The sequence below is a fragment of the Epinephelus fuscoguttatus genome, linkage group LG15 (assembly GCF_011397635.1).
Source record: "Epinephelus fuscoguttatus linkage group LG15, E.fuscoguttatus.final_Chr_v1".
NCBI lineage: Eukaryota > Metazoa > Chordata > Actinopteri > Perciformes > Serranidae > Epinephelus > Epinephelus fuscoguttatus.
In genome coordinates this window covers 19,864,130-19,986,025 of record NC_064766.1, presented here as the reverse complement: position 1 = coordinate 19,986,025, position 121,896 = coordinate 19,864,130, and the positions used below count along the sequence as shown (strand labels likewise).

Below are 121,896 nucleotides of genomic sequence, written 5' to 3'. Positions count from 1 at the left end.
AAAAAGCTCTAAAAAAAAATCAACAGGCCATGACCTGCTCAACACCAACCGCTGACAGACACAGTTTGCAACTACCTGGTTTACAAAGTGGTGCATTTAGCAGAGAAAGAGCCTTATATTTCCCTCAGGAGCTGGTGGAGACAAAAATCAGGGTTAAAAGAGAGTGAATGTTAACAGTATCACAAAGGATGGAGCTTTTCCTAGTTGGCAAAGGCTTGAAAAGATGCAGCACTCTCCACAGCAGCTGACAGGTCTAATGGTGCACAGGGGTTCTCAGGGATTTCAGAGGCAAATAAAATCAATCAGTCTCTATGTGAATTAATCAAACTATTAGCCATAATGACGAAGATTGCTGCAGTTATTCTGCGACTGTCTCTCAAGGTCTGTGTGCCTCACGTACAGCCGGGTTCAGGCTGTTTTGACTAATAGGCCTCTAATAGGCTTCATTGTTCAGAGGAGAGCCTGTCGCTCACTGCAGCTGCATAAAGCACATGCTCTAACAGCGATGGGCAAAAACAGAATGGACACATCCTATTAGTTTTATGTGCTTTTAATTTTGTTAACTGGTTGATAATAATGTGAGCCAGCTTAGGGTTGCCAGGCTGTCAGATGTTACTTTGGCTGATGTTGATTCTTTTACATTTGGCAAACGCACACCCAGTGGGTTTTAATAAATCAACATGTCTGCAGTTACAAATGCTAATGAGATGTTAATAGTTAGCTTTTGGCTCCTAGTGGTCTAATGGTCCATTGGAGGGTCCTCCTGATATATTTAAAGGCTGGAAGGACAACACAAGTGTCATGCAGAAGGATGACAAACACCAGCCAGAGAGATTTTTCACAACCTGGCAACCCAGAACTAATCTGAAACTAACTGGACAATCAAATAACTGTCTTTATCACTTTTGAATCAAGACATTTGAAAAAGATTGTCCAAAATAATCGATAGTTGCTCTGTGATTGGCCGCAAACTGGACTCATTTGAAGGAGAGGAGGAAAGGAGGACACTGAACAAACTGTTATCCATCATGGCTAATCCTGACCACCCTCTTCACCACATACTGGACAGACAGCGGAGCTCTTTCTCTAGCAGATTGTTACAGCTTCGCTTTCACAATGACAGATACAGGAAATCATTCCTCTCCCAAGCCATAGCGCTTTATCATTACCTTACTTCTGTCTGACAGACAGCACTCACAGCTCTCCACAGTCTCTCCTCTATAGCTTAATAGTTACATTCCAACCATTTGTTTGCACTGCTGGCCATAACTAATTGCACACTTGTAACTATTTTGCTTTTTTTGTTTTTTTTTTTTCCAAACCCTACCTCACTTCTCACTGTGTTTTTAGGGTCTGGGCAGCTAAGCTCCCAGGACACTATTGTAATCCTAGGTATTCTTCTTCTTCTTCTTCTTCTTCTTCTTCTTCTTCTTCTTCCGAGGAAATCATACCTCCCATGGGTGAAAACTCACCAAACTTTGCACAAAGGTCCAGTCTCATGCCAGATATCCTCAGCTGTAAACTCAAGCCAATAGTCCTGATGGTGGCGCTACAGCAAGCGTCTAAAGTTCAAAACTTTGAAAATTCATAACAAATCAACCATACTTGCTACAACTTCACAACTTTCATCAAACTGTAGCCCCAATACTGAAGAATACTGAAGAAGCTTTTGTACATTTAAACCTATTAAAAATTATGAAGTTCATCACTCTGTTTTTTCAAAAACTGTAAAACCTACTAAACCTATCTCCTCCCACAACTTTTGCTCACTTGACACCAAACTTGCTACAGCGCATCTTCAGACTGTCCTACAAAAACTATGTTTCTCAGATTTTTGATTTATCAAAAATAGAGCCTACAGTGCATCAAAATGTTTGACTGTAAATGGTACTGTAAACATATACATGCAATTCTTGCTAAATAAATCTTCAATGTTCATGAAAAAAATGACAAAATTTTAGAGTCATGGTAGATGATGTGTGGCAAATTTCAGGATTTTATCTCAAAAACTGAATTTTTGACAGCATTTTGAATTTTGATCTAATATGTGAACAATTGTAAAAATGGCAATTTTAAACATCAGTTTTTCACTTATGGAGCAAATCAATCATTGTTACAAACAAATTACCAACATCTCCATGCTGTCTAGATGCAATATGTATATTTTCAGATTTTTGTCTTAATAACTGAATTTTTTTACAGTGGTTTCAAATCTGTCTTTCCATGCATGGATGGCTGCTTTCCTACACACCAGTGAATGGCTTGCTCAGTTTGTGAAGCCACTGTTGAGTTGCTACTTGCCAATTAGCTCAGAGCAGTAGATGACTCTCTTAGGTTTCAAAGGTTGCGGGTTTGAGCCTCAACTGGTGCAGAATCCACATTGTAATGTAATTATCTTCTTGTGCTCCAGCTTATTGCTTAAAATTGCCTGAGCGTGACTGATCACTGTGCAGCATCTTCAAGTCTTTTTTCTGCTAGAAAATCTGCCTTCTCATGCTTGAAAATAAGCCAAACTTTGCACAAAGATCCAGTGTCAATACTTGAGTGTGAAACCATCTGAGGCTTCTTACTTTGCACATAGCTCAACTAGTTAAACATCAGTTTTTCACTTATGAAGCAAATCAATCATTGTTAAAATAAATTACCAACATCTCCATGCTGTCTAGATGCAATATGTGTATTTTCAGATTTTTGTTTTGATAACTGAATTTTTTTACAGTGGTTTGAAATCTGCTTTTCCATGCATGGACGGCTGCGAAACCTGCACGTCTGGCTTAGTCAATTTGTGAAGCTACACATAAATTGTCACTGACTAATTAGCTCAGTGTGATAGAAATTGATTGTTAGTCTCAGAGGGTGTGAGTTCAAGCCTCAGCTGATGCAAAAGGCAGATTGTGTTGCTAAATTCCTAAATGACTTCCAATTCTTCTGCTTGTTGCTCAGAATTGCCTAAAAATGCCCGGGCCCAACCCATCGCTGCGCAGCAGCTATAATTGATCTTCTTTTTTACTCCTGCAATTTTGAAATTTCTATTTTATTTCTGTATATTTCTCTTGTATATTTTAAATTTTAGTCCTACTTATTTTTTGTATATATTTTATATCTCTATATTCTAATGTCCACATACTGTTTGATTACTTGCTGCTGTAACACAAGAATTTCCCAGTTTAGGATCAATAAAGTACTATCTATCTATCTATCTATCTATCTATCTATCTATTTTCATTTAAACAACTGTTAATCAAGGTAAATTAATTCATTTGAAAAAAAGCAAAGACAAGTAAAAAGTCCAAAAAATATGTTAAAATTTTGAAGCAGAACTTCATTTTTCCTTCTTTCCTTTCTAATTAATCCTCTCATGACTCCTCAGATTTATCTTGTGACCGTTTGGAGGGGCCAATCCTTAGGTTGGGAACCACTGAACTATGGCTGCAGTGGTATACCATGAATCTGCATACCGTGATATAAAGATTGACAGTTATCTTACTGTGTGCATTTGCTTAGCTGGAGTATTGGGGAAAAAATGAAAATGGGTGGAGACACTGAGTGTGTGCATCTCATTTCCTCCTCCACTACCTGTCAGACTTCTTACAAACAACATAAACCTTCATACCATGAAACTGTAATACTTTGCTGTGATGCTATCGTACCATCAAAATCTCATACCGTTGCAACCCTACACCTAAAAGTATATAAAGTAGTTAAAACTAGCTCCACCTCCACCAGCAGTACAAACAATAAAATGCTGATGCATCAGTATTAATAATCTAATAATGGCATGTACAGTATACTTAAATCCATCTGCATAATGAGTACTATATTGAAATCTGAAGTATTTATTGTTGAAAATACCTCTGTACTTTTATTTCAGGATGATTTCGAATGCAGGACTTGTAATGGGGTATTTTTACACTGATATATTTGTGGACCTGAATACTCCTTCCAGCACTGAAAACTGAGTGTCTTATTATAAAGTGGTGGCAATCTGCATCTGTAGACATCATTCTTTATAACCAGTTAACATCTGTTTGCATATAGAGAGTCAGAGAAGTTGATAAATAAATATAAATATAATGAAAAGCCCAGTTTGATCCTATCTGCAGGGTGGAGCTGTAACAAAGACTGATGATTGATCCAGTCTATGAGGACAATAGGTGTTTTTATCACAGCTGCAGTCCCTCTGTTCACCACACGGGGTCAGGCGTGTATTAAGAAAACCCTCATTGGTTACAACTGTTTACGCCAGCCAATCAGAGCCGTTTGCGTCTGAACCGTTGCTTCCGGGTGACTTCAATGAAGAAATCCTTTTGCATTTGATGCTTTTTGTGTCTTCTAAAGGAAAGCTGAAGGCTACGGGCTCATTAAACGTTTAGAAAATGAACAGAATATTCGGACGCGGAAAGCCGAAGGCGCCTCCTCCGAATCTGTCGGACTGTATCGGTAATGTGAGTACTGTTAGGCTCAGGTGTATTGTTGTTTGTGTCTTCATTATGTGACCTAACGGTGCCGACACTGAGCTAGCATGGCCACAGAAAGGCAGCTAGCTAACAAGCCACAGTGACTAAACATCTTTCTCTATCAGCACCACAAGTGTCGTCTATTAGCTGTATTTCCTGCTGGTTTAAACAGCGAAAGAGAGATATATTCGTCAACCACAGCCGTCAACTAACACAGTAATAACACACAGGCCTCAGTGTGCTATTGATATGACACATTAAGGAGACCATGTTGTTCCAGACTTGTTTATTAATTATTGCATTTTATTACCTTGCTTTTATCTTATCTTGTTTTTATGCTGATTTTATTGCTGCTGGTCACTGAAAGTTGCCAACCATAATCTCTTTGTATGCCTATAATGACAATGAAGTGTCTTGTGTCTTATGTCTTTCATAGGGGGGCTATGTTCTTAGCAATGTTTTGCCTTTGGTCACATGCTCAGCGTATGTTTTCTTGAGTCAGTATGTTGAAATCATCCACCTACAGCTAATAGCCTACAGATGTTATGCTCCTTGAAACCTACACCCAGGTGCATCAAAATGGGGGTTAAAGTGGGACATACTAAGCAGGGCTCCAATGAAAGAGGGGCCCTTGGAAAACCTGGAATGAAAAGTTTTGTTTTGTTTTCAATAATTAATAATACCAACTCATTATATTCATATGTGCCTTTCGAAGCTCTCAAGAACACCTCACAAGACACAGTTTAAAACAACCAGCAATATAACCGTAAACCTTAAAATCAAACAAATCAGTGATGTTCAGTGTTAAGTAAATTAAGTAACGACAGAAAAAACTAGGCATAAAATCAGTATCATAAAGTCATCATCGGTGCAAATCTCAATATGTGTGTGTCACTATTAGATCAGATGGAGTATGCCAGCTTGAAAAGGTTTGTTTTCAGACAGGGTGCGAAGGGAATCAATATTGAGAATGTCTTAATTAGTGCCATTACTAAATTAAAACTGGCTGAATCGGTGGAAAGACTGACTTTTGTGTATAAAAAAAAAATAAAATAAATCTATCTAAGGCCCTAAAATTAATATTAAAGGCACAAAATCCTGCATTAGGATTTGTCTCTAAATGCAGCGAGATGCGAGTGAGTGACCGCTTATGCTTACACTGTCATGTCTTTCCCCAAGAAACAAAAACTGGGGTTCCAAAAAAGTAAAGGTGCGGGAGAGAGACATGGATGAAGAGAGGAAGGGTGGGGGTCCACAGAGACTGAGACTGCAGACATTGATACCCTTTAACCGCCTCAAACTGCATTTGAAACATTTATCTCCCTTAGTTTTCCTGAACCGTGAAAATGACCCTTATCAATCTCTTACAGTGTTGGATTTAATTTAGAGACACACGCTCAAAACTTAATGCAGACTAGGCTATACTCTTGGGAACATAGGGATGATCCCGTGTTGGGTCTGCAAGCAATGCTGAAAGTCAGTTACACCTGTAACTAATCTTCTCCTCATCCAGGTGGACGCAAGATCAGAGTCCATTGAGAAGAAGATTGGCAGACTAGATGCTGAACTTGTTAAATACAAGGATCAGATGAAGAAGATGAGAGATGGGCCCTCGAAGGTAACACACAACACACAAAGACCAGTAGGAGCTGGGGAGGATGCAAGATTGTTTTTTTGCAGATATATCAAACAGCAGATTTATTTATCGCCTTTTTAAATGCAGAACATGGTGAAACAGAAGGCGATGAGAGTCCTGAAGCAGAAGAGAATGTGAGTCTGACACTGTACATGTTTTACTCTTTGAAATGTTGAAGAAAGTCAGAGATATGAGAAGTAGAGTTTCACCACTGTTACACCAAAATCTGCGACCCAAGAAGAAATTGTAGTTCCACTGTCATTGCATAAATGTCTTACCATACTTTGTTATGTACTTTATTGCGATTGGTGTTAAAAAATGATGCCTCCTTGTATTGAGAGGGTCATATATTGTTTATTGTTAATTCAAGGATTCCCATCACAGCCATCACCCATGCATCTAGTCGTCCTGGGGTCCTACACATTAAAATACAATACAAACATAAAATAGGAATACAGACTGAAGACAGACAGAATTCAACATAGCAGCAGAAAGAAAAAAAAACACTACAAACATTAGTTATAATAAAATGTTATAGATAAAAAATGAGGATCTGAAAATAACAACATAAATACATTAAAATAGTGCTTGATAGCTACGATAGTAGAATCTACATTTTTGGTCAACATTATTGAATTTATCATCTGCCACCACAGAATCTGACGGGCCATTAAATCCAAAATAAATGCAGTAAAGTGCGGCGTAATTTACAGAATCATATACAGAGAAAATATATAATAAACAAAATGTGGAATAAACAGAAAGTGGGGTGAATACACTAGATATATACAGTATAACCAGTATTAAAGTAGCTTGTCAGTCAGAGGGTATTTACAGGTTTTTTTTTTCAGCTGATGTGGTCAAGATTCATGAGCAGTCAAATTTAAGGTGTCATTGGGGCACCCAGTAGCTCGTCGTACTAACAAAGGCTAAGCTCTTGCCGCAGCAGCTGTAGGATCAATTCCAACATCCATCCATCATCCCCCCTCTCCCTCCCCTTCATACTGCTATCTGTCCTATCTAAATCTAAATTTAGGGTGTCATTATCAAAAATACTTGGGCATATATAATGAATGTTAACTGATATATTATCACTCAGATGTCATCCTGAGATTATATGCATGATACAATGTTTTGAAACCAGCTGTACTGTTTGTTTATGCAGGTATGAAGGTCAGAGAGAGCAGCTGGCTCAGCAGTCTTTTAACATGGAGCAGGCGAACTACACGATCCAGACGTTAAAGGACACCAAGACAACAGTAAGAGACACACGACATGATCGGTTGTACTATAAAACATTCTTGTCATGTTGTCTAATATATGTTTGAAATGATTTTTGTGTGTGTGAATGCATTTTGGTTTGTTTTTTTTTTACAAGTAAACTTAATACTCCCTAGAAGTAGTTGAGAGTCTAGAAGTCTGAAAGCAAGTGTACCTGAAAAGACACAAAACAGATTATATTTCTAGTGCTGATAAAGTCCTTTTTACCAGTGCCTGAATATATATTGTGGAATTTATTTTCTGTTCTCAGGTGGATGCCATGAAGATCGGTGCAAAGGAAATGAAAAAGGCCTACAAGGACGTCAAACTCGATCAGATTGACGTATGTTTCTCACATACCTCTAAACTATGCTTGTTATCGCTCAGCAATTATATATTGAAGGCCAAGGCTAGACCAGACATCAGTGTGAAGAAAGGACCAAGTAATTATCTCTATTTGTATGAGCAGAATTGCAAGTATGTGAAGACACACATGGCAGTGAGTGGGCATTCTGTTCACAGTCACCACCATTAGATATTTCCCTTTTTTGCTGTCCTGCCGGTATAAAGAACTGAAAAAGAATTTACAAGATCCTCAGTCCCTTCTCACTTAAATGTTGTCTGATTTCAACAACCAAAAGTTAGATAATTAGAAGACTCAAGACTTTATTAAAAAAAAAAAAAACATGACATGTTCTTTAATATATGTTAAAATGTGGTCTAATGAGAGAATTGTCCTCTGCTGTCAAATGATTTCTTGTTCTGAATGCCGTATACCAAATGGTAAATTCCTCTGAGCAAATAAAACAGTTGAATTTGCATCTTAATGTTGGTTGTGAGTAAAAAATTTCGGTCAGCGACACTGGACGTTACAAGTGATCGCACATCTTTGAACTTTCAGGATTTACAGGACCAGCTGGAGGACATGATGGAGGACGCCAATGAGGTACAAGAGGCCCTGAGCCGCAGCTACGGCACTCCAGAGATAGACGAGGACGATCTTGAAGCAGGTATACCTGACATGTTTGTCTTGCATTTACTTTATGGGCAGATTTCTTCATCTGTAGAGCAACTCTGAGTTTGAGATGGAGAGGGGCAGGTTTCTCTTTGTGTCCATGTTGGTGGGTCTACAAATCGGCAAACTATCCCTTTAATAATCAGTCAAATTAGACATTTTTTTGTCTTGGTAATGTTGTAACTGAAGTGTTGACAGTATTACAGTGACATTGTAACTGTGGTTTCAGAGCTGGACGCACTGGGCGATGAACTGCTGCTGGATGATGACAGCTCCTACCTGGATGAGGCCTCGGCTGCCCCGTCTATCCCCGAAGGAATCCCCAGTGACAGCAAGACAAACAAGGTAACGGTCTTCAGAGCACTATGAGGCAGAGGTGTAGTGGGTAGAGGGGCTTCTGGGACTACAGCTCCTTATGTTTTCTAAAAAGCCTAGAATCTATTTAGGATTTTAATGTGATACAGATAATGTTATATGCCCATGTTGTTCATTTGTTTATGTAATGTAATTGAATTAATGTTCTTCTGTTGGCCTAACAAAAACAGGTTTCAAAATTAGTGATGCATACCTGTGTTATGTAACTTAAAAAGTAACATCTGACAGTTTCTGACACCTTTTAGATGGCAGGTGTGAAAATGAGTCACCCTCAACATTTGCTGTGTCATAGTTTCAGAACAATGAAGGCAGCTGCAGGATGATTATTTTTTTCTTTGGCAGCGATCCCAATTTTTCCAAATGTTGCACAGATTTTTTAGGCATTCTGGTATCTCAAATGGCTTAAAAAATAGTTCCTATAGCTGCCATAAATGGGAATGAAAACCTTCCTAGGGGAGCATAACCCTAGGGGGTTTGGGCTGAGCCCTGACTGTTTACAGATTGTGGCTCCACCCCTGCAGGGGAGAACAGTGGTCACTAACATTTTTAACTGACATTATACTGAAGGCATGGAGAATTATGGTGTTGAAAACTACAGGGAGGTGAAAAAAATAATCATGCTGGTGTTTTTGCATGCTGTACAATTACAACACGTCTACATATTTCTTAAACCATACCATCATTTTTTTAGATTTCCTCCATAATTCCAGGCAGCCAGAAATTTTTTTAACTTCACAGAATGAAACTTGAAACTTGTGATTGGTAATCCAACGGTAATGAGCCCTTGTCATCATCTTATTTCCATCCTTTAGTTTTTTTGTTATACGTATCCTGAAAACACTCATTGCAACATTGGGAAGCTCCAGCATCTTAGATTTAAGATGAACAAATTCACATTATCCTTTCCATGATGTCTGTGGATGCGTATCGGTGTTCCCCTGGCATTTTGCACGTTATTGTCATGCTGTGTTGCAGCTGTGGATTCGTCTCTAATGAGCAGAATTGGAGTACACATACTGAATTCAGGATTTGTCTGTGTTCAGAAAACTTCAGATCAGATATCAATATTATATTGATATTGTAATATGGGACTAGATATCATCTTAGGTTTTGGATATCGTGATATTGTAAGCGTTGTCTTTTCCTCGTTTTAAAGGCTGTATTGCAGTAAAGTGATGTTATTCTCTGAATCAGACTGTTGTAGTTACAGTCTATTATTAGCCTTTACCAATAGTCAAGCCTACAATATCGTCACAATATAAACATTGAGGTATTTGGTCATAAAAATTGTCACAGTTCTATGGATGGATTACTGAACGTGCCTCCTGGGCACAGGCCCAGGGGCCCAAAGTGTCAGGGGCCTTTGTGGCCTTCACCTGCAGTAGGTCACTCATGTTAACACGTAGCAACCAGGAGGAGACTCAAAATGGCCACAAAAAGATGCCTAGGAACTACAAAGAGAGAAAAATAACTACAAAAGAGGAGCAAAACAACCACCAAAAGACACAAAATGACTAAAAAAGACACACATGACCTCAAGGTGACAATAAAAAACCACAAGGAGACACAAAACAGAGGCAAAACCACCACAAAGTCTGTGTGTGTTACTCCTGTGTAAGAGAATTGGTGGGACCTTTTGTATATCTGTGTCCAGGGGTCCACTGTATCATAATCCACTCAGGGATATTTGATTTTTTCATATCGCACAGCCCTACTTCAGATGTTTGAACTTCCCAAAATGATTGCACAACAGAAAAAACTTTGAATTCATCCAGCATACTATTGGTACAGTCTCTTAAGTTATGTACACTAAATGTATTTCAATGTTTCCTTACCGTTCTTCTTTCTAATTTCAGGATGGCGTTTTGGTGGATGAGTTTGGCCTGCCACAGATTCCTGCCTCATAAACAAGAACCGGATCACAAGAACTGCACTTCAACTGAAACCACTTTTATATGTAGAGTAACATTTATACATGCAAAACATTTGACCCAAGAACACTACAATTTTGAAGCTGTCCTGGTGTTGGGTTGTGTGTCGTTACCACGACTGTGCTAGCATGAGGCCTTGTAACACTACTGAACGATTTTTTAAAAACATTTTCTCCCTCATGTCCTCCCGTCTAACCTCGTCAGTCTTGTTTAACAGTGTCAGTATGACCACGTTTATTTTTATTTGTCTTATTGTATTGAAGTTTTCTGTGTTGTTCAGTCATTACCATTTTGTTTGAGTTCTTAACAGTGGAGATGATTCCCACTGAGCCTGTCTACAGGTGATTTGAAACATGCAAAATAAAATGTGTTTTAACTTAACCCTGGATTCTTTGGTCAATTATTATTTGTGAAGGTTCAACCAGGAACAGATTAACTGGCACTGTGAGCCAGGGGTGAAAGTGACTTGTGGGCTGATACCACCAGAAGAAGCTTAGCTTAGCATAAAGACCAGAAACAGGTAAACACCCAGCCTGGCTGAGGTCAGGGCAGCAACTAACAAATATTTTAATTTCAGTTATTTTCACGATAAATCTACAAATCATTTAGTCCATAAAATGTCAAACAACAATTGTGAAAAATGCTCATAAAAATTTCCCAGACCCCGAAGTTACATCTTTAGTTTGCTTCCTCTGTCCAACCAACACTCAAAAGCCCAAAGACTCTTCATTTACTTTCATAAATGACAAAGACAAGCAGCAAATTGTCACATTTAAGAAGCTGGAACCAGCAAATATTTGACATTATTTGTTTGAAAAATTAGTGAAATGATTAATCAGTTATCAAAATAGCTGTCAAATCATTTTCTTTCGATCAACTGATTGATTAATCAACTAATTGTTGCACGTCTAGCTGTGGCTGCAGGTAATAAAATCTGCTTGCCTCTCAAATTCACTATTTAACACATTATATCTATTTTTTAATGCATTCAAAAAAACAGGATGTGGTTTAATTTAAGTTTTGCTCATTGGCTGAGAGCATTAACTTAAGTTGCTGGACACTTAACATCTATTGGATGGACTGTTGTGAAATCTGGTATAGCTGTTAGAGGTCCCTTAAGGATGAATTTTAGTGAGCCTTGTCTTATTTTTTTACCTCACACAATGCCAAAATCTGACTTGAGTATCACTTCAATGTAGTTAAACACATCCTAACCACTAATAATGCACCAGAAATCAGTAGAATTTAATGTTTTCACGTAACACTTTTTTCTATGGCTTAATACATAAAAACAACAATAAAGAGAGCGTAAATTCCATGATACAGGGTGGGTTAATCTGGCTAATGTATTGCTGATTATTCATCGTAAAAAGAAACTCTTCTGTGAGGTGATACAGTTCTGAGGAGAAGCATTGGCCCCACAGATGGGTGTGAAACTCACAATATGTTTTGTTTCATTACAGTGTGCACTTATTTATTTATTTATTTATTTATTTATTCTGTCGTTGTTATGATCAGTTTTTTGTACACTTCCGCTGAAAAAGGAGAAATAAATTAATTAAAATAGAAGTTAGAAAAGCTGTTTCCGGTCTGTCCCGGAAGTAGTTAGTTAGTAATCAGCAACAGCTGTAGTTAGCCGTGTGATTCATGTTGTGATTAAAGGACGCCAAAAACCAAAATGTCAGAGCAAACGTTAACAGTGACAGTTGCATACGGTAATACGGGTTTTCATGTTGTTACACGATAATTACCAGATTATAGATAGATGTATAAATGTGAGTTTACGAACAATCGCTCGAGTAGCTTTGAAGTGGTTAGCTAATGTAGCATAGCTAGCTCTCTCCAAACATTTTACTGTAGTAGCTAGCTCTCGTGAACTTAGCACAGTTAAATGTTATGCCTTTATACACTATAATATCATTTATGAAGCATTTCCTTTGAATAGATATATAACACTTAGATTTTATTTATTTAAATGTCTTGTTTTTGTAACACTCACATTTGTATATTAATGTTAACTTATTTCACAGCTGCATTTATCGAGAATGTATGAAAGCTATTCGTAATTTGAATATGACTACAGTATATAAATAACAAATAATATCCAAAGTGTAAAACCTGCTGCTTCACTGACCACATAGACTGTAGTATTACTTCTTGAATTTATGATTTTTAAGTAATATCCAGATTATGCTCAGATACTTTGCAATCACAGCATCAGATTATAAGTTTAGCATTTACTTACTTGTGATTTAGTTCAGTTACATTCAGTTATATGTGAAATAATCAAACATCATTTTTGTCTTTTGGGGTGAAAATAAATAACAAAATGGCCATGCTTCCTTCCAAGTAATCCTCATTCTTCTCCCAGTGTTTAGAAAGTAATTGCTGCTAACATTTTTAGAAGTACTGCTATAATTTTTTCTCCCATTCCAGGGTCTACGAAGCACAGCATCACATTAACCGGCCAGGATGATGGCAAGGGCCCCATTGTCAAAGACCTCTCAGAAGCTCTCACCCAAGCTACTGGAGTTCCTCAAGCCTCACAGAAACTTATCTTTAAAGGTAGACTGTGCGGGGTTCTCTTTTCTTTCACATCCAAGCAAGCTCGTATATCATATTATATAACCAGCTCTCACCTTGCTTTAACTATCCTGCCATTCCAGGTAAATCCCTGAAGGATATGGAGGAGAGTCTGTCCAGCTATGGAATAAAAGAAGGGTGCAAACTCATGCTGATTGGAAAGCGGGTAAGGCCTCTATATGTGTGATATCATTGATGTGTGACTGTGTATTTTAATAAATACTAACAATAATCTACTAACAGAACAGTCCGGAGGAAGAAGCTGAACTGAAGAAGCTGAAAGACATCGAGAAATCTGTGGAGCAGACAGCTAAAAAGCTGGAGAAAGTTGACGGGGAGTTGACTGGACTCAAGAATGTAAGCTATCAATTTTCCTGCAGTGGTGTGCACTGTTCACCACTATATCTGTATTGATTATCACCCATTTTCTACAGGGCTTCCTGGCCAAAGACCTCCAGGTAGAGGCGCTGGATAAACTCGACCACAGAGTCAAAGTAGCAGCTGAGCAGTTCATGAAGATCCTGGAGCAAATCGATGCTTTGGTGATCTTTTTTCTTTTTTATTTATAGTTCCTTTTATTATTGTCTCCATTATTGATTGCAGGCCAAAATAAATTTGCAATCTATTTTTGTTCAGGTTTATTTATGTGTATGTTTGTGCCACATGTTACAAACCCTGAAGTGTTTCTTCTTTTAACAGAGTCTTCCAGAGAATTTCAACGACTGCAGAATGAAGAAAAAGGGACTTGTAAAGACGGTGCAGGTAAACTCTTTTTAAGTGCCATCAGAATATTTCAATAGAAAATCATTGCGACTATTGACTAATGTAAGTGTAATTTTTTTCTGTCAATAGGATTTCCTGGCGCAGTGTGACAAGATTGAGGCGTGTATATCAGACCACCTAACAAAGATCCAGTCGAAAAACCTTGCCCTGGCTGAGTAGAGTTACAAATTCTCCCACATCGTGTGCTATAATTGCTCTGTGAGCAACTGCAAAGTGTACAGAAAGCATCATGTGTGGATGCAATCCTTGTCTATTTATTGTTGGGTTGATGTATGTGAGACAGTCCTTATCACGGAGAATCCTGTGAGCAGAAGGCTGGAGGCTGATGGTGCTGGGATACATTCTCTGCGTTAAAGGGAAGTGTTCCTCGAGATATTGTAACTACAGTCACCCTGTGAAAGGATCAGAGGTGTTTCAAATTGTGTTGATCCCTTTTAAAGCATCCAAAGACAGTGCTGAATCGAACTGCCACAGCCACATGTCCAGTTACTCACAGTGATGTCAGAAAACTAATTTCACCACCCAGCATCTCACAAACTCTACCCTAATATAGAGAAGACACTTTTTTTTCATTGTGATGTACCCATGTCAGAGTGCTCCATGTGGCAGTTTGCACACACATGGCCAAAAGTATGTGGACATTAATAGGCTTTAATCCACAATGCTAACAGCTTCCGCTCTTCTGGAAATGCTTGTGAAGCATAACTCCATTGATTTGGTGTTAGTCAGCTGCCAGATCATCAGTGAGGTCAGGCAATGATGCCGGGCAACGGTGCTCCAGCACTTCCCAGCCGTGTTGGGTGAGTCTGAGGTCATGGCTTTGTGCAGGCCTGTCAAATTTATCACCAAACTGGGAAAACTGCTTCTTCAAGGACCTTGTTTTGTACACAGACATCTTAATGTTGTAATAGGAAAGGGTCCTTCATGGGCTGTTGTATTATGATTGGAACAAACTGGAACAAATGGGCCAACCACAAACTAGAGCTGACACCATTTGTTCACTGAAAGAAAAATAATCAAGAACTACTTTGATAATCAGTTAATGATTAGTCACGAAAAATGTTCTCTAATTCCAGTTTCTCACTCGAGGACTTGCTGCTTTTCTTCATCTTATGTGATAGTAAACTGAATAATGGGCTTTTAGACACAATCAGTTTGATGGCATCAGAAAAATATGAAGGGCGTGTTCCACAACATTTTCCAAATAAAATTATTAATAATCTAATCAAGAAAATAACCATTAGCCCCAGCCCTAGCCCACGCTATCAAAATAGACCAACTACATAATGCTGTCCACAAACTTTTGGCCATATGGTGTATATTTATTATTCTACACTGAGAGTCAGCACCAAGCCAGCACCATGTTTAATCCAGTGACTGATCCTGTTTAATCACATATCATTGAAATTAATGAGAAGTGTGGAGTTGTTATCGCTCTAAGCCTTCACTAAGACTGACACATCACATCTATTTTCCTTTGTTTTCAAATAAAACCTTTGAAAAATGAACAGAGCATTGGTGAGTCATCTCAGACTACAGTTTTAATCTTTAATTTCCTACAAAATACAAATGATTCAGCAAAACCAAACCAGCCATGATAACAGACTCCTTGTTTCAATTTATTTCCAGCTTTATCCATGAGGGTCTTGTCATACATCTTTACTAGCTTATACAGAACCTTTAGTGGTGTTTTCACAGATGTGCAAATGAGCTTTGAGAGTAGGGGTTGCAGGGGGGTCCAGAGGTACGGTATGGTCCCACAAGCAGCTTGAACATATGACCTTCAGTGAGCTGTACCACAGTGAAGCTTGTCGAGAGCCGAATAACAGGATATAGCTGTTCTAACTTGAGTGAAAACAAGTGATGTACAGAGCAGACCGGGTCCAGAGCGGCTTCTGTCACTAATCATCTTTGTCCTTTGCACCGTGCTTTAGTATGCGTGTGAATGCTACATAGTTGAAGTTGCCTTTCTTGTCGATGGGCGCCTCTCGAAAGAGCTCGTCCACTTCTTCATCCGTAAACCTGTCGCCCATCGTAGTGAGCAGCTCCCGCAGGTACTCCTCCTGGATGATACCTGTGGGAGAGGTCGATTCATTTATTAGTTGATTTACAGAAAATTGATTGACAGCAATTCAATAATCGATCAACCATTCAAGATATTCATCAACAAAAAATGTCAACAGTTCACTGGTTACAATTTCTTGAATGTAAGAATTGGCCAAGTTTCTGTGTTATACATCTCTGTAATTAACATAAAGCAAAGTTTTTTCTTCTTTAAAGAATGGATGGATGTTTATATCAAACAATAAAATACAACAGAAATACAAATATTCCCTTCAACATTTTCTATTTGGACATCAATTACTTTATTATTAAGTAAATTTATCAAGAAAATAAATAGCAAATGAATAAAGACATTCATTTTTCACATTTGTTTGGCATATGAAGACAAAATGATTTATTGGCTACTTAAAGAAACGGCCTATTAATAATTAAAATTATGAAGAAAAGTAGACAATTGCAGTATAATCCACGTCCATTTGTGAATTTAGGACATTAAAAAGTGACGCCATTTTTTTTGTTGCCTTTGAAAATTCAGCATTTTAATAAAACAAAAACATCCTGACAACCCTGAGTCTGGAAACACTGAGAAATGAAATGTATAGGACACTTCAGCTCACCTGTGCCCTCTTCGTCGAAACAGGCAAAAGCGTTTCGGATCACATCCTCGGGATCTGTGCCGTTCAGCTTTTCTCCAAACATGGTCAGAAACATGGTGAAGTTGATTGGGCCTGGCGCTTCGTTCATCATCATCTCCAGGTACTCATCTGTAGGGTTCTTACCTGGGAAATGGTAAGAGTAACAAGGAGTTATGACACTCACTCTCACCCACGCTGAACATTTGTTGCCTGAGAAAACTGTTCAGTAAAACAGTATTTTTTATTTGGTAAAGGAATAAGACATCTTTCACATCACTAAATATGTGTAAATACACTGGTAATTTTACCTAACGAGGCCAGCATGTCATGCAGGTCCTCTTTGTCAATAAACCCATCCCTGTTTTGGTCGATCATGTTGAAGGCCTCCTTGAACTCCTGAATTTGAGACTGGTCAAACATAGCAAACACATTGGAGGTGGCACGCTGAGGACGCTTCTTGGTGTTCTTTCCCTTGGCCCTTTTGCTCGACATGTTGGCAGTTGGTAGGTCACCCCCTCCTGTAATACAGAGGATGGGAACGGTGTCAGCTAGAACTTGACAGAATGATCTAAAATCTGTATCACTGTTGTTAAATTAATCTCAATAAAAATGTTGGTATGATAGGTATTTATGTTCCTTCTTATTCTGGTTTATATTTTTGCCTGGATTGAAAATAGTAACATTATGATCATGGTGCCATTCTTCAGATATGGCTTAATAAATCCAGGCTATGATCATGTTAGCTAAACATTCTTGTTGTGAACACAGTTGTTAGAAAATAAAAGGCAACAAGAGTGGAGAGCAGAAAAACAAATGGACAAATTTCTAGCATCCATCCACCCATTTTCATCTGCTTATCCAGGACCAGGTCGTTGGGGCAGCAGGCAAAGCAAAGCATCCCAGAAATCCCTCTCCCCCATGACGCTTTCCAGCATCTCCTGGGGGACCAGGGCGTTCCCAGGCCAGATGAGATATGTAATCCCTCCAGTGTGTTCTGGGTCTACCCCAGGGTCTCTTACCAGTGGGATGTGCCTGGATCACCTCTAACGGGAGGCACCATTAATTATTCAAAGAACAAGTTAGATTGTGAAATTGGTTCTAATTGAATTAAACGGAATTCATTGTTTCAACCATCTATACAACTTCAGGACTCCGCATGAAAATATCATAGGTGATACCCATATTTTCTGGTTCCACTGGCAACGGCTTAGGTTTTGTTGCAAAATTGGGTGGGACACATGAAACATTTCCTGCATTTTGGTTAATTTTTATGCACCAATTTGTGTTTTTTCTGCATTGATTTGTGGTGTTAAATCTTTAATTTTGTCCTAATAAAGACTTCTGCTACTTTCATGTTCTTAGTAAGGAGGAGGGCAAATGAATATGCTTTAAATATTGAGGGTAAAATGTCCTCTGCGTCCCCTCTGTAATCTACACCTAGGTCCAATGGTTATGACAAGTAAAAATGAATTCAGGTGTAGGGGTTCGCCTTGAAAATGTGTCATCATCATAAATGTCATCGTGGATGAGACAGCACTTTTGTAAGTTTGAGCATAAGGATGGGGTTTTCTTAATTTCAAACTATCTTTGAAGATTAGAAATGAAGTCAACAAAGAGCAGGGCAGGGCCCAGGTTAGAGATGTGGACCACATCTGAACAATTGTTAAATGGCAGTTAATATTTCTTAATTAAGTTGATTCTGGTAATTTGCATATTAATAACTGCAAAGAGGACATTTAACTTGGTCAGAGAACCAGAATCAACTCGGTAAAATGAGTTTACTGCCCAGCAGCCTGTCACAAACACATGATGTCAGCGTTAGCCTGCCACACATTAACCAACAACAACAAACAGAAACTGTTATTTATTGATGTGATAAAAGCAATTTCCTATGTTTGTATTACAACAATACATTTTTGCTTTTCAGCATATCAACTTCAGAAGTCTCAGCTAGCGTTAACTAAACATTTTATCTACTAGCTAACATTACTTAGCTAACGTTAGCCCCATGTTGACCTCAATAACTGAATGACCAGATGACCAGACTAGCTTTAGCGAGCTAAGCTAAACCAATTCAAATGAAAAACGCCAACTTTCTGTGGCCTCAACGTGCACAAGATGTCAAACACAATAATTAAATCACTCACCTCAGAAAATAAAAGCGTTATCACCAAATGGCTGTACAAACAGCTACCAGAGCATCCACAGGATGATGAACGAAGAGAGCCACCATCAATGTTTTATTTCCTCTTTCCCAAACTGACCAATCACAGCCGAGCTGGACGGAGCCAACGGATGGACTGTACCATCTTCTCCTCACATCTACGTGTTTATATATCAGTGTTTTTACATTTAAACGGACGTGCTAGCTAAATATTGATAAATGAGATACTGTAAAGAAATGTGTGAGTATTTTTACAGCTCTTATCTTATCTTTATATTTGTCCAAACGACCTGCGCTGTAGTTTAAGTACTCCACCACTAGGCGGCAGCAGTTACCAGCAAAAGTACCCAAAGCATTACCATGAGCTTGATTTTGCTGCGATTCTGCCTTAGTACCCAATTATGGCGTGTTAGAGCGACTAGTAGGCTAAATAATTTTGCACTACAGAGTGACAGCATATTGGTTACAGACAAGTAAGGCAGGAAACTGAAATGGAAGTTCAGAGCAACATTTAAAGTGCTCTATTGCCGCATTTTCGTGCAGCCATTAGAGTAGTCCGGTGAACACAGATGAGTCCTACAGTAGCAATTCATGTCATCTCATACACCACTGAAGTATTGCAGCTCTTCTACCAACCCCTACTAATTTATTAGACATACTAGAAACCACTTCATTTCCCCCTTAAATGCAGCCTAGAGTGAAGGGCCAGGCCCAGCAGAGGCTCCTCAGCTCGCCTGGCCCTTCTCATGGTCTAAATTTAAAGCCGTCCCAGCCTTAAAAGGTCGTGACGGTGTCTTGTGCATTCTGCCGAGTGGCAGCATTATTTTTGTTCAGTGGACTCCCGTCCTGTCCGCTGCCCCTCACCCTGCTGCTTTGCCCGGATCTGGATTCGCTTTAGCTACTTTGGGAATTAACACACCCTTTCTCTGACTTCCAACTGTTGTGGATTGGTGAATTCCTAATTGTGGTGAGTGACTTTTTTTTCCCCTCAATTGATAAGTCTAAGGAACTGTTCTCACTTGTGTCATCTGATCATCTTTTCAAATCTTCAATCACTAAGGCATGAGGCCTTCTTTTAACTATTTTATATTTTGATTTAATGTATTTTAACTCAGATATTGTCACTGTCCCTTATACTAACTGGGTTTTGTCCATCTATAGCTACTGTGGCCTTGTAGACTAGATTGCATGTGTCACTGAGTGTAAAAGAAGAGCTGATCTACTCCATTAACATTCGCTTAACCTCAAAACAAGAAGCTTTTATGACTCAGATCCCTTTATGCCCTCTGTGCCCTCATAGCTCACATATCCGGTTTACTGTTTGCATCTCTTTATAAATAAGGAGTCATATAGTACATGCTGCCTGTTGTAGGTGTTGCTGAAGGACATACCCATTATAAAATACATCTTTAAGGTCTGTTTTCATAAACTGCAGGTCTTACCTTTTTGATCTGTGGTTACATCATGACAGGCCTGTGCCCAGTGGGGGCTGCTCATGTTTTCAAGATGCCTTGTATCAGGGTGTCTGCACGTCCTTAAACAGTGTTAAAATGTTCAAATGTGAATTTGTGAGGTCTTAACTACTACAAACATTTTATCTAATTTCATGTATCCATTTTTACTGTCTTTTTGTGTAAATGGTTAAGCCTTTCTATGTACAAGTCCACAATGTTACAAATCTTTAAAGAACAATAATACTGTAATTTTACTTCATATTTGCACTTACCTGTTGGCAAAATGTAGAATGACTTAACTTAATATTCCTATAAAACACTTACCTTTGCACAAGACCACATATATATGACTTGCCTACAATACTTACCTGCAATGCTTAGATAAGTTAAACATTATAAGTCCAAAAATCTGTCCTAAAATTGGTTTAAAGGTGTCTTGAACAGGTCTTAAAAGGCATTAAATTTAACTGTCTGATACCTGTAGACACACTGTGTATGACTTGGGCAGTGAGCTTAAAGGTGAAATGATTAGTCAACTGATAAATTGATGAATCCACAAAAGGTAATGATTATTCTGATAAATTGTAGTCCTGCTTTAGAGCAAAGAAATTCCGAAATTCACTCTCAGATATTTGCTTGTTTTCTGTGACAACTGAATGTCTCTGGGCTTTGGCAGTTTGAATATGTCAACATTGGCTTTAGGAAATTGTGAAGACAAGATTTTATTATTCATTAAATTTATTCAGTTAAGCCAAAAAAATATTCAACAGCTTAACTACCTGAGTGTAGTATCTATTACTGTTATGTCTATTACTTGTACATCTAGACTGTTGTTACATATTGATTAAAGCCTTAAATTAACATTTACCTCTGGATGTTCTCATCAGTTACACTTTAAGTTCATAGCTTTTATGATTCCACCTTTGGAGGTGATTGTCTTTTAAATTCTCAGATTATCTTTAAAAACACCAAAGACACACACAGTGTTGAGAAATCTATGCTGCCACAATTTATGTACTACCTGCTGCTTTTTCACTTAACACCGTAGAAGTAGATCTCAACTCTTTAACTGCTCCCAAAAAACAAAAATCATAACGCCATCTTAACAGCTTCACCATCATATTTCTAATATCTAATCACCATCCCCTGACCTAAACTAACCCCAAATTTAGAAATCAATCTGAAATGATAACATTGAGATTGATTTTCAGAGCTGGTTAAAGTAAAGAACAGTCAACATTAAAGTTGGCGGAGTGGCCCTCGGGATGTCAGGATCAGCACAAGTGACGCAGAAGCTGCAGCATCTGCACCAGCAGCAGGAGCAGCAGCAGCAGCATCAGCAGCATCACTATGAGAGCCGCTCTTACCTGAGCACCAAGTCGTCTGTTAGCAAGAAGTCGTTCGCGGCTTACAAGACCACCAGCCGTCGGTAAGAGGGTGAGAGTGACCCATACGAAAGGTCCAAAATACTTACGAGATGGTTGATATTTGAAAAACTGTTAAAAATAACAGCGGGGTCCTCTTAATGTGACCTGCCACTTCCGTAAGCTCGGAAATGGTGAATGCATTCAAGCAGACCTCTTTCAAATATTCAGCACTGTACTTTGGGCCTGGTGTGAAGTGTGTTCGGCAGCAGGAGTGAAAGAACATGCAGCTTAAAGTGTGTTTTTATGTAGAGCAGGTGCTGTCTCTCTGATGTTCATCTTTTATGATATCAGGGGAGCACATATTGTTCTCTGTAAAGGCTGTTGCAGGACAGCATTTTTTATTCCTTTGGGTCAAGTCAAGTCACAAGCCCTTATATGCAAAATAGAAATCAAGACATGAGTCTCTCAGGTCTCTGAATACTGACCACCAAAGTGATTGCTCATGGTGGGAATGATTGGGTCTCTGTAAATTAGAGAGTATAGACCAGACCTGCTCTGTATGAAAAATGCCCTGAGATAACTTTTGTTATATGAATAAAACTGACTTGACTTGACCGATACCAGTATAATTTTTCTTTTAAAACTCCTTTAATTGTGTTTTACAAAGCTTAAAGCAAGTAATTTCAATGCAAGTGCCTAAGAATTCAATATGCAGTTACGCAGTTATACAGTTTTACTGTTCCAGGATTTTACCAGGTCAAAATTTGATGTTGCTCTCAAAACTTGAGAGTCGAATCGAGTTTTACATAAGTCTAATCTCAAAGTGGTGAATTTAAAGTTGCTTAAGTTGGAGTCTCATCCAAGTCTCAAGTCTCAAGTCTACAATTTAGCACTGTTTGTGTCTATTAAATCTAAGTAGCAATTGTAAGATGCTCATGTATTTAATATAAAGAGCATCATTGTGTTTATTTACTTTTATTTGCACCATTTACAAGTAGTCTGAGGCTAAGTGCCATCTCTGTGTGAAATCTCTGGATGAAATGAACTTAAGTATCTCAGGCTTTTGGATTGTTGACTGGACAAAATAAGCAAGTTGAAGACATCAGCTTGCAAATTGCACTGTGTATTTTTCACCACTTTATGATATTTTAGAGACCAAAAAGTAGATTGGTCAACCGAGAATATAATCAGCAGATGAATCAGTGATAAAATAATTGTTATACAGAGATATATTTCCTCACTCTTTTCAGCCTTAAAGCTAGTTAGTAACTTTAATGGAAATAACTTTGTGTCATATTTGCAATGGTCACTGTATTCTGGAAATTGTACATGAGACAGATAATCTGTGGAAAATGTCATGTCGCTTCTCCCCTTCCTACTGCTTCTAATGACATCTGCTAGCATCTATCGTGGTGCATCGAAAACAGCCAATCATCAGTCAAGGAGTCTCTAACACAGCTGTCAATCATGTCAACTACTGTACAGCTCGTGAACTGCGGTCAAACTGTTAAACTAGGCAGCGCTGATCAAACATGATTCAAGGTTCTATTACTGCATCGCTCGTTTCTAACCTCCAGTGTTTTCAGAAATATACTTAAGTGTACTGTTTAGCTGTTAAATGAGAAAGTTGGTGACTTGGCCGCCATGTTGGAAATAGTCAAGCAGAAAACTCAGCACCGCCCACCAGCTGGACAAACGTTCTCATTTTACAGCTAAACAGTACACTAAAGGAGAGCCCATTAGCTCATGAGGTAAAGCAGGCACCCCGTGTGCAAAGGCTCTGTTCTTGCCGCAGCTGCCACAGGCTCGTTTCCAGCCCCTTGCTGCATGTTGTCCACCCTCTTCTTCCCACCTTCATGCTAACTGTACTGCCAAATAAAGGCAAAGAAGCCCTGAAAAATATATTTTTTAAAAATAGTACACTAAAATATGTTTCTGAAAACAGGCGAGAAATGCAATAACAGAATCTTGATTCATATTTGGTCAGCGCAGCCTAGTTTGACTGCAGTCCATGAGCAGTAATGACATGATTAGCAGCTGTATTACAGACTCCTCAACTCTGATTTTTTTTGTTCCCATGCGGTCATGCCATTAGAAGCACTACAAGGCAATAGAGTGGGCAGTGGAATATGATTTTTTTCCCCACAGATTATCTGTCTCATTTAGGCCTAGTGCTGTGTGAATATAGTGACAGTTTCAGCAAATATAATAATAATATTTTTGATAAAAGTTACCAACTACAGCAGCAATAAATGTGCAAAATCAAGGACATCTCTAGACATAATAGTTATTAAACCTGTAATTGCTATACATGGATACAATGGATACAATTTTCATTTAATTTTCTCTGTAAAATTCTGTGTTCGAATCAAATAAGGTTTGATTGAAGTAAAGTCTGGTGTTAATGTTGTGTGAAAGGAGCACTGTCAGTCAAACAGCACCTTAGAGTCATCTGTTTATGTACGTATGGTGTCACTAACTCTTGTCCACATGTAGTGTAGTCATGTCTTTGTCCTTCAAGCTGCGGGGCTCAGTGTACATGTTGGAACCATGAGAGCTTTCTAAACGGGGTCGGGGAAGGAATTTCAGCTGCAGTGAATGGCTGCCAGATATATTCATGGACAGCCAAGCTATTTCTGTGAGGAGGACATGAGACGTTGCCATTAAGGCCGACTGTAAAGACACTGTATGGAAGTCATGAAATTGTAATCGGTTACTCTGGCTTCCATGGGCGTTTAATAGTTAATACCTCTTGGGCCACTATCCGCATATACTGGTGAAGTTGTCAGTGTTATCATTCTCCTTAGATATTTATAACTAGTCCTTTACCTTGTGTCTGTTGATTGCATAAAAAGTTTCCAATTGGTACTTCTGTGATTTGAATCTGAAGATTGACACATACTGTAGCTCCTCGACAGCTTTTATCAGTAGTAAAACTTTTTGTACCTTTGACTTTCTTTCACACTAAACCAAAGACTTCCTCAGAACACACCTGGTGAGTCAGCAGTATAAATAACTTCTTGACACTGCAGAAATCGTTTGTGAGACTCTCTCCATCTGTCTGTCTCCGCTGTGCGTTCAGCCCCTTCCATCGACTTGATCCCGCCTCGTCTGTATGGAATAGAGTTTTATCAAAGCCGTGTTACGCCGCTACTCCTCTAGGCCAAATGGATAGGCTAGGAAAGACTTGGAAGAGATTATGAGTGAAAGCAGGGCTTTAAAATGAACCTTTCCACCCCGCTGCATATCCACCAGTTTCCGGCTCCATTTATAAACCCAGCTGACAATAGGGAGGCCTGAGAGGCTGATAGGTAAATGAGTCAGAGTGTAATGTGGGTCAGGGACCTTGAGGATGGACAGAAATACTTCTTTCATTTCTAAGTAACTGGACTATATACTCTGAATATGTCTTTATATAACTAGCATGTTTAAAGTTTTATAAATGCAGAGAGTGTACAGAGAGTATTTTTGTCATGATATTTTGACTTTACTGCAGCTTTACGAGCAAATGTGGAACATACTGTATAAGTTGCATTTAAAGGAATACTTCAACCCCTCCGAAAACTGAGAATTTTTTTTTGATGAATTAAAGTCATAGGGGGCCCCTGAATGACAGCAAAACTATGAAAAAGTCCATTTACAAACTCTCACATAACTCATGCAGTATAATCCAGGTCTCCTTTATCCAGTCGTGTAAAACATTACGATTTAAAACACTTCCGCATGAACAGCGCAGGCACGTTGAGCAGGAGACTGACAAAATGCATGTGTTTGGGAAGTACTGAGCATACAACTGGATAAATTACACTCAGATTATACTGCACAAGTTATGTGAGAGTTTGTTATTGAATGTTTTGATATAGTTTTGCTGTTGTTAAACATGGACCCCTATGACTTCAATTCATCAGGAATTTTCTCTGTTTTTGGATTTTTCGTCCATCGTAAAGGCATGCGAGAAGAACAAAGCTTTCCTCCTGAATTTAACCTTACACAGGGTAGATAATTGATATACAAATAATTATTCAATGGGTGAAGTGCTCCTTTAAATTATTTGGTCTCCTACTAGTTTAGTTGAATACATGCAAGTGTGTAATGCTGTACATCAGAACTAAATCAGCTAAATAGTGTCTGATATATTAATTACTTTCATAATTAAGTTTGTAGCACATATCTGCTCAGACTGCCAGAGTTTAAACAATAAAAAAGTTAGTCAGTGGAAGTTGTATTCAGTTAAAGGATAACACTGGCAGTATTTTACGACAGCAGTTTACATAGCAAAACATAAATTGTGATAAACAAAGTAATGTCTCCTGCTGTACCATTTTTTTCCCCACAATTTAAGAACTTCGTAGAACATTTTGGGAGAGATTAAGTGTACATATGAGTGCCAGGTGTTGGGGAGACTTGAGGAGGGATTAAAGAGACAAAAAAAAATAAAATAAAATAGAATAGCAGTCAATGAGATTTGCTTGACTGAACATCATAGGGTCTATTGTAAGATACCTACACAAAGTCAGGTCGTAAGGGTCTTACATATTTCACCCACTCACCCAGAATTTAATAAACATATTTTTCTGAAGATGAAGAGAAAATTTAATTTTTTTCCATAACATAAATATAATTTACAATATCTATCCTCTCCTCTAATGTGCAGGGGTTCAGGAAGCACCCAGCGCCTTGTGAGGGCTTTCTTGCAAGCAGATATCAAAATACCAAATATATATTTGTCAGAATGCTTTGCCTTCAAATCCATACATCCTAAAAATAATGTAGAAAATTGCTTTCTAATAGATTTAGTGTCAATAAAACAACAAAAATATATAAATGATCAAAACAAAATGATATATCAGTCCGTCTGCAGCTCCAAGTCCCGAGTTGTTACTACTGAAGATGTAAATCTTTGAAAATTTACAGCAGCAGGACCGTGTTTGTGAGATTGACTCAGAGTACACTACAGAGCCCATGGCAATGATAAAACATGTCATCCAGTGCAATACTGTGGCTTATTTACATGTTTTTAATAGTTATTGTACAACCAGATATATCAGTCTTTGGCCACGCAGACAACACTAATAGCAGGATTAAATCATTGATGATGCTTCATGGGGTTTATTAATGTGCAGTGTGGCTTCTGTGTAGAAAATAATATACCATTAGCGCTATTTGGAAACACCATATGATGTATGTTGGTGTTTGTGTAATCATTGTCTTCTTACCTCTAAGCCTGAAGACTACTGTGAAGACAGAGAAGGGGCAGGAGGTAGTTAAACTGAGCCCGCTACCCAAGAGAGCCAAACGCACCTACCTGGCGATGGACTTGGACAAGGAAGTTATCGGCTATGTCATTCCCGTATTCAGAGCCAAGTGAGTGAGAACACAGCAAAACACTGACAGAGTGTTGTCCCAAAAATGCAAATAATTAATGCTGACGAGCAATGATGTACATTTTCTACACTAAATGAGATATCTTCCTTTCTCCGTAAGTCTAAACTGCGCTCACATGTTGGTGGTTTGTTGTGCACCAGTCATGAGGTTGTTCGTGGTCTGATGGAGGCTCGGGAGGAAGATATGACGGAGGAGGGGATTAGCTATGTGGCCATGAGGAACCTGTTTGTGAGGGAGGCCAGGGACGCTATGGAGGTTAGAGTGGAGAAGAAAACCAGATCAACGCATATCAGGGAGTCTGCTGAACGCATGAGACTGGGCCAGACGGTAAAGCCTCTTTTTTTTTTTTTTTTCTTGTTGTGTCCATTTTCAGATGAATCTCTCACATGAATGAGCTTTATATGATAGTCGGGCTTTACTCTCTTGCTGTAGATGGAGGAGTGGACAGAGTTCCGTAGGAAAATGAACCCAGACAGCCTGATGCACCCTCCAGAGTTTATTGTCAAGCCCCGTGGACAGACTGTCTGGGAGGGCAAGACAGTCAAGCTGCACTGCACTGTGGCTGGATGGCCTAAACCTAGGGTTGCCTGGTAAGATATATGTTCCAGATTCACTGGTTCCCCACCTTCTCTGAGTCACGAGAAAAAAAGGCTCATCAGTCATGTGTGTGTCATAGAGAAGTTTCCACCCAAAGCTCTCGTCATCAGCCAAATCTATTTTCCATGAACTCGTACACTCCTGGGCAATTACACACTCTGATGACAACGGTGGAAATAAACCAGCCGTCTTTCTCCTGTCTTTAAGGTACAAAAACAATGTGCTCATTGATGCCAAGGCCCATCCTGAGAAGTACACCGCCGAGAGCAATTACAACATGCACTCCCTGGAGATCAAGAAGTAGGTAATCATTCAGCTCACACTGCACGGCCTGGTTAGGATTAATGAGATGTACCCAAAACATGCACATCACCCCAGACTGAATGCTTCATGTTGGAAATATTCTGCAGCGTGCCAAATGCAAATGAGATGCTGGTAATTCACCACGTCTGCACGTTTTGTTTTCAGCTGTGATTTCCTCGACACCGCTCAGTATCACATCTCTGCCCTCAATGTGAAAGGGAACTCCTCTGCAGTGGCCTCTATTGTTGTCAAAAGTAGGTAACCGTTTGTTCTCGCAGATTATTGCTGCCTCCTTCTCTGCAGCTGCTCCCCTCTCCTCCTGTTAGAGGTCGAAGTTTAAAGGTGCAACAGTTGTGTCTAGTCAGGATCTGGCTTTAGTAAAGTCCTAAAGCTCATGCTTACATGTGAAATGATTTTTGTGTCAACAGTGTTTACTTAACTGTTGTCAAGTCACTGAAATCTGATACAACAATGTCACTGGACAATATATTTCTCTGCAGGGTACCAGGAGGGCAAGGAAGCAGGCCCACTTGATCCTAAACCACGTGAGTCACTTTAAAGAATTTTCTTTAGTTATAACGGAAGGCCAGGCAACTTGATTTGTGTATTTCACATACAGAGGGTAAATTAATGTGTGTTAATGTGTAATGTGAAAGGCATAGAGTGGTGCGGGGATGATGTGTTTTTTGCAGGCCAACCAGGAAGTTAGCATCACCCCGGTTTCCTCAACAAAAATCCAACAGGATTTTTCCATAGGATTTTGGATTATTGCAGAAAATAAGCTCTGCAGCAAGCAAAAGTTTATGATACTTACATTTTGTTGAACAAAATAATCACAAATGAACATCACTTTATTTCATTCAGCCACTCGTTAGCAGCTGCCTTTTTTAAGAGCTACAAAAATTCACAAGTGGGGTATTTTTTGATGTATTTTATGTTGTACAACAAATATGAAAGTCTCCTAAGCTTGTGTTCAACACAGAACTTATTTCAGGCATCTAACCAAAATCCCACTGAGAAAAAAAACACTGACTACTAGACAAGGGAACCAGAAGTACAAAAATGGTAACTCATCTCTAGGTTTTAGGACTCATTCTTGCAGCACTTTATTGCTCTTTTTTACAAAGTCTCCAGTCTCCCTCTGTGTTTTAGCGTCTTTCAGCTCATTTTTTTCATCAGCCAAAAGTGCTATATTGTAGGCAGCTGGACTTGCTTGAGTTTCTTGAAGATGATTCGCCTCTGGTGACTGGTGCAGAGTTGCAGGCACATGGAGTTTAAAGCCTGCGACTCCAGTCACTTAGAACTGAAGAAGCCTCTTGGATGAGAGGTGAAACGTTTTCAAGAAACTCAAGCAAGTCCAGTTGTCTACGATATAGCACTTACGATTACTATGACCTGGATGAATAGCAGATAGCTGTTTAAAGCTCTAAAAATCCAGTGTACTTTGTAGATATACAAAGCTAGTGACTAGCAGGTGAATACAGTTCAGCATTTAGCAGCTAAAGAGCCAGATATTTTTACGCTGGTGGAGCTGGTGGAGCTGGTGGAGACCAAAACCAAGCTAAAAGGAGAGTAAATGTTGGGCAAAAACACAGCTTCAAATGAATGATAATATATGTACAAAAAAACACATTCATCGTGAGGTAATAAAGTGTAAGTTTTGTGTTTACAGCTTATTGCCCTGCACCAAAGTGTTCAAAAAGTCTATTAATGCAGGTTCAATAGTAGTGGTTTTAATGTCTGTATTTTGTTCTATGCAGATGGTTACAGCCCTGAACATGGTGTCACCTTTGAAACAACCATCATTGACAAATTCGAAGTGGCCTTTGGCCGTGAAGGCGAGACACTGAGTCTGGGCTGCACTGTCATCATTTATCCCACTGTGAAAAATTACCAGCCAGAAGTTGTGTGGTACAGAAATGGTAAGTAGCAAAATACAAAGAAAATAGGTTGTCAGATTCCTTTACAGCCACTGGGGGCGGCAGTAGCTCAGTCCATAGGGACTTGGGTTGGGAACCGGAGGGTCACCTGCTCGAGTCCCCGTCCGGACCAAAATATGGCGCGTGGACTGGTGGCTGGAGAGGTGCCAGTTCACCTCCTGGGCACCGCCGAGGTGCCCTTGAGCAAGGCACCGACCCCCCCAACCGCTCGGGGCCCCTCACCAAGGGCAGCCCCCTCATTCTGACATCTCTCCAATTTGTGCATGTATAGGTCCTGTTTGTGCATGTGTGTGTCTTTCGGACTTGTGTGTAATTGACAAGCAAGAGTGAAAACATTGAATTTCCCCTCAGGGGGATTAATAAAGTAAATAAACTTAAACTTAAACTTTCTAAGCAGTACATGTATCTAGTTACATGTCTTCTGTGTTTGACCTCTCCCATCAGCTGTCCCCTTGAAGCCCTCCAAATGGGTGCACACCCACTGGTCTGGGGATCGTGCCACACTCACACTTGTTCACCTCAACAAGGAAGATGAGGGCATGTACACCCTGCGCGTCAACACCAAATCTGGCTTTGACTCCTACTCTGCTTATGTGTTTGTCAGAGGTAAGGTGCCCTGATGGATATTTTCCCTGAAGCTGATTTCATTACAAGTGGAGGGACTGTTGAAGTGCAGCTTTTTAGTTTTGTATTACATTGAAAATGAATGTGCTAAATCGTACAGTCTTGAACAACAGGGTTATATGCAGTAAAGCAGCACATTCCAGATGACCTCACACACTGACATGTTCGGGAGCCATTCAGTTCTGCTGTGTCTTTAAGTGACACAACGCTCTCACTGAGGTGTTTGGTTTCCTCTGAGGAATGTTGCCTCTATATCTGTCTGCATGTCAGAAAAGTCGGCACAGAGAGTGTGATCTGAAATAACAATCAGCAGGTGTGTGCCTAAGAGCGAATCTTCAGAATCCAGTTTAATGTTACCAAGATAAAACCTAATCTACCACAGCTACAGTGCTGCCACACATGCTGTACTGTAATGGAGTAAGTAGGTCAGAAAATGGAAACTGAGTATGTAATGGAGATCAGCCTAATTTAGAAACAGCACTGCTCACAAGTGTGCCTGTGCCTTGCTCTGCCAGATGCCGATGTGGAGGTGGAGGGGGTTCCCGTGGCCCCCCTGGATGTGCGCTGTCATGATGCCAACAAGGACTATGTGGTAGTGACCTGGAAGCAGCCAGCGGTGGAGGGCAGCAGCACCATCCTGGGATACTACATCGACAGGTTGGGCAGCTCACTCTGTCTTTTATTACGTGAATTGTTTGCCAAGAAATTATCATTCAGTTTCATCTGTTTATTTTGGCTGTGATACAATCCTACCTACAGGGTATACTGGTCTAAATGATGTTGTTTCTTAAAGGGGAACACCACCTAAATTAATATGTCTCCAACGTGTTATTTTGAAGAGCTAGGAAAGTTCAATCAAAAATCAGGGAAGCAAGTCTCAAACTTGTGATATCATAGGGTGTAAAGTCTAAAGCTTCTCCACAGACTATGAATGGGAGCTGGATTTTTGTTGTCTTTTTAGCTCCAAATGAGCTTTATTATATTGTAGTGTTTGCAGTTCATTGTCTATGGCACCCCATGACATCACACATTTGAGTTTTAGCTCCCTAGTTTTTGAATTTGGGAAAGAGTTGTTCATGTTAACTGTTATTTTTGGACTGTCTTATGGTATGTGTCCACAGAATTTTCACGCTTCCCATTCATTGTCTGCCCAAGCAGACATACAATGCATTCTGGTAGCACTGTGTTGCCTTACAAGAGATGGGACATCCGTTTTTAGTTGAAGCTAAGTCACTTCATGTGAATCAGGGGTGTCTAGCGCGAGTCACCACCTCTGGAAACCTTTAATAACTTTTTAAATAACTCTCGTCGATCTAAAATGAAGACCGATTCAGCAACTTCATGGCGTATTTCTCACCTCAAATGTTTTTAGGAACATGTTTTAGTGAACTGTTTTCATAAGAGACAGTTTCCCAAAGAGGCAATGGGAGCAGGCAGCCAACGAGCCTACTGGCACACCCAGCATGTGTCCAGTGCCAGGAAACAACGCGACCCCTCATGTCGAAAACACCCCTGTGAACATGTACCTTTTAGACCAAACAAAAAACCATGTATGAATTTTGAAAATAGGTGTACTTCCCCTTTAACTAATCCTGCAAACTTGTGACACTAGCCTAAATTCCTCTTATATTACCACCAAACTGCCATCTTGACAAATAAACGTCACCTTCCAGATGACTCCCACACACACCTCTACCTGTCCACTGTAGCTGTCAGTCAGTTCCTGTGAATTGCAGTGTTGCATGTGGTGTTAATCCATCTAATATATTTCTGTTTTTCTGTGCAGGTGCGAGGTTGGCACTCACCACTGGGCTCAGTGCAATGACGTCCCAATCAAGTATGCCCGCTTCCCCGTCACAGGACTGGTGGAGGGGCGTTCTTACATCTTTAGGGTGCGGGCCTTGAACAAAGCAGGAGTCAGCCGTCCATCCCGTGTCTCTGATGCCGTGATTGCTATGGATCCGTCTGACAGAGCCCGACTCAGAGGTGAGAGGCACACCTGCTGACGCACTGCAACAAAGCCAACAACTGCACTGTTTTCATGTATTTCTTATATTTTCCCCAACAGCTGGCCCCTCAGCTCCTTGGACTGGGATGATCAAGTTTACAGAGGAAGATCCCACTGGTATGACAGCTTCAAACTCTTATATTGATGGTAGAAGGAAAGAAATACATTAAAGGGGACTATTTTGCTCATTTTCAGGTTCCTACTTACTATTTGATTGTGGGTTTTGTATGAAAACATGATTATATCCCTTGAACTATAGAAAATAGTATTGTCTTGGTGTCAGCATTGATGTTTTTTACATGTTAACCAGCCAAAACGACGTGAGTACACATCACCTAGTTGAAGTGGCTTCCTTCATATCAGTGTTTTCCTCTTGCCTCCTCAGTGGGTGTTGTCCCCGGAGAACCCTCTGATGTTGTGGTTACCGAGGCAACCAAGAGCTACGTGGTGCTTGCGTGGAAGCCCCCAATCCAGAGAGGTCATGAAGGAGTCATGTATTACATTGAGAAGGTGAGGAGAAACGGTAAACACATGATATCAGTGATGAGGAGTTGACACTTCAAAGCACGCATCGCCTTATTTTAAGCCACAGGATAAATATCTTGAGAACAGCTGCTTTAAGAAGCCCCTTGATCATAGTACTACTGATATGTGATGACTATTATGTGAAAGCTTGAGCCCCCTTTTACCTTTCCTTTTATATACTGCACAGTGCTTTCTGCAGCTATACTGACACTCATTAAATTAAACTATCACTGTCTCTTTGTCGACCACCACAGTGTATTTCAGGGACCAACACCTGGCAGAGGGTGAACACTGGCATGCCAGTCAAGTCTCCCCGCTTTGCCCTGTTTGACCTGGCAGAGGGTAGATCCTACAGCTTCCGTGTGCGCTGCTGCAACTCCACCGGTGTGGGCGAGGCCTCTCTGTCCACAGAGGAGATCACGGTTGGAGATAAACTGGGTGAGCCGACAGGACCTGCATTTATATTGTGTATAGGTGTTTTTCCTTTTTTTATCCTAAACCTTTATTTAATCAGGAAAGTCCCACTGAGATTGAGAATTTGTTTGTTAAGGGAGACATGGCCAAGACAGGCATCAATACAAACAGTTACAGATAAAAAACACAAACAGAAAGGGGGATAAAAGAGGAACTAAAAATCAAGCACAGGGAACTGACATTTCAAAAGAAAGGTTTAAAGGAGCTCATTTTGAACCAAGGGATCTGCCTGTAATGCTTTGATTTTGCCACTTCACTGCATGATAAAGACACATATGTAGTATGGGACCAGTCCAAGAGCTGTCTTATACATAAAGGTGTCCTTTCCCATAGTCAGTACACTAGAGCCATATTCACATACTACCAGCTAAATTTTGAACAATGTTTGAGCACTGCTCGGGCGGAGATGGGTGATGTTTTGTTGAGGCGAGGCATTGAACTGCACTGGAAAAGGGTTTGAAATTAGCGCATCCACACAGGTGTCATTTCCATCACTGCCAATCAGAGATGATAAATACCCATAACCACTGCAGGGTCATTTGACCCGGAGGTAAATGCTGGTTGTAGCCTTTCCCTTTAAATACAAAAACCAGATGTTAGTGGGTGTTAGAGGGTTTTTTGTCCAGTGGAAAGGGACAGAACTCACATGGTCAGTCAGAGCTTTACAGTCGGTTATATGGTAAGTTGAGTCAACTATATGAAGACACTAGGCAGAGGTATGCTCACACAGAAGATCACCATAATCCAATACAGGTAAAAAAGTGGTGGTAACAAGTCGCTTTTTTACATCGAAAGAAAAACACAACTTATTTCAAAAATAGAAACCCAGTTTATCCTCAGCTTTTTCACCAGGTACTGCACATGTGACTTAAAAGTGAGGGGGTCATCAATCAAAATACCCAGATTTTAATAAGACTTAACTACCTCTATTTCACCTCCCTCAAGAGTGACCACCTAAGGGATATGTTTTGGCGTATTCCTAGTGTTGGTTATGTTTGGTCTTATCTGCATTAGGAACAAGTTCCAGTTGAAGTAGATTACTTTGGACATAAAAGCACCTTGGCCTGCAAAAATGTTGAAGTACAGTTGTATATACCAGTGTTATCAGCATAAAAATGAAAAGTAGCATCTGACATAAAGTTCACTCAAAGTTCACACGGTCTGAACACTGGTCTCCTGGGAGAAAGTCCTGTGTTTTGTTACCTAACCACCACCACAACCTGCCTGCTTAGAAGGCTGCTTCCTTCTTTACCTCCATCAGCACATTGGTCTTGTGATCACAGCTCTCCCAAATAAGTGGATTATACAAGAATTTCTGGCTCACAATTACGTGTGATATGTACAATTTTTGATGCACAACTTTTTATAGGAAAATGTACGCACAGTGCATGAGAACAGCCTGAATTAGTTTCAAGACTGCTGGTCCTTTTTGTAGTATACTCTTTCTGATCCCAATCCATTATATCACCTCTTTGCTCACTGTTAGTCTTACTTCCTATCTTTACTTCCATTGTTTCATACAAACCTCTTTCTTTACAGACCTGCCCTCCGCTCCGGGCACTCCAGTGGCCACCAGGAACACCGACACCTCAGTGGTGGTCCACTGGAGTGCCTCTAAGGAAGTCAGACACTTGGCTGGCTACTATATTGAATATAGCGTGGTGGGCACCGAGGAGTGGATGCCTTGCAACAACAAACCTGTCAAGCAGACCAGGTAGGTACAGTTAAAGATAGCTCTGGTTTCATGAATTCAGAAGTTGTTCAGTGATTAAAAAGATGAAGTGATTGCAGAAGTACACTCCCATAATTTACTCATGGTTGTCATCAAAATGGAATTTTATGCAACATTTATTGTTGCTGCTCTGGTGGCTGAAATATATAATGTTATTCTGACTCGCATTATCTTTTTTTTTTATCACTAGTGGAAATGGGCTTCCATACTTAGCTAAGCTACTATAGCTATCAGTATTCAGAAGAACAAATTTTAAAGCTTTCGCTATTCTTACTCCTACTGTTGATGAAATTGAAGTGTAATGATAATGTATGACCCTTTACTCCTGTTTCCAGGTTTGTGTGCCACGGCCTGATCACCGGGACAAACTGCGTGTTCAGGGTCAAGGCAGTCAATGCTGCTGGATACAGCCAGAGCTCCCCCGTCTCTGATCCCGTGATTGTACAGGCTGCCATATGTGAGTGTCCTCACAACTCATCTCCATTATTCACTTTGCCTGTAGCGTCCAAGCCATACTTTCCTTCTGCTCCATCCTCCCAGCTATTTTTAAACATTTATTTATCCAGGGAATGATCGCTGAGAATGTACGCTGGTATTTTTTTCAGAATTCAACACATGCACACACATGACCTGCAGCCCTCCACTGAGATCCCTCTCACTCATCTTTGTTCATGAACCATGTTAACTTTCATCACTTTTTCCTTTTCCTAACCAAAAATCTGTTATTATTACTCTCACTTACTGCATGAATAGTTTCTAAGATTTTTTCTGATACAGTTGGCAACCAAATTATATTCTTTTTCCTTTATAACTTGAGTTTCATGAATGCAGGCGGCACGTTTATACTGCCTGTTGACATATTTGCATGCCCCTGCCTGACATACTCATCTCTAACACTGGATTTCATCATTTTTGCCATTTCCCATTCCTTCATCTATTACTGACAAGGTTAAAATAACAAAGTAGATAATGTTTTACAATGCTTTTGCTGTTTTGCAGGTATTAATTTAAGTATAAATTTGTTTTTGCTTGCCAGGGTGAAAGCTAAAACATTGTGTTTTTAGAGAGCATGAACCTTATGAGATTCTCGCCTGGCTTTGGGAGATTTCGGTAGCGTGAAAGTTACCCTGCTTCTGGCCTTGAGTGTAAGTACTTTATATATTACAATGACCCTAAAAGTGTGTTGCTTGTTTGTCTAAAGCATGTAGCATGTTTAAATTTAGCACTTGTTATCGCTGTGGTAGCTTAACACCAATGACAACTAAGATCTATGTTATATTTGCCTAATGCCAGGCCATCTGTATGAGGTTATGTTTTCAAATTACCATTATTAAATGTATAGCTACAGTGCAGGCATTGTTGGTTACTGTTTGTACATGTTAAATGTTTAAACTTGGCCCCTCCTCCCAACTCTCCTATGTACACTGCAAGCTTGTGTACTATTGTGGAAACATTACATTTATCGCAGGCACCTACCTGTCCAACAGAAAACAATCCAACTCGCCATTGCTCGCCATCCTTTCCTTCAGTGCTCTTCAGCGAAAGCGCTGTGTCCACCTTCCCTCGAAGCGTGCTGCTTATGGTCTGGCACCTTGGGTCCTTTTCATTATGCTACGGTGTCTCCTCGCCTCTCTTACTCATGTCTCTTCCTCGTATCTCAGTTCCTTGTAGCAAGGATATGAAAGAGAAATGCAAGGAAGAGATGAAAGGATGGAGTAGGCAAAGCTGCCAATAAGATATCCTTGATTCCGTAGCGTCAGTCTTAGGCCGGGAGCTAGGTCCAGCCCTCATGATGTTTTCTGCTACCTTTTGTTATTTTTATTTCCTGTTTGCCTCCCACCCAACTCGGGCCGTTTTGTCTCAGGGGACCCAAAACTCCTTTTTTGTGACATGTTTCTGGTGAAATGATATAAATGCGAATATTATTTTCTAAATGCTGTGAGGCATTCTGTACATCTCTATCATGGAACCTTGGGGAACTCAATACAGTGGACTCCCCGGGAAGCTAGGTTTGTCTGATTTGAGGTATAGTGACATATTTAGGCCAAAGCAAGTGTAATTTTCAAGATCAACTTGGGCTCAAATTGAAGCTTATCAACTTGGAAAGTTTTCTATGTACAAGCGAAGCAGTGATAAAAAATATTCATTTTTGAACGGTCAGTAATTTTTTGGGGGGATATTGTGTGTTATATTTTGAAAAAGAATGGCAGAAAGCCCCAGAATCTTATTTTTCTTCCATCCCCTTTGTGTCAGGATACTCCTTGCCAAATTTGATACTTGTATGACTATTAATGCCATCGTAGTGCCCTAATATTTGCATTTGCATCATTTCGCCAGAAACATGTCCCAAAAAGGGGATTTCAGGCCCTCTGAGACCAAACGGCCCCGAGTTAGGGGTGCTCGTCATCAATTACAATAGTCCAAGGCATAGGCTAACAGGAAATAATACTGAAAAAAAAGTGTAGCAGAAAACGTCATGAGGGCTGGATTTTAAGCAAAGTCAGTAACTGTGCCACATGGAGGTGTGGCATTTACACGTCACGCCACTTGATAAAAGACTACATAATATGCACCTGTGTTTCCTCACTCCAACCTCCCCCATATGCCTCCTCTCTGATGGCAGAGGGGGAAAGATTTCTCTGTCATAGGAGGAGAGAGGATGCAACTAACCATAAGTCAGCATAATGAAAAGCACCCCTGGTCACTACCTTTTTATAAAGTCCCGACCTCACCTACACACTGAGGCTATACGGCCAGAAACATCCCAAACACAGCAAAATAAGAAGAAAAGAATCAAATACAGGCACAGGACAGGCTCTCTACAGATAAATAGACCACCACAAACCTCTCGTGGTTCATAAGTGATGATTGAGGGATTACTTTTGTACGAGTCTGTACTTTTTTTTTTTTTTTTTTTAGAAAAATCCTGCGTAGTATGCCTTTTAAAGGAAATACAAACATATAGGGTCTGAATATCTCAAAAGCATCCTCTTTAAGACACTTTTTCTTTTACAATAAAAGTTGACATCTTTACTTTCTCCGCAGCCGTCCCTGGAAAGCCCACTGGTGTGACCCTGGTGGAGGCTGTGAAGGACTACATGGTGCTGGCCTGGACTGAGCCTGCTAACAATGGAGGAGCTGATATCAGGGGATATTTTATAGACTACAGGACTGTGAAGGGAGGCGTTGTTGGGAAATGGCATGAAATGAACCACAAGGCATTGACTTCTACCTCCTATAAAGTAAGTCATTTTATTTCAAGCACCCATGGGTACATTTCTAATGAAATAGCTTTGGCTTTTTGTCAAGACAGCGGGCAGTTTGACCTTTAATGTCATGAAGCTCAAATGAGTTTATCTGCTTGGTAATTACTACAATTGAACTGCTATATAATTTTATGTTTGTTGCCCTGAAACAGGGTTTTTTAATCATTTCTCACTATCTGCATTTGTGTCTTTTAGGCTGAGAACCTGAAGGAGAACGTCTTCTACCAGTTCCAAGTGCGTGCTATAAACATGGCCGGTGTGAGTAAAGCCTCTCTGCCTAGTTCAACTCTGGAGTGCAAGGAGTGGACCATCACTGTGCCAGGTATGAAAGACACTGTGTTTACCAAAACAGAATAAAGGCAAAGAAATTGTATTGGTAGATATTAGAGAGGAAACAATGAGCTGATTGATTGAGTAGGAGATCAAAAGAAAACTGATTGGCAGGTAGTGATGATCAGTTAATCATTACAGCTATTTTGTTAAGTAAAATAGCCGAACATTATCTGGTTCTAGCTTTTCAATTGTTAGATTGTTAATCTTTTCCTTGTCTTTTGTGATAGCAAACCGAATACTTTGGTCTTTGGACCATTGGTCAAACAAAACAAACATTTTGAAGACATAACCTTGGGCTTCATAGAATCTTGATATGTAATTTTATCCTTTAAAGGATATTTTATATACCAAATGATTAATCCAGAGAATAATCATTTAATTAAACAATGATTAACATTTAGACTAGTCGTTCTCAACCAGGTCCGCGTACTCTTGGACGTCCCTGGATCTCTGGTTGAAAGCCACTGGTTTCAGGGGCTCCCAAGAAAAATTAGGAATAGTTTATTTTCACTGTTTGATTAAGAAGTAAGTCAAATATAAGAAAGATTTACAAGACTGACTACTCTGATCAGAGGTTTCACCTTCTCCACAATTATCACCTCAATTGTAGCTGCATCTGACGACCACAGTCTTTTAAAGCGCAGGTCCCTGAAGTGAAGTCTTATCAGATGGGGTGTGTTAACTAATATGTATTGGTTTAGGGGTCCTTGACATGAGAACGGTCAAGAACTGCTGATTTAAACAATAGTCAGCTAGCTCAATTTATTACACAGCTTTACTGTATACCTGATTCTGATTGCATCACACCCGGTCTGTTATTTCTGAATAATTCTTAATAAGAGACACGCAGCTGAAGCAATAAAATAATTTTTAAATCAATAACATCATTTTTAAGTCAATATTTTGTATCAAAATATGAATTTCTTTAGTAAGTAGACGTGTAGTAAGTAAAAAACATGTACAACAAGGGGGTCCTTGCAAAAATAAAGCCCTTTAGGGTGATTTAAAACCCCTTGTGAATCACCCTGTTGTTTATTTGGCAGTGGGCCTGTTGCATGAAAGACACTTTGACTTGTCACAGTAGGAAAAGCACAGGAGTAAAGAAATTAATAATGGCTAAATTCCATTTCGCTGCTTTGATATCAGGTTTCTGATGTCATGAATGCTGGCTCACTGTCACTCTCACTGACGCACCTGAATAAAACAAAGCCATCATTAGTGTTGCTGTTGCAAATCTATTTCAAATTAATTTTTGTTTTTGTTTTGACCAGTTACAGTTTGTGTGAGAGTTATCTTTGTTTATGCCCCAAGGTCCTCCTGTTGGTCTGCATGTGCTGGAGGTCCGTGACACCTCCGCCGTGATCCTGTGGGAGCCACCTGTATTCAGTGGCCGCACTCCTGTCAACGGCTACTACCTGGACCTCAAGGAGGCCTCTGCCGGAGACGCAGGCTGGAAGGCTGCTCATGAGAAGGTCAACAGGATGAAATACATGAAGGTAAGAAAGGCTGAATCGTTTTGAAGCGTAGTTATTCTGTAACTGATACCTGATGGTCAAGGCGGAGCTGGAACAGCATGTCCTTCCCTCATGTTTCTTCACATGATATAATGACGGCAGAGTTCTCCTAACTAGCTCTCCCCTCGACTTCTTGTGTGGTGATTCAGGTGACGGGGCTGAAGGCTGGTACATCCTACGTCTTCCGCGTGCGTGCACAAAATCTTGCTGGAGTTGGAAAGGCCTCAGCAGCCTTAGGTCCAATCCTGGCCCAAACTCGCCCTGGTGAGTGTGATTGTTATGTAACTCACACATTCAGTTGCATGGTGTTCCTACGCAGGTCTCCAAAGTCTGGAAAGTAGTGAAAATGGCTATTTCTCTGTATTGATGTATGACTTTACTTTTTATATCTCTCTAAAATAACTGTCATGTCTTATATTTGATTATTTGCTACTGTAATGACTGTAATTGTGAGTGTAACAGCTAAAATCTTTAATGCTAGTGATGCACACACACTGTAACCACTTAATGTCCTTTCCTCAGGCACCAAAGATATTTATGTGGATATCGATGATGATGGCGTGATCTCTATGATCTTTGAGTGCTCTGAGATGAAGGAGGGCTCTGAGTTTATTTGGTCCAAGAACTACCAGGCTATCACAGACACCTCTCGTCTGACTATTATCAATGAAGGTGGCAAGTAAGTATCCCGTATGTGCACATGTTTCATGCAACGTCCAGGGACCATATTGACTTTTGCTCTTGCTGCAGGCACGTGTGCAAATGCAAAGTCCCTCCTCTTTCCTCATAGCCTGTCATACACACGTGTCCTCATCTCCAGGTCCAGAGCTATCTTCAACAGCCCCTCTCTGGAGGATCTGGGCACCTTCTCCTGTGTGGTCACCAACACTGACGGCGTCTCCTCCAGCTACACGCTCACCGAGGAAGGTGAGTCAGCCCACAGACAGTCTTGGCATCTCTGCTCCTGTGCGTCGGAAACTTGAGTCGCTTGTTATTTGTTTGGGTGACGTCAGTGTGAAAGGTGTGAGGAGGGCTCGAAGGACTGTGTATACACCCCGCTCTGTTATCCCATTTCAACAGCTGCATCAAACTGACCTCTGTTACACTCTGGTGTATGTCTGTGTGTGTTTGTCTGGAAAGATGTCTCAAAGTATTTTGTGTGTGTCTGTCAAGGTTGTACTTGACTTGAGTAATTTTGTCAGTGTTAAAGGGTGACTAACCTGGACCCCTTTTTCCCATGGTATTGTGTCTAAGTGACTAATGGGAACAACAATTTCTGACATTGGTCCAGGGCATACAGGCTGCAATGTAACTGCTCTTAGCAGCTGCGCACAATTATTGTACGTTCACTAGAAGTGCTTGTCTTTGCCATTAACAGACTCAGATTAAAATTGTGTCTGACAACATTATGGAAAGGATCCCTTCAAGGATAAATCTTATTATGAAGTCTAAGATCCCTTTTGTTTGAGCAGAAACAGCCCGGAATTCGCTATAGCCAAATCCACCAGATTCCATTTAAATAAACAGTAATTTTAGCGCATACAGAGCTAGCATATCTTCACATCTAACTGGGTGAATTCACCCATTAACCACTGGAACAATGGAAAGATGAACCAAGATGGGTTTTGTCAGTTTTATTTTGTTTCTGTTGACTTTCAGTTAAGTGTGTTTAAATACTATAAACATACTGTTTATTTCTGGTTAAACAAAAAGGATCTTTCTCTTTAACACAAATATTTATCACTGTAGGGATCCTTTCAATAATGTTTGTCAGATGCTTATAAAAACAATCTGAGCCTGTCAGTGGCGAAAACAGTAACTTTCAGTGGATGTCAAATTACGATGCAAACATGCCCCGAGTGGTGAGATTGCAGCCTGTATCATGGCTGCCAGCTGCAGCTCTCTTACTGAATACAGGACCAGTTTCAGAAAATTATGTTCCCATTAGTCACTTAGACACAAAAACATGGGAAAACAGGGTCCACGTTGAAACTGGCCAAAGTTACCCTTTAATAATTTGCTTTTTTTAAACTGTCGGAGAGAAAAAATCAGTAAGACTAGTAGTCGTTGGTGAAGGGTTTTGACATTCACTCATTTTGCTGCTGTTGTTGTTGTTTTTTGACAGGTCTCAAGCGTCTTCTGGACCTCAGCCATGAACACAAGTTCCCTGGTGAATATCTGACCACATCACAGATACTGCTCGCTCATGAAGACCAAGTACAGATACTTTTTTAGATGTAGTATGGGAATTAGAATAACCATCACTTTACTCAGCGTAGACTCTCTAGAAACACAGGTTGTTCTGTAAATTGCAATACGTAGCCGTATTGATTAATGTATAGTGGGCACTACAACAGCTTTCAATAATGTGGCTCTCTCCAGTTATTCCCTTCAAGAATGAAATGGCCATGGAGTTGCTTGAGAAGGGTCGCGTGCGATTCTGGACTCAGGTGGAGAAATGCACCTCCGCCTGCAAAGTGGAGTATGTCTTTAACGATGCCATCATTACTCATGGACAGGTAGGAGTCATGACTTCTTGTCATGTGTTTTTTAAATTTCATTTAAGTTTTATTTAACCAGGAAAAGCCTCACTCAGATTAAAGACCTCCTTACAAGAATGTCTGGGCCAAGACAGGGAGCAGCGCATTGAATAAAGTTTCAAACATACAGCATGTAACAGTTACAGCCAATCAAAATTTCAGATCAGTGTGAGGATACCAAACACAAGACTAAGGGCATTGTTTCCTGGTTCACATCGGGGCAAATAGCTCAGTCAAAGCATCTAATGCCTGATGTACTTTCCTTCAACTCCTTGAATCTATTTTTGAAAACACTTTTAGAGACCGAATCCCCTGCACTGGTGATACTCAACTATCTGTCCCATGATAGTATGCCAACCATGGCATGATGGTTTATTAACTGGCCCCTGGCAGAGTTGTAAACTAAATTATTTTTATTATTATAACTATTATATTAATTATTAACTAAATATTATCAAAGTATGGTCGAGTACAATATCCAAATCACAGGAGCTGTAACTTTTTGATAAAGGTAAAATGTGTCACTGTATACCTTATATAAATGAAGCACTGTGGTGCTACAGAGATGCCCTGGCCTATAAATTATATTCCAGATGTAAGAGAACATTCTTGTTTTGTACAGACCCCAGCTAAAATCAGCATCGCAGTCATCATTTTTATTTTTTATTCAGTAAAAATAAATGCAAAAATCAGCATTACCACTAAAATCGTGACTCACAATCTCTGTATCTGTCCAAATAATTGTCCAAAGATTTAATTTTTGCATAATGTGCCAAAAAAAGTCCTTGGCCTCTCCACTTTTTACAAAATTGGCCCCAGGGCAAAGTATTCCAGTATCCCTGCCCTAAATCAGTTTGCAACAAATTCTAAGCTGCATGAGCAGCATACCTAAACACCCTTTTAACTACTTTAAGACAAACATTGAGTACAGATAGCAAGAGATAGTCTTGCAAATATGTCACAGGGGGGATATGGTAGCTTCCAGCAATTTTCAGATGGATAAATTTACATAGATATGAGGGAAGCAAGTTAAAAATTGCCTCATAATTAAGGCCATGCCGGTGATTAAGTGTAGAGATGCAGGCCAACCAAAACCTAGCACACAGGGAGCAATGGTGAGTGAGGGCCTGTAGACTTGTAATGAACCTCCATACAGAATCTAAGCAGTGAAGGCATTTAGAAGATGTATGCATATATACAACATCAGCACCACTTCTACTTTGGATTATCTTCCAAAAACTGATCTTGTCAGGGGGGCTTTATGTATATTTTTGCTTCCAGAAATACACAATGAGCTTCAACCAATCCACCGGCATCATTGAAATGTTCATGGACTCTCTGGAGGTCACTGATGAGGGAACGTTCACCTTTAACCTGGTGGATGGCAAGGCTAAGGGTACAACCAGTCTGGTGCTCATTGGAGATGGTAAGACCTCGAATGAAGTTTTCACTTCCATACTGATGTGCAGACTAATAAATTACTTTTGAAGGCTAAACTCTTGAAGCCACGTGTGCTGGGTGTGTTGCATTTGCTGCAGTTAAAGTGTGCGTCCATTGAGGGGCAGCAGAAGACTACCTTTCTTTACTCTCATGTCTGTGAGCTGATTTTCTGATGCACTTTTTCCTCTCCAGAGTTCAGGGAGCTTCAGAAGAAATCTGAATTTGAGAGGGCAGAATGGGTCAGGAAACAAGGTCAGAGATCTTACTTTTTCATTACATAAGTTAAACACTAATTCACACAAGTATGTTTCAATTGCCTTTTTTTACTGACTATCCACAGGTCCTCACTTTGTCGAGTACCTCAGCTTTGCTGTTACTCAAGAGTGTGATGTGCTGTTGAAATGCAAGGTGAGAAAAGGACTGAAAAATGTTTATTGCTGTTTTGCTGCTAGGTGACCCAACTTAATCCCATCTCTTTTCTTTCCCTCCACAGATAGGAAATGTCAAACCAGAGACCGAGATCACCTGGTCTAAGGACAGCATTGAGATTGCCGAGAGTGATGATGCCGCTAAGAAAATTGAGAGGAAGGACAGCGAGCTGACCTTTAATATTGGAAAGGTCAGCCCATTAGACAGAGGCTGTACATTGTGAGGAGTTGTGAGCTTGATGTATGAGCAAAGAGCTAAAAGCGATGCTTCTGATGCAGCCATGCTTCCGTCGTAGACCTAGACAAGATGCTACGCTGCCAACCATCCCTCTCTGACACACAGAATCATAAATGATGGAACACTTTTAAAAATATTCACGTCCTATTCAGTCCTGCTGGAGTGCTGCTGGAGTCAGCAGCACGTCAGCATGTCGCACTTGGGAATCAGAATAGACGTATTGGGTACATCTGAGTCTCTATTTTTGGAGCTTTTACTTTTGTTACTGTGGTGTTGTATGTTTTGATGTTATAGATTTATAGGTTGTGCTCTTCAACATTTATGCCCATATAGCACAAATACAGTTTATGGTTTATCTGTGTGATACACTTCATTTCTAACAATGTTTTCAATTTAACTCCACTGGCCAATTTACTCCTACATTTTAAAACTGGAAAGCTGATTTTTTAGGATATTAAAGGGAGACTTCACTCCCCCAGATAACCATTTGTTTATCAGTTACTTACCCCGTGTTATGTTGAATTTGTGTAGAAAAAATTTCTGTATGCCTCCACTGTAAAGAATCCAGTAATGGAGAAAATGTGTAATGAATTGAAGTCATAGGGGTCCACTGAATGAGACTTGGATTATACTCCACATTTGGAAATAGTTTTGCTGTTGTTTAATGCAGATCAATTTTTCCTTAGCTCATCTATATTTTCTCCATTTTGAATTCTTTGTTCACTGTGGAGGCATAAGGGAACAATTTTTTTTCATAAATTCAACCTAACACAGGCTTGAATTAATATACACGTGGTACCATATTCACAAAGCGTCTTCGTACAGAGAGTTGCTCCTAGTGATGAAGTTCTAAGAAAATTCTTAGAAATGTGACGTTTTCCTAGAATTTCCCAATAAAGTTAAAGCTAGATCCTTGTAAAGATACAAGTTATTCACAGACCTTAAAAGAGCTCCTAAGGTGAAAAACTGTTAGTAGGGAGGAGGAGTTTTAAGAGGCGTAGAGTTTCTTAAACAGAGGAGAAAATGGTGGAAACACAAAAAGTTCAGAGAAATATTCTCCAAATGCTGCTGCTGATGTAATCCTACAGATTAGATCGTGCAGGGATAATATGTGTGGTTGATGTCATTAGGGAAAGACACACATTTCCAATCTATCGTTTAACACCAGAAATCAATCAATCACAACCTAAGATATTTGGAAATCTGGAGAAATGCAACAGTGCAGCAGTGATGACTTGTGTCTGTCTCAACCTTCCATCAGCAGTGGTCACACTAACAATGACAACACTTTCACAGTTAGCAGTTTATTTCATTCCCACTGGGTGTCCATACCTTGCAGGCTCACAAAAGGGTGTGTCTGTGACAACCAATCACATCTGTTAAAAGAATGCCACATACCTACCAACAGAGTCAACCACACCGCCTCACTAAGGTCAAAGTTTCTGTCCCTTCCTGGCTCAGATTTGCTCTGAGAACTTTCCTAAATCATTCCTAAGCTAGGACTCCTTACTAAAAGTTTTTACGCTAAGTTAGGAGCTCTCTGAGAGTGATCTCAGAATGTTTGTGAATATGGCCCATGGTCATTTGAGGGTGAAGTATCCCTTTAATGTGGTATGTCAGTCAGTGTCTGTGCCAGTGAAGTTATATTGATGTTTCAAGGTATCTGTACATTGAAACTGTATATCCATTACTCCTAAAGAGAGGGTTGGTGTCATTGCTTGAGCTCAGGAGAGGCGGCCTGTCTATCGCCACTCCTGTTAGTCGCACTTGCATTAACTGGCTTATCTGTCTAATTCACAGTGGGTTATTAAGCAGGAGAAACCAAATGAAAAAGAAAGAAAAAAGCCAACTGCCGTGGATGACCCCCCGCCGCCAAGACCCAAAGTCTGGACATTATCTTTGCTGCCATAAGTTCATGCCTGTCATTTCCCCATGTGTCCTCCTCATCTTACCTTTTTCATGTTTTCCTTTTAATGCCTGCACAGCAGGAGAAAGGCTTGCCTTTTCTGCTTATAGTTAGTCTCTGTCTGGCTGTTCTGCCGTCTGTTGTCTGTCCCAAGAATTATTCTGTATTCCCCCCTGTTTGATTTAGAAGGGTAAATCTCCTGGCTCAAGGATACTAAACATACTTTTACTTCAAACTCTAGATTTCCAAGTCGGATATAGGTGTTTACGATGTCTACCTGACTGATGACAGAGGCAGAGACAAGAGCACCTTCAATCTGACGGATGCAGGTAAAGTCATGAATCTGTGAGTGAAAAAGGTAAAATCTGTGCTGTCAGCCTCACAAATAAAAAAAAAAGCGATTAATTGCTGTTCCTAATCCTTTTATTTCCCAGGATACCAGGCTGTAATGAATGAGCTGTTCAGGGTTATTGGTGAGTCATTAAACTTCACACTAAGCAGCAATGAAGCACCACACTAAAGAAAATCACATTAAGAAGCAGAATGTGCAGTATTTTTCCACTCCATGAATTATTAACAGCTATAGACTGACATTTTATGCAGTTTTATGTACGATAAATCCATATTGTTGTCATGGGAAGTAGATATACGCCTGCTTTTTATTGTTTTCCCTCCAGCCAACTCCTCCTCTGAAATCAGTGTCATGAGTACTGAACATGGCATCATCCTCTACTCCATGGTCACATATGGCCACGAGGATCTGCGTGTCGGTTGGCTCCACAAGTATGTAAAATCACCCTTATTCACTTATCATCCTTTTTTAAATCTCCTGTCTGCCATACACATGTGCACTTGTCATGAAATATTCTGGTACGAACCAATACAAAGACAACCATCTTAAACTCTGTAGCTTAATGCAAATGCTGAATTTGTGTGTGGTGTCCATGATATGTATAGTAAAATATACCAGTATCTACACTATGTAAACTAATCTGTCCAGTATTATTAAATATTTGTTTTACTTTACTGTATTTGTTTCTTTATCAGGGACAGCACACATTAATATGATGTAAATTAAGGTTAATTTTCACCTGCTGTCTCTGGGTAGGTTGATGTCATACATTAAAACATGACACACATACAGTAGACTAAGCCACATCAAACCACATATGCAGTAGAGCAGGGGTTTTCAATGTTTTTCAGGCCAAGGACCCCTTTACTGAATAAAAGACGGAGCAGGGACCCGCTACTACATACACTGATTTGCACTGGAGATAATTCTCTAAATATTTTTTGGTCTTCTCTTGCATTTACTTGTAGCTGCTAAGTCAGCAGCAGCTGTAGCATTGCTAGGTGCATCAGCCTCACACTCGCTGGTGGTATCTGAGGTGGCCAGTGTGTCAGAGTCTCTTGCACAAAAAATGACAGACTGATTTGTTGTGGCTCACAGGAATGTCTGTACACTTGGAATAATGATGGCGCTAATTGGCCAATATGTTTCAATAACATGTAACAGTTCGCTAACTATTTCACTTTGCTGTTGTGGTTAGGTGCGGTACAATGCCACGCAGGGGTTTAGTGTTGGCTAGCTCACATGATTGCACAAGGATTCATGGGTAACAGTTAGCTTATCATCAATGTTGTGTTGTTAAAATATTTTTTGGGCAGGGCACCCTGTGGCGAGTGGGTGGAGAGGGTGCCCCATGCACAAAGGCTGTGCCCTTGCTGCAGCGCCCCCGCATGTCCTAAAAACATAATATAATATAGCCCCCAAAAAATAATCTTTGAAATTTTTTTTTCAATAGATATCAAATTAAAAATATATACATTTCAATAAATATAAATTTCGATACCTTTGCTACTTGTATGTTTGATTTTAAGACACATTTTAATTTGGAAAAAACACTTAAATTAAAACTTAAAATAGATTATCAGACATTAATTCGGCAGCTCCCTTGCGGTAACTCTGAGAACCCCTAAACAGTCACAGACCCCCTGTTGAAGACCAGGGAGGATACAGCATGAATGAAAAGAAAACTTAGTGAAACCTATTACATAACCTGCACACACAACCACAAATAACAATCAGAACTTTACAACAGACAAAAGTAAACATCACAAAGGACTAACCAAACATATCCTTACAAGCAATTCCTAAGGACGCCTTAAGCACAAAATATATCACAAATACCATGTTGGCCAATTTGTCAGCTTTCTAGAAAAGGTAACAGGCTGTTAAGTCTCTCTCAAATCAATTGGTAGTGTTTTTTTAGCCATTTGTTATTCCATGCTTGGAAAGAAAAGCTTTTTTGTCAGAGATGTTCAAATATCACATGTATACGATCTCAATAAGCTTTAGGATGGTGTTTCACCTGTGTCCAATTAGCAAAGCTGTATGAAATATGAGGGTGAAGTGCTGCATCTATAAGTATTTTTTTCCGCTTTCATTGTGAAATAGCTTCGAAAACTAACATTGCGGTGTAAGAAAGTGTCTGAATTGGACTGTTTCGACTATAATTTACACTCTCAGCTCTCCCGCATAATCTCCTGATGAATTATATGAGAACAATCTACAGATGGGGACAAAATCTCACCAGCTGCACAGGTCACACGTGTCGGAGCTCTCATTTTGGTTTAATACTGTCTGGAACAATTGTGCTAATTATAACCGCCAGCTGCATTGACTGCTTTTCTGTCTAAATCTTGCTTTTCAGTGTACTTGCTACTTTCAGTAAACAGTTGCATTAATTGATCTTTGTGTTGCCCGTTCCTCCATTAGAGATGGGAAGATTGCCGCCTCAGAGAGAGTTAAGTCTGGACTCACAGGAGAGCAGATTTGGCTTAAGATCAATGAGCCCACAGAGAAGGACAAGGGCAAATACACCATGGACATCTTTGATGGCAAGGACGGTGTGAAGAGAGTCTTTGATCTGTCTGGCAAGGGTAAGTGAAACTTTAAAAGTCAAACAAAGGAGATACTTAAGATTTGTAAAGAAGTCCCATTAACTTTGGCTACTGTTTATGCAATTATTAATAATAATGTTTTGTTTTGTTCCTGGTGCAGCATGGGAAGAGGCATTTGAAGAATTCCAAAGGCTCAAGTAAGCAAACAAACTCATCTGACTCGATCCTTCTGTTGTGTGATTTTGATTTGAAGAGGATGTTTGCACAAATGCTATGTCATCACAAACTTAAAATAGACTCCATGTACTTTGTGAGACCTTTCAGAAGCACTCAAAATACATTTCCTGGAATTGTATAGCTCAGGACAAAAATGTTGGCAATCGCTCTGCCTGTGATACCATTTTAAGATGCTTCTGACAATGTCTGCCTTCCTTCCTTCTGTAGGGCGGCAGCAATCGCAGAGAGAAGTAAGTGGTTACTTATTCTTTTGTTTCTCCCATGAGACGTCACTCTATGACATGATGTAACATTTTCCAGGACCCAGAGGCTATTTTAGTTTTAACACAATCTTATACTTGGGTTCAGCAGAATCGACATACATACATGAGTGTGTAGGTCATCACAATATCAAGATCTCATTCATTCGTGGAAAATGGTTTTCCAGGGGATTAAATGGCTATATTTCTTTAAAGTTAAAGTTAAGTTTAAAACATCGTGATATGTTTTATGAAGGATGGTTCACTCACCAGTTTGAGTGACAGTGTTAAAGGGACAGTTCACCCCCAAATCAAAAATTCATATTTTTCCTCTTACATGCAGTGCTATTTGTAAATTTAGATTGTTTTGGTGTGAGTTGCAGAGTTGTGGTAGTTGATGAGATGGGTGCACAACAAGGAAGATGGGTAGGTTAGTAAGGAGGAAGTGGGTATACTCCTATGGTTTTTTGAGTGATAGAGGGATTAGAGCTTAGATTCTCTGCCCACCATTATCCTTGGGCTCAGACGGGTCGGGCTCCTCATAATAGACCTAGGCTATAAGTAGTTGGGTAAGTAGTGAGTTGTCGACGGTGACAACGTGTGTCGGTTTCGTCGAGTGTACCAAGTGCAGCACGATGCTGGTATATGACAGCAAAAAGACAGGGACCTCGACAGTTAACAGGCACATGACGAAAGACTGCCATGGAAAGAAAGACGAGAGTCAACCTTCAATTTCGATTTTTTTCAATTTCACGTTCGTATCCTTAAAAAAAAATGTCGGGTTTAAACTGGGCTCGGGCTCATAATTACAGTTAAAGGGACAGGCCAGGCCAGGCTGGGCCGGGCTCAGACAGAATATGCATGGGCTTGGGTGGGGTCGGCTGGATTTTTTGGGCCCGATCTAAGCTCTAAGATGGCAATACTATGAACAACCAGAAAAAGAGGTGAGTATACCCCGTATGCCTGTGAATACCCTCTACTACATCACTCCGAGTGTTGGAGATATCAGCCATAGAGATGTCTGCCTTCTCTTGAATATAATGGTACAAGATGGTACTCCACTTGTGGTGCTCAAAGTGCCAAAAAAAATACATTTGAAAGACTCAGGAGCAATGTCTCTTTCCAGAAATCATGACCTGGTTACTCAAGATAATCCACAGACCTTGTTGTGAGCAGTTTAAGGTAGAAACTACTTTCTTTCTACCGAACTACACCTGCCAACTGTATCACTGCGCAGACGGAAGTGTGCATCTACTGCTAGCTCAAATAGCACCACTGAGATAGCCAATGGTGTAGCTCAGCCAAGGAGGACACCACTGATAGATGCATCTTGTGCTGTCATGAGCACGAACCTCTTGGCCATGTTTAGATGCACACTTCCTTCTGCATGGTGATACGGTTGGTGGGAGTTTGGTGGAAAGAAAATAGTTCCTAGATGCAATTGCTCACACCAAGGTCTGTGGATTATCTTGAGTAACTGGGTCATGATTTCTGGAAAGAGGCATTGCTGTTGAGTTTTTCAAATGTACGTTTTTTTGGCGATTTGAGCTCCACAAACGGAGTGCCATCGAGCTCCACTACATTAAGGAGGAGGTAGAGATCTCTACAACTGATATCTCCAACACTCAGCAACTCACACCAAAACAATTTAGATTGATAAATAGCACCACAGGTAAGAGGGAAAATATGTATTTTTGATTTTGAGGTGAACTGTCCCTTTATGTTGTCACCAGTCACATGGTCCACACAGGTTGACTGACTGATTTCTGACCTTTGCGTCTTGGCTGACTCTTGTATTTCTTGTTTAGATCGTGCTCGTGTTGTTGGAGGCTTGCCAGACGTGGTTGCTATCCAAGAGGGCAAGGTAAATAAATTACATACTCAGTGTGTTCATACACTGCATTAAACTCTGTCTCACCTTCCTCTGTCTTTGTCATTGTTTTATTCATTGCGTCTCTTTCCTCTGAACTTTTTCAATCCATATTCTTATGACACACATCAAACCTGTGCAATCCTCTTATTCTCTTTAGTCCCTGAACCTGACTGGCAATGTCTGGGGCGAGCCTACACCTGAGGTGAGCTGGACGAAGAATGACAAGGAGCTGGTATCTGATGAGCGCTACAAACTCAAGTTCGAGCACGGCAAGTTTGCCAGCATCACAATCGCCACCGTCACCACGACTGACTCTGGCAAGTACGCCCTCCACGTCAAGAACAAGTATGGTGCAGAAGCTGGCGAGTTCACCGTCAGTGTCTACAACCCAGAGGATGAGGAGATGAAAGAGGAGAAGAAATGAAGTAGAAAAGATGAATGACTGGGCCATCTCCAAAGCATTTTACCCCGGCACATGCCGGTGCACCGAGCAGTTTGAATAAATGATTAATACAGCTGCTTCCTCCTGAGTCTTTAATGTGCTGGGCTAAAGAGCTTTGGGCATTGCTCGTTGAGGAAGCAAACAATGAATGTGATACAGAGAGGATAATTGTGTGCCTGTAGTTGCTTGACATGTCTTCTGTCCCTTCTGGCCACTTTCAGCAGTAAATGTTATGTTTAACCAGAGCTGCTATAAATCCTTGTTTCAATAATGAAGGCCAGCCAAAGCAAAACAATTTTCTTATACTAATACAGTATTACACTGGAAAACCTTTGACCTCTGACACCAAGTCATGCCTGAGGTTTATACACTGTAACAAAAATAAAGGAAAAATAATATGTGAACTTCCTACCAGCCATTTGCTTTGTGTTGTCAGACACTAAAAAATGTCTGTTATATCACATGCTCCACTGATTAAAGCTTGGTGTCTATTATTTATAAGCGGCTATTATGTTTGAATTGTACTGTGTACATGTATGTTACGTGCTGTTGTTGTACTGTATGCTAGTGTCAATAGTTACAGCAGTTTGTAGGAGAGGTGGAGCGAGTAAACCCTGAGAGCCTGTGGTAGTGTGAAGAAACACACACGGCAGTTGAAACTGGTTCATTCAAGGTGTCTCATGCAGCGTACAAAGCTGTGTGTAAGTTGCACAGGCATAACTTGAATACTTTTGAAGGTTTTTCAATAGAGCTTGTCTTATGGGCGACTGACACTGTTAGAAATATGTGTTGAAAGTAGGGGGAATGTTGTATTTCAAGTACAATACAAGGAATATGTAGAGAGAGCTGCCCTGCAGCATTTAGTGTGAGGTAGTGTGTCTGTTTTACAAGGTAAATAATAGTCTGTTTTCTCTTCTCAAGGCACTCCTTCTTGTAATAAAGGTGCTTATGCATTAGAGAGGTTTCCCTTTGACTTTACATAATCTCCCACAAATGGGTCATTCAGTGAGAAAAATGCCTTCATTAAATTTGATTTGCAAAAACCTTTAGAGTCTGGGGGATTGATGATGGCCTATTAGACAACAGCTAATGGTGGCATCTGATTTCTGCCTGCTTTTATTGCTGGTGCTGTTCATCATGAGTTGTGTGCAGGGTTGTTAAAGAGGAGCCAAGAGTCCCAAGCATTGCACATTACCTCTCACCCATATATGTGATCCTTTGTGTTATATATGTCGATAAATGTCCTCTAAACTCGGGGCATAGTATTACAAATAAACCTCTAAGTTCCTATACACTGTTGTGAAGCTTTCCTAATGTAACCCTGGCTGACAGAGTGGCACCAGCTGTGAGAGTGCGCCGCCACTGTGCGGCTCCCTGTCCCGTCAACTTCAGCTCCCTGCTTCCAGCACAACCAGTCAGCCACGGTGGTCCAGCCACGGACACGTCAGGAGGCTTCCGAGGAGTTTCACAGGCAAAATAATGGGGACTCACTGAGGACACCGTAACGTCCTTCATCTGCAGCATCCCGCTGGAGTAACAGAGAGGTAAGTAGTCAGCGGTAGGATGATTTCACCCGGTTTGATAGCCGTTTGCTGCTGCTGCCTGTGATAATGCATATCTGAATGTACCGTCAGCTAACGTTAGCTAGCTTGTATGCTGGCTAACATTTTTAGCTATGATACATTAATATAACCCAGAGGAAACAGTTAATGTTATGTAATTGTGAATTCATTCATAGTGTAACAAATTAACCGCTTTTCACTGAAACCGGCGACCTAGCGTTAGCACCTATTCTTACCCTGTTACCGTTTCACCGTTAACGGTAACCCCACCATAACATTAAAGCTAGCTGCGGGTTAACTGAACAGGCGAGCAGTTAGCTGAGCCCCGTCCCCATTCATTTATTTTCCCCCACTAGTTTCTCCCCTACTGTGTATTTTCTGAATCACCACTAATTCCCAGGTTTTACAGCACTTTGTAAACATTATTTAAAATTCAGTTTTTGCTTTCTGTTCGTGTGTTTCCGCATTTTCCGTTCATGTAACGTTCGAGCGCTCGCGCACTGGTGACAATTCAATCAAGCAACATGGCAGATTTAATCCCCGAAATTAGCATTTTTAGCCCCAAATAATCTGCGACATGCAGCTAACGTTAGCTTGTATCTTGTGTTAATTCACGTTTTGTTGTTAGTGGACTGTGAGAAGTGTTTACTTGGCTTGTAACGTTAAGCAAAGCAATGTTGCCAACTCACCAAACAAACCACCTGCCTGTGGGTGCTATTTAAAAACTACATTTTCCAGAAGTTTCCTGGTTTTGACTGATTTAACACAGTGAGTGTGCATTGAATCTCAGTGCAGAGGATTGTAGTTTACCAAACATGAGAAGTATGCCTTGTGCCTAAAAGATTGAGTAAATAATGTTTGTTGTACCTGTATTTAAAAGAAAAAAAAACATTGCAGTGCTTTTGGCCTCTTCAAACCTTAAATATTTGTTTTTCCTGCACTATATAATGTGCAGTAATGAAAGCCAACACCGCCTGTCTGTCTGGGGTTGTGGTTGCCATGGTTTATGTTACACACATAATAAGTAGGCTCATTTTGGTGCAGTTTGGTGTAACCTAATACTTGAGTGTGTAAGTGTAAAATGAGCCATGTGTTGGGTGTTTGGCTCACTCAGTCACAGGACATGTTCTTTTGTCACTACGTCAAAGCAAATATTCACTAGATCATTACAGATGAAAACCATAATTATGCAGTAAAACAAACAAAGACCATACAGGATAAACTATAAAACAAAAACACAACGTTATAGATGAGAATGCTGTCTAGACAGAAGTTGAACTCACTGACTCCTGCATGTTCTTGAAGTTTTTATTTTATTTTCTGTACATAGTCAACCATTTTCCGCTGAAAATCCTTTACATTTCCCACCTACATGAGGTTCACAACTTTATAAAGCAATGAAGTAAAGTAAGGAAAGAAAATGCATACAATAGAATAAGGTAAACCACAACCAGGACAATTTATTTGTCTAATTATTGAAAATTGTGCTTGATTTCTATTTACCGTGGGTTGTGCCATCCTAGAGGAGAGGGAAAGTGGTTTGATGAGTTGTTTGGGAGCTCAGACCTGACCAGTTTTTACCTTTACTATACACATGCTGCTGGAGTTTTGGTTTTAATATTCGTTGATTGAGGACTCTAGAGAGGAAATACAGCAGGTGTGGCGAAACCAAAAAGTTTTGAAATGTCATGATAGACTAGATGGGATCTGTTTCTGTGGACAAATCAATTTCAGACTAACTAAGACCATAATACTCAGATGCCGTGTCTCGTGACTCATAATGGTACCAGTACACTGTATGTAAAGACAAGGGCTTTCTACAATGATTTTTGCTTAGTGTATTCAGTTTCTCCTGGGTTGTTTGTGACTCAGTACATAGCACATTTCATTTATAAAAGGAAAGTATAAATCTATTTATGCATGGATCTTGTCAAATATTCAAACACAGAACAGATCCTAGCACAGGGGGAGGATGACTCAACAGCCTTGCACCCAGTAGGCCTGTGTGTTTTGTTTGATAGTGTTTACAAAAGGCTTAGCAGATGGGACAGTGGGGAAGAGGCCTTTTTGGAGGAGCCTCATGCATTATGTTTATCTAAGGCACTCACTTAGGAGCTAAACCAGGCTGGAGGATGCTGGAAGTCGGACCAGTGACAACTTCCTGATGACAAAACATGTTTGAATTCATCATGGCGTGGACTGCAGTCTCATGAGTGTACCAGTTCTATCTGTATTGGATGTCAATACAACTAAAATTAGCACTTGGGCTAATTGTGGCAAGCTGTATTGATATTTAATATAGGCTAACCCCTACAGAGATTATACCCTTGGTATTTACAGAGCTTTCACCTGTTCACTGTCGTGATCACATGCTCATGATGTCAAGAAGTTCAAGGGTAATACACAACAAAAGATCAACATGTTAAAGTCCAATGTCCTGAATATCCCATTGGTTAATTCCTGGAGCTGAGGAATGCTATCAACCTGTTGTGATTAGCACACGCAGCAACGATGGTATCGTACATGTGACTGAGTGAGAGGAACGTCACACTGCAGAGTATTGCCTGTTTTTCCCTGAGCTTCTACTCTTATCAGGTAAAAACATTGCATAGCCGTTCACAGGAATTAGCTGCCTCTTATCAGCCATACACCGCCACCTTAAAGAGGCCATCCCATTGGCTGAAGCCTTAGTGTCCTGTCAGCTGACTGGATAAGCACAAGTGCACATCACGCACATAATAGCCCAGAAGAAGGATGACAAAGTTTATGACAGTGTTGCACAATCCCGTCAGATAGCAGTGTACTGGTATTTACCCCTGGGAGGGCTATTCCAAAGTGATAAGGTGGGCCACATTTGAGATTAGATTTAGTATGGCAGGGCAGCACTATCATCATAATCTGAGGGAAGACAACACTGGTCCCAGTGGAGTGTCCTGAGCTGAGTAAAGTGAGAGCTGGTGCTCTACTAAAAAGTGATGAAGAGACAGAGGTCCTGGGGGGACTGGGAGCTCCTGGGAAACAACACAGACGATAACACAGACAACAGTGAACAGGATGAGTCCTTGTCTCTGAGGTCGTCTTGGTCCCTGGTGAGTCAGTGCTGACAGGTCTCTTAGTCGGTCACAGCTTTGGCCTGATGCTGGAAGGCACGGTATACTGTTAGTCATCATGTTTTGTTTGGTTTGGCACACTGCTTGGATTTATTGGCATATGATTGTCGCCAAGCCTAGTGGCTTGACACCTGAATACAGTGAATCAGATGGATGATGTCAGCTTTAGGGCTACATTGGAGACTGTTTTTTTTAGTGACTGTGACAGAAGTGTTTGTATTTGAGATGGTCTGAAGTAATCTGGCTGGTCAGGAAGCCTGCATTGTCTGTTAAATTTGCTCATCTTTTCATGTCCAAAATATCAAGGTTGTCCTGTTTTAATTTGTAGTTCAGGGTCTGGCAGTGTAGCTACTTGCTGTGTGGACTTCTACTTTTGAGTTGACACCTAAAGAAGGAAAAGACACTGGATGGCAGAAGGTAAAGCATGTTTGTCACATGTGACTGTGCTCTTGATAAATCACTGAATACTGGCAGCTTTTCAGACAACTCCCATGTAAAGGTCATTTTTACTTTTAATGTCAAATATTCCCAGTTATATAATGACATTTATGGCTGTTTGTTAAAGACAAATGTCTTTGTGTGTCTCTGCACTTTGTGTTAACACTATCAGTCCAGGAGCTCTGCACTTGATAAATCTGCAGTGGGACTTTCTGTGGTATCAAATTAAAAGTGAAAGTTTATTACGTAATGATGCAAATTTATGCCGCATTTAATTTGCTTGATGGCAACAAGACTGTTCTGGTTTCCAGAGATACAAAAAAATCCAGATAGAGAACCAACATACATAGAACGGACCAACAATATGTGACATGTGGACATTTTACCTCTGACATTGGCAAAGTGAAACTACGTTTTAGCTAACGTGCGTTGCCTTTTTTTAATACCATGTTTGATTCGACAGTTTTTGTCTTCTTGCTTGATGCCTATTGAATCACTGTGTTTGTACCAATCCTCGCTGCATTGAACAACATAAAACACATTTTCTTCTGTGAATAGTCTATTATGGTTCTGGCAGCCTCTTTGTCTTGTAGTACACAAGCTTTTCAGTAACCTTTCTATTAGTTTAGAACTTCCTTACACCATACAGGCAGTCATAATAAAATAAACTTTTGAATGATAGATTTTTCCAGGGTTTCAATATGACTGAATATTTTCCTTTAGCCTATAGTTCCTTATTATCTTCCAGAAGGAAGAACAAAGGGCCTTAACTTGGGCATAACTTGTATTTTTCCATGCTCCTCTTTGTCTACAAATGTGGGGTGAAGTTCTTTGAAAGAATTGAGAGCTTCCTGTTGTTAATAGGCCCCATATCAAATCATCTAAACCCCTCTACGATCCTTTGAACTGTCGACTTACAGTGTTGGCTGTTTGATATCACAATGGCTGCCTGCCTGTGTGTGGTTGGAAGTGTGGGAATTACTCTAAGTATCCTGCAGTATATTAATAATTTATTGCGTTGTATTCATTAGCTCACGCTCTGATGAAACATATCATGCCAGTTTGCCATATTCCATGATGCCACCCATGCACAAATGCCCCTATTCTCTACTCTACATCACCCCCCCCCCCCCCCACTGCTCTCATTGCTGGAGTCTGAACAAAAGGTCAGTGTGAGATAGGACTATTTCAAGTTGCATAAACCCAATGAAGTCAGCAGGGGACGTGTTTACAAGCCCCACTAAACTAGACCCTGACCCGAACAAACCAAAATCATGTTTGCTATGTTAATAGTTAGACTGTGTATACTGTGTAGACTGTAAATAATCTAGTTCAGTAACACAGGCACAAAGTTTGTATGATTAGCCTAGGCCTGTGTGCAATTTGCTCTCTGATTTAGTAGCTTCAACAGATTGCTTGTAAATTACTTTACAGTCTTTGAAACTGCTTCTCCTGCACAACAAAAAAAAGTGCTCTGAGAAAATGTGCAGGGTTAATCCAAGTGCGAATAATTATAGCCACACAACCATGGCTTTTAGCATCTATTTGATATACTTAGCAGAAGGTTATGAATGTAAACAGGAAGTCAGCTGCTCCCATTGCAGCGCGGCAGTGGGAACTCTTTGTGAGGTTGTCTCTTCGCATTGTTTCAGTCCAGCCGTCAGCCCCCCTCTCTGATGCAGCTCATGTGGGACAGCGGCCAGTGACAGTGTAACAGAGGCAGGCTGTAAACAGGTCAGGAGATAACAGACACCACAGGGCGGGCAGGAAGGCAGAGAGGGAGCTGAGAGATGAAAGCAAAAGAGAAATAAAACCGCGCGACTGTCCAGAAGACGATATTTAAAATACGAGACGACAGTTGGTAGACTGAGAGAGTCAAGTGGAAAACAACCACATTTCACAACTTGTATGGGCCAAAACGGTCTACTCCTGTGGACTTTTGCTGAGCAGCACATCCTCATCCTGTCTTTCCCTTAACTCAGCTAATATTCTTCTTCCTCCTTCAGGCGGACACGATGAACTACGTTGGCCAGCTGGCAGGTCAGGTGCTGGTAACCGTCAAAGAACTGTATAAAGGCATTAATCAGGCCACGCTGTCGGGCTGCATTGATGTTGTTGTTGTCCGCCAGAGGGATGGCACCTACCAGTGCTCACCATTCCATGTGCGCTTCGGCAAGCTGGGTGTACTGCGCTCCAAAGAGAAAGTGGTAAGTTGAAGAATTTAGTATCTTTTTTTCTTGTTTTTTCTCACTAACATTTTAAAGTCATATAATTATACAAATTAGTGAGCGCCATGTCAAGAAAGTTCAAGTTTATGAATCCCCCTCAGGAAATGTTTCTAAATGCGCAGTTGTGAGAAGGACTGTATGTAAGAATGCTTCATCTTCGAAGGGGAAGGCCCTGTTCCTCACTATGTGTACTTTAGTGAATGTTTTGAAAAGCCATACAGTATAATCAATCTTGAAGACAAGCATTAGTTCTTACAGTAAGTGTGGCTAGTACTACACGAGGAGCCCAAGATAAGCCAGACTACTTTCAGGTTTAAAGACGATTTTAGTTATTGATTGACATCTCCCTGAACATTAGGTCACATTAACCTTCCAAGGGTTTCTCTTTGAGGAAGCTTTGCTGAATGTCAGTTTGACTTTCAAACTCTCATAAGTTGTACAAAGCATTAACCACATCTACATGCACACTTATATTACACTTTTATTCCAAATGTGAAAGTATCCTGAATTTGATGCGGTCATGTAAACGGTATATTCCTTTTGGATATTCCCAATTTAAACCCGTTTCCAAATGTAGTATTTTCTCAGTTAGATATGTGGTATATGCCGGTATTATTTGGGGTTTAAGAACATTCTTTGGACAGTGTATTCAGAATATCCTGTGTGTTTACTGCAGTTTGTGACACTTGGTCTCTTCCCCATTTATGGTCAGCTCTGTGCGTTGCCATGGATACGTTGTACACGAACCAACCAAACAGCGGTTGGCAAGGCTGGGGTAGAGATGCATCCCCAAAAGAAAAGCTCACATTTCTGGTCAGAACGAGTAACACATCTACTTTTAAACATCATGAAAGACTTGGATATCAGCAGGTTTTTGGAAATGCACAAATATCGCAACACTAACCATTTGGTGGTGGTTGAAGGAATGAAAGAGGGAAGCTGTGTTCCCAAAGTCCAACAAGTTCACCATCAGTGAAAAACTGTGGCTCGAGCCATTTCACTTTTCCATACTTTGATGTGATAAACAACATGTTATGGCACCTTAATGGGAGTATGCATGGCTGTGCAATATTCATTTTCATTAGCCATGTAAATGGCTAAGTAGGCAGCTGTTATAAGCCAAAATATTTTGTGTATGTAAATGGCTAAATAAAGAAGATCCATGGCTTGGGTCATCTGTGTGCTTCACTGAATATAAGTTGCCCCATTTACCACTACAAGGTTACCTATTCTCATGTCGCTTCTGCCAGAATTAATAGCTTCAGTGGAGCGTTTTTGAATCATTTAGGAAAGCATTTGGGAGATGGGTTGTACTGGGCTTTTCTCCCTCCTTGTTAGTAGTTTTTACTTTATATTCTGGCCTGGAGATAAGATCCAGTTAATCATGGCCAAGGAACAATGGGGCTATTTATAGCACCCACTTCTCACTTGAGAGAATGACAATTTTGTTGCACCTTTGTGTTGGCCTAGTTGATGAATAGTGAGAGCAAGTTAAGCCTGTGTTTGTGGTAGTTTTTATGTTGTTGTAAGTAAGTAAACATGAAGCCAAATATGAATTTTAAAACAGCAGATCTTCTGAGAGATTTGTAACAGAAACCTGCCACAGCATCAGTTAAAACAAACTTTCTTGTGTGTGAAACTGAGGTTACTTGAGTTTATCATCTTATGTAAAGACTCAGAATATTCCATGGTGTTCAGCCAGTAATTAACAGGGGCTAAAACTAGATAGCGTTTATAATTAAATGACTTTTCCGACCACATCACTATCAATGGTGACTTTGTCCATGGATTCTATTAATAGAAGAGCAGTTATGCTCCGAGTTGAATAAAGCTTATTCACTTGCTTGAGGATCAGAGTGGTGATGATTTGTGGGGGATTGACACTGTCTCACCACCTACCCAGAATGCTGATGGGCTCAGAGGAAGGACTGAATGAGTGGTTTCCATGGCAACAGCTCTACAACTTGAATGAGTGGGAAGGGGAGGACACGTGAAGAAGATGGCCTCAACAACAAGGGCTGTTGTGTAACAAACAGCTATGCGTGCGTCCCTGAGATCACTTGTCACATCCTCTGCAATATATATTTATATGTTTTTAGAAGTTACTGGATCCCATAAATGATGCGATATTTGTCACTGATATGCAGATATTTCTAAAAAATTCAGAGTGGGAATTAAGTTGTAGCTACCAGCCAAACACTAATTAAATTTTGGCTGTGGATGGCGTGTGTGTCTGCCCATACACTAGTCACTTTTGTTGGCAACCTGAAATGTTTTTAAGTACTTTTTGATTCTAAAATCACTTGGGGATAAGTAAACTCAGCTATGCATAAATAGTTATTTTCATCCGCTTTCTGCTCTTCCGGCCCGAAGTAAACACAAACTTCAAAAGTCACATTGTGCTGCCAGAGAGAAACAACCCAATACAAAGACTTAATTTTGAGCATCTGCAGGCATCCATTGCCTCTAGTAATACCAGTAATCCAGCATGGTGTTGGCAAATCCACAACTCAGTCAAGTGAATGTAACCTGTCACCAGCTGTGAGAGGCTGAAGAGGACCCTCATTTATTCCGACTCAATATTAATTGGGCCTTGAAATTCCCAGCCATCACTCACCATCCATAAATTGCCCTTAGCAACCCTGAGGGGGTGAAATTAAATCTTGAGGCTGTTTAGAAACCACAGTGGCATTAAAGGACATCAGCAAAAGGAAAGATACAACATGACGGATCACAGGAGAAACAGATGATGTTGGTGGCTGTTGGTTGAGAATTAATATTGATGATTTGGTTTCAGGTTTTCAGAGCAGGCTGAGCGCTTGTGAGTCAAATTCTGCCTCCTCTTTAGTCTCTGCAGTGCCAGACGTGATCTGGTTTTTGCTTTTATGGTGTCAAGTTTCTGAATGGCCTCGGGTCCACTGGGGGTTTGCCCGACAAACATGAATGGCCCTGTTCTATTGGCAGGCTCCTCTGAATGCAAGCCCAGAGGACCCATACAGTTATTAGGTTTTGTAAAGCCCCCAGAGAAAGATGGGGCTGTATGTAGCTGCAGGCTCTCTATGTGGCCTGACATGTAATGTTGGATGCATAACAAAACAAAAAGGCATAGTCAGATGTATATATACATACATACATGCTAATTAGACATTAAGCAAACATATTTCTGCATGAAAAGTACCATTGTTTTGCTTAAATCTGCCAAATTCTTCCAGATTGACATTGAAGTGAATGGAGAGCCAGTGGAGCTGCACATGAAGCTTGGTGACAATGGAGAGGCCTTTTTTGTCCAGGAAGCTGAGCAGCTGAATGTAAGTACCCAATTAACTACACACAGTAATTAAGTCACCCGCTGTTTGAAAAATAAGAATGACAATACAGCTGTGGGTTATTAACAGACTTTGATTTAGATTTGCTTTTGCTGTGTGAAGCTTAGCAGCAAAAGTTAAGTGAGATATTGAATGGGCTGCAAATTATTTTTCAATCACACATCGACAGCAGCATCTGTCCGGGTTTCTAATGTGCTGTGTTGCTTGTCAAGCAGAGACCTTTTTTAAATAAGATTGTTTAGTGTTTGAGCCGAGCAGCTAATGTCCTCATCCTTTGATATATTTGTTATTCAATTAAATGTGATCACAATGCCTTAACCAGAACCAACAACAGTCTTAACTCTGACTGCAAAGCACACGTGTAGGGAAATGTTTGTGTGAGGAAATAATGGCTCCACAGCTGTGTAGCTGCCACATTTGACTGGAGACCTTTTGCTCAAGCTTTCCAAACTCTAATTGTGACAGCTATCCAGTGACAACAACCCTGTTTTACTGGACTTCAGTCTGAGGCTAGGATCAGACACTAAGAACCATTAATGCTTCTTTGGTTTTCACTTGTTTAAATGTATCCTAAGCCTCAAGTCACTGATTCTCATTGATCCTTAAGCAGATCGTCCCTGCCCACCTGGCCACCTCTCCAATCCCCACCGAGAGTCACCTATTCTGGATCTCAGAGGTTGAGCACAGGCCACCAAAGGATCTGGAGGATGACCCCGCTGACCCAGAGGACCCACCCGAGCCTCCTGCTCCTAGCACCGTGGCCACAAAAAAGAAGAAACGACGGAGGAAGAAGCATAAAGGAGACCCCCGAAGAGAGGAGCTGACCCCGCCCATGTCAGTCACTACCAGTAATGCTATTGCTGCTAACACACCTGCTGCTACGACTGCTGCTATGTCCAGCACTGGGCAAAATGAAGAGATCTTTGAGATGGACATGAGCTCTGACGAGGAAGCTGCTGCACATGTCTCAAGGTAGGTTTAGGGCAGTGCTCACTGTTATAGCAGGGATCTGTTTAAACACAGATTAATTATGTATCCGTTTCACTCTCTCTATATAGGTCACCTTCAGTGACCACAATGCGAGATATTGACCCCAAATTACCCGCAGCTAGACACAACCTCGATGGTTATCCAATGTCTGATGGGGACTGGCCTGCGAATGACAGGTATGTATTGACATGAACAGAGAGCCGTCAGCAAGAGTGTGGCCGAGATACGTAAATAGACTCTATCTTATTGATTGTTTGCATTTGCTTATCTATCCCTTTAGTCACGGCTTGTCTCAGGCCTTTTCCCCAAAGAGTGACTCCGAGCTGATGGTCAGGCCCTCAGAGAGTTTACTCAGAGCTGAGTCCCACATGCAGTGGACCTGGGGGGAGTTTCCAGAAACAACCAGGGTAAGCACCTCTCTCCTGTCGTGATTTTTGGTCAGATAATTAAGTGCCAGAAGCAGTATCTGCTGATACCAGTCACTGGGTTTATTTGAAGCCTTTTATTGTGTAGCATTATATATTTATTTAACTATTCTTAACAACGTTGTAAATCAAGTAGTACAACTAAGAGATAAGAAAGAATCACTAATTGACAACTGTTTAGTTATTGGCAGCCAACACGTGCAACATATTATCTGCTCTATCTCACAGACACAACTTAACCACAGCAGCCTGCACTTGGTTATTGGGAACAGCTTGGAACATAAGAAATATAGCTTTTTTGCAGAATAATATGAAATGTTACAAAATAAAATTAAAACAAACACAACACTTGATTTAGCACAATGAATTGTAGTGAGGCGCTAGTGTTAATTTTATAAGCTTTTTTTTTTATTTGGTCTTAATCCTGTGGCGAATATCGTTGTTAATTTTTTATCATATTAAGTTAATTTCTTTTTTTTTTTTTTTTTTTTTTTTTTTTTTGTAGTCAAGTTATAGGTTAAACAAGGCCATAACTATTTTACTATAGTTTTAGTCGATGAAAACTGTTCCTATTCTTTTTTAGTCATCAGATTATATCGAAGATTTTGGTCACTCTAGGCAAAATTTTGTCATTTTGATCAAAGTTATTTCACATAAGATTTTTTTCTTATCATTAACTGGATCACTCTCATTGACAGATACATAGTTCTTGTCATACTGTCCTCTTAGTGACCTTTTCCCCCTGATATCCAAAATCCAGGTCACCAAAAAAGAGAAACCAGAGCTTCTAAAAACCGTGACCATCACCCCATCAGAGAGCACCCACTTCCGCGTCATCCTCAGCTCTGAGGCCATGGAGAACGAGTCTGAGATCGAAAGGGGAGAGGGTGCCTCCTCCTCCTCCTCCTCCTCAGTGTGTACCATTGTTAAGCCCGAGCCACGCACCCCTATTACCACTATGACACCTGTGATTCCTCTGGCATCTGTTAGTACCATAACCTCTGTAAGTCCTGTTTCCCCCACGGAGCCCCTGGATGTTTTGCCACCCAGTGTGGCAACCTCCACCCCTTTCAGCAGCCAACAGAGTGATTCACCCTCAAAGAAGAAAGGTGTGTTATTGCCCCTCTTTGAGACATCTCCTTTTTAGTTATGATCGCACATTAACTGGTAAATGTTTCTGTTGTTTGATGTAGGTGTCCCAAAGAGGAGCCAGCATCAGGGTCCTGAGGATATCTACCTAGATGACCTGAATGTACTTGAACCTGATGTTGCTGCACGATATTTTCCTAAGAGGTTAGATTATGAAAGAGGCACCTAATTAATGTCACTGCTTGACCTGTTCTAATTAAAAACTGAAAGCTAAATTAGGTCTATTTTAAAACTAAACGAAGCAAAAATATTCTCCTTCTAGACCAGCATTATGATATGTTGTTCTCTCTTTGTTCCTTCAGCGAGTCTGAGGCAGCGACAAAGCACTGGATGGACTCAGAGATGCACTCTGGTTCACAGTCCCCGCAGTCAGTGGGCAGTGCAGCTGCTGACAGCGGGACAGAGTGTCTGTCTGACTCAGCTAGTGACCTCCCAGACGTCACTCTTTCTCTGTGCGGAGGCCTCACAGAAAATGCTGAAATATCCAAAGGTACGCCAGAATGGCACTCATAAAAAATGTAGGCGAAAGTGCACTTAGGACTTTTATGCAGGATAGAAAGTTACCCTCAGCCAGTAGAGAAAAAAAACTAAATTCATTGTGTAACTACAAAGTTTTACCAACTGCATTAACGTCATTAGAAGGCGTCCAGCCACTGTTGGTGGAGGCTCTATTACATAGAAAAAAACCAGACTGCTTTGTGTAATGGTAACAGTGTTGGCACCCACATTTCCATTTAAGGCCACAAGTGTCTATTTTACAAGGGCTGAAACAGTACTTCATCTTTGTGTCTTAAACACTGTTCTAGAAGTGTCAAAACGTCACTTGATGCCAATTAAATACAAGTATTTATCATCTACATGTGTGTGCTTTTGTAAACTTTTCTGAGCGTGTCTTATAAGCCCTCAGCTGATGTGGCTGAGGGAAGAAAAAGTTTCCTGACCTTTCTGTCTGGCGTTAAGTAAGATGATATGGCTCACCACCGCTGACCTTTTCATGTGCTGTCCTTAATTAATGTTCCCTGTCTTTTGTGTTTGCAGAAAGGTTCATGGAGCACATCATCACCTATCATGAATTTGCTGAAAACCCAGCAATTATAGATAACCCCAACCTGGTTGTAAAGATAGGAAATAGGTAAGTAAGCATTTTTATTTCACACATAAGATATACAAGAGATATATTTTCTAAGTGCGGGGTCGATAGTGTCTCTTACATAATGCTTTTGTTCCCAGATATTATAATTGGGCACTAGCTGCACCCTTGATTTTAAGTCTACAAGCATTTCAGAAGAACTTACCAAAGGTAACTGATCTTGGATTTCTGCTCTGTGTGGTGTCATTATATATGGATCATTGTAAACTGGCAACTAGCTTGTCAGTAACTGTCTTTGTCTTTTTGCGTAGGCTACAGAGGAGGCCTGGGTGAAGGAGAAAATGCCAAAGAAGTCAGGTCGCTGGTGGTTCTGGCGAAAAAGGGCAGATAGTGCAATCAAGCAGGTGTGCACACATTATCACAAGTATTAAAACTTGCACTGAAAAATATTTTTGTGAGACTCACATCCACATTTTCCCTTTGTTCTTCCAGTCAGAGACGAAGCTTGAAACCAAGGAGGAGTCTCATCTGGAAGAGGAAGGACCTTCCATGTCTCAGGAGAAACTGCCCTTGCCGTAAGTGGTCCCAAAGGTTTATTAGTGCTCGTTAGAGTCAAGTGAGTCCAGTGGCATGTTGAACTCTGGGATGACATTGTCAGAGAAAATCCACAGCTTTGTAAATCTGTTTTATAACAACTCAGCATAATTACATTATATTGTGAGATAATTAATTCAGTGAACCAAGCTGTTTTGGCAAGGTTACATGGCAGATAATGAAGGGCTCAGTGTGTTCAGTGAAATTTAATATAGTGTTTTAATCAGCTTCAGGTCTTGAGCAGTTTTTAAGTTGCACAGAATTATTAAATAGGAGCAGGAAAATAGTTCTGAAACATATACAACCACAAGGACTATTTCACTGACTTGATTGGTTTCCAAGTAATTTATCTATATATATATAGATACACATACATATTGTTTCCCTTTAGGCCTAAAGCAGGAGACTCATCCAGCGATGAAGAGGCCAAGGAGGTGAGCGCTGCATCCTGTCAGGAGAGACTGCAGCCAGTAGATGGTCAGCACCACCCCAGCCCACACACTTACAGGAAGTCACTACGCCTCTCCTCTGATCAGATAGTAAGTACATGTTTCCTTCCTCAAAAACATCTCTTGCCAACCTCTTTAAAAGTATAGCATTCTGCTGCTTAATTAGTCTTATAAGTTGAAGTTTAACTTTTTTTGACAGTTTAATTTTTAAATAAAAATCTGGTTGGTTTTCAGATTACAATATTGATGAGGTTACAAACTGGAGGTGTAGAGAAGTCAATGAGATTTGTACTTGAAAGGGTTGATTTCATAGTGTAGAGCTCCCTCTGCTGGCCAGCTATGAACTGCATTGTGTTAGCTCCTCTAACAGTCTGTAGGGGGCTCTAAAGACCTGTACATGTTCACTGCACTGTGGTAAAACAAATCAAAGTGCAAAGTAAAGCCCACACTGTTGCAACAAGTTAGTGAATGAAATCGCCTGCGCCTCCAGATGTCCTTCACCGTCTTCCTTTGTGTTACCAGGCCAGTCTGAAACTGAAGGAGGGACCTAACGATGTGACGTTCAGCATCACCACTCAATACCAGGGCACATGTCGCTGCGAGGGCACCATTTACCTGTGGAACTGGGACGACAAAGTCATTATCTCTGACATCGATGGCACTATCACCAAGTATGTGCCTCCAAGTCACTCACAACAATTTGATAACCCCAGCAATGTAATGGTGCTGAACTTCCATGTGGTGTTATTCTACTTTCATGAATGCACATGTGAATGCTGAACAAGAGTTTGTGGCCAACTAGCCTCGAGTGAAAGTATTCTTTAACTGTACTGATTGTGGGGAGTACTGAACAGTGCAGTAAATTGTCCAGGGCTCATCAGGTCTCCACCAGTTTATGGGATTTAGCGTCCCTTAAGTTGCATATAATATCAGCAGCTTGTGCGTGCTCATAGTATATTCTTCTGTTAAGCCCAGTTCAGAGCAAAGATCAACAATGAGGTGAGACCATTTAAGTACGTCTCAGGGGAAAGTTGTTATAGTGTGAACTGGCCCGTCCCAGCTCAACTCAAGTCAGCTGATTGTGTCTGCTGTGACTCAGCTTGTTAAATCGCCAGTGGCTGGTTTTAGAGCGTAAGGCACGTCACCTGTGTCAGCAGCCAAATGGCTTGTAGCAAAGTCGGCCAGCCAAGTTAGTTACAACCTGTCAGCAAGTGTTGTGTGTGTTTGCTGTGGCATTCTCCGACAACAGCCCTCTATACCCGCTGAGCCAGAGGCCATCTCATCCTCGTGACGTGTCGCTGCTGCTGCTGGCTGTATGTGCACATGTCACACACATATATTCACAATGTACTCTTATGATTGTTAATTTAACCTGAAAAGCTGGTAGTTAAACCTTAAACACAGAAAGTCATCGCTATGGAGACCGCGCACCAAATCTCTTGTTGCATTGGTGTAAACTGGTTTTGAGAATGTTGTCGACTGGCACTTTGCAAGTTGTTGTGAGATTCAACTTGTCACGTTGCGAATCTCTGCTGCGAACATGGCTCGTACTCTTGTAAAAACCTTTTTGCACTTTTGTAATATATAGTGTGAAATGATGCAAAAGTGTCTGTGTAACAGATGACGCATGTTCATTTTGGATCATGATCTGTAAACATCCACATCACCAGAAAGAAAGTAATTTGTGCTTTAGTAAGACAGCACGTGTACAAGTGTTATACTAATTTGAGTCTTTCATGTCTATAAATTGCCCACATACTGTGAAATAACGCTCCTTATTTGATGGGCCGTGTGATCATCAGAGATGGAGGCCAGCAGGTGAATAAACAGTGACTGAAGCTGTTGCAGAACATGTGATAGCTCGGCTTAATATACAAAAGGGAGGAAAATGATAGAATAGTTTTAAAGCACGTTTTTCCCCTTCCTAGAATCTTTTCTTTGCAATTTCATCGCCATTGATAAATTAAAGTCCCTCTCAAACAGCAGATATTAAGTCCATAATCCGGTTTTAAGCTTTTTAATTAGCTAAAGCAAGCCCCATCTCTTTTGATACAAGTCTGATATCAGCCTGATGCCCACTCTTATGAGGTTCATAGGTGGTTTACATCAAACAGGTCCAGATTGACTGAAGCTTATTATCCCTGTGACCCTTCAAGCCAACCTGTGACATGTGGCTTTCTTTGAGTAACAGGGTGAAGAGCACAGGGACTATTATAATGAGGCCATTTACATTTCTGTCTGTAAGCACACACAGCCATAAGCTGCGGTTGAGACAGTGCTCGCCCTATGGGCCCGTAATCCTCATTAGTGGAGAATGGTCCATAATGTTCTGTTTATGATGAAATGGTAAAGTAGTTATGGTGCTTTATATGACCTTCTTGAATGGTCTGTACGACCGATCTAGTTTCTTCTTTCAAGCACATGTTTCCTATGACTCCTTTACTCTACATCTGCTACGATTTAGGAGCCTGTTACCTGGCAGATGAAGAGATCTCCATCTTTATGCCACTAATATCTCTTTGTGTTTGTTTGAATGTTTAGGTCAGATGTGTTTGGACAGATCCTGCCACAGCTGGGGAAGGACTGGACCCACCAGGGCATTGCAAAGCTCTACCACTCAGTAGCTGAGTAAGTGCACGACAACATTGATTAATCACAGAGGAAGGATGAATGGTTGGTCAGTGGTTAGCACTGTCTGGGTTTGATTCCCAATAGTCTCTCTGTGGAGTTGATATGCTCTCCCAGTGTTTGCGTGGGGTGCTTGAGGTTGATGACTCAGGAAGTTTAACTATATCCAGGACAGAATTATTGTAGAAGCTAAAAACACCATGAAACTCCATGTCAGCGTTCGACCACTTTTCTCATCGTGGTTTCTTTTGTGGGTTTAAAAACTTTAATTTCGACCTGTTTTTGCTGCTTTAGTCATGCAGACAAAAGGAAACTTGAACCACACAGGCGGAAAAAGGCTACTGTGGCCATTAGTAGTGATAATAAATAGAATCTACTGTACAGATGGAGGACAAATTAAAGGAAAAACTGAATAACAGACGAGAGAAACATATCAAATGCAGATGCTTCCATGCATCAGGGCTCGCTAAATGGTTTGATGAGCATGAAAGACATAAATAAAATGCCATAGCCTTTACAGTCACCAGAACTCAGAATAGTTTCACACGTTTTAAAGATTTTCGACCATCATGTGAGACAATAGTCTCCACCACCATCTCAATAACACCCAATAATATGATATAAACTTTCATCTTCAAATTTATTTAGTGATGTCTGTAATAGTCTCTGATGATTTGTTATGTCTGGCTAGGTTTGTTTTTCTTCTTATTTGCTGAAATCAGGTTCAGTAGTAAATCTCAGTGTGTACATTTACATGCTATACATCTTATTCCAGATAAAAAAAATACTCCCACTAAACAGTGGTGCAGTGGTTAGCATTGTCACCTCACAGCAAGAGTGTCCCTGATTCGAACCCAGGGTGGGGGAGCCCTTCTGTGTTGGGTTTTCATGTTCTCCCTGTGTCAGTGTGGGTTTTCGCTGGGTATTCCAGCTTCCTCCCACAGTCCAAAGACATGCAGGTTAATTGGTGACTCTAGATTGTCCGTAGGTGTGAATGTGAGGGTGTACCCCGCCTCTCACCCAGTGTCAGCTGGGATAGGCTTCAGCACTCTTGTAACCCCTAACAGGATAAGCGGTTACGAATATTCCTTTGCATGCAGCCGTGCATACTCTAATTTAAGTGCCCCAACATGTCTTTGATAACGTCAAAATTTGGAACAGCTGGAGCTGCTTGTGTCATTTTGCCTCTTTGCATCAAAATAAGGTTTTTGTTTAACACAGCCTCCCTCTTTCATTTCTTCAGTTGTTTCCTTGAAAAGCTCGGCATTGCAATATTAGTGCATAACCAAAAAGCTGTTGATATCCAAGTCTTTCATAATGTTTAAAAGTAGGTGTGTTTCTCTGTCCGTCCAGAAATGTGGACTTTTTTTGTGTATGCGTTTCTAACAACAGCTTGGAAAACTGGGGGCTTGTCGGTTTGTGTACAACGTAGAAAAGCTGACTGTAAACGGACAAGAGGCCGTGCAATGCAAACTGCAATAAAAACCCCAGTTGAGACGTATATTGTCAATGTCTTTTATTTATGTCCAAAAAAATGCCCCTAAAACCTGAATAACATCAGTGTGTCAGATATAACTTCTTCAAAAAAGGAATATCGTCAGAATATTGTCATATTCTGAGTTATAATGGAATATTAATGTGCATGTAAACATAGTCAATGAGATTACTAGATTAACTAATAGTTGTATAAATGAGAGAATATCTTGTGGAAGAGTGGTGTTCATCCTTGCATTATGTACCACAGACTTGGCAAGGAACAGCACTGAAGCTGTTTTGGAGGCTTGTGTTGGCCTGCCTCCATACTGAAACACTTCATGTTGGTTCTCCCTTTAATTTGTCACCCATCTGTACCTGTTAGTAGAATTTCCAGTGAATTGGTTCGACCTCAGGGCAGCAGTGATTAGTGCTGTCACCTTGTAGCGAGAAGGTTTTGGGTTCAAACCGGCCAGCTGGGGCCTTTGTGTGTGGAGTTTGCTACGCTGATTTGGTTAATTGGCGGCTCTTAATAGGTAGGTGTGAATGTGAGCGTGAGTTGGCTGTTTCTATGCATCACTCCTGTAATTGATTGGCTCCAGCCCCTTGTGACCCTCTAGTATAAGCAGGTATAGAGGATAGATGATGGATTGTGTGACATCTGCATATTACGAAAGCATCTGATCTTATTAAAGAGCTATTCTTAGTAATTGCTAATGATGGTCATGATATTAAAGTGTATTGGAACAACTGTTAATGAGCACCACTCTCCCCATCGGCAGGAATGGCTACAAGTTCTTATACTGCTCAGCGCGGGCTATTGGCATGGCGGACATGACAAGAGGTTACCTGCAGTGGGTCAATGACGGAGGCATCATTCTACCCCGAGGACCTCTCATGCTGTCTCCCAGCAGCCTTTTCTCCGCCTTCCACAGGTACAAGAACATACAACATAAATGTTTCACTGTTACTAAGCCAAGTACGTCTTTTTCCCAAAGCTATCACATACGTTAAATGCTCCTTATTATGAATCTTGTGATCTGATTTCAAACCATACCATATTTGTTCCCCTTCAAACTATAATCCTTTTTGTCTGGAAACTTAATTTCACATTAAATATTAAGTTTCCTACTCTAAATCCTCCCCAAATCCTCATTCATTATAATAAGCCTTTCGTATGCCGAGGTTGTTAAGGCCACAGAAAACTCAAACTCATGAATTTCTAACTGTTGGTAGCCTTGCCATCAGCTCTTAGAAATCTATGCATGTTCAGCATCTTCTTGCTCTCTTAACAACTCTATTTTTTTTTTTCATCTTCATTTCCTGGTTTCCACAATCGGTTCTGAATGAGCTGAGAGCTGCGTCTTCAAAGAGAGGACAGCTGCCAAAGCAGCGCCTTTGATGGCTGATTGGCATGTTTATTAATTAGCTAGTTCAACCAAAGAGAACGACAACCAGCTGATTTCTGTAGATTTCTGTGCAGCAGCATGGAGATGTGGATGGAATTCTATAGGAGACCAAGTAACATGTAGCTGGTAATTGCGAAAATGATTGGTCTCTCGGTGAACAAGATTTAGCACAGGATGCGACTGATCCCTTGTCGAAATAATTTGTGATGGCATATGTTAGCGTAGTGTAATTTCAATCTTTAACTATGCCAAAAGCCATCTCCATTGTCTGTATTTTCTGTCAAAGGTGACACAAGTAAACAAACTTGTTAGTTACTAGTTTAGATGAACACTGAGAAGCTGCTCTGCTGTGTTGTCATGTTAATCATATATCATTTCATTTGGATTCTTCTGTGACCTTTACCTTATACATCATCGTTAATGTGTCACCATAGCAACCTGAAGCATGTGGATTTTTGTGTCATGTCCGTAAATTTTACATTTGTTCTATATTTATATGGTTTTCTGTTCTCTTGATTTAATTTGCATTAACAGAGACATCCCTACCATCAGAGCTTCAGGAAAGCTAATAAACTGATGATTTTAAACTGATATTTGGGGGGGGGAGGGGGGTTCAATAATTCACACATTATTTCACATGTATCTACAGGAAAAAACTAAATATATCTGAAAGAGATTAGAGAGGAAGATGATTGAGAGAAGCTCAGCATGTATTTTGCGATGTTAACTCTAATTCAGATTTGACCCACGCTAAGGACATGCATGTGTGTGGCACTCTAATCAATCTGTCTGTTTGCTTCAGGGAGGTGATTGAGAAGAAACCAGAGATCTTCAAGATTGAATGCCTTACAGATATCAAGAACCTGTTCCAGCATAACAAGCAGCCATTCTACGCCGCCTTTGGGAATAGAGCTAATGTGAGTTAATGAATGTTTGAAGATGTCAGACTCCCAGACATTAAAGCACTCGTTTTTTACATGATAGCGAGCCGTGTTTTCCAGAAGCCGCCGCCGACATGATGTATTACAAGGCCAACATGACACGTTGGCTATCAATTAACAGACATAAACATATGAAATCAGTACTGGGCTGAACCTGGGCTGAGGTCACTGGCGGGAGTGCGGGTCCCATGTGACATCGTCTGTTGACGGGGGCTCAAGCAGGGCACAGCGTCCCATCTTCAGCTGCATAAACACCAACACCCATATGAAACACTGGGTCAGCCATCAAACCTCTGTCTGTCTGTAACACTTGCCAAAGAAAAGAAAACACAAAAAAACAACCCACACAAACACACACAGCCTTGCACTCACCCATCAGAACATTCAGTCTGGAAATATTGCCATTAGGTGGAACACAAACAGGAAATCTTTGGTTAATATTATTAACACACTTATGTCAGTTTGTACCCATGTGTATTATGTATGAGAACTGCTTTCTGAAAATTACATGATAGAGTGTGTTCTCAGATGGCTTTTAAAGGCCCAGTGGCTAATTTTTCATCATGTATAAACTAGTTTTATTCATATTCTTTTATGTCTCCATTTCTTTTGTCTCCATACAGGATGTGTTTGCCTATAAGGAGGTGGGAGTTCCAGTGTGTCGGATCTTCACAGTCAACCCAAAGGGAGAGCTGATCCAGGAGCAGACCAAGGGCAACAAGTCCTCGTACGTACATTGTCTGGATTTGTTTGTCTCACTTTAAAGTTTCACAATAATAAAAACAAGACATTGGTACCATGAGAACCCCAAATCTTACAGTTAGCCACCAAATTGAATATTTTAAGAGACTAAAGAAATATTAACTTAAAGCTGCATCAGTCGATATTTTATATGAATGAAAGATTTTTTTTTAAAATGACTTTGTGTTATGTGAAAGTGCTCTGGCGTAGTGAGACACCCACAGAGATTTATCACGCCACTGTGCAGTTGCTCTCAACTCTATTGAGCTGTTTAGAGTCGTCCAGCCTATTGTTCAAGTTTTACAGCTCCAAACTTGTTTTGATTTATACTCACTTCTCTCATCAATCCCGTTTTTAGCAGCAGAAGGCAGCTGTTTTCACCAAAACAAAACAAAAAAACACTGTGATTAACTGACTGCACACTACCTGCCCAGCACCAAACAAAAGACAGAGAAAGTTAGAGACTAGCTGGTAGATATATAGTGAAATTTAGCATCTAAAGAGCAAGATATTTCTCTTGGAAGATTGTAGAAAACAAAACAGAACAAAAAATAGGGTGATTACAGGATTTAATTTTTTTGTCAGCTTGCCAGACACAAAATTTCACATAATGCTAATGTTACTCAGTGTAATGTGGATGTGTGAATAAGTAATTGTTTGCTAACACATATGCCCTAACAACTTAATGATGTCATATACAAACCCAGATGTCAGTTTATTAGGTACACTCAGTTAAAACTAATGGAGTCAGTCAATCCTACCTTATGGCATTATTAGATGATGTTGCAGTACAACTCTGATGGTTGGTACACTGCTTGCATTGTAATTTTTAGTCTAATTTCACTTTTATATTTTCATCCTTATTTTTATTTATACTTCTAATTATTTTTTTTTTTTTTACCTGTCTCTATGTACCTGTACTTATTTTGGCACTTGTGCTGCTGCAACACCCAAATCCCCCCTCTGGGGATCAATAAAGGCTTTACTTATCTTAATTTATCTTACCTTGTTGTACTGAGAGATTGTGCCATTATGTCCACCCCATTTGTATCAGTGAGGGCTGGCTAAATAACAGAAATACCTCAGATATACAAAATGATCCTGCAGTTTAGTCAACAACTTTCTGAAGCAGTTTAAACAATTATAACCTTCTTCAAAGTAGAATTTACTGCAGGACTGTACCATTAGTTTCAGCAAGGTGTACCTAATAAACTGGTAACTGAGTGTATGCCAGCTTATGTCACTGCATGACTGAGTGACTGCATTTATGTATTTTAAGTAAAGCATTTTAACAAGCGTGTCAGATCTTTTTGCATGATTGCCAACAAGCTGTAAATAATTGTTCCACAGTTAAGTATTCAACCCTTAATTATCTCTCTTCACTCTTTCTGTCCATCCCCGCTTCTCTGTCTCTCTTCCTGTCTCTCTGACCTCAGTTACAGTCGGCTTAGTGAGCTGGTGGAGCATGTGTTCCCTCTGCTGAGTAAGGAGCAGAACGAGGCCTTTGTCCTGCCCGAGTACAGCTCTTTCTGTTACTGGAGACAACCCATACCAGACTTCAACCCTGATGAACTGCTCTAATCCAGCACATATGGATATCCAGGTGCTCATATACATGCAGCTGGGCTGTGCACTTGAATGCATCTCCAGAAAACACATGGACTGAAACCTAAACTTTCATATATAGTTCTCAGACATGCACACACAGTAACAGGGTTATCACCATAAACACAAAATAAGCTGGTAAACAGTAATTATAGTTGAGTGGAAGTTAAATCCTGATGAATAATCCCCTTAAAATTGTCACCCCCGGGAGACGATACTAATCACCACCTAAATGATCATGTTTCCTCTTGCCTGTGAAGGAATACGAACCCAGCAAGCATTCTGTAGTCCCCATCACAGCACAGGGATAAAGATCTGAGATTTCTCTCTGTAACTTCTAGCAAACAGGATGGTCTGCATTTGCCATCAGGGACACGACTGAAGCCCCACGCGAGGCATTAGCCCTTAGCACCAGAGTGTGCGCTGCGCAGAAGGAAAAGACATTGTTTTTCTTGAATCAAGTTTTTCACATTTCCTGAACGCCCTGAAGAAGTGATATGAAATGTTCAAAGCAGGAAGGACACACAGGGTAGGAAGTTAAAATCGACGCCAGAAATAGTTTGCTGTGGCTACTGTATTTGCACAGACGCACGTGTCCATTCTTTATTCTGTCCTGTAACATCAAGTAAAATAGTGATAGTGGCAGGTAAACAACTGCTACGAACCATACACAGCAGTTAGTTTACACAAAGCTACAGTTAGTGTAGTTTTGTTCCCGACTTTCTCTGCTGCGTGGTCATTAGTTGGAACAGATTTCAGATCACCACTTTCCCCCTGTAGAGTTTAAGACACTTGTACTGACTGAGTCATGTTAGGTATTGTTAATTCTCAAGGTCATACCAGGGATATACGTTTTGCCAACAATATGTGAAGATGCACATTTAGATATGACTTAAAAACAAAATGAAGCAGCTTCATGTTATATTGTCTCGCTGTTATTTTAATGTTTATTCTGTTCTACAAGCTCTGGCGAATCAAGTGTGTTTTGTTAACAATGCAGTCATTATTTATGATAATTGGTATGTTTTAAGTTATTGATTTCTATCGTGATGCCTTTGCTTGTCTGAAAAAAAAAAGTAATTTATCACCAATGCAATGTGGAAATACTTCAAATCGGTATTTTGTATGATTGGTCTTTGGTAAACATGCACTTAACAGTAACTGCTAGGCCTTGTACGATCTGTTTCTTTTTTTTTTTTCCTTTTTTTTTTTAAGCCTTGTATCCCATTCTCACAACGATCTGTATTCCTTGTTTTACAGTGAAACTTGTAAGGTACATACACATTCCTCAGCAAACCTCAGAATCCGCAGCTTTAGTATTAAAGTATGTGTGTAAATGTAAAAGATGACGCTTGAGTCGGAACGGTGGAAATAAGCAGATCTGGAGAGACGGCTTAAAATGAAGGATTTTCCATTTGCAAGGTCCTCTGTAGATGGGAATATGTAAGAGTGTGTGTGTGTTTGTGTGCGTGCGTGCATACATACCTAATCACCGAGCGCTGCTGTTGTCAGGGTGGCAGGATTCATTCACCCTTTGCTTATGTTCCCTCAGTGGCTTTACCGAGACTTATCCAACGCACTTTGTCTAAGCTGCACCCTGAGAACGCCTCTCACCCACATGCACTTCACTGAAGGTCTTCATAGACAGTAGACCAGAGTATGCAATTAATGCAAGAGGAAGAGTTCTAGTTTTACCTCTTTGTTGTGTGAGTGACCTTCTGACACCACAGACAAATCAGCTGTTCTGAAAATACGTTAATATAAGCAATTATTGAAGGAGGGTTTGTGTTTGTAGGCTGCGAGGCAAAATGTGGGGATTTGGGGTGCTGGACAGCGCTACTCCATAGTGTGTGCATGTGTGCATGTTTGCGTGTGTGTGAGTGAATGCGAAAAGACGTAAGACTGATCCCGTGCCTCTGGTGACCAGAGGAAGAGCCATTGGATCTTGTTCGGAGATAAACAGGAAATACTTGAGGAAGCTATTAGAAAGCACGTCAGTGGCATTATATTGTGTTTGTTAATAGAAAAAGACGTGGGCAGATGTGCCATGGATCATACTTCCACCACAAGTGTAACAGTAACATGACAACATGTGGTAGTAAGAATTAAAAAACATAGAGTCAGACTGAGACCTGGAGGGAAACTTTGATATTTTTGGACCTGGACCCTGTTTTCCAATGTTTTTGTGTCGAAGTGACTAATGGAGACAACAGTATTCAGAGAGAACGCTGCGGCAATGTGCACCATCAATCTACGTCCGTTTTAAGTGCTTGTTTTTGCCACTGACAGGCTCAGATTGTTAGATTGTGTCTGATAACATCACCGACCCTGCAGGTAAATGAAACAATTTTCTTCTCCTTTCGCTGTTCTGTTTATTGTTGTGTGTAACCAGGTCTTGCTCAAGGAGAAGTCTCATCATGACTTATCGAAATCAGCTCAATATTCATCCATGACACTGAAAATCTTTTAGATAATACTAAGCTACGCTTTCTGTGCTCCAACTTTTCCCAGCACTTCACCTTCCATCTTTCGTGAACATCTCTGCCTTTGTTTATCCTGCAGCAAGTCACCTGTCGTAAGATTTCAGAACAAGAATTGTATTTCTCTGTGATAATGGGTGGGACGGTGGTACAGTGCTTAGCATTGTCGCCTCACATCAAGAGGGTTCCTGGTTCGAACCCAGGGCAGGGGCGTGGGTTTTCTCCGGGTACTCTGGCTTCCTCCCACGATCCAAAGACATGCAGGTTAATTGATGACTCTAAATTGGCCCTGTGATAGTCTGGCGCCCTGTCCAGGTTGTACCCAGCCTCTTGCCCAATGTCAGCTGGGATAGGTTCCAGACCCCCCGCAACCCTGAGCAAGATAAACAGTTACGACTGAATGAATGAAAGGATTAATGTAGCGTTCTTTTCCGTGACAGTGTCAGACACTGAGCCTGACAGTGGCAAAAAATGAGCACTTTTAATGGATGTAAATTGACAGTGCACAAAATGTTTCTCGGTTGCTGACTGTGGACCAATTTCAGATATTGTTGTCTCCATTAACCACTTTGACACAAAATCATGTGAAAACAGCGTCCAGGCTGAATTATAACAAAGTCTCCCTTCAACAGTCAAAAACCATTCAATGAAAAAAAGCACAATTTCCGATCATGGCTGCGTACAGATTGCCACTATTATCATCATTATTTTGGCTGAAGTGTTTCCGCGTTCACTCTGTAGCTCAGATGTTTTTGTGATGATTAAGATGCGTGCTTTGCTTTTGATTTTTATTTGCTTGTTCTCGACAAAGTTTGGTGAAGTCAAATAGATATATATCTTATGATTAACAAAATGAAATTCCATTCTTTCTATGAAAGTAAAGCATCTTGTGTGGAAGAATCACACTTCATCCTGTATGATCCTGGGATACGTATGTGGTATATAAATATAAATAAAATATTGTTTGTTCTCACTCAACTGCTGTGGAAAAAATGATCCGGTATATATGCTGATCACCACATTCTTCTGTCTTTGATGCCTTGTTTTCTTTGTTTGTTTTATCGTTTCTTATCAAGTGTATGATCGTTCGTGTGTTTGTTTCATTCTGTTTGGAGGTAACGCTTGCTATCTGATTGTGTCTGACCAACAGAAATACCTTAAGTGTATGCTGTGTTTGATTTGTACAGAAATGTGGTTTAAAGTATGTTTAAAGAACAAAATACCTTGTAAGAAGAGAAAAAAAATACAGGCCTAATGAAGCTAACAGAGTGTGGCTTGTGGTCATATTTGTATTAAATAAAGTTTCTAACTGAATACATTGACGTGTGCCACATTATTCCTGTGTTGAGTCAGAGTTAAAAAGTTCAACAGCACCCACGGGCTACAAAAGAAACTTTTACCCTGTTGCTTGTTTTTAATCATCAACACATGAATAAGGTTATTGCAGCTTAAATACCTCAGGTAAGGTAATATCACATTTGTTTGTTTTATTGAATAACAACCAAATAAAGAGTCCTATAAATTAACCGTGAATAGAAATTGGTGTTTTTCTCTTCTTTTAAAGGTTAACAGAAGCTGAGCTGAAGGCTAAATACGCTCCTGCTGGTTCTTACAGTTTGCTGTCAGAATATTTTAAGTCTCAGGAGTGAGGTGAGGGGAAATTTATTTTTCATCCATATTTCACACCCACTTTACGTAGTGACCCAAACTGTTTCTTTGCCTTCTAACCCTGTTTTCTCAGTGCAGCCAAGTTTGTAACACTAATAAAAGCTTGTTGTGTTGCTAAATCGACGTCAGTCTCTCTATGTATGATTATTAATCGTCATCATTCTCTCCCTCTGCGGCGCAGATTACACAGTAAGATGAAGAGAGCTCATACTTTGATTTATCATGGTTTATTGCCCAACCAACAATATCATATTCTGCTGACATGTTACTGTATACTGAGTCTCTGAGATGGTTTTGTTAAAATAATAATTACATTTTATGCATTTTTATGTTAATTTATAAACACTTATTTACACAAGACATTCACAATAGGTACAAAAAGGCAACTTGATAATCAAATATATTAGAAACAAATTCTGCTTCTTGTATTCAGGTATATTTGGCAAACGCCGTACAAATTGCAATTTAATGACTTTTCTTAACTGAACTTATAAGTGAGGATCGTCACACAGTGGCACCGCATCACAGCAAATCAGTGAAAACTATGGTCGCTTCAGCATCTCCCCCAGTCAACAAACTAGTCCTTGCTGTTTCCTCCCAGCTGAGCTCCAGCTATCTCATGTCCTGTGGTGCGTACAGGAAGATGGCGCTGTAGGTGGAGAGGATCTCCCTGGCCCCGGTGGTGGCCAGCTGGCCCGCGGTCCTCACCAGGCCCACGCGGTCTCCTTTCCTCAGGGGCAGGATCTGACTGAAGGACACCGAGCCTCCGCAGCCGCAGTTACCATTAGCCAAGCCCCCGTGGTGACCAGCCGCGGGCCCCGCTGAGCTCTGCAGCCTCTGGACGCTGCGGTTAGACACGGACAGGACAGCATCCACACGGTCGCCCTGCTTTGCAGTCAGCAGTCCGGAAATCAGGTATCGGCCATCTATAGGTACAGTGAAGATCCCTGCAGAGATGAGAGAGGGGAAGAGTGAGTGTGATCAATGAGGAGAGTCAGATGTTTGTTTGTTGCTCCTCCTGTGGGTCTTCAGAGCCTTCATGCATGACTCAATGAGTGGGTTCAAATTCTTTCAAATCTTTGTTAAAACCATTCTCAGGTGTCCATTTGAACATTAAAACATGTTTCAGTTTTTGTAATCAATCAAGATTGTTTTGGTGTGAGTTACAGAGTGTTGGAGATTTCGGCCGTAGAAATCCTAGGTGAGCTAGCAGTGGCTCCACACTTCCTTTGTGCAGTGATACAGTTGGCAGTTGAAGTTTGGTAGAAAGAAAACAGTCCCAGCATGAACCTGCTCACAAGATCTGTAGGTGATCTTCAGTAACCAGGGGTCTCATTAATAAAACAATGCATAGGATACATACTAAAAATATATGTACGGACAAAAGCCAAAAATATTTGTCAGTTTCTACAATCAGGCTTCAACCTCACCAACTGCATCACAAATTTCCTGTCTCCAAAATGTTCGGAAGCAAGTTTCTCCCATCAGTCTGTTTTTATAGATCACAAGTTTTGCGCTGGAAGTGGCGTACGCCTTTTTCAGGCCTCATTTTGTGCATATGCAATGTTTATAAATGAGACCCCAAGTCATCATTTCTGGTGCTTTGATCTAGTGCAATCTAGTATCTAATATCTCAACACTCTGCAACACACACCAAAACAATCTAGATTGATAAATAGCGCTACAGGTAAGAGGAAAAATATTTATTTTTGATTTTTTGAAGACCTGATAACAAACTAGTAAAACCACAAATGTTGCAGATACAAAGCAATACATTTTGTCCCATATGCTCTGTATGACTGACATGAAATGTATCCAATAAGTCCATGTACAGTAACACAGTGACACAAATATTGAGTCGTCGTTGTTGTTGTAGTGTACCTGTGTGGGGATTGTAGTGTCCGCCGTCATTAACTAGAATTCTGTTAAAGCGGATGAAGCCAAAGTCTCCAGAGAGGGGCTGCTGTGTGAGGCCGGCAGAGAAGGAGAAAGGATCTGCAAAGGCTCCGCTGTCGGCTGAGACTGTAACGGAAAACAACCATGTAAGTCGATTAGTGTTTCATGTCTAAAGTGAATGACATTTCTCACTTCATGCACATTAACTGGAATACATGACTTCAAAGGAGCTGTATGCTTCATTCAGAGCATATCTGTGACACAGTCTAGGCTGGGATTGCCTGCACACAGTTCTCAACATGGAGGTGGCTAAGGCCCTGATCGCACAGAAAGCACACTGCCTTTTTTTAATTGAATGCCACTAGTGAAAAAAAATTTGCTTTGCTTTTTATTGTTGCCAGGCAACCACACCAACATGTCCTTACATTGACCTTCCCATGTGATCAATCTACCATTTTCTTTCCCTAGCAACTTGTATCTAGTTCCTAAAATGTTGAGGCAGAGGGTACTTGCCGTAGCTGTGGTTGAGGGTGAGAGGCTGTCAGCAAACAGTTTGTTGGGCACAGGGAAACAGAGATTAGTGTGGGTACATGAGCCCCAAAAAAGAGGGTGGATCACGGAGAATACCACCAGTTGGTCCAGGAGCTTCGCCTCCATGATGGCTGTTTACAGGCATATGTTAGGATGACTAGGGGCAGTTTGACAACCTACTGTCTATTGTGGGGCTGTAAACCAACTGTAAACTTATTGTTGTGACCATGACAAGAAAAGAGATTTTTTTTATGTTTCGAGTTTTTTCTCCTCAAGGAGTTCAGAGCACTACAGCAAAAACACTAGATGCTTAGAGCACAGAAACACGAGGCACGTTGCAATGTAAAAACCGCAAGCAAAAAGCTTCATTCTCATTAAAATCAATTACAAAAAGGTGCCTCCAGCTGCTACTGTATAACGCTTTGCGCTACACGTTACATGTGTGATCAGGGCCTAAGCCAGCAGCTAGCCAACTGTGCTAACAGTGCTAACAATAACAACAGTGCTGACAGAGCTAACATTCTTAACATGAGAGAGAACCGAAGGGTGTGCTCTATGCTTCTATGCCAATGTTGTTCCCCTCTGTGGGGCAGGCCAGCATTATCAGCAGTGACCACTGTATGACTGCAGTGCAGGGCAGGGGCAATTAGCTAACCTGTAAGATACACACACAGGGACTCATATGCCCTAACGCAGCTGGATCGTCTACCACAACAACAAACAGAGAAGCTCGGATTACTACACACACAGTGTGACTTATTTCTCTGCTCAGGGCGCCAGTATTCCACTAAATCTTTCCAAAGCAAATACTGTTTTGCTGCTACATTAACACTCTGAATGTCACATACAGCTCCTTTAACTTCCTCACAGGTCTTCATTTTTGTGCTAATGACTTTTTTCTTTATTGACAGAGTTTCTAAGATTGAGAGAGATGGATTTTACCTGGTGTTTCAACTGGAGTGTGATACATCGGGTTCCAGGGCACCTTTGCTGCCACAGGAACTACAAGGTACAATAAAAGAAAGTGTTAACTGTGTGTTAATTACCACAGTCACAGCTGTGAGCTGAGGATTTGACACTTTTATTTTAAAGATGTGTCATTTATATGAATCTCTAATGATGTTTTTAAAATTTATACACATAATCCATTTATAAACTGAAGTGTCCTTGTGCTTTTCTGAGTTGATAAGTAGCTGAAAAGGAAGAAAAAATATCTCTTTGTTCCAGTGACTAAAGCCATTATCTACTTCATTAATTTCCCTCAAGATTACCAAATGTAACATTCACCATGGAGCCCAGGGTAAAACTTTCTGCTAACTTCCTTCAGAGGAGCTAAAATCCTTCCACAGCCCGCCCACACCTCCTTAAACTAAACACATCCAGTTCCCTCTCCCTCACACTCTCAGGCTATAAATTATTCACTGCTTCTCCAAATTTTTTACACTGATGTAGTGGAACGGCAAAGCTTGCAGATGCATGCCTTGTTAACATGATAATGAACTGCTACAATACCTTGGCGGCTGGTCGATTGAGGCTTGAATGATGCGGGCTGCAGAGGTGGATAGCCTGTGAAAGAAACAGATGACAAACACATCATGTTTTATCATCATGTGAGGAGAAAAGCTAGCGAATGTTCTTGCCAGAGGCGGTTGTTTGGTTTTCCATCTGACCATTATGGCAAAAACACTGCGGGACAGTTTCCCAGGGAAGGTATAAATTAAAACAAAACAGGTTGTAATCTAGGCTGCACAATTTTGGGTTTACAAGTGGTTTTTTGAATCAGTTTGATGTTGGTTTAGCTGCTCTGGGACAATGGGATCTATAAGCAGTTTCAGGCGTTAACAGTTTCCTCAGAGCCTTGAAATGGATTCAAACCTGCAGATATTTGTGCAGTTTGAGTTCCAAATAAAACCAAGAACCATAAAACAGAAATAAAAAAACCAACCACAAGGATCCACAGCTCTGTAACGAAAAAATGTGAAAACCCTTCGATGATGAAGAGCAATTAAAAACTTTTACAACTCTATATTAAATCCTGAAGATGTGCATGAATTTTGAATGCACAGTTCCTCGGGTTAGGATTCTCATCTCTAGATTAAAAGGACATATTTCAAAACTGTTCTTCATTCCTTTTCTGCTACAACACTCCATGTGGAGGCTGAAGCAAAGCCTTTGTTTTGTTCTTTGATAATTTGCCTAATCATCCTATATGCAGTCCAGTTAATTCAATCCAAAACTGGCTGTCAGACTATCTGTTGTCTCTTCTGTCTAATTTGAGTTGGCCCCAATTAAAAGCCGTTAAGTGTAGCATTCCTACGTGTGGATGACAATAAAAAAAGTACAAGAACAATTAAACCTTTGTTATGGGCTCCATGTGTGAAAAACGCTAATAAGAACAAACAGACCAAGGCTCAATTCCAAATTCAGTCATTGCTGATGTAGTTTCAGTGAGCGTATCTGATGTGACTGTTTGACAGCGCTGTTGCGAAGAGGAACATACATTATATTATGTCACACTTGTGGTAATCCTGGTCTAGCCGAGCTGTCTGTGGTGCCAGAGTTATGACACAGTGTCATAAAACTCCCCTCTTGTCATGGCAGCGATGACAGAGTCTAGTCACAGCTTTCATGCATGCAGACTCTGTGCATCAGAATCAGGATTAACGCTTTAGATTACAGCCCATAAATTACAGTGTGGTTATTAAGCACATATGGAGACACAATAAAATACTTATGGGTACTTAAACTGACACAAATACTAAGTGAAGACGGGAGGTTACGGAATAAGGTGGTTCAACATTGTATTTAAAGGTCTCGTGTGTGGGATTTAGTGCCATCTAGTGGTAAGGGGTGCAGATTGCAGCCAACTGAAACTTCTCCCCCATGTGCAAAGCGTGTAGGACAGGGGTAGGTAACCTGGGACTCCGAAGCCACAGTAGCTCCCTATGGCTTTCATATAAAATTATATGGAAATAAATGATGGTTATTTTTAACATTCAGATTATTATTATTATTATTGTAAAAATGTGCAGCCTATACATCAAATTAAAAAACGTTTCATTAAGGGACTTTGAATTAGATTACACTGTAAAGTATTTTTATATTACTAAGTACCTATTTAACAATTGTATATTTATGGTTAACAAGACATGACGGATGGGGAAAAGGGTATTTTTATTGTAATGAATTTAGTAATGGTATTATTTATTTTAAAACTGTGACATACTTCCAAAAAAACATTTCAGAAAAGGACATTGCTTTCAAATATGCAGAAAGTTTTATTGACAATATACGGGACATTATTGTTGTTTCTGGGGAACCAAACATTAGGCCAAGCATGGGAGGAAGGGTGAACCTCTGAGACTGTAACTATAAAATAATAGTCATGTTTATGGTTTTTGAATGGTGATAAAATGCTGCTGAGCAGTATTGCAGTTTTAAGACCAAATGTAGGATCCATTTGATAATTGAAACAGATGTTCATGAACAACCTTTTTTAACATTTCAACAGATTACAGACAATTCTGTAGCCAAATACACAAGCTGTCACTCAAAGACAAACTTAAAGGGCTGTCCACACTAACAATAACTATCACAATAACTTTATTGTTTTAAAATCACCACAACCAACAAAAACAGCGACAGTGGTGAAAGATATCATTGGGATAAGTTTCGGAGCAATTTGATGAACGATAGAAACATTGACAGCCAATCACAATCCGTTCCAATATTCAGGGCATCACAGCTTAAGTGTTTTACAAAACATAATCATATGGATGTTTACATCATTATCATTATAGTTATGGTTTTAGTTATTGTTCTTGGTGTGGACGGCCCTTTACTTTGGTTTATTAAACAACAATTTAAAGAATATTGTGGCGGGCTATTCCCCCTTCCTGGTGTGTACAACGAAACTCAATACATCATATTTTATATTTACTGATTAGTGAAAAGTGCCACAAGTAGTTTGGCTCCTTTTTGTGACATATAGGCTGAGTCTGTTGGCCACCGGTGAGTGCCCTGTAATTATTATCATTGTTTAAGGTCATTTAAAACTACTTAGGTGTAATTTATTTCCTTTGTTACCCACTTATTCCTTGTACTTCTTCTCTTGTACATACAATTATGTGCCTGCAGTTTAATATCTATTAATTTTTCTGCACTGTAATTTTCAGGCTATAATTTAAAGCGTTACTAAATCAGTGGAGTAAACAAAAAAAGGTACCCAAGTAAAAAGTACTGTTGCTACTGTTACTGATTCAAGTAGACGCAAACAGACATACATTTTCGCAAATGTACTCAAGTAAGAGTAAAAAATATTCTGCAAAACAACCACTTTTAGAAGCACAGTTTATCCAAAAAAATACCCTCTACTGGTCTTGAGTAAAACTAAAATTAGAGGTTCAGTGTTTCCACAGATTTCTATCAGTTATAAAAACATGTAAATCAGAGCTGCAGTGTGACGGTGGTCTACAACACCAAAGGTGACCACCACCATTAGCACTACGCACCTGGAGCTCCAGCAAATCCTTTGACAGGCATGCTGGACAAGTCCTCGGACCCCCTCCGCACAGTCACCCTGCGGCTGTACCCTGGAGGTCCGGCCTCCCCCGTCTCCACCACTGGCCTTACGGGAACCAGGGGCAGAGTGTTGTGGGCTGGTTGCTGGGGTCTGAATGGCTGGCTTGGCGGACTGATCTTGATCGTGTGCACGCTGGGCTGCTGTGGTTGGCTGGGATTGTACGGCTGCCTGGGGCTAGATGGCGGCGGTGGGATGATGAGAGGGATGTGGATTTGTTGGATTCTCGTTCTGCCCTGAGTCGAATCTGGCAAAGGAGCTGGCCTCTCTGGTCTTAAGGTCATTCCTTAGAAAGTGCAAGAAAAAGACAGACAGTGGTAGGATCGTAAATATATCAAATTACGGCTCACTGTCTAACCATATGATAGGCGTTACCATCTGGTCACAACAATTGAAAGTCAGGGAAAATGCCTCAACTGCAAAGGCACAAGCTTCCAATTTACTTTTTTGTTTATAAATCCCACTTCCTCTCTCACATTCAGACCACATCCCTCCCTTCTCTCGTGAATTCACTTTTAACGACTTAAATTTTGATGACAGGCCAAATTAGACCCGGCTTTCACTGCACCTCTGAGCTTTTTCTTTTCAACCATTATTACCCATCATAAAAGCAGAGCAGGCGGTCCGTATGAGTTTTAGGCAACGAGAACCATCTGAACGGAAACCAGTTGGCCGCCTGCCAGACCCCCTGAGGGTGCAGACATCACCTGGGCCTCTGAGATGAGCACAGAGAGAGCGTCCTGGGGACAAATAACCAAAATAATTACAGTACCTACTTTGTGTCAGTCCCGTCTCACAGCCAGGTGTCCGACAGATTGTGTCAAACCACATTTAAGATTCAGTGAAGGAGTTTCTACATTGAATGGCCTGATTGATGCGAGTCTGTGGTGCCGTTTAAACCTTGTGGGTGAGGTTGGAGTACATGTAACAGGATTACAGTAATGTAATTCAGCCAAAGACACTTACATCAAGGAAATGACCACTTATTCCAAATGATTATACAGTGAGGTTAGACAGAAAAGGCTTTGATCCTTCAGGAAGCACTCAAGGAATACTAACAAAGATACTGCAGGGATAACAACAATATGATCCTATAGGATACTGAATATAGAGATAACTGTAAACTTAGATCAATGTTAAATCTTAGCAAAGCCAACAATACAAACAGAAGCTACAGTACAGTACAGTACAGTACAGTACATAAGGACGTTAGAGTGGTGAAAAGTGCTGCAGCAGCAAGCAGTGCAGATGTGAAGGCATGAGCAGTGTAAAAGTGAGAACTGTTATGTTATAAAGGCTACTTTGTACACCTGCATGAATCTGACTGGATGCTACTGGTCTGCAAGTAATGATCAGCTGTCATATAAACAGGCTAATAGATGCTGAAGCATCAAGGAAACAGCTGATCAGCTAATGCAAGTGTCTCTTCAAACACTGGCTTTGCAATGTTTTATGAGGAGGGAAATCCATTGAACACCTTTGTTAGATCTCAAAAATGACGTTACATGCAGTTTAGTGCGAAACACTGACTGTAAACACAACATGTTTTTTTGTAAGAAGCCTTCACATGGTACTTTGATATATTAATCTCGATCTGAGTCCTCGATTCAAGATTTTTCTGGAGTTTATCAACCATATCTCGCCATCTGTAGCTATATCTGCTGATAATGTCCACAAATTGTAGTTGAAAGCTATGGAGAAGGCTGGACGGTGGACCTTCAAGGATCAGTCCACCCCAAACTCAGAAATACATATTTTTCCTCTCACCTGTAGCACTATTTATCAATCTGGATAGTTCTGGTGTGAGTTGTCGAGTGGTGCTCAAAGCACCAAAAATACATTTGAGAAACTCAACAGCAATGTCTCTCTCTCGAAATCATGACCTGGTTACTCTTCACAGACCTTGTTGTTTAGAGATTTAGAGATAGGGTAAGGAGCTCGGACATCTGGAGGAAGCTCGAAGTAGAGACGCTGCTCCTTTGCATCAAAAGGGGTCAGTTGAGGTGGTTCAGGCATCTGATCAGGATGCCTCCTGGCTGCCTCCTGCTGGAGGAGTTTCGGGCATGTCCAACCAGTAGGAGGCCCTGGGGCAGATCCAGAACATGCTGAAGGGATTATATATCTCATCTGACCTGGGAACACTTTGGGGAAAGGGATGTCTGGGGTGCTTTGCCTGGCCTGCTGCCCAGGCGACCCGGCCTCGGATAAATGGATGAAAATGGATTGATAGATGGATTTAATGTGCAGAAGGAGGAGTGCATCTACTCATAGGCAAGACGCTCGTACTTGTGAGAGTGCAAGATGTAAACATTAATGGCATCCTCCTCGGCTGACCTTAAACATTAGCTAGCTAGCTGATAGTAGTAGGTGAGCTAGCATACGTCCGTGTGGTGATTCGGTTGCCGGGTGTAGTTCAATAGAAGGAAAACAGCTCCTACATGAAACTGCTCACAACAAGGTCTTAAGATTGTCTTGGGTAAACAGGTCATGATTTCTGAAAAAAGACATTGCTTCTGAGTCTTTCTTTTTTATTTTTTGCCACCATTAGTACCACAAGTGGAGTGGCATCTAATTCCATTATATTTGATAAAAGGCAGACATCTCTATGGCCGATATCTCCAACACTTGGCAACTCACACCAAAACAAACAGCACTTCAGGTAAGAGGGAAATATACATATATATATATATATATATATATATATATATATATATATTTAATTGCGGGATCATTTTGACAAAGCACTGTTTCTAAGGTTAAGTATGAACGTTCATGCTCAAATGCTCAGGGTACAATTAAATCACTTTTTAGCATCCTGAAACTAGAATAATTATTTTAATCATTCTAAGTTCGACCACAGCCAATGAATCAAAAGTTACCTAATAATTCGGTCTAGCACTGAGGCAAAATGATCAATCCTAAAGTACCTGAGAGCAACTGTATTACATTAGAGTCTGCCTGTTATTCTGGATTATGAAAGCCACTCTGTTCTTATCAAATAAAACATCATCAGCCATCAACTGAATTCTCCCTTCTTACTGCAAGTGATACCACAAGCTACTCAGAAACCACATGTATAATCAAAAACAAATTAAACCCAGCAATCATGTTGTACTGAGATAATCAGAAATCTCTTCCTCATTTCCTCCCTGTGCCTCCTTCAGGACATTGGTTGCCTGAGTGCATATTTCCCATGAGCTCTCAGCCTGTGTCTCACTAAGGGGGCAACCACAAAAGTTGAAAAACACACAGACAGGCACACACACACACACACACACACATATACACACTAGTGCTGGTGCAACCAACAGCATCACCAAAACCAGATGTTATTGCTCACAAAGCAGACTGAGACACTGCAGGGGGAGGGATGCTGTAGTCACTGCCGTTTCAACGGCTTCGGGTGACAGTGCGTGAGTGTTCAAAAGTGTCTGAAAGCCTCAAGGATTATTGCAGCAGACAAGCTGATCATGCGATGGAAAATGGTGTCAAGGGGCACAGAGCAGGGTGTGGTGGTTAAGCATACAATAATGCAATCACTCCCTTCTCTGGCATACATTTTTCCTTTCCTTGCTATGCACATGGACACAATTTCATCCTCCACCCCGTTTTCCTCTAGTGATATGATGGGAGGTTCAAATTGTGCACTGCATGGCAGACCTCAGGGACTCCCTTTGTGTATCTGGGTCCATTCTCCTCTGAAGACTTCCAGATGGGCTCATGGGTCAGAGATGGAAACACCTCACGTCGAGGCTTCAGAGATCTGTCTCTGGGGAAGCTGCTGCAGTCAGTGCTCCCCCTCAAAATTCTGGGGCTGACTAAATATATACAGTGCGTGTGTTTGTGGCGGTGTCGAGTTCAATTTTCCATTCTTTCCCAGCAGACATCCTTTGACTTCAAAAAGCCTTTGATATCTTGTTTTTCTTGTATTCCCTCATCACGGCAGACAGTTAATCTTACTGCCTGTCTCTCCTATATAAAGTCAGAATGATCAATTGCAAAGCATTGATCCATGAAATCAAAGACTTCATTTTATACCCGCTTTAATACAACTGTTTTTTTTTTCTTCTCTGAAGGCCTCGCCTGTCAATAGACACTTACAGGACAGGGTGGAGGGAGAGGACGAAAAGAAGTCCTCTGGCATTCTTGGAAGGACAAATTGGAAGAAAAAAAATTGACAGAAGGAGAGAGAGTGACGAGGGAGTAACAGTAGAGCAATCCAGAGATAAGAGAGAGAGAAAGAAAATGACAGGGAAGTGATTTGAGCGAGACTGGGATCACCTCCAAAAGAAAAAGGAGGAGTAGAAAAAAAAAACATCTTGAGAATCGAATGAGAAAATTCAGCACAAGAAGGCTGATTAGTCACCATCTGAGCGAGGGACAGCGTGCTCAAGTAAGTTCTTTGAAAACAGAAGCATTTTCCATATTTTACATTTCCTAATAACATCTATAGTCTTCATCCCTCAAGCCTAATCGCGCCTAATTTTTAAAGTGACTTTGATACATCAGTGTTATATGCAGCAGAGTCGCTGCTGCTCAACCACAACTCCCTATCGAAAAGAAAACAGCCAGAAACAAACACACACAAGCTGTAATGGCAGACCTCTGCTGCAGCAGCTGCTGTGGGCCAAAGCAGTGCCAACAGTTTGCAACTAAAGTCACACAGTTCTATTCAGCAGTCACATTGAGTAAGGGCAATGCTATTCCTGTTAATCTTTCAGTTATGTTATTACAACACCTCATCTGTTCGCAGCCTCCTCGGGGCCTTCATATGACCGAGTCGAGAATATGAGCTCAAACGCAGAGAGGAAACATTTCAGTAGGATCTCAACCACCACCACCACCACACCCACAGAGCTGGGATTTTTCATGGAATTTTTTTTTAATGTCCATTTAGACTATTTCTCTCTCCTTCCCAAACTTGAGGAAAACATTAAATCCTCATGCTACCTCAGCCACACAGACCGCCTCCCTCTCTCGTGGGATTTATGATACAAACTATGACCACAGAGAGAGTACAATCATGGTTAAAGGCGATACATTTATGCACTGTCTTGCTGAAAGTGAGAAGAGATTATTCAAGCTGCTCTCATGTCTGTACAGTAAAAATGAAACTTCCACCAGCAGCCGGCTTATTTATCTTATCACAAAGGCTGTCAACAAGAGAAAACAGCTCAGCAGGCTCTGTCCAAAGAATTGTTGAATCCGTACAAAGACCAATGCATAAAAACAACAATTTGCTGGGGGCTATGTCAAAGACTGGTTCCCAGACAAACAACAAATAACATGTTTATTAGCTTTTGAGGTGCTGGTGGGCAGAACAAGTCTAGCCGTTTCCCTCTGTTTACAGCCTGCATGCTAAGCTACATTAGCCGATGTATTGTCGAAGACTGTTTCCCCAACAGTATGTGTCTCCCCCTACCCTAAGCATGAACCCTAACCACCAAGGGATAGGCTACATTGAAAGGAGGGAAACACTATTTGATGGGAAAACACATTTGGATACAAGACCAGCTCCTAGCAGTAGCTTCATACTAGCTTCATACTTAGCATACAGCAGCCCACTCACCAAAGAAAACTGTTGGTGTTGGGCATTTTGGCAACCCATGGATACATTTCATTTAAAGGCTTCATACATATCATATCAGTGTTTCTTAAGTGACGTAGTTCTGATAACATGAGCTGACACTGGTTGTTGACATTGGTCAGACATTGGTAGTATTTCCGGTCTTGATTGTGCTACCAAAAGCAGGTGTTTTTGGTGAGACATCCACAGCATTTCCAACCGTGATTGTGCCACCAAAGGGTATGTTTTTGGCAAGACATCAACGGCATTTTCAACCATGATTGTGCAACCAAAACCAGGTGTTTTGTAGCAAGACATTGGCAGCATTTCCATCCGTAATTGAGCTACCAAAAGTGGGTGTTTCTGGTGAGACATCGACAGCATTTTCAACCATGTGATTGTGTCACCAAACCAAGTGTTTTTGGCGACACATCGATGGCATTTCCAGCTGTGATTGTGCGACCAAAAGCAGGTATTTTTAGCAAGACATTTGCAGCATTTCCAGCTGTGATTGTGCGTCCAAAAGCAGGTGCTTTTTGACAAGACATTGGCTGAATTAACAGCAGAAATTGTGCCACCAAAAGCGGGTGTTTGGCGAGACGTTGACTGCATTTACAACCATGATTGTGCCCCCACATGTAGGTGCTTTTTGGTATGACATTGGCACCATTTCCAGCTGTGATTGTTCCACCAAAAGCAGGTGTTGTAAGCAATAACATGATCTTTTCCTAACCTTAACAAAGTGGTTTTTGTACCTAAACATTGGGTTTTATACAGACATGCATCAATCTTCTTATCTAACTCTTAGCAAGAAGGCAAATAAGCAAATTTCCCAAAATTTCATGTTGTAAGTATGATGAAAGCTAAGACCTGATTTAAAGTTACCTGACAAACATGTTTCACAATCCTGCAGCTGCAGAATGCACACTTTCGAATTCTGGGCAGAGGTGCAGTATAATGTGACGTGTACAGTAATGAAGTCAAGTATCACAATTTGGAAATAACTGTCCATATTTGGCAAAGAGTGAAATGGAATATATAAATGCCTTCACGCTCTCCGTCTCTCTACACCACAACCATTAATTCATCCACACTCCTTTTCTCCTCAGGTCCCTATCGCACCATTGCTTCGGACGATGGTTTAAGAAAGGGAGGCACGGGTGATGGGGCCCCAGTCATGACATCACAGCTGAGGGTAGTCGAAGCATCTGGTCCTGGGTGTGGAGCCCTGCTTCTCCCCTCTCCATCAAGACTGGTTCCAGCAGTGAGTCAGGGCCCTTAATGAGGACCAGACTCCACACATCAGGCTGAGGTCACCCTACGGGAATCTCTGGAGGTTGGTATGTGTACATGTGTAAGAGGAAAGAGAGGGAGGGAGGCGTATTGTGTATGAGCCTGTGTGTGTACAGTAATGGTGTGTACTTGTGTACGAAGTGACCGGGAACTGAGATCTAAGTCTGCAGTCCTGTGGTATGAGTAAAAAGGCAATGTCATGCTGCAGGAAAGAAGACCTCACAGCTCAACGTGTTCATAAAGGGAGTGGGAAAGATGGACCAGGCTGCTCGGGTGTTCTGACATTTACATAAGGGAGCAATGAGGCACAAAACAGCGCGAGTAAATCATCAGAGTAGTTAGGAGGGGCTGACCTCGGCATGTAAGAAATTAATTTCTTATATAAAAACTGGGGATTTCTTAGGACAACATGAGTAGAAGTCAAAGGAAGTTTCCAATGTGGGCCTCTGCTTCTTGGTGCTGTATTGAATGACATATTCAAGGCGAGCACAGGAGGCCCCGTGAACTTGTGTCCTCCCTCTCCGGGAAATACCCTGCGGCCATTCATGGGATCTTATCCTCCCCTCCAAGCTCCATGTAAACCAGGCAAGCAGAATGCATTATATGGAGGATTATCTCCAGGAAAAGTTTGTGTTTACACAGATGTTAATCACACTTGATAAACTCATATGGTGGAAGTTAGAGAAGAAGCTGCAAAGGAGTGTGTGTATTCAGTCATTTCAGTGTCTCCCTGTGCTAATATACCCAATAACTTGTAAGTGTTGAAACTGTGCCATAATCTATATACAATATATCTTTACAGTCACACTAAAAAGTAAAACCTAAGAGTAATAAATATGCTTATTTGCTTTCCTTTTTTTGCTGAGAGTTGGATGAAATTCAATATGAAACTCAAGGCAGCACCCGGTCAGTTTAGCTCGGGTTACAAGTGGATCCTGAAGGAAAAGGCTAGCCTGCCTGTCTCCAAAAGTACTAAAAAACCTTAAGCATATAACCCTGTGTAAAACCACAACTTGATGTTTTACATTTCTTTTTTGGGCAGATAAAACAAAACCTTACAGATTAAGATATGACATGCTAATAAGTGATGTGCTGGCGGGCAGATTTTGGCAGATTTGCGCAAGGTTTTCCCCTGTTTCCACTCTTTATAATAAGCTAAATTAACTGATGCTGATCGTATGATCGTATGCCTCTGCATTTATCAATTCCTTTTATCAGTGCCAGCATGTTTTTCGGACAGTTGCTTATCCTGTTGGGGGATGTGGGGGTGCTGGAGCAGGGTACACCGTAGACAGGTCTCCCAGAGTATCACAGGGCTGACACATAGAGACAGACAACCATTCACACTCACATTCACACCTACAGGCAATTTAGAGTCAACAATGAACCTGCATGTCTTTGGACTGTGGGAGGAAGCCAGAGTACCAAAAGAAAACATGCAAACTCTTCACAGAAGGGCTACCCCACCCTACGGTTTGAACCAGAAACCCCCTTGCTGTGAGGCGACAATGCTAACCACTTGACCACCATGCCACTTATGCATTGCAAAACCACAATGTCAAACTAATGCGTCTACATTGCTGGAAACTTGCAACAAGGAGTCATGGCAGGAAGAAACTGTCTAAAGCATGGCTTCACTTCACAAAGACAGATGACAACAGTGCTGCTTGTAATGTCTGGAAAATGATCATTTCAAGTAAAGATGGAAACACCAGCAATAAGCTTAAACATCTTTCTATGTAACATAGGCTTAAATTCCAGGAATGCCATGTATTTAACACTCTTATCTGTCCATCCAGGATTTCACACGCTGTTTTTAGGATTGTTGTAGCCTGAAATACCTGATTCATGGCAGTTTTTCTGATAAACTGCGATGCATGTTGCAATGTTTGTCGGTGTTTTTCACAAAATGAAATTGCAGGGGCAAGTGATGAGATTCGGAGCCTATTATTATGAGCATTCGTGACAGTGTGCATTGAGTGCACTCGTGCATTGAGTGCCACTGCTTCCTAATTGAGCAGCACATCTGTTAGCGAGGGCAAATATCCTGTTATAATGACATTAGAGCCATGCAGGCTGACCAGATTTTTTTCTTTGAAGGCTAAATGAAAACAAATGCTGTACAAATATTCTCGTTTCATCCATTTTAGATGATGACAGTCCCTGATGGTGAGTCCCTTGCATGTGTTTTTCCTACTTTGTTTCTACAGTGTTCTGAGATGATAAAACAATTGCATTGATATTGAACACCTGTGTAGGCCTCTTTATTTCCCACAAAGAAAATTTACCAGCAATCAATAAGGGTATTGGAAAAGGAATTGGATCAATAAACAGAATCGATAATGGAATTGGTATCAATCAAATCTTATCAATTCCAATCCCTAGCTGAGCTGGCTGCTTACTTCAGGGGAGTGAAAAGGTTTGAGCCAAATACCAATGCTGTGCATGTTTAACATTCACATAATAATCCATTCCATGTGTGTGCACTGTCTGAAGTTCTGCAGTGATAAAACTGACTGAGTTATGTTCAAGACTCATCATATAAATAAATATGACCACACCATGACTTGGTTTATGTCAGGGAAAGCCAAAGAGGCCCTTTCATCACTCCTGCCATTTCCTTCTCAAGACATTACCACAGATAGCCATCAAAGCATTATTGAACCAACAACTCACCTGGCTCTTTGGCAGTGATGTCCTTTGAAACATGTTTGGCCAATGCAGAGAGCTGTGCCTGGACCCTCTGCAAGGAATTCTGCAGCGCGATGATGTCTGCGCTGTGATTTCCACAGGTGACGTTCATCCTGGACACGCAGTCCCGCATACCGCCAACATGTCTCTCCAGTCCCTCTTTCAGTTCTTTGATGTTGGCAGAAACCCCATCTAACCTTCCACACACCGTTTCAAGTCTGGTCACGCGTCCATCCACGGCAGAAATGCCGTGTGTGTTGTGTTTACATTGGCTCAGTTCAGATGACACCTGCCTGTTGAGCGTATCAAGCCTGTTCCTCAGCTCCTCCACCTCACGTCTGGTATAATCTGCCTGACTACTGGGTATTGATGCCCAGTTGGTCCGTGTTGGACTCCCAGTGCCACTCTGTTCAGCATGGCAGCATGTCGAGTTCATTCTTTGCATATCCTGGTTGTATTTGCTTAACGAGTCACTTAATCCGGTAACAGCACCTGCTAGACTAAGTACATTGTCTTGGAGGTTGATCAACCCCCTCTGGAAGTCCTCCATAGTCTTCACGCGTATATCATTTTCAGCTGACTGTCTATCGACAAGATCTTCCAGTTCCCTAAGCTTGTCTGTGTTGGAGCTGACATCTGTGTGAAGAACATCCAAGTCGTTCCTATACCGACCCAGGTCCTTCAAAAAGATCTCTAGACCTTTAGGCGTGGACGATGAACTTGTGGACGGTGAACTTATTGCACCTTCATTAATTCCCGGGCCTGAACATCCTGCAGAGCACATCTCGCCAACAGCATTGAGTTTATCATCCAAACCTTGTAGAAGAAACTTATTGTTGTTGACCTCTGCCTGCATGGCATCCATGGAGTAACTAAACATTCTGGGGAAGGAGCTGTTGGTCATTTCTAACAGCGTGTTCGTAAACTGGTCCTCCATGTTGTTCAGGCCCTCCTGAAGAAGCTGCTGGAGTGCTGCCACTTCTTTGGTTACTGTATGGGTGAGCTTTTCTTCGATGTAGAAACAGTGAGTCTCTGCATTTTGCTCTGTGATATTAATGCGTGCCTCCAGCTCCTCCATCATAAGGTTAAAATCAATGTCTTCCCGTGGACCAGACAGGTGCGCCAGCTCATTGTCAATGCGCACATTGAGGATGCGGTGAGCCTCTGCAATACGGTCAATCTCACGCCACAGGTCTTTGTGGTCACTACGATCCTCTGACACTTTGGATGGATCTATCTGCCTTTGAGTTCTTACAGGTCCATCTGCGGCAGCCATGTCCAGACGTAACGCACGGATCTCCTTCCTCAGATCAGCCTCCTTGGCATCCACCAGCTTGCTGAGGCTGGCCAAACCTTGATCACGGCTGTCTTCACAGATCTTGAGCTTGTCATTGCATGAGCTTTGTAGCTTGGCCATCTGTTCCTCTACACTCTGGTCCAGCTCCTTCTTCAGCTTCTCAAATTTTCCATCAATGAAGGTCTGTATGACATCAAACTCCGCTATGGCTGGAGTCTGAGACTGAGAGGCATCCATCAGGACGCGGATCTGCCCCTCATGACTTGACATGGTTCCTCTTAGGTCTTCCAACGCTTCATCCTTGCTTTTCAGCTCATTGTTGATATCATCCAACCGGGTCACTATTTTTTCTAACGCCTTATCTCCAGCGATCCCACCTCTAGTAGCCTGATGACCATCAAGCACTGCCGGGCTCTCTTCTGTGCCTGCAGTTGTAGCACTGTCCGGCGGACGCATGTTGTTGAGAAGTGTCACCAGAATCTTCTTTGTGTCTTCCTGCAGGTCTGTGCGGAGGTTGCTGGTTAACCCTGTCAAAGCGGACTGGAGATCCTGGACTGTCTGAGACAAGCGCTGAACTTCACCTTCGAGAAGGTGCACCTTATCTGTCCCGCCATGCCTCGTCTCATGGTGTCCTGTCTCTCTCCGCTCTGGCCCTATCATCAGGAAATAAATTAAATTTTTACTTAATAAATACAAACAAATGAGTCTCTGCTCTTCAGTGGTACTCAGTAAAATCTGGAAACACAGTGATATTCAGCATGAACTGACAAAAACACTTAAGGTAGAGCAGAAAATGTCTTACTCTGTGTGTGTCTGGGTGTATATCCAGGATTTGGTGGGAGGTAAGGCTGTGTTCCCTGAACTGTTTGTCGGTCTGGGGGTGGTTTTAAATCTTTACAGTCCAGACCTTGGTAACCAGGACAGCATCTCCACTCCAACTCTGTGACTGTCTTAAAGGCAATCTTGTACGTGGGTCGAAACCGATTTTGGTATCTGCGAAACAGGGCAGAGTAATACGTTTTTCAGAATCTCACACAAACATGAATATAACATTGAGTACACTGAGCTTCATTTCCAATATCAAATCCAGACCATCTGTGAAGTGTTATTCTTGTCTTTTTGCTTGTTGATGCTGCATCTACTCTGCCTTTCCAAAAAGACAAAACTCTTCCAACTGTATGTATTTTTACTGGGAACTGTTGTCTCCTGCAATCACCAAAACGTCTGCTTTTTTGAGCTTCTCCACTGTTCCCCGTTAGACGAAAATGTCAACTTACTAGCCAAGGCAAACAATCCCCAAAGAAACAATAGATGACATCACTTCCCTGAAGGCTGGGGTCATCTTATGCAGAACATCTGGAAAGTTGATGACTAAGACAATCATCTTTGCACATTTCCCAAACTTTCACCTTTACTGATAACACTGTTCTAGCTCGACAAATAAAAACTGAAAACTTTAACATCATGGCTGTAAACAACTGTGTCCTTAAATCTCATCCTCATATGAGATAAGTGGAGCCAGTGCATTGTGTCATAACTTAGAAATGGAAAAACCCGAGGTGTCTCGTCTTACTGCCAACTCTTCTTGCTTTACGCAGAAACTTGGAAATGTGCTCCTGTGACCTAAGAATGATCTGTTTCCAGGGATCTTTTCCACAACACAGTGGCTCCTGTGGATGTGTTTGTGTGAGCGGATCACAAAGCTCAACCACAGATAGCATGTGTTGTTTCACAAGTAACAATGATTCACAAAGCTATGTTAAATTGCAATGCAACGTGTTCCGGTACAGAATTAATAAAAAGTATTACTCACCACTTACTGGTGTAGATACTCTTATTTACAAAAAAAACAAAACAATTACACCCTTAAGAGGAACAGACTGCTTTGTTTATCTAATTACTACGAACTAAGTTTTCAGTTTCGTATTTCCTGATGATGGATCTCATGCACTGCTCACAGCTGTTTGTTTACGGGGACTTATTCAGTCCAAGTGAAAGTGAAATCAGTTCCTTAGATTTATTTTGATGTGGTTTTCAAATTAATTGACAACAAGGTCTGTTAGTTTTGCATTATGATAAAAGCTACGAAAAGAACATTGATTTATGCTATATAGAGGACCATGTGCTTGCTCATTACAAATCAGTGGCTGTGAAGCATATGTCTAAGTGTATGATAACACATATTTGAACACCTGATAAATTAGATTCACAAATGTGCAGATTTATAAAAACATGTATCAAAGCAGAGCTACACCTGTTCTGGAGGTGTAAATTATATTATTAAGTTTGATTAACTTTGATGCAACAGGTGCACAACTTAGCAAAGTGGTAATTCAAAAAGGTAAAAGTAAACTCTGGCATGGATATAAGTGAATATGCTGAGTAAAAGCCAAAGTATGACCTTTTTCATTTATTGTGATTTTGTTATTCGTGATCTTGGAAGGTCAGCAGCCTCCTATATCTTACTCAAATAGCTCCGTGGCTGATTTTTATCCAGTGCATGCTGTTATAAGCTCAAGGCCGCTGTGATCCCAGCCACATTGCCAGAAGAAAATGTTGGCACGTTACCTTTCTACAAACCATGGCTATGTTACATTTGTACATTTCAAATGTTTTCACATTAATGTTTCTAAAGAAACTTAGTTCAGATTACATACAATAACACCTCAATCAAAAGCCTAGTCCCTATTAAATGCCCAGTCCCTTTTAGTAGCCAGGTGTGGCTACACATTTTGACAAATAGCCTAAACCCTGGGCCTGGTCTGGTCACCAAGCAGTTCTTGTTTTGTTTTTTTTACAGAAGTTTTTTTGGCTACATCAAATTATGTGTCCAATCCTCAATCACCCTGTATGTTATTCATATTCCTTTAGTCCATAAGGGTCCTCAGAATCAAATGGTTTTGGACACTATAATCCTCTAGTGCCGTAACTCTCTCCCTCTGATGTGCTGTCTGTCAGAGCTAGATCAAATGAATGATTCATAATTGATACATTACCTGAAGCCTAATTTTTGTACAAGTAATATTCATACTGGTTCAAATGAACAGTTTGACTGTATTTCCTGATCTTTGCTGAGCAACAGTTTTGTGTAAAAGCAATTACAGGCCTGTCCCATATAAATATAGGCCTGTTGATTTCAGTGATTTAAGCAAATAATAGCTCGGACTTGTAATTGAAGTGTTACACTAGCCTATATATAAACTGACTTTGTCATTGAGAGTTGGAGGAGACGGTGGATGGCGTGACACCTAAGTGAGACAGCTGTCAAGCTGCGGACCACCGTTCCAGACCAACACACAACAAAACTAGTTTGTTTTTTAGAGACATCAGCGGCATTTCCAGCTCCGATTAAACCACCAAAACTTGGTATTTTAAGCCAAAACATGATCTTTTCCCCCCTCTAAGTGCTTTTTGTGCCTACATGTAACCACATTTACCACAGCTTTGTTGAAACATAAAGAAATGTTAAATTTTAACATATCCACTACATAATAATGTGCAAATATTACACATCCATGCTTTGCAGTACAATGCCAACATTTATTCTGGCCATTGGGATGGTGATCTTGAACACCACAAGCACATTAAGAGAATGATTGAATATTAGATATTGTTCAAAGTCTTTAAATGTAGTTTGTAGCTTGTTGGGGATAGGATGACATAAGGGATCATGTGTAACGGGGAATTACACAGCAGTAATATGTGTAACAAAGTCAAATGTACATTTTTAATATTAAGTATTATAATTACAAAAAATGTGTTTCAGTTGTTATTGCCTGACACGTTTAGGCCTCTGTAGTCAATATGTGAAATGTTTGATACCCCTACATTCATCTTTGGGGGTGCCACACCTATAAAGGGTTGTCTCTCACCTTGCCTCTTCCCATTTGCTGTTGTGCTCCATGGGAGAGGTAAGCAACATTGCTTTTGTAGTAATTTCCAGATTTAAGTGCTGTTAAACTATGTTTATAAGATGATTTCATGCTAACATAATCCTGTGTCACTTAATTTGCGTAGGGGCTCAGGATTTTGTTTTTGCCACTTGCTGTCAGGTATGTTTTCTGTGTTTTATTGTGCTTAATTGAATGAAACATGGCCGCCCCTTTTGCTACTGTGCTGCTTGGAAGAGGGGCTCGAGTTTGTATGGTGGTGTTTGACGGAGGATTTTGTCTTTGCCACTTGCTGTGAGGAATACCTCACCTCCAAAGATATCTACAGTCTGGGCCTCTTCATATCAACCACCGGTTACACTTACATATCCAAGGAACTAAATAAATTAAATGGGAAACATTCCAAAAACTGGATGGCATTTATGTTGCTTTTCTTATGTTAGTTTAACAAAGCATGCTGCATGTTGTGGCTGTATTTGATCTTGGAACAAGTGCAGGTATGGTGTCCCAAAGAGGACACAGTTGTGTTTAAGAAAGCGTCCACAGGCGATCACTGGTTGCTACTGGCTATTAACACTAGGTTCTACCTTAGAGGGTAATTTCAGGTAAGTAACCACCTGTATTGCCTTTCAGCTCCAGAGATTTCTAGTCCTCATTAGCTGAAGGCTACTCTTCCTGTTTAACCCAAACACTGTGCCAGTGGAGTTTCTTCAGCCACTGTGAATATCTCTGCCTCCGGAAACATTTTGTATCAGAACTCCAGCCTCATCTCATGCATCCAAACATGCACCCTCGACCCCATTCCCCTGGCTCCCCCGGATGCTCACGTCACTTGTGGCTGGCAGTCGGGCTGGTAGGCTGGGCAGGGGGCCACTACGGGCTCCTGGAAGCTCTCCACACTCCCCTGCACGGCGCAGCTCACGTTCCTGCGCACCACATAGGCACACCAGTTCCTGGGGAGAGAGGCAGAAATAAACAAGAGCTGAAAGATATACACAAGAACTGCTTTATTAGAAATACTCTGCAAACACCAGAGAATTAGATATTTAGATTTTCTTAATAATGATAATGAAACTTGAACGCTTGACTGCGCCTTTCCTTAAGATTGCGTCATTTCAGTGTGATTTTTCATTTAAAACCTGTTTTAGTTTATCTAGGAAAAGTTGCCATGGTCTGCTGTAGATGATAGATTGGACTAATCACCAACATTCCTGCGTTTATCTGGATGTTATCACCTTTTGGCAACACTGACAAACTCGGTCCAAATTTAGCCACAAACTGATAAAAGCGCAGTGAATGTTATCAGGCAACAGATGACCGTAAGTGGATAAATCTTCACTGCTCTGATGTCATCTCAATCAATGAGAGATTTGGACTTCATCGCATTTTTATTGGCAGCCGCGCAACAAAGGCGCACAACTTCTACCTTTAGGGGAAGTTTAAAGAAACGCCCTGGTTATGATGATGGCTTTAACAAACACAGAGACATTAAAATGGCTGTCCACGTAAATATAAAGTCCCGTTACTTACCTGTTTCTGTGTCTCTGTACCACTCCAGTGTATGCAGACCCGTGGAACAAGTCATATGAGGAGGGAGACCCGTACGTGAACTGTAAGTTCAAAAACAGTGTGAAAACTGCCCACCGCCAGCCCATCTCTCCACTTCTGCAGTTCATACTTAACAAACGCCTTAAAATAAATATTCCTAACATAGAAAAACACTGCTACTCTGCTATTGTCAAGCGCCACAGTCTCATTGCCCCAGTGACTGATCAAACTCCAAGTTTGGGGAAGTCCACATTTACTGCAACTCCCTTGGAATGACGTTTAGGGCCGACACCCTCCTCCCAAAGATTCACGAGGAAAAAAACTTCCACAGCCTTTAAAAGAAAAAAGTTTATAGCTCCAAAAAAAAGGTGTTTTGATAGTGTTAATGTTTCTCTTTAATGAAGTTGTGCTTTAGAGAAGATGCTTAATTAATGTAGATGATGCTGGCACCATCAGAGAGGATTTTGGGGGTCCAAGTTGATTACTTCTTTGTCTGCCAGCACAGTAATTCACACCTCACTGATGAACATAACAGGATAATGTCTTTTGAATGCAACCTTCAGAGTTGAAAGAGGTGTGTGTAGTGCTGGTGTTGATGATATTCATGGCCAGGGGTAACAGCGGTAATTTACATTCTGTCTGCTCTGTTGCTGAAAGGGGGGGATATGTGTGTGTGTGGGGAGGGCATATATAGTCTGTTCTTCTCTCCGCACTGAGCAAATTCTATCCTCCACGCCAAACTGAGCAATTTGCTGAGCGACATCTTAATGTGGAGGGAGACAGAAAGTAGCACATTAGTTACACAAGAGCTTCAATTCACAGCACTTGAGGCAGGAATTCATTGTCAGTGCTGTGTGAACGTGTGAGAGAAGGAGGAGAGAATCCAAGCACACAGTGGTGCTGTGAAAATTGTTTTTTTCTGGTGTGTGTGTGTGTGTGTGTGTGTGTGTGAGAGAGAGAGAGATGGCCTTAAGCAATTTCCCCCCAGTTTGCCAGGCTGCTGTCGTGGGGCATACTGTATGACTTTTGCCCGATCAGATAGATTCTGTCAGGGAACATAAAAACATGAATATGTGGGAGGAAAGAATAACAAAGAGAGAGACAGAGGGAGAGACGAGAGAGGCTGAGAGTTAAAGACAGAGGGGATAATTCAAGTACTAGATGTTTTATAATGATTCAGAGGGTTACTGTAAAGCATTGTGGGAAGAAGAGATGTAAAAACACACACTTGGACCCTCCTCCAAAGGAACCTTTCACCAGTGGTGTAGTGGTTGCTGATAGGAAGTGGAAGGAAGTGGGTATACTCTCCTATTTATACCCAAGGCTTTTCAGCTGACAGGTAGGCCACAAGAAGACCAGCATACACCCTCCACTACACCACTGCCTTTCACTATCGAACCAGCTCTGTTCTCCTTAACTGCTTTCAGACCAGAGATAACCCTTCCCAAAATAAGACTGCACTATTTCATCAGGCAGTGTGCGCTGGGGCCGGCCAAGTGAGAGATGCTGGGATTAGTTATGTAAGTGAATGATGTCTGCAGGGATTTGATTTTCAAGTGTTTTATCAACACGAGCATCAGGGGAACTTGACACGTCATTAATGCAATCCATACCTCCTCCCACATGAAGCTTTAATGAGATTATCGATACTTTAATTGATTTGCTTTTGTTCATTTCCGCTCTCTTTCTTGTATTTACACATAATTCTAACCTGTACATTAACCCTCGTTATTACATTTGGCCGAGCTTGACATCTGCTGCAGACAAGGGGGGGAACAGGTTGTTAATGGGGGGTTTATGTGAGGCATATTTGTGCCTGTGTACGGCCGTTTGTCGAGTCACCAGAAGAGGGCAGCACAGCAGCAGTAAAGAAAGCAAAAACTCTTTCTTGTAGTCATGGCAATTCCTTTCCAAAAGTGTTGGAGAGAGAAAAGGACATTTCATTACTGAGGCAGAGTGAGCGCCTGAATTTCTCCGGCTCCATCACCTCGCCATGCAATGCTCATGTCAGTTATCTGTGTAATACACTCTGAATACTGTATATTTTATAGGAAATATGTTATGACAGACTAAATCATCATCAAACATACTCTATTTTAGTTTTTGCTTATTTATCAGTGACACCATAGCCATTAGTAATTAGAGATTATCGTCACCAGGTGATTATTTTGTTTTAAAATCGCACCAAAAAGCCACAAGATCTGTTTTATTGGTCTACTTGCAGCTTGATTTTGTCTTAAAAAAGCTCCTCTGTCTGTACTTACTGTACTTTTCTTTCCATGATGACATTATCAAGCCACACACCTCACACCACTGTGTCCTGCTCAGGCTAAAAATAGTCATTAACTTCATATATGCCCAGACATTCATGCAGCATGGGAAGTAAGATGAGTCACGACTGAGGGAAAAACACTCAGCCAGTCTTTCAGTTTAACAAAAAAACAAAAGCATGATTTCGCCCATAAATCCAGGGGACGTTTCCTCATTTCAACTCTCTCAGATCGATTTCTTATTTTTCGACTTTGCAGAAGTTGGAGGACTGATTGAAATTGGAATAGCCTGCATTGAGCCAGGGGTGGGCCTTTTGCAGCCTACAATGCATTTGTCATTGAGACACGCACTCTGCAAGGCCGCCCCTCACCACGACTGCCTTTGAACCCTTTAAACACAATGAAGCGATGACCTCAATCTTTATGTTAACTTATAATAAATGTGCAGGTGCGTCGTGTGGGGTGTTCAAGGCTGCTTCTCAGGCGACACAAAGCAAGGTTTTTCTTTAAAAGGACCTGTTGTACTGTCACGCCATGACACTGCAAACTGTACGTCCTGGAACACACGGCCTCACATCATGTGGATCAAATTAAACTCAGCCACAGCTAAGTATCCATGTAAGGTGCACTGTGGATTTTGTGGGCACTGTGGCTTCCTTACAGTAAATGTGCCATTGTATATCTTACAAGAAAAAAAAGGCTTTTTGTGTCACCCAGGAGAGTGAGAAGTGCTGCAGAGATCGCTTTCATTTGGCAAGCAACAGCTATGCACCACGCGCATTACACCATGATACCGCTGCACTTACACAGGGTGACTCAGCGGGGGGAACCGAGGCATGCACACTCTGCCCACACAGGGAGTTTTCAAAGTGGGGTCAAAGGGGCTGCTTAAGGTTGCTGCGGTGGGGTTGTTACTTCAGTTTCTCACCTTTGGCTCCAAACACTGAAACACAGAATATGAAACATTTTGTTTTTTATCACATACTCTACTTTGTTCACTCATTGTGAGACATTTTTGTGCTGAAATGCAATCAAAAATGGGCCTAAATTATAGTCGACAGATTTAGGAGCCCTGTGCATCACCCCTGATGTGAAGATGCTGGGTGTCCCTTTTTAGATAGATACCATAGTATATGAACACGCACACACACACACACACACACACACACAAAGGCAGATTTCATAGCACGATGAAGCAGCTAAAGACTCCTTGGTCTCATTTCATGCTGTTACACCCACTCTCAGAGGCTTTGTGTTAGGTGTAAGAGCAACAGAAATGATGATACCTCCGAGAATTGACTCTACCAGATTGTCTTCCACCATTATTTCAGATTTATCCCTCCTGTCTCCTCGTCTCTTCTTTCCCTTCTCGTTCATTTTGCTTCCCACAGAAGAAAGAAAAAAAAAACTCCTGACAGAGACTGACTGGTATCGTCGCTTTGTAATAGCTGACTGATTGAAAATAGCACCCTAATTAGTCAACCTTTTCATTATGTGCGACGCTTGCTTAGTCGGATTTATCTTTTTAGGTCATTAATTGGCATAACACTGCAGATGACCTCCTCTGGAGCAGGTTGTAGGTTGGATTTTTGTTCTTGTTTTGCTGCAGAAAGAAAGCACAACGGGTATGATTCACTACACTGTCATGATCAGAACATAAGATTAAGAGAAAGTTCAAACAAATGTCATGGTCAGAGACAGACAGGCAGACAGACTTGGAGACAAAGGCAGAGATATAGTTGCCTGTTGTTGATGTACACAAATAACGCACCCGCCCACGCAAAGTCTCCCCCCCTGAATCTCTCACACATGCACAAACACATGCGTGCGGACACACACGGCAGATTACTAGAGCTGATTTATTGGTTGTAAAATGTTAATATAGCTATAAGCCGTGCTCATGAATTGTTAATTAAGGCCGTGACAGACTCGTCACCTAAAATGTTAATGAGGTGAGATTGCGTCGGGGCTGAGAGGTCTCTGTGAGCCACTGTGCAAATACAACAGATGAGCTGGATCCACAAGACCCCCCACATGCTATAATAAGAAACGCTGAGAGCACCTGAGATGGGTCGTGCCCATTCGGCCATGGAGTAATTAAATTAATGAATGGTGGTGTGTGAATTAACCTTTGTGATACTGAAAGTGAGTGATGAATATAATCCATTTTTACCATCAGCCGGTCTATATCTGTGTCGTCCTGGTCGAACTGACTCATCAGTGGTGTAAAAAGTATCTTTATATCTAGGATAAGATACAAGGTTTGTGGTGATAGTGCACGATAATAATTCTTAAATAATTCCCAATTATGTATCCAGCACTGAGAGAGGAGCAGTGCAGACTCATGGCTGGTGGGAGGAAGGATGTCCTGTGGTGCTCAGTGGTGTTCACCTTTGTGTTTGCAGTCAGTGAATGGCATGAGAGGGTGAGTAGTATTGTTCGTCATGCACTACAGCTTGAACACCGAACAGTGGGTGTCCACGGCCACTTATGCAAATTTTATAACAATGGAACTTTTATTTTAATGACTTTAAAGGGACATTTCACCCCCAAATAAAAAATACATATTGGTCCTGGTGCTATTTATCAGTCTAGATTGTTTAAGTGTAAGTTGCAGAGTGTTGGAGATGTCTGCCTTCTCTCAAATATAATGGAACTATATTCTTTTCACTGAACTACACCCACCAACTGTATTACTGCACAGAAGGAAGCATCCATCTGAAAAGGCCCGGGTTTATGATAGCAAAAGATTTAAACATTAGGGGTGTCGTCCTTGGCTGAGCTGTAACATTAGCTAGCTCAGAGGTGAGCAAGCAGTAGATGCACTCTTCCTTCTGTGCAATGATACAGTTGGCGGTGCAGTTCGGTAGTAAGAAAATAGTTCCTACATGAAGCTGCTCATGAAGCTGCTCATCTATTGCTAGCCCACCACTGAGCCAGTTAACGTTACAGCTCAGCCAAGGAGGACGCCATCACTGTGTACATCTTCCATGAGTAGATACACGCCTCCTTCTGCACGGTGATACAGTTGGCGGGTGTCGTTCGGTCGAAAGAAAATAGTTCCTACATGAAGCTGCTCACAACAAGATCTGTGGATTATCTTGAGTAACATGGCCGTGATTTCTGTAAAGAGACATTACTGTTGAAAACTTTTTTTTTTGGCATTTTGAGCACTACAGGCTGAGTGCAATCTAGTTCCATTATACTCAAGAAAAGGCAGACATCTCTACGCCCAATATCTCAGACACTCGGAGTGGTGTAGTGGAGGGTACATGCAGGTATACGGGGTATATCCACCTGTTTTTCTGGCTGTTTACAGTATATCCATCTATCTGTTAAAAACCAGTGGAATATATAGGAGAGTAAACCCACTTCCTCCTCACTAATCTACCCATCTATAGTAGCACACCCATCTCATCAGCTACCACTACACCACTGACCTCGGCAACTCACACCAAAACAATCTAAATTGATAGATAGCACTACAGGTAAGAGGAAAAATATGTATTTTTGATTTGGGGGTGAACTGTTCCTTTAACACCATCCTCCATAAAACATAATAAAAAGTTTTTAACTCTACTGTATGCCTGAGTGATATTTTAAACATGTTTCAAATAATAAAGATGATTTAATGATGATAAAGTAAAACATTTAGACCTGCTACAGCTGAAAACGTCAATTTTTAATAAGAAACACCTGTGTTTGAAAAGTCAAAGCATCTGCTGTGAGAGGCATCTAGTTATTTCATAATAATTAATGTTGCAGGTGGTCAAGTTGCAACACACTGCTGGGTAATTTATCTATAAAAGCCACACCATTCACTATGCTCATAATATGTTCTGTATATAAAAACCTGTGAAGCACAGTGTAGCAGCGTGCTGTCAATTATATGACTGATTAAAAAGTAGAGCATCTGAACTCTCTCTGAAATATGATGGAGTGCATGAAACAGCACAAAGTGGAGGCTCTGTTCAGCACAATACTTGAGTAACTTTGCTTTATTTACACCCCTGCTCACCAAAGGAGCTTGTACGAGAAAAAAAGCCTGCAACAGACAGGTGAGGCTGCAGTGCAGAACGTAGCCTGTGTCCTAATTCCATAAATAGGCTACTAATTATACACAACATATTTATCTTTGCAGAATATTGTTTTTATAGAGGAGTTATCCGAAATCAACACACCTCCGGTTTACAAACAGTGAAATTAGTCAAAATGACTTTCGGATGCGACTGCCAAATCAGCAAATACTTGCCAAATTATTTTCCAACTGTTTAATATTTCATTTATTTCTTTTCTGTGTTCTCTTTGGAGCAGCCTCTCCACCATCTGCAATTTATTTTTATCACTTGCAGCTGTGACTACCACCTCTAGTTTGTGGATTGTATCGCTGCACAATGGTGTGCACCAACAGCACACTTCAAAATCCAGTGTGCACTGACTTTTGTGAGTATTCTTGCTTTTGTCACAGTCACACTGTGAATATAGGCCTATTACATACTTAGAAATGAAGAAAAAAGAATCAGCGGTGGAAGAAATAGTCTGATCTGAGAATTGTTGGCCAGAGTGCGGGTCTTTTGATGTAGACCACTCTCATGTTTTTTGGAAAATGTCTAAGGAAAATGTCATTGCAAGTGATTGATATTTGATCAAAAATATTGCTAGTATCGAGCAAGAAAGCTATCACGGGGAACTGGGGCAAAGAAACACCACCAACGAAGGAGCAATGGCGAACAATTATGGAAGAAATCTTTTTAATGGAGAAAGTGACACATGTACTGAGATTGCAAGAAGCACAACTAGAAAGAAAATGGAAAAAATGGACTCCATACAAGACTCCAAAAGACAACACTGGTCTGGAAGAATAATCTATATATACACTGATCCTGAAGGCCATAAAAATGTGTGTTTACACAAGCAGTTTTTGTTTCGTTGGCTGTTATTATTTTTCAGTTATTTTATTATGCTGTTGTAACTGACATGTCAATGTCACAAAAATTGTTTTAATCAAGGTTTAAGTGAAACATATATCTTAATTATGGAGAATGTGACATTTCAGGATGTATGTGTATATTATATTACTGGAATATAGTTTAATTACTTTATTTACTGCTGGGTTAGGGTGTAAAACTTCCCCTCAGGAATCACTAAAGTATTATCTTCACAATAATACATCATAATCTATTTGTTAATTAGGCTTTACTTTGAATGACACATCTAAATCCACACCTAGTAACTAAAAATATCAGATAAATGTAGTGGAGTAAAAAGTACAATATTTCAGTAGCAGAGAATGAAAATAGCAAAACAGACAAGTACAAGTACCTCCTAATTGTGCGCTACTTGAAATAATGTACTCACTTACTTTCCTCCACACAGCTCAGGCTAAGTTCTCTCCAGGCTGTAACAGACCATATATCTAACGCACCCTTTCACAACAAGGCGTACTATTTAAACCGTCAGCACTCTCCTGCTTGACAGTGCAGCTCTCTGCTCAGGTGTTTCTTAGCTAACTGTGATATAGCTTTGCTGTCTCAAACACTGCTGTGGGTTATGCAGCTTCTCATAAACAAGCTAGCCTGCCAAATGTTAAATTGTGTGGCTTTGGGACGACTTTAAGGAGGAATAATATCAAACCGTCACCTGTCCTGCTGTTTGTGATGCTAGCCTCGGACCTTGCAACGTCATCCCAGAGGACTTCGGATGATAGCAACACTTCACCTGGCTAAAGTAATTGTTTGCTGCTAATGCTAACACACATGTTGTCAGTGGTATCCTGGCTGTGTTTTCTAAGTGTCTGTAGGCTTTGCAAAACAGGCAGAGAGGCTGAGCTGCTGTCTTTTGCCTTCTGGTTAATGTTTTGGTGTTTGCTAACGTATAAACTTCTGTTATTGCATTGATATTAGCTACTCCTGGTTTCGACTGGCTGAGCTTATTTTTCCTTTGGTTGTTGAATTTTATGCTTTTAACTGTTTATGTACTTTAAATGCTAATGTTTTAATGGGGTTTGATACATTTAAATAAGTTGTTGCTATTTTGGTGTTTGCTAGCTGCTAATTTCTGTTGTGCCTCGATGTGCTAGCTATGGAGCTTAATGTTACAGTAACGTTAATTGCATTGGTATTAGCTATTTGTAAACTCCTGGTTTGAACTGGCTGAGCTTATTTTTCTTTTGGTTGTTGAATTTTATGCTTCTATACTGTTTATGTACCCAAAAAGCTAATGTTTTAATAGGGTTAAATTCATTTAAATCAGTTGTTGGCTACTGTATTTAGAGTTTTGGTGTGCTAGCTGTGTAACTCACAGTACTTGCATTGGTATTAGCTAACGTTACTCCTGTTTTGGACTGGGTGAGCTAATCTTTTTTTTTTTTTTTTTTGAATTTTATGCTTTCAAACTGTTTATGTACTTCAAATGTTGTACTTTCAAGTTTTAACTTGGTGTGGTACATTTAAATCAGTTGTTGCTACTGTTTTTAGAGTTTTGGTGTTTGCTAGCTCCTAATTTCTGTTGAGCCTCTTTGTGCTAGCTATAAACAGCGTTAGCTTATCAGCTAATTGTGAGTTTTTCTTTTTGACTGGTGAAACATTTTTTGTTTCTTGTGATTGTTGCATTTTATGCTTACACATTGTTTATCTGCATCATGCTGTTTATGTAGGCAAGATAATTTATAGCACATTTCGGCAACAAGACAATTCCAAGTGTTTTACTGAAAACATCAAAAGCTTAGAGACAATTGCCAAAATAAACACATTAAAGTGCTAGAGAACAGAAAATAAAATTAAAAACAAGACTCACAGTTACAGTGCGTTGTAAGAAATGAATATTTTATTTTAGGAAAAGCGGCTGCTAAAAGAAAAGTCTTCAGTCCTGATTTGAAAGAGCTTAGAGCTGCAGCAGATCTGCAGTTTTCTTGGTTTGTTCCAGATGTGTAGTGCATAAACTCTTTTAGTCTTGACTCTTTTGACACAAAGCAGACCTGTCCCTGAAGACCTGAGAGGTCTGGGTGGTTCATACTATAACAGAAGATCAGAAACAGAGTCCAAAATTAACTTTCTGACTCACTGGCCAAGGGGACTGGTGGATGAAAAAATCCAGCAGCCAAGCAAATTTTCAGTGCATTTTGTTGAGATAATAAGGTATTACGTTGAATATAGACTTAAAGAAGAGCCCAGAGCACAATCTGAAGCAAAACAATTTTAATATATTGTAGAACTCATCATTACAGCCTCAGGTAAGCAGTGATGTAGTGTATCTGCCTATGGCTTTTATTCTGAAAGGTAAGAACTGAAAAGAGTGAAGCTGTAATGCGCTGCTGATGACAATGTGGGAGGCAATAAAGAGTTTGCCGTCTTAGCTCAGACTACAGCGCCTCAATGTTATTATGTTGTCACTGTCGCAATTATGTGCGCAACTCATAACCCTCAGCTTTACCTTATCATGGTGGTACGGAGCAGCTGAGTGGCAGCAAGTGATTTTTAGTGGATCAGCTGATGTCCCATAGGGTAAACGTTGCCCCAAAACTAGGAGCACTCGAGAGGATCAGCTAGCGGCATTGTTTAGACACACATAACATCTGTAGTGTATGTGTGTGTCTGTCTGCAGAGCAGTCCCCTCCTAAATGACGCCAAAGTGTGGTAGAGACTCGGCAAAGATTTTAAGTACATGTCTATTTTGGTAACATTCACCCATCAGTGTGTTGGTTGGCCTCTGTGATTAACTCGCTAAACGTAAAATCTATCTGCATTTGGTGCATAGCAGTTGTTAATTTCGGAGCCTGGTCAGAAGTGTATTTGGGCCCAAAATCATTCAGTGTGTAATAAACCAACGGTAATATATCGAAATTGATTCACTGACAGACAGGAAGCTGCTGTGAAGATCTTAGAACTGGAGTGATTTGATCTACTTTCTTTGTCTTAGTGAGGTCTTGAGCTGCTGTGTTTTTAATCAGCTGCAACTGTCTGATTTTTTTTTTTGGGAGACCTGTAAAGACACTGTTACAGTAGTCGAGTTTATTGAAAATGAATGCATGGACTAGTTTTTTCCAGACCCTGCTGAGACACAATTCCTTTTATCCTTGATATGTTCTTAAGGTGGTGGCATGGTGGTCTAGTGGTTAGCACTGTCGCCTCACAGCAAGAGGCGTGGGTTTTCTTCAGGTACTCCGGCTTCCTCCCACAGTCCAAAGACATGCAGGTTAATTAGTGACCCTAAATTGTCTGTAGGTGTGAATGTGAGTGTCAATGGTTGTCTGTCTCTATGTGTCAGCCCTGTGATAATCTGGTGACCTGTCCAGGGTGTACCCTGCCTCTCGCCCAATGTCAGCTGGGATAGGCTCCAGCCCCCCGCGACCCTCAAGAGGATAAGGGGTTACAGAAATGGATGGATGGATGGATGTTCTTAAGGTGATAGTCGGCTGACTTGTTGTTGTCTTGACATGGCCACTGAAATTCAGGTTTGAGTCCATGACTACACAAAGATTTCTGGCTTGGTATGTGGTTTTTAACATTGCCAACTGCATCTGCATAGTTATGGTAATATATTTTTTTCATAATCTGAGCCAGTGTACGCCAAATGCTCCTGTTTGATTTGGGTGTAGTACATTCAAAGCCAGTTGTTGCCATTGTTATTAGGGTGGTTATTTCACGGCTCAGACTAAATTGAAGTGTCTAGTAGAGTGTAATAGTGTGTATTGGCTTAACATGATTCATACACAGAGGCCATATATTGACTTCATTGAAAACTCAGCATGGCTTTTGTAGCTCTCAAGTCACAGTCTCATTTTCTTCTCAGACTTTACATTCAGCTACAGCTATATATCCACTCAAAGCAGCAATGGGTCGAGGTGAGTCCTTGCTGGTTCGTATCACAATTACATCTAAACCGCTGAGCTCTTACTCACTCAGCTTCATTTAGTGGCTGCATCAAGCTTTCATCATGTACTGATGGTCAACTGGTGCTTATCAAGGCTACATAACATTTCATAACCAGAGACTGTATGCTTCGAGCCATGAATTTATGATTGTGTGATGTGTGAGTGAATAATCTGCTGCATATGTGGCTGACGTGTTTTTGCTGCATTTTGATTTATCCTTGTCAGTTCACTAGATAGTCTCTTTTCCACAGTAGCTGAGGGTGATTTGTTGAGGACTGGCTACATGACGGCTGCTGAAGGCCAAAGTCAGACAAGAGATCGACACGCTATACACGAGCTCCCGATAAATATGATTCTCACAGAACATGGTTTTGATTTAACACAGATCTTCATAGGCATCGTCAGTAGGATGTCACGATTATAGATTTTCTTGGTACGATTATTGTCAGAGAAATAATGAGGGTTTTACGATTATCACGATTATTATGCATTAATTAATTTCACACTATAAATGTGTAAAATCACATGAACACATAGATCTTCAAGTTTCATTTATTTCCATGCCAACATAACAAAAATAATATAGCAACAAAGGTTTATTTTTTGTTTAAATTACAATTTCATGTCTGATGAAGGGCCTGGGCCCAAAACGTTACATGTGGTGATATTCACATTAAATCTTTGGAGCAGTATCTAGTGTGCGGACTCACTTTACTACATGCCTCTTTGTGGTCCTGGTCCAGCACCTAAGTTTTTTCTAGGATGTGCGTGTCTTTTTGTTTTCTTTAAATTGTAATTCCACAAATAAATTGAGAGAATATCTTGTGCAGTGTTAATAATAAATGAAACAGATATAGTGCTGGAAGGACAAGTCCAACATTTACTCAACACAGACGGGAGGAAGCAGAAGGAGGTAATACTAATGCTAAATGTCACTGAGTGTGGACCTTGAGAAGACATTACGTGTATCTTCCACATTGCACACTGACACTGAAACAGTATGACGACTAAAAAAATGATTTGACCTCACGCTGTGTGCACACAAACTGCAAAACTATACATCAAAAAAGTTTTTGAGACGTGCCTTAGCTTGTCACGTTGCACTGTAAGCCCAACTCATATCATACCACTACACCATTAATTGCAAATGACACACTAACATATAATTTTTAATTCAATGTTACAATAGATAAATTGAGATTGACGTATGTTACCCCAGTTATTGTACATTTACCTTTCCCCTAAACAATTTCCCCCCCGGGGATTAATAAAGTATTCTGAATCTGAATGAATTTACTTGCGCATGTAAAGCTGGGTGGTTGTCCCGCAGGTGTATCATGTTGCTCATGTTTGATCCTTTAGCCGCGACTTTTTTGCGGCATGTTTTACAAACTGGAAAGCCGTCATCAATAATGACCCCTTGGTCATTTTGCGATAGCCAAAATGATCCCACACGGCTGACTCTATCTGTTTTTGGGGGGGGATAAGTCTTCATCCATACTTCATCACTCGGAGACGCCTATTCAGCTGTACCACTTGTGTAACTTTGTTTTCGTTCCGTGCGACTGCGAGTGGCGCTGATCTGCCTACTGTATATGGTTCCGCATCCCGGCATAATCTTTGGAGAGTGACAGTGTTGAGGAATTTTACGAATAATTAACCGTGGTGTTTAAAATCGTGGTTAATAGTGAAATCAAGTAATCGTGATATCCCTAATCGTCAAGTTGATACTACAGAGCTGAACAAATAATAAATTAGACATGCACACACTCATCACTCTGAATGATCCACATGATTTCATGATGAGACTCAGGCTGGACAAGGTACTCTCCCTACAGATATTTCAAGCTTAGTAATTAAAGGAAAAGTGTGTATGATTTAGTGGCAACTCCCATGTGCCAAGCGTGAACTCCCTGTTAAGATTCCTTTATGGTTCATTGTTCAAGAGGCTCTTACTAGGAACAGAATTGTCTGCAGAGGTCTCTTTCTCACCAAAACAAACAGAACTGGTGATTTAACCAGGTAAAAACACTGAATAAAGATGTTTCACACTACAAATCAGTGTTCGTCCGACACTGTTGGGCTCATTTGAGATGGCCTGCCAGCTCAGCACCTGCTAATGTGTGCTCAGCTTTTCTCTGTAATAACTTAATGTGTGCACACCCTTTTTCTGATTTAAATGTTCAGGAGGTTATAGCAAGAGCCGAATTATCCACAGAGGTCTCCTCCTCTCCAAAACAAACAGACCCAGTGATTTAAACTAACGCAGAGGTGCTGCTAACTAGTGGCCAACCTGAAACTGTGAATTGCCCTATGTAGAGCCAGTGTTTGGTTTGTCTGTTCTGGCTACTATAGAAACAACACAGCAGACTCTGTGGTAGAGAATGTGCTCCGTATATAGGTACAAACAGCTCAAGGTAACAAAAACACGATTCTTTCCTTCAGGTGATTATAAACTAACAAAAACAATATTATTAATTAATATTATATTCCATTTCTGTTAGTATATCTCTGTAAATCCTGCACACTGGACGTCTAAGCTCGTTCCAAAATTTTATTTTATGGACAAATTGATGTCGCTCTCCTTCAACTCAGCGTGGAGAAACTCAAAGTTTCGAAATGTAATTTCGCAGGAGGAATAAAAACAGCGAACAATTGCGCTTTCAATATACATAATGGAATGTGAGTAAGATAGAAATGAAAAAAAAAACAACACATTTCATAACCCTCATTGTCAGAACAAACTTACTGTAGGTTGGCAATGGACAAACACAGCTATTACTCTACCACTCTTAGCAGAGTCGTAATGATGTTTGCTTTTGCTGAGTTTATCAAGTTCATCTTTTTACACAGACGAGAGGTGATGCTCTCCTCCTCTCACTTTAAATCTGTTTTGTCCGTTATATGATTTTTTTCAACATCTCAAGGAGTTTTCATCAATCAAGAAGCACTTCATTAGTCAACATCAACCTTTTGTGTGTCGTCCTTTTTAGATTCTCTTTCTTTTTTAAATGTCTTCAACTTTCTATTCAGTCCTTTGTCAATCAGTTGCATGCCTCCGTCCTAATGTAAGTTAGTCAAGGACTACTCTGAATCAGATGTAAGTGATGTAACCCTCTTTCAGATTTTGTCCTTTTGTTGTTCAGAGGGAACAAACACTTCTCCGTCTGTGCTTTGTGTGAAAAGCGTGAAGAAAGCAGTAACCCTGAGCTTTGGCTTGAATGCCTCAGTGTTTGTTTGAAAAGGACACAGGTTTCCAAAAATCTGACGCACTTTCTCAAGTTTCATTTCACCTCGAACTTGAGCAGAGTGTGAATTATTTCAGTGCGCACATTGTCGTTTAGACAACGTAGCTAAATGATAATGCAGTTTTCAGATACGAGGCTGTCATTGTGAGTGACATCAGCAGAGTATTGATCCATAACTTTATGCTGCAGCATGACTCAGAGTGATGTACATATGTTTTGTGTTGAGCGTATGGCAGGTGGGGCTCGGGGTGATGATGTCAGCATTACATCAGAAGGGGTCTGTAATGCAATAAGTTAATTGACCCACTTTGAACATCACCACTCCCTTTTACTGTACATATTCCCCCAGTCTCCCCACTCATCCTCCCACATGCAGCACCCCCCCGTTGTGTGCAGTGTTTCACTCTGTGCCAAGCCACCCAGCAGGGATTCACACAAAAGTAGTCATCTCTTTTAAAAAAACCCAAAACCTCAGAGTTCTCTGTTCTTCAGCAAGACACGCAGTGACGAGAAGAAGAGGGGGGGAAAAAATGCAGATCACCACTGGTCTCTGATCCATATTGGTGTGACTAATTGATTTCCAGCTGTGTGGAATCTGTCTCTTAGAATCGCAGAACAAACACTGACTGAATAGTTGAAAGGGCAGAGAAAATCTGGGGTTTATCTCACAACTCTGTCTACATCCGTTTTATCTGTGTCAAATGCACAGGCAAAGTATAGCACCCATGGCCTTCTTATGTGTATTGTGGCTTCATTACCATTGTGTCTTTGTAATATAAGGCTTGTAGGGACAAGTATATAGCATGCTGCAGCATTTATAGCCGAAGTCAGTCTGGAGTGCCCAAAAAGAAATTGCTTACAAAACAATATACAGCACATTGTCACGGTAACAATACCACAGAAAGTTTTGAAATATTACCTGGTCCTTCATGACAACTGAATCTCCCTTTACAGATGGTGTTAATCTAAGTTTAAAGGGTCCCTATCCTGATTAGGCTAACGTTGAGTTATGTGAGCAAGGAGTTCCAGATATTGTTCCCCTAAACATAGAAAGTTGTCTGTCCAAAAAGAGGCGTAGGGCACATTTGGTTACTGCACCAGAAGCCATCATGTCACTGAGCACTGTAAGAGCCTGGTTATTTAGGCATGTGTGGAAATGTCTACTTTTGGATGCTTTAAAACTAGGCTTGGGTGTTATCATGGTATTATGGTACACATGGGTTTTTAGAAATCCTGACAATATGATTGTCAGTACTGTCAAAAATACAAGTGGTCCTCTCTCTGTTAAACTCATTGTATGCTGTGCACATCATGTGCCACCAGAGGTCAGTCTCTGGTCTCTTCTAATGGAACAGGCAGCTGAGCTGACAGACATGGCGACCCTGAGTGGTGAGCGGCGGGGATAGCGTTACCAGGCTGTAAACAGCCGGCTACCAACAGCAGAGAGAGACCGCTGTGGAAAAACAGGGTACTTTAACATTTAACTCAGCGAATTAAGGATTTATTTTGACCAAACCAGAGCTGGTGATGTTTGGAACAGTGGACTAACTAACTAGATGACTAACAAGACTAACAAAGACAGTTTTGGTGTCTCTGTCCTATTTGAATTAAGTGTCTTTTATGATGAGTTAACAAGGCAATTTAGCAAATGTTAGTAGTAGTTTGGAGAGAGAGATACTGTAATTCAGAAGGTGTACATACTCTGTACTTTTATGCATTATATCAGTTCTGCCAAGAACCAGTTCATGTTAAATCTTCTGTTGCCAATTGCCAGTACTTGACAGCGGAATAGGGCTAGAACGATAAGTTTAAACTAGAAGTGGAAGTGCCACAAAGCCTGGAAGCCAGCCATGGAGCTCCAAAGCTGGCAACTGAGCTCCGCAGAGCTGCTGAGATCGGCTTCAGACAGGAAGCGGAAGCACCCCGAAGTTGGGAAGCAGGCCATGGCAGCTGCTTTGTCGGCTGTTTCGTTGGCTTCCCAGCAAGCCGAAACCATTGTGGCAGAACAGTGCTGTAGCGATAGTTTTGCGGCGTCAGGTCTATTTTTTTTTTATATATATATATTATTTTAGTAATAACCTATCATTGTCTGACAAGCAGATACACATACAAGCAAACAGACAGGGTCAGAAGATTAGCTCTATGTGTTATTGGAAAAGAGCAGAGAAGCAGAATTGCATTTAAGTCTACTATATCACCCTGCAGCTTGTTCAAAGGTAAAACTTTTGTTATTACAGAGAAAGCTTAGTATCGAGAAAAAAAAAAAAAAAAAAAAAGGTGCCGTTGGGTACCTGTACCAAATTCCAGGCACTAGAGCTGGTACTGGCATCGGTTCAAATGTGCATGTTACCCAACTTTAATACTGATCCCCCAAACATAGAAAGTTATGGAATTTGTGGATAGGTCTACTTCTGAATCCTCCCATCTATTTAAAAAGTATATTGGCACCAACAATACAGACCTTGTTAAGCTGATAATAGCAATGATGAATCAGTATTGGGAAAATAAAAGTCGGACTGGTGGCCTTGATTTATGTTAATGATATATTTTGAGTTGTGTTTCCTGAATCTGTTGTACACAATTATTGGAGTATGACCCACGTTGAAAAATGCTGGAATTTTCCTTTAATATTACATTTTAGACTTGAGGTCAGATGCATCACCTGTTGTTGTTGTTGTTGTTGTTGTTGTTGTTGTTGTTGCTGCTACTTGAAAACCGCAGTATCTCTCTGAGTTGTGCCTCGGCCAGGACTTCGGCTGCCAGAAACTCTTGTGAGCTCAGGCGCTGCTGGCAGTAAAGGCTCATCTGTAACACTGGAGACAGTGATTAGAGAGAGGGAATCAATAATACATGGTAAGGGACGGCTAATGTACCACAGGGACTGACAGACAGACAGCGACGTCTCCGATACCCAGCCCGCCATCTCATATCCGCTGGTTTCGACACACAAAGCCAGACAGAGCAAGCACACGAGGTATGAAAAGCAACAGGGGAAATAAAAGCTGGGGAAGAGAAAGGTTAGACAAATAGAGACAAAATAGTTTGAAAGCACAAAAAAAGAACAAACAGGTACAACATGAGTAAATCAACAAGAACCAGAGGAGTGAAGAGATTCGTATTAAAATCAGATCTTAATGAATAATTTCCTTAAATCCCAAAATCACATGATCACAAAGGAATTTATTTTAATTAACAACAGCGCAGAACAAAACAAACATCAGCAGACACACACACACA

The 121,896-nt window shown here is 40.8% G+C and overlaps 6 protein-coding genes across 12 annotated transcripts; 4 read left to right on the top strand and 2 right to left on the bottom strand.

Annotated features, from left to right (window-relative positions):
• Nucleotides 1-4,270: 4,270 nt before the first annotated feature.
• On the top strand, nucleotides 4,271-11,055 carry chmp5a (charged multivesicular body protein 5a). The gene is made up of 8 exons (XM_049599182.1): nucleotides 4,271-4,445; nucleotides 5,971-6,075; nucleotides 6,181-6,227; nucleotides 7,259-7,352; nucleotides 7,625-7,696; nucleotides 8,255-8,363; nucleotides 8,598-8,713; nucleotides 10,600-11,055. Exons 1-8 carry the CDS (start codon nucleotides 4,377-4,379, stop codon nucleotides 10,648-10,650), a joined length of 663 nt encoding a protein of 220 aa, XP_049455139.1. The 5' UTR covers nucleotides 4,271-4,376; the 3' UTR covers nucleotides 10,651-11,055.
• A 1,213-nt stretch (nucleotides 11,056-12,268) lies between these two features.
• Nucleotides 12,269-15,548, top strand: bag1 (BCL2 associated athanogene 1). The gene is made up of 7 exons (XM_049599214.1): nucleotides 12,269-12,389; nucleotides 13,111-13,239; nucleotides 13,341-13,423; nucleotides 13,501-13,614; nucleotides 13,692-13,799; nucleotides 13,957-14,019; nucleotides 14,110-15,548. Exons 1-7 carry the CDS (start codon nucleotides 12,353-12,355, stop codon nucleotides 14,197-14,199), a joined length of 624 nt encoding a protein of 207 aa, XP_049455171.1. The 5' UTR covers nucleotides 12,269-12,352; the 3' UTR covers nucleotides 14,200-15,548.
• A 106-nt stretch (nucleotides 15,549-15,654) lies between these two features.
• On the bottom strand, nucleotides 15,655-19,106 carry myl12.2 (myosin, light chain 12, genome duplicate 2). Its single transcript, XM_049599215.1, has 4 exons — nucleotides 18,887-19,106; nucleotides 17,048-17,257; nucleotides 16,722-16,883; nucleotides 15,655-16,114 (listed from the first exon to the last, which is right to left on the bottom strand). The coding sequence occupies exons 2-4, from the start codon at nucleotides 17,229-17,231 to the stop codon at nucleotides 15,942-15,944; spliced, it is 519 nt and encodes a 172-aa protein (XP_049455172.1). The 5' UTR covers nucleotides 17,232-17,257; nucleotides 18,887-19,106; the 3' UTR covers nucleotides 15,655-15,941.
• Nucleotides 19,107-19,711: 605 nt separating this feature from the next.
• myom1a (myomesin 1a (skelemin)) lies at nucleotides 19,712-53,076 on the top strand. Of its 2 annotated transcripts, XM_049599204.1 has the most exons (37): nucleotides 19,712-19,870; nucleotides 21,569-21,786; nucleotides 26,948-27,088; nucleotides 27,250-27,436; nucleotides 27,542-27,699; nucleotides 27,914-28,006; nucleotides 28,175-28,263; nucleotides 28,510-28,554; nucleotides 29,770-29,931; nucleotides 30,394-30,555; nucleotides 31,089-31,230; nucleotides 32,360-32,559; nucleotides 32,642-32,698; nucleotides 32,967-33,091; nucleotides 33,361-33,544; nucleotides 35,120-35,294; nucleotides 35,648-35,769; nucleotides 38,358-38,554; nucleotides 38,774-38,900; nucleotides 40,223-40,407; nucleotides 40,575-40,689; nucleotides 40,948-41,104; nucleotides 41,246-41,352; nucleotides 42,551-42,595; nucleotides 42,808-42,944; nucleotides 44,247-44,391; nucleotides 44,598-44,657; nucleotides 44,746-44,813; nucleotides 44,899-45,024; nucleotides 47,219-47,306; nucleotides 47,412-47,450; nucleotides 47,655-47,760; nucleotides 49,757-49,920; nucleotides 50,042-50,078; nucleotides 50,326-50,348; nucleotides 52,166-52,221; nucleotides 52,388-53,076. In XM_049599204.1, the coding sequence occupies exons 2-37, from the start codon at nucleotides 21,623-21,625 to the stop codon at nucleotides 52,652-52,654; spliced, it is 4,455 nt and encodes a 1,484-aa protein (XP_049455161.1). In that variant the 5' UTR covers nucleotides 19,712-19,870; nucleotides 21,569-21,622; the 3' UTR covers nucleotides 52,655-53,076. The 2 variants fall into 2 exon arrangements, with proteins under 2 accessions (XP_049455161.1, XP_049455162.1); XM_049599205.1 differs by lacking the exon at nucleotides 21,569-21,786 and having other exon boundaries at nucleotides 19,726-19,870.
• A 962-nt stretch (nucleotides 53,077-54,038) lies between these two features.
• On the top strand, nucleotides 54,039-80,624 carry lpin2 (lipin 2). Of its 6 annotated transcripts, XM_049599211.1 has the most exons (21): nucleotides 57,200-57,323; nucleotides 57,673-57,761; nucleotides 59,789-59,989; nucleotides 63,223-63,318; nucleotides 63,944-64,308; nucleotides 64,395-64,502; nucleotides 64,607-64,733; nucleotides 65,512-65,860; nucleotides 65,945-66,044; nucleotides 66,203-66,390; nucleotides 66,939-67,032; nucleotides 67,131-67,200; nucleotides 67,302-67,394; nucleotides 67,483-67,565; nucleotides 67,976-68,123; nucleotides 68,556-68,704; nucleotides 70,575-70,661; nucleotides 72,917-73,069; nucleotides 74,346-74,460; nucleotides 75,108-75,211; nucleotides 76,662-80,624. In XM_049599211.1, the coding sequence occupies exons 3-21, from the start codon at nucleotides 59,798-59,800 to the stop codon at nucleotides 76,804-76,806; spliced, it is 2,766 nt and encodes a 921-aa protein (XP_049455168.1). In that variant the 5' UTR covers nucleotides 57,200-57,323; nucleotides 57,673-57,761; nucleotides 59,789-59,797; the 3' UTR covers nucleotides 76,807-80,624. The 6 variants fall into 6 exon arrangements, with proteins under 6 accessions (XP_049455167.1, XP_049455169.1, XP_049455166.1 ...); XM_049599210.1 differs by lacking the exons at nucleotides 57,200-57,323; nucleotides 57,673-57,761 and adding an exon at nucleotides 54,039-54,216; XM_049599212.1 differs by lacking the exons at nucleotides 57,200-57,323; nucleotides 57,673-57,761 and adding an exon at nucleotides 56,810-56,829.
• A 582-nt stretch (nucleotides 80,625-81,206) lies between these two features.
• On the bottom strand, nucleotides 81,207-104,526 carry emilin2a (elastin microfibril interfacer 2a). The gene is made up of 9 exons (XM_049599206.1): nucleotides 104,252-104,526; nucleotides 103,549-103,674; nucleotides 99,634-99,824; nucleotides 97,520-99,484; nucleotides 87,917-88,270; nucleotides 84,918-84,971; nucleotides 84,348-84,407; nucleotides 82,860-83,000; nucleotides 81,207-81,925 (listed from the first exon to the last, which is right to left on the bottom strand). Exons 1-9 carry the CDS (start codon nucleotides 104,431-104,433, stop codon nucleotides 81,591-81,593), a joined length of 3,408 nt encoding a protein of 1,135 aa, XP_049455163.1. The 5' UTR covers nucleotides 104,434-104,526; the 3' UTR covers nucleotides 81,207-81,590.
• Between the last annotated feature and the right edge of the window lie 17,370 nt (nucleotides 104,527-121,896).

Bases quoted from the DNA above. Each gene is read 5' to 3' on its own strand.
- chmp5a (XM_049599182.1), top strand. From the start codon at position 4,377: ATGAACAGAATATTCGGACGCGGAAAGCCGAAGGCGCCTCCTCCGAAT. The intron at 6,076-6,180 runs GTAACACACAAC...TTTTAAATGCAG, and splicing joins TGAGAGATGGGCCCTCGAAG to AACATGGTGAAACAGAAGGC. The intron at 7,353-7,624 runs GTAAGAGACACA...TTCTGTTCTCAG, and splicing joins TAAAGGACACCAAGACAACA to GTGGATGCCATGAAGATCGG.
- bag1 (XM_049599214.1), top strand. From the start codon at position 12,353: ATGTCAGAGCAAACGTTAACAGTGACAGTTGCATACG. The intron at 13,240-13,340 runs GTAGACTGTGCG...CTGCCATTCCAG, and splicing joins ACAGAAACTTATCTTTAAAG to GTAAATCCCTGAAGGATATG. The intron at 13,615-13,691 runs GTAAGCTATCAA...CATTTTCTACAG, and splicing joins AGTTGACTGGACTCAAGAAT to GGCTTCCTGGCCAAAGACCT.
- myl12.2 (XM_049599215.1), bottom strand. From the start codon at position 17,231: ATGTCGAGCAAAAGGGCCAAGGGAAAGAACACCAAGAAGCGTCCTCAG. The intron at 16,884-17,047 runs GTAAAATTACCA...ACCATTTCCCAG, and splicing joins TGACATGCTGGCCTCGTTAG to GTAAGAACCCTACAGATGAG. The intron at 16,115-16,721 runs GTGAGCTGAAGT...CCTCTCCCACAG, and splicing joins TTTCGACGAAGAGGGCACAG to GTATCATCCAGGAGGAGTAC.
- myom1a (XM_049599204.1), top strand. From the start codon at position 21,623: ATGTCAGGATCAGCACAAGTGACGCAGAAGCTGCAGCATCTGCACCAG. The intron at 32,560-32,641 runs GTGAGAGGCACA...TTTCCCCAACAG, and splicing joins TGACAGAGCCCGACTCAGAG to CTGGCCCCTCAGCTCCTTGG. The intron at 35,770-38,357 runs GTGAGTGTCCTC...CTTTCTCCGCAG, and splicing joins GATTGTACAGGCTGCCATAT to CCGTCCCTGGAAAGCCCACT.
- lpin2 (XM_049599208.1), top strand. From the start codon at position 57,210: ATGAAGAGACAGAGGTCCTGGGGGGACTGGGAGCTCCTGGGAAACAAC. The intron at 57,324-59,788 runs GTGAGTCAGTGC...TTCCTCCTTCAG, and splicing joins TGAGGTCGTCTTGGTCCCTG to GCGGACACGATGAACTACGT. The intron at 68,124-68,555 runs GTAAGTACATGT...TTGTGTTACCAG, and splicing joins GCCTCTCCTCTGATCAGATA to GCCAGTCTGAAACTGAAGGA.
- emilin2a (XM_049599206.1), bottom strand. From the start codon at position 104,433: ATGTTAGGAATATTTATTTTAAGGCGTTTGTTAAGTATGAACTGCAGA. The intron at 103,675-104,251 runs GTAAGTAACGGG...CTCTCTCCCCAG, and splicing joins GTACAGAGACACAGAAACAG to GAACTGGTGTGCCTATGTGG. The intron at 84,972-87,916 runs GTGCGTAGTGCT...TTTCTTTCACAG, and splicing joins AGGATTTGCTGGAGCTCCAG to GCTATCCACCTCTGCAGCCC.